The sequence below is a fragment of the Salvelinus namaycush genome, chromosome 3, assembly GCF_016432855.1.
Source record: "Salvelinus namaycush isolate Seneca chromosome 3, SaNama_1.0, whole genome shotgun sequence".
Taxonomy (NCBI): Eukaryota; Metazoa; Chordata; class Actinopteri; order Salmoniformes; family Salmonidae; genus Salvelinus; species Salvelinus namaycush.
The window spans coordinates 18924352-19068530 of record NC_052309.1 but is presented as its reverse complement, the minus strand read 5'-3'; the positions used below and the strand labels follow the sequence as shown (position 1 = coordinate 19068530).

The following is a 144179-nucleotide window of genomic DNA, read 5'->3' as shown; positions in this document are numbered from 1 at the left end:
CAGACTACAAACACGAACAAAAACGAAACAGTCCCGTGTGGTGCGACATACACAGACACGGAAGACAATCACCCACAAACAAACAGTGAGAACAGCCTACCTTAATATGGTTCTCAATCAGAGGAAACGTCAAACACCTGCCTCTAATTGAGAACCATATCAGGCAACACATTAAACCCAACATAGAAACACAATACATAGAATGCCCACCCCAACTCACGCCCTGACCAACTAAACACATACAAAAACAAGAGAAAACAGGTCAGGAACGTGACAGAGACGGGTAAATTAGACGCTCATTCTGTGTTTATTTTACTGTAGCATAGGCTATGCTGCAGAAAATGTAGGCCTACCTTTCACAAGAAAAAGAGTTCCCATGATGAGATGATGGGTCTTCATGCATTGTGAACTGCACTCCATACTGAGATGGGCTGTCTGTCTGTTGATTCATCATGCAGAGGCTTTAGAGAAGCCAGATTTAGACATCGTATATAATTTAACAGTTCCGTTTCACCCCATGCTGTTCATATAAATAATGTATTATACTTTCTGGTTTCTCGCAGTTATTTATCACGGGAAAAGGGAGTGGTTTTGGGCTGTAAATCTTGGTAACCGGGTTCCCGCCATTCAACCCTAGTCTGTGTGTGTGTGTGTGTGTGTGTGTGTGTGTGTGTGTGTGTGTGTGTGTGTGTGTGTGTGTGTGTGTGTGTGTTGAGGGAAGGGGAAGGGAAGGGGAGAGGGTGTGAACACAGACGGCAGAAGACATTTTAGATTAATAACAGCACTGCTATACAAACACATTAATATTCTCCTCCAGGGGCAATGCTTCTCCCCTGCATACAATTTAGCCATTCTACAACAATTACGCAATCATCTGCTAAGAGTGCAGGTCCTCCTTTTGTGTAGTATCTCAATGGAGTCTGATTTTCCGGTTTGGATTTAATGCATTTGAGTAGGATATTTTGATATATTGGATTGATGATTTATCTGGTATGCAGAGAGATTGTGTATCATATCATGGTGACATAGACTCTCATGAACTCTCATGAACTCTCAACACTCTCATCCACCATCTTGGCATTGCTGCAGCAGTTTCAAATGGCACACTCCCTATACCTCTTTCTGCACACAGCCAATCCAAACCCTTGCTTCCATATTCTCCACCCACACACATCCTCCAGACACCCCATTCTGACACACCCCCACCCACACCCCTCAGTTAATATCCCTCACCCAACATCACCCAATGGGAAACCCACTATAAATGGCCACATCTCTCTCTGAGTGATGTGTATTGCAGCAGAGGGCAGGATGGCATACAGTTCATAAAGCAGAGGGAGAATATACACTGTGAGCTGCATTGCAGAAGCTACAGCTAGGGCTAGCTGCTCCTCTGCAGGCCTACATGCTTTACATTTATTATGCATGTTTAGGAAAAAGGGTGCGTGTTTGTGTGTGTCTCTGTTTTTATGTTTATGGCCTTTTTCCGTATGTGTGGTTGCCAAGACAAATAATGCAGTCCTGAATGCATCTGTGACTCATACATGCCCTCAGGTTTGTGTGTTCATTAGATGTGGTAGTGATTGTGAATGTTGGAGTAGCATGGTTAGTTGTAACAAACAGTGGATAAGGGTTGACGTACAGTGCATTCAGAAAGTATTCAGACCTCTTGACTTTTTCCACATTTTGTTATGCTACAGCCTTATTCTAAAATGGATTAAAAACATTTTTTTTCATAAATCTACACACAACACCCCATAATGACAAAGCAAAAACAGGTTTTTATATATCACATTTACATAAGTATTCAGACCCTTTACTCAGTACTTTGCTGAAGCACCTTTGGCAGCGATTACAGCCTTGAGTCTTCTTGGGTATGACGCTACAAGCTTGGCACACGTGTATTTTGGGAGTTTCTCCCATTCTTCTCTGCAGATCCTCTCAAGCTCTGTCAGGTTGGATGGGGAGTGTCGCTGCACAGCTATTTTCAGGTCTCTCCAGAGATGTTCGATCGGGTTCAGGTCCGAGTTCTGGCTGGGCCACTCAAGGACATTTAGAGACTTGTCCCAAAGCCACTCCTGCATTGTCTTGGCTGTGTGCTTAGGGTTGTTGTCCTGTTGGAAGTTGAACCTTCGCCCCAGGCTGAAGTCCTGAGTGCTCTGGAGCATGTTTTCATCAAGGATCTCTCTGTACTTTGCTCCGTTCATCTTTCCCTCAATCCTGATTAGTCTCCCAGTACCTGCCGCTGAAAAACATCCCCACAGCATGATGCCGCCACCACCATGCTTCACCGTAGGGATGAGGCCAGGTTTCCTCCAGATGTGACGCTTGGCATCCAGGCCAAAGAGTTCAATCTTGGTTTCATCAGACCAGAGAATCTTGTTTCTCATGGTCTGAGAGTCTTTAGGTGCCTTTTGGCAAACTCCAAGCAGGCTGTCATGTGCATTTTATTGAGGAGTGGCTTCCGTCTGGCCACTCTACTATAAAGGCCTGATTGGTAGAGTGCTGTAGAGATGGTTGTCCTTCTGGAAGGTTCACCCATCACCACAGAGGAACTCTGGAGCACTGTCAGAGGGACCATTGATTTCTTGGTCACCTCCTGACCAAAGCCCTTCTACCCCGATTGTTCAGTTTGGCCGGGAGGCCAGCTCTAGGAAGAGTCTTGGTGGTACCATATTTCTTCCATTTAAGAAATGGAGGCCACTGTGTTCTTGGTGACCTTCAATGCTGCATAATGTTTTTGGTAGCCTAATCCAGATCTGTGCCTTGACACAATCCTGTCTCTGAGCTCTACAGACAATTCCTTCACCCTCATGGGTTGGTTTTTGCTCTGACATGCACTGTCAACTGTGGGACATTATATAGACAGGTGTGTGCCTTTTAAAAATCATGTCCAATCAATTGAATTTACCACAGGTAGACTCCAATTATGTTGTAGAAACATTTCAAGGATGATCAATGGAAACAGGAGCTTTCAAGGATGGTCAATGCAACTGAGCTCAATTTTGAGTCTCGTAGCGAAGGGTCTGAATACATATAAATAAGATATTTCAGTTTATTATTTTTTATTAATTTGCAAAATTTAGTTTTAGTTTTTTTTTTGTCATTATGGGGTATTTGGTGTAGATTGATGAATTTAATAATTTTTAGAATAAGGCTGTAACATAACAAAAGGTGGAAAAAGTAACTGGGTCTGAATACTTTCCGAAGGCACTGTATATAATATGATAAGGAACTTGGAGTAGATCGTCAGAGCGTTCTGTTTTCCTCTGCTTACCATTCCTCTCACTCTCGCTTTGTTCCTTCTCTCTCTCATCTCTCTCCTTCTCTCTCTCATCTCTCTCCTTCTCTCTCTCTCATCTCTCTCCTTCTCTCTCTCATCTCTCTCCTTCTCTCTCTCATCTCTCTCCTTCTCTCTCCTCTTTCATTCTCATGCCTCTATGTAACTACCACCTCCCGTCCCTATTTTTATATCTCACCTCTTTCTTTCAATCCCATCACACCTGCTCTCTCCATCTGACTCCTTCCCTCCCTTTCTTTCCTGTCCTTCTCTCCTCCTCAAATCAAATCAAATTGCATTTGTCACATGTGCCGAATACAACAGGTGTAGACCTTATAGTGCAATGCTTACTTACAAGCCCTTAACCAACAATGCTTTAATCAGTTTTAAGAAAAAAAAAGTGTTAAGTAAAAAATAGATAATCAAAAAATGTGTAATAAAATTAAAATGAACAAATAATTAAACAGCAGCAGTAAAATAACAATAGCGAGGCTATATACAGGGGGTGCCGGCACAGAGTCATTGTGGGGGGCACCGGTCAGTCGAGGCAATTGAGGTAATACGCCCATGCAGGTAGAGTTAAAGCGACCATGTATAGACAATAAACAGAGAGTAGCAGCATGTTTATGTGATGTTTCCTCTGTCGCTCTGCCTCTCAGTCAACACATCTGATGGGAGGTGAAGTGATACACAACAGACCATGATAACCCAAGGCAAGCCAGATTGTTAAGTTACACAGACCAGAGACACATCAGTGTGCAAAGATATTTGCACGCACCTTAACAGACACACACACGCACACACACACACACACACACACACACACACACACACACACACACACACACACACACACACACACACACACACACACACACACACGTTCCCAGATACACATCAAACTGTGATTATACTGGCACACTGGAAACATCCACCAAATGAAATGCTGCCGGCTTACCTAAACAAGACTGATTAAAAGCATGGTGTCACCCTTGAAGGGATAATTAGAGCATTAGAGGAGGAAGTGTATATGAGAGTGGGTCTGTGGGTGTCTGATTGTATAGTTCTTTTGATATTGAAAGTGTATCGTCTGTTTCCATTTCCTTTTTGGAGAGTATTTTTTATAAATGTAGTATTGGCTGGACTATGGGAGTCACTTCCTTGACATGTATTTCAACTTCTAACCCTTAAGCTTACCGACTGGGGTTTTGACCCCAGAGCGGCGTTTTTATCATATCCCAAAAGTAGTTTATTCAATTCTTCAAAATGTTCATGATTTTGTCTAACCTAACGTAGTAAGCGTAAAAAGACACCTGAGTAGAGGTTCCACTTTCATTTTTCAGAGTAATTGGAAGCTAGGTTGAAAATACTGTATCCCTGAAAAACGGATGGTAGCGTTTCTGGGCACTCTGCATAGCCTAGACTTTGTCAATCAAGTTGTTCTTAACAAATCTAAATCATTTTTTAGTTTTTCTGTATCTATATGGACTTTCAAAATCTCATTTCTAGTCCTTTGGGGTCATTTTGACCCTAGCCAAAAACACACAATTCCCCCTATACCAGCACTTCCTATACTCGGTCCTCGGGACCCCAAGGGGTGCTCGTTTTGGTTTTTGCTATAACATTACACAGCTGATCAGCTGTGTAGTGCAGAAACCCAAAAGTGAGGAGTTTGGGAAACCCTGCCCTATAGTAATTTGATAAATTGGACCTTTATTTTAATCTAGGTTTCTCTGGAGACATACTATTAAGTAGTACACATCATCAGAGGGTGGAAGGGGACCTGTATCATTCATTTTGACCAGATAGACAGATCACCTGCAGAGATACACTGCAGCTAGCTCCCCATGTACTTGCCTAAGATTGTACTTTTCAATACCACATCATATGACTGTGTACAAAACCAAAGTTATTCTCCAAAAATGCTTTATTCTACTGAAAATGTGATATAAATACCAGAATTCTTATAATATCCTCCAATATTCTATGTGTGCAACTTGTTATGATTTGGTTGCTATATCATTTGCTTTGAAGTGACTTAGAACATGTGGGCATGCTTTTTGAAGCATGCTGCCAAAGCCCCTACCACTCCCATTGTTTCACTAACAGCGATGCTAATGCTGGTAAATGAGCTTTTTATTACTAATGTGGATTGTACTTTGTAAAACTACACATTTATATAAAAGAAAAATTCATATTTTCATTTTCCAGAATATGCAAATGAATGATAATTTTGCTAAAATAATTTTGTTTTAGTCTTTATTTATTTATTACATGTCTAATGGTGTTTTGATAAGACATAAGTTGATATTTTGTTATTATTGTTGTTTTTTCCAATAGTTTCTTCTTCGGTATATGTAAAATATGTTGGTAGCTTGAGGGTTGCAAAAACAATTCATAGCCTTTAGGTGATCCATACTCAGAGAATGATGGTCAAAATATAAATTGTGACCTGAACTCAAGTTATGACATCACCCGTAATTATACTTGAATACAAACTTAATTGGCAGCTATTTGTGATGTCATGAATCGGGAATATTCAGTCCTGAATCATGACATCGTACGGGAAATCTATGACAAAGAACTGAGTTGGTAGTTTATGGTGATGTCATCAATCAGAATGTACAGACCTGAGTTATGACATCAGGCGGCAAAACTGACCAAGGACTGAGTTGGTAGCCTATTGTGATGCCATCAATCAGAACGTTTGAGTTTTTCTAAACAACCTGGTGGGCCAGCACACACATCTGGCTGGTTTTGATAGGCTATGACCAAAACTGTACTTTACTTTCAGCTCATTAATGTGTTGATACGCCAGGGGATAATATTGATGTATCTAATGAGCATATGCGAATGTGTGTTTTGTGTTCCAGCTCGGTCCATATGGAGGAGTCGTCAGTGATGCAGGGAGCCCAGGGGATGCTGGTCCAGAACTGGCCCACAGTGTCCAGTGCTGCAGGTGAAATGGCTGGCTGGGTGGGGGTCAAAAGCACACAGTGTTTATCTGCTGCCCGCTCCTGTAATGGAGGCACTCTGCACACATAGTGATGTGAAATGACAGAAGATAAATAGAAATAAGGAAGTCAGATGGGAAACATGCAGGTGACTTTTTAGAATCCCTGCCAGATGAATGCTAAGCATTAGCACTGAGACTCCAGAGGGAGCTTGCTGGAAAGACTAGAGGAAGGCCAATGACAGACAGCAACACAATCTGCCAAAATAAAAGAGCCAATGAGAAGCTGTTACAAGACAAGCAAATGTGGGCTTATATCTGTCTGTTGGTCCGGTAGGGGAAATTGGGACAGACTTTGATAGGTGAAGTGAAGTGTGACACTGCACCATGCCTGACTTAATAGTTGTGATGGGGTGCTGTTGGGAGTGGTACATTTGAAACCATTGCCACTGACAAAAGAAGAGAGAAAGCAAGGCATTAATTTGTCCATATACACAGTATCTTAGATAAAATGGAGCGAAAACAATCGCCTTTGAAGACTATTTTAGGAATCTGTCTGGTAGTGAAGAGAGGGATAACTAGACAGCGAGTGAGAGAGACAGAGGGCTGACTTGATCACAGTTGACTGGTTCGCTCCTGTGGTTGTATTCTGAGGGGTTGTCAGAATGCCTAGGCGCTGGTTTGGTGTTCCTGTCAGCTGCCTGCCTCCTCTCTAATGCCTGCCAGCCCAGGCTGAGGACTCATCCATTTACTGTCCAGTGACAGGAATTAGAGAACAGGTGTAGGACCCTAAGGTGGTTGAGGTATCATCACGGTGATGGACTGAAGTGTGTCTGTTTATATGTGTGTGTCTGCACAAGCTGAAATTGAGTTTGGAGATTGAGGGACAGAGAGAGTAGGGGTAACGATTGAGAGCGGGAGAGAGTGTATCAAGCTATTGATTTTTTTTTTCTTACTGACTGACGTTTTTTTGAGCTTATGGAAAATTTACACTCTGTGGTCTTGCAGAGAATCCAATACTCTGTGGAGGCAGAGGACATGCAGAGTGTACTGCAGGCTTATCAGAACTGTCATGCAGGGTTAATAGGGGCTTAGTGCTACATCCTGGTATGCTGCAGGGTGAGACAGTTTTCATAATAGGGGAAGTAAGCAAAGCAATGGCTTATACAGTATACAGTATATATGATGTCATATAGCAGGATTGGCTTTGTTTCCAAATGTTGTATCAAGTAGGGTTGGAAGTGTAAAGGAAAGAATTCACATACTGCATAGTAGAGCTATTGCACCTCAAAGAGAGAGTATACTTCCTCAATGTGATTCATTTGAGTTACCTGCAGAGAAAGGGGAAGGAGGCACGGTTGGATTAAGATCAGACACAAAGTTAGATAGAGAGGGTATTGAATAAGGCATGGCAAGACAGCCATCTTTTTTAGAGTACTATTGGAATTCTGAGTAATTTGGGAGAGAACAAAAGAGAGACACAAATGACAAGGATGGTAAAGGAAAGAGAGGTATGGGGGTTTGGAGAAAGAGAAAGGTTTAGGATTGTCAGGGCCCTGCAGTACTTGCTAGGGCAAGCTATGTGACTTGTTTCTAGGCAACGCTGTCTAACTGAGAGATTGCTGCACCAGCCTACATCAACAGGGAGTGGGTGAAGGCAGTTTCCACGGCAACCATTCAAAACCTGAATGGAAGATTTAGAGGATGACAGAGAAACAGAGAGGAAGGGAGGAGAGAGAGACAGAGAGAAGAGAAGAGATGGATAGGTGTTAAGAGGAAAGAGTGAACAGTCAGACATGGAGAAGAATGAAAATGGAGGTGGAAAAGTAAGACAGATAAACAGTGAGCTTTTAAGAGAAAAATGGATTCATAAAGAATGCGGATACAGCATGTACACACACACACACACACACACACACACACACACACACACACACACACACACACACACACACACACACACACACACACACACACACACACACACACACACACACACACACACACACAGAATAAATAGTGTAGAATAATACAAATAAAACACACACACACAAATAACATAAACACACACTCATATTCTGAAACCTTAAGCTAACGCATGCTCTTTAAATTGGGTTGTGTAGAACAAAAAAGAAGATTGGGTTGAGTAGTAACCCAGATTGGACCAGGCATAATGGACTTGAATGTAGAACACTGGGTGCTGAAATGAGGCTAGAACCATCCCAGACAGCTGGGTACCATGGTAACCTCCTTACAGAAAGTTATAGTAACCTGCAAATCAGCAGCCACAGCATGTTCATTTTAATATGATGTTTGCGGAGGGGGGAAATAGGAAATGGTCAGGGTAGAGCAGAGCTCCAAATAAGCCTCCATATTACTGGAGATACAAAGACACTGTGTGTGCAGAGCGTGTCACGCCTGCTCCCGCATAGCCCCCGCCGAGAATTAGACTCACAAAAGACTCTGCCACATCTTCCACAGAGTAACATTCGGCAAATTGATACAACTCTCTCATGTAGACACGCAAAAGAGATGAAGAGAGGGGGAGATAAAAACAGAAAAAGAAGAGGAAGTACAGGTGTAGAACTGTTTGTTGGTTTCTTTCAATAGGTGCACATTTGCTAAATACATTAGATTATTCCATCTACACACACCACTTTCAAACATGTGGCCCTCTCCAAACCAATGGCAAGCTCAACTGACCTGCTTTGACAAATAATCAATGCACTCAAAATGTTGTTGATCAGTATAAGCTACCTCCATTAACACAATCACAGTGGGCTTGAGGAAAGTGATGTACTTTAGGTGTGGTAATGGTGTTGTACTGTAATAACTTCCCCACACTAACCAGGTGTCACACCCTGGCCTTAGTTATCTTTGTTTTCATTATTATTTTAGTTAGGTCAGGGTGTGACATGGGGAAGTTTGTGTGTTTTTTGTATTGTCTAGGGTGTTGTATGGTTTAGGGGGTTTAGTAGAGGAGATGGTTTAGTGTTCAGTGTAGGTGTCTAGGAAAGTCTATGGTTGCCTGAATTGGGTCTCAATTAGAGACAGCTGGTTATTGTTGTCTCTGATTGGGAGCCATATTTAAGGCAACCATAGGCTTTAGCTTTTTGTGGGTAATTGTCTATGTCAGTGTATAGTGGTCAGTGTCAGCACCATTTTGTTATTATAGCTTCACGGTCGTCAGTTTGTTATTTTGTTTGTTTAGTTGTATAGTGTTCGTTTCGTGTTTTTTTCCCTCTTCTGAATAAAAGAAGATGTACTTTCCACACGCTGCGCCTTGGTCCTCTCTCAGTCCCTTTGACGATCGTGACAGAATTACCCACCAATGCGGGATCAAGCAGCGTGAAAAGCGGCAACAGGAGCAGCGCAAGGAGGAATGGAAATGGGAGCGTAATCTGGACTACACTACGTGGGAGGAGATCGACAGGTGGGCGATCGACCCAGGGCGAGTGCCGGAGCCAGCCTGGGATTCTCTGGCGCAGTGCGAGGAGGGATACCGGCGAATGGAGGCAGCACGACGACGCGGTAGGAAGCCTGTGAGTCAGCCCAAAAAATTTCTTGGGGGGGGGCTTAGAGGTAGTGGGCCGAGGGCAGGTAGGAGACCTGCGCCCACTTCCCAGGCTAACCGTGGAGAGCGGGAGTACGGGCAAACACCGTGTTACGCAGTAGAGCGCACGGTGTCTCCTGTACGTGTTCATAGCCCGGTGCGGGTTATTCTACCTCCCCGCACTGGTAGGGCTAGATTGGGCATTGAGCCAGGTGTCATGAAGCCGGCTCAACGCGTCTGGTCTCCAGTGCGTCTCCTCGGGCCGGCATACATGGCACCAGCCTTACGCATGGTGTCCCCGGTTCGCCTACATAGCCCGGTGCGGGTTATTCCACCTCCCCGCACGGGTCGGGCGACGGGGAGCATTCAACCAGGTAAGGTTGGGCAGGCTCGGTGCTCAAGGGAACCAGTACGCCTGCACGGTCCGGTATTTCCGGCGCCACCTCCCCGCCCCAGTCCAGTTCCACCAGTGCCTACACCACGCACCAGGCTTCCAGTGTGTCTCCAGAGCCCTGTTCCTCCTCCACGCACTCGTCCTATGGTGCGTGTCTCCAGCCCGGTACCACCAATTCCGGCACCACGCACCAAGCCTCCTGTGCGTCTCCAGAGTCCTGTGCATCCTGTTGCTGCTCCCCGCACTAGCCCTGAGATGCGTGTCCCCAGCCCGGTACCACCAGTTCCGGCACCACGCACTAGGCCTAATGTGCGTCCCCAGGGTCCAGTATGCCCTGTTCCTTCTCCCCGCACTAGACTGAAGGTGCGTGTCCCCAGCCCGGTAACACCAGTTCCGGCACCACGCACCAGGCCTACAGTGCGCCTCAGCCGGCCAGAGTCTGCCGTCTGCACAGCGGTGCCTGAACTGCCCGTCTGCCAAGCGCCATCTGAGCCATCAGTCTACCCAGCGCCATCTGAGCCATCAGTCTGCCCAGCGCCATCTGAGCCATCCGTCTACCCAGCGCCATCTGAGCCATCCGTCTACCCAGCGCCATCTGAGCCATCCGTCTGTCCCGAGCCGTCAGAGCCGCCCGTCTGTCCCGAGCCGTCAGAGCCGCCCGTCTGTCCCGAGCCGTCAGAGCCGTTCGTCAGTCAGGATCTGCCAGAGCCGCCAACCAGACAGGATCTGCCAGAGCCGCCAACCAGACAGGATCAGCCAGAGCCGCCAACCAGACAGGATCAGCCAGAGCCGCCAACCAGACAGGATCAGCCAGAGCCGCCAACCAGACAGGATCAGCCAGATCCGTCAGCCAGCCATGAGCAGCCAGATCCGTCAGCCAGCCATGAGCAGCCAGATCCGTCAGCCAGCCATGAGCAGCCAGATCCGTCAGCCAGCCATGAGCAGCCAGATCCGTCAGCCAGCCATGAGCGTCCAGATCCGTCAGCCAGCCATGAGCGGCCAGATCCGTCAGCCAGCCATGAGCAGCCAGATCCGTCAGCCAGCCATGAGCAGCCAGATCCGTCAGCCAGCCATGAGCAGCCAGATCCGTCAGCCAGCCATGAGCAGCCAGATCCGTCAGCCAGCCATGAGCAGCCAGATCCGTCAGCCAGCCATGAGCAGCCAGATCCGTCAGCCAGCCATGAGCCGTCCAGCCAGGATCCGCCAGAGCCGTCCAGCCAGGATCCGCCAGAGCCGTCATCCAGCCAGGATCCGTCCCTCAGTCCGGAGCTGCCGTCCCTCAGTCCGGAGCTGCCCCTTATCCTGGTGCTGCCCCTTATCCTGGTGCTGCCCCTTAGTCCGGTGCTGCCCCTTAGTCCGGTGCTGCCCCTTAGTCCGGTGCTGCCCCTTAGTCCGGTGCTGCCCCTTAGTCCGGTACTGCCCCTTAGTACGGTGCTGCCCCTTAGTCCGGTGCTGCCACTTAGTCCGGTACTGCCCCTTATTCCAGTGGGGTTAAGAAAGCGGGTAGTGACTATGGTGGGGTGGGGACCACGACCAGTGCCAGAGCCGCCACCGTGGACAGACGCCCACCCAGACCCTCCCCTAGACTTTATGCTGGTGCGCCCGGAGTTCGCACCTTAAGGGGGGGGTTATGTCACACCCTGGCCTTAGTTATCTTTGTTTTCATTATTATTTTAGTTAGGTCAGGGTGTGACATGGGGAAGTTTGTGTTTTTTTTGTATTGTCTAGGGTGTTGTATGGTTTAGGGGGTTTAGTAGAGGAGATGGTTTAGTGTTCAGTGTAGGTGTCTAGGAAAGTCTATGGTTGCCTGAATTGGGTCTCAATTAGAGACAGCTGGTTATTGTTGTCTCTGATTGGGAGCCATATTTAAGGCAACCATAGGCTTTAGCTTTTTGTGGGTAATTGTCTATGTCAGTGTATAGTGGTCAGTGTCAGCACCATTTTGTTATTATAGCTTCACGGTCGTCAGTTTGTTATTTTGTTTGTTTAGTTGTATAGTGTTCGTTTCGTGTTTTTTTCCCTCTTCTGAATAAAAGAAGATGTACTTTCCACACGCTGCGCCTTGGTCCAATCTCTCACCCAAAGACGATCGTGACAACAGGGACAGAGGTTTAATTTAGTTTCTACTGTAAAATAATTGTTATGGCTGCGTGCCACAATTATCTGAGCTGTTCAGTCATACTGGCTTTATCAAGCCCTAGGGAACCTAAAGTACTGAAGAGGGTGTCGTTCTAGCTCCATCAAGCCCTAGGGAACCTAAAGTACTGAAGAGGGTGTCGTACTAGCTCCATCAAGCCCTAGGAAACCAAACGTACTGAAGAGGGAGTCATACTAGCTCCATCAAGCCCTAGGGAACCTAAAGTACTGAAGAGGGTGTCGTACTAGCTCCATCAAGCCCTAGGAAACCAAAAGTACTGAAGAGGGTGTCGTACTAGATCCATCAAGCCCTAGGGAACCTAAAGTACTGAAGAGGGTGTCGTACTAGCTCCATCAAGCCCTAGGGAACCTAAAGTACTGAAGAGGGTATCGTACTAGCTCCATCTAGGAAACCAAAAGTACTGAAGAGGGAGTCATACTAGCTCCATCAAGCCCTAGGAAACCAAAAGTACTGAAGAGGGTGTCGTACTAGCTCCATCAAGCCCTAGGAAACCAAAAGTACTGAAGAGGGTGTCGTACTAGCTCCATCAAGCCCTAGGAAACCAAAAGTACTGAAGAGGGAGTCATACTAGCTCCATCAAGCCCTAGGAAACCAAAAGTACTGAAGAGGGTGTCATACTAGCTCCATCAAGCCCTAGGAAACCAAAAGTACTGAAGAGGGTGTCGTAGTAGCTCCATCAAGCCCTAGGAAACCAAAAGTACTGAAGAGGGTGTCGTACTTGCTCCATCTAGGGAACCTAAAGTACTGAAGAGGGAGTCATACTAGCTCCATCAAGCCCTAGGAAACCAAAAGTACTGAAGAGGGAGTCATACTAGCTCCATCAAGCCCTAGGAAACCAAAAGTACTGAAGAGGGTGTCATACTAGCTCCATCAAGCCCTAGGAAACCAAAAGTACTGAAGAGGGTGTCGTAGTAGCTCCATCAAGCCCTAGGAAACCAAAAGTACTGAAGAGGGTGTCGTACTTGCTCCATCTAGGGAACCTAAAGTACTGAAGAGGGAGTCATACTAGCTCCATCAAGCCCTAGGAAACCAAAAGTACTGAAGAGGGAGTCATACTAGCTCCATCAAGCCCTAGGAAACCAAAAGTGCTGAAGATGGTGTCGTTGTCACGTTCTTTCAAGATCGAACCCAGAAGCAGACCAGGACAAGGAGCGTAGGAAGAAGGTGAGTATTTATTTACAATTAAATGTGAAAGGGTAGATATATCCAGATGGCGTAGCAGGCAGCGGTGGTGAATTGATGAGAGGAAATAGGTGAATCCAATGGAGTAGCGGAATCCTCCGTCAACCAGGCGGGAATGGGGTGAATGATCCGGGTGAGTAACTGAAGGCAAAACAAACGGAGGTAAGTTCAAGGCAAGCAATACGTAAACAAAAACAACAAAACAAATACTATCCAACTTGAGTCTGGTACTATGGCACATCATACTGTTCATGGCTAACGATCCGGCAGGGAATGGAAGTCAGGTCAGAGCTTTTGAAGGGGAGAGATGATGATCAGGACAGGTGTGCAGAATACTGATGGGACACAGGTGCGGGTGAACATCAATCTCCCAACAAGCTAATTCGCCCGGCAACCAGACAGGGTGCGTTCCAGGACACCTGAAACACACTCCAGGACAGACACACAGGCAAACCCAGACTCAGGAAGCGGGATTCGTGACAGTCGTACTAGCTCTATCAAGCCCTAGGAAACCAAAAGTACTGAAGAGGGTGTCATACTAGCTCCATCAAGCCCTAGGAAACCAAAGGTACTGAAGAGGGAATCATACTAGCTCCATCAAGCCCTAGGAAACCAAAAGTACTGAAGAGGATGTCGTACTAGCTCCATCAAGCCCTAGGAAACCAAAAGTACTGAAGAGGGAGTCATACTAGCTCCATCAAGCCCTAGGAAACCAAAAGTACTGAAGAGGGAGTCGTACTAGCTCCATCAAGCCCTAGGAAACCAAAAGTACTGAAGAGGGTGTCATACTAGCTCCATCAAGCCCTAGGAAACCAAAAGTACTGAAGAGGGTGTCATACTAGCTCCATCAAGCCCTAGGAAACCAAAAGTACTGAAGAGGGAGTCATACTAGCTCCATCAAGCCCTAGGAAACCAAAAGTACTGAAGAGGGTGTCGTACTAGCTCCATCAAGCCCTAGGAAACCAAAAGTACTGAAGAGGGTGTCGTACTAGCTCCATCAAGCCCTAGGGAACCTAAAGTACTGAAGAGGGTGTCGTACTAGCTCCATCTAGGGAACCTAAAGTACTGAAGAGGGTGTCGTACTTGCTCCATCTAGGGAACCTAAAGTACTGAAGAGGGAGTCATACGAGCTCCATCAAGCCCTAGGGAACCTAAAGTACTGAAGAGGGTGTCGTACTTGCTCCATCTAGGGAACCTAAAGTACTGAAGAGGGAGTCATACGAGCTCCATCAAGCCCTAGGGAAACTAAAGTACTGAAGAGGGAGTCATACGAGCTCCATCAAGCCCTAGGGAACCTAAAGTACTGAAGAGGGTGTCGTACTTGCTCCATCTAGGGAACCTAAAGTACTGAAGAGGGTGTCGTACTTGCTCCATCTAGGGAACCTAAAGTACTGAAGAGGGTGTCGTACTTGCTCCATCTAGGGAACCTAAAGTACTGAAGAGGGTGTCGTACTTGCTCCATCTAGGGAACCTAAAGTACTGAAGAGGGTGTCGTACTTGCTCCATCTAGGGAACCTGAAGTACTGAAGAGGGTGTCGTACTTGCTCCATCTAGGGAACCTAAAGTACTGAAGAGGGAGTCATACGAGCTCCATCAAGCCCTAGGGAACCTAAAGTACTGAAGAGGGTGTCGTACTTGCTCCATCTAGGGAACCTAAAGTACTGAAGAGGGTGTCGTACTTGCTCCATCTAGGGAACCTAAAGTACTGAAGAGGGAGTCAAAGCGGATCTATGTGTTTGTTTCATTTTATTTACTTTATTTCTGAGAGCTCTTGCATTGTATATTACAGTCATTGCAGGCATGCACACACACACACACACACACACACACACACACACACACACACACACACACACACACACACACACACACACACACACACACACACACACACACACACACAGTTTCACTTTAAGGATCTTGTCAGAATAGTAGGCTATATTTGAGTACAACGTCCCTGTGGGACCATGCATGAATTCAATTAGGCACTCCAGCCATTCCATAATTAACCTACAAATGAAAAACAAAAATAATCTCTTTGCAGTGCCTTAGTTTGATCTAAATAAAACACAAGCAGAAAGTAGGTCAGAGCCCAGATAAGCTGTTGTGGGACTGAGAGCACTGTGTCTGCCGAGCCCAGAGAAGCTGTTGTGGGACTGAGAGCACTGTGTCTGCCGAGCCCAGAGAAGCTGTTGTGGGACTGAGAGCACTGTATCTGTCGAGCCCAGAGAAGCTGTTGTGGGACTGAGAGCACTGTGTCTGCCGAGCCCAGAGAAGCTGTTGTGGGACTGAGAGCACTGTGTCTGCCGAGCCCAGAGAAGCTGTTGTGGGACTGAGAGCACTGTGTCTGCCGAGCCCAGAGAAGCTGTTGTGGGACTGAGAGCACTGTGTCTGCCGAGCCCAGAGAAGCTGTTGTGGGACTGAGAGCACTGTGTCTGCCGAGCCCAGAGAAGCTGTTGTGGGACTGAGAGCACTGTGTCTGCCGAGCCCAGAGAAGCTGTTGTGGGACTGAGAGCACTGTGTCTGCCGAGCCCAGAGAAGCTGTTGTGGGACTGAGAGCACTGTATCTGTCGAGCCCAGAGAACATCACCTCACTCTTTCTTTTCCTTACTAACGCCTTCTCATTTCCCCTCTTCTTTTTCTGCATTGTTCTTCACCTCAATCGCTGTCTCCCTTCGTATGCCTCTCTGTCTCTTGCCTGCTGGTTATAATTACATTTCTTTCATATCTTGCATTATACTCTATGCTAAATGAAAGGAGAATAGGGTCTCATTCTCTTAGTACTTCAGTTCACCCTCTCTAGGCTCTCTTGGTCTTTTTCTTTCATTGTCTCTTCCGCTTGCCCTGCTTCTCTCTCTCTCTCTCTGTCATATTCATGATTGCATATTATATCAGATTCTCTCTCTTTTTCCACTGCTGTGTCGAGCCCTTGTGAGAGTGGGATTAGGTTAGTGCTGGGTTTTCACAGTTCCTGTCATCCTTACGTGCTATTTCTTGTCACATCACAAGTGTTAAACATCCCAGTACCTCTCTGCCGTTAAAGGTCACGTCTGTTTAGTCTAACATTGTGTTCTCAGCTGCACCACTGGCTGATAAAGTTATACTCCCTGCAATCACTTTCCCCTTCTTTAGTTTATCGGTGTGCCTCTGGATTTAATTATTTTGCTTATCTATGCTGTATCCAGTTGTCATACTTGAGTAAAAGGAAAGATACCTTAATAGAAAATGACTCAAGTAAAAATGAAAGTCGCCCAGTAAAATACTACTTGAGTAAAGATCTAAAAGTATTTGGTTTGAAATATACTTAAATATAAATAGTAAATGTAATTGCTAAAATATACTTAAGTATCAAAAGTAAAAGTATAAATAATTTCAAATGTCTTAAATTAAGCAAACCAGACGGCCCAATGTTCTTATTTTTTTATGTACTGATAGCCAAGGGCTATCTCCAACACTCAGACATCATTTACAAATTAAGCATTTGTGTTTAGTGAGTCCGCCAGATCAGAGGCAGTAGGGATGACCAGGGATGTTCTCTTGATGAATGTGTGAGTTGGACCATTTTCCTGTCCTGCTAAGCATATCAAAATATATGTGGGTGTCAGGGAAAATATATGGAGTAAAAAGTACAATATTTCTTTAGAAATGTAGTGAAGTAAAAGTGATCAAAAATTGAAATAGTAAAGTACAGATACCCCAAAAAACTACTGAAATAGTGCTTTAAAGTATTTTTACTTATGTACTTTACACCACTGGCTGTATTACAGCTGTGGTAACACTTTACCTCAGCCAGAAATAGGAGACTGAATAAGGCTCAATTTATGAATGTGCTGGTATGTTCAGAATCTCACTGTGGTAATGAATAATAGTGATGAAGATGATAATGAATAAGACATAGCTCTTCTATCTCTCTCTGTTTCTTCTGTTTCTCTCTTGTAGATGGTGAGGGGGGTGAGCTGTCCCCTCCGGTTGGAGCTGGCATCGACAGTAACAGCTGGCACTTCCGTTACGGGGCTGGCCCTGGCTACGGCCCCCCTCAGGTCCTGAAGCCTGGAGACATTCCCCCTGAAGCCTTCATCATTCCCGGCTCTCCCGCCATCCTCTCAATCCGCCAGGGCCCGGGAGGAGAGGATGACAAGAGTGATTTCATTTCCTTCGGCAAGAAGGAGGAAGCCAAGAAGAAGAAAAAGAAGAAGAAGGAGAAGAAAGACAAGAAAGAAAAGGGGAAGGAGGATGTGGACGAGTAGAGAAGAAAGGGGAGATATGAAAACAGAGCTACCAACTAAAGTCCAAATAACAGCTGCAAGACAAAAAGCCAAATGTATATTTTTGAATCAGGAGAGTTTCCATGTGTTGTGTTTGCATAGTTAAGTCTGCCCAGCCAAGTCCCCATTAGCAGAGGCCTATCTCTATAAAACATGTAAGCAGCCAATAGTAGCCTCTGCCAGATTGGCCCTCTGAAGCTTCCATACCTCTGGCTATAAAACAGTATTTTTAAATATATTTAATAGGCTCTCATTTACCAGACATTTGATGAAAATTCAACAAAAATCTATTTGATTCGAATAACCTTTCTATAAAGATGATAATGCAATCAACTACCGATACCCAGACGTTTCATGTATAAAATGCCATACAGTATGTGAGAGAAACCTCACATACCCTATTAATGGTGGTGCTATAGTCCTGCCAGCCAGCCCGCCTCCCCAAACTTGCTTGAAATGGGACCCTCCTCCCTGGCCCTTCTGGCCCCTTGTTGGCATCTTTGTCTTTACTCTGCCCCTTGCCTCCTCTGCTCTCCTGATTGGAGGGGGAGAGGAGGAGCTCAATCTGACAAAGAGTGACACAGAGGCTCTCATCTACAGTAAGATGGAAGCCTTGTGCAAAAAAATGAGTTGTTTTTTTCTACAAAACACACACACACACACACACACACACACACACACACACACACACACACACACACACACACACACACACACACACACACACATTAGACAGTCAGGGCGGACAGGTAGACACCTCTCTGGATAGTGTACAGCTCTAACTCAGCCAAAAGACTGAGGCCTATTTCAGTGGCCTCTTTTCTATGGGAGTGTAATATATGACAGGAACTCTTGCTTGTTGTTTCATTTCTGTTCAAGCCTGATCCCCCCCCACTTCTGTCAGTCAATGTTCAATAGTCAATGTTCAGTAGTTCTTTAAGCCCCGCCTCCTTACCTTGCCCACTTTGGTGCTAGTAGGATTCACTCACACGCCTCGTCTGTTGACGCCTCTCCTCCGTCCTCCGATCACCATGTTCAGGAGGCCTCTCTCAAAGACACTCTTAACTTCTGATAACTTGTTCCTCTGCAAACACAGCAACAGAATGAACCTGTATAACACACTCACACACTTTCTGTTAGCTTTAACCGAGCCTTGCTACTGAAATATCAACGTTCTTAGCACTGTTTTGGGGACAAGTTGCCGTCTCTTCCACCAGTTACACACAGGGTAGTGGGGCAAACATAAGGAGCTTATGGACTGGCTTCCTTCTTTCCAGATGGAGAGAAAAAGAGGGATGGAAGGACATAGAGGCAAGGAGAGAGAAGTGGATTTGTAGTGATGGGCACTCCAGTCCACAGACATTCCCTGGAGAGCTTTGTTGCTGTGTTAAATTCTTTACTCATATTTTGTGATGAAAAGGAAGCATCAACAGCATTGAGTCTTCTCCAGAATAGAGCATCCCCAGAATGAACTCAGTATGTGTGAGGGCTAATTCCACAGCATCGCCTACTCACCTCTCTGTTTCCTCTTCCTGGCTGATATCTGACCAATCAGAGGGGACAGAGGGATGATGCTAGCGCTGCTATTGGACTGAATCCCCCCATATTATACACGTGCTCCCCCTTCAGGTGTGAATCTGTGCTGTCAGATCACTAAGTGGCTGTTTGCATGTTATAAGCAAAGGAAATATATATATAGATCTATATAGATAGATATGTTTCATTTCCTTCAACCATTTATCACAAATTCAGAGATATGACCATCATCTCTGCTAAAATATGTATACATACTCACTCTCGAAAACACACATGAACACAAATACGCACATACTATGTATTCCTAGACAAACAGGGAATCACTTGTTTTTATTCTGTTGAAGTTCAATTAAAATAACCTTCTAAATATAAGTAATGCTGTAGTTATGCTATGAAATGCTTTTTTTGTTTATGCCCTTATGATTTTTGAGGATTACAAAATGAGTCCTTTACCTTGTGTTAAGCTATGAACTGATGATCAAAGAAACACTGTAACGTAATACTGAATCATTTATTCACCTTCGATATATATCCCCAACACCTTTGAAAATGTTTTTATAATGTTGAGAAAAAAACTCTAACAAAATTGTCCATAAAAGATGCTAATCTTGATGTACTCTATGCTTGTGTGTAGTTAATGTTTCCTGAGTCATCTGGTGCCTGGATGGCACTCAGCAGTCCACTGCGACATTGCAGATCTATTAATAACCTTTTGTACACCTGCTCATCAATGTAATAGTGATATAGTGATTTGTCTTTTTTATTATTTGATGAATCTGGTATTGTGTTTTGTTTATAAATCACAAATAAAATGTTATTTCTTAAATATTGTAAAAAAATTGTCTGTGCCTTCATTTCAACTAATGTATACTGCTAAGCCCAGCAGCCTGGTTAGTTGGGTTTCGGGCACAAGGTTGAACAGGCCCACTGCAAAATGGATAATTACATATATTTACACATTTTGGCTACAATTGACAAAATAATATCCTAAGTTCTGTAGCAACCTAACGGCTACAAGAGAAAAATGCTCAAAAACTGCAGAAAGACCCACACAAACACCCCTGAGTCTAATACCTGAGCGCTAAAGCAAGGAGAAGGGTCTGCCCCTGACCTGCATCCAGGGAAACGCCAGGGAAGAAACGCTCCGGGACACCAAGCCCCGTCTTGCTTCTCTTTCTATTGGATCCTAGCTGCTTTCTCATTCTATGGGTCAACTAGTATTGTAGCAAAATCCAAACCCTTTTCCTAACCTTAACCTCATTCCCCTAACCCAATATGTTAATTATCCTAACCTGCTACGTTAATTATCCTAATCTGCTATATTAGTTCTCCTAACCTGCTATTAGTGCTAGGGGCAAATCTGACCAGGTCTGAAGATGAGATTGAGAGACCCGGACCCAACGAGGACTCTCATCTGGGTTAGATAACACATCTCATTGAGTTTGCCACTGGAGGGAGAGACAGCTCTGCTCTATGATAAATGATATATCTGTGGCTGACAGGGCCCTCCCAGTCAGAGCAAGAAGAACTGAACCCTTGTGTGGTGTTCATGTTTTTGTTATTCACTCAATTTTTGCGTGTCTGATGGACCCACAACATTATTGGGTTTTTAAAACAATACAGCCATAACAATGTACATAAAATACTTAATACTTAATGCTTAGATGTTGACTTCTATCAATTACAAGCAATATAGACAGCATACATGGTTAATATTTGCCATTTACCTCTGCTAGATCACATTTATCAATTAAAGCACTATTCGCTTTTTTTAATCAAATTAGATTTTTGTAAACAAAAAACAATTATAATCAAGACATGGGTGGAATAAATAATGTTTATTGCAAATGTATTTATTTCCCTTGATGCACGTGTACTGTGTCTTCCTGTCCTTTTTGGGTCCACACACATCACAGCACTTCTTGTTGCTACCGGCTGCAATCTAGAATGATGAAACACTAGGTTCAAGAATTTGACTAACATCTCACTCACCCACATATGCAGTTACAGCAGGCCCAGGTAGGAGAGTCAGACACACACACACACGCAACAACATCACTCACACTTAATTCCGGTACTGGAGTTGTTGGTTCTGTGGGTTGGGCGGATGGGGCACCAACATCCTCCTCCTGAATCCTCTTCATAATGACTGCAGAAGCTGGGGTCCTTGGGATATGTTGCCTCCTCTGGATTTGAGGTCTTACCAATGCCTTGCCCAGTTGCTCGACTGCTGTTCCAATCTGAGTTCAACGCCATCCAGATGACAAACGCGTTGTACGACGAGATGTCCAAGATGTTGAAGAATGCGTGTTGAAGAAGTGGCCAGAGTAGGGTTTTATTTTGCAGCTGTAGCCAGTCACCAGATTGTCTAAATTGTCCACTCCTCCTTTTGTGGCATTGTAATCTATTATGATTTCTGTTTTTTATGTTCCTGGCCACATATTCTCCCATCCCTATGCAGCGTACTCATGAGTACCACATTTTTGCCTTTCTTTGGCACGTAGGACACTAGGGATGTGTCGGCCGTGAACACAAACTTAGAGGAATTAATAGGCCTGCTCCGTGTATTCAACAGCTGAGGTGGGAGCTCTGGCTTGTTTTTTCGTACTGTTCCTACTATTGTCAGCTTCCTCTTGAGGAGCTCCTATCCCAGCTTGTGCGAATTTAAAGAGTTATCGCATGTGATGTTGTGGCCATGGAGTCCCTGTGTCAAGTCCAGGACAACTCACATCCCTTGGTTTTTCTCAGGGGCTCCTCCATCTGGCTTCCCTGTATACACTTGCAAGTTTCACGCATATAATGAAGCAGCATCACAGTCAGCCCAGATTTTGATTCTATATTTTGCGTGTTTAGATGATATGTACTGCCTGGAGAGGCAGCGGCCCCTAAATGGCATAAGCTGCACATAAACAGTAACGTTGGGCCCAGGGTTGTAAAGCAGTTTTCCAAAGACAATGTTCCAGGGAAAAGTTCTCTGCCAGTTTCTGCATCCCACAGGGATACTGTGAATTCCCCATTGGATCTGAAAACACCAGCAAGGATAAGAACCCGAAAGTATACATGTAAATGAGTTTGGTTCATCTCCTTCCATCTCTCTCCAAAAACACACCTTCCCTCTCAATTAGTGCAGTCCAGAATGATTTTCTGGATGGTGTCTGGGATGAACAGTTCAAAAATAGACTTTATGTCCTGCAAATGAGTAACCCCAATCCACGTCGGCCCTGGTTGCATCCTTATCACATTGATAGCCATGCGGGTGGCTCATTCCTTGGACAAGAAGACCATTCAATAAATAAATAAAATTACATCCATATTTCTCCTCCTGCAGGCTGCTGATGAGTTGGATGCTGACGGGCTAGTCCTGGGGATGGCTACTGACAGTTTGGTCCTGTGGCTGGCTGAGGGTCCAAAGTGGAAGACGCTCCTTCCCCCCCCCCCAATTTGCACCTGGCTGGGGTAGAGTGTGGGAAAGTACGGAACTTTTACAATGTATTGAAATGAGGTATCTAAATAATGTATTGTAATAACATTGTGCAGGTTCCCACAAGACATTGTGTAGTTTCACACAAGACATTGTGTAGTTTCCCACAAGACATTGTGTAGTTTCCCACAAGACATTGTGTAGTTTCCCACAAGACATTGTGTAGGTTCCCACAAGACATTGTGCAGGTTCCCACAAGACATTGTGTAGTTTCACACAAGACATTGTGTAGTTTCCCACAAGACATTGTGTAGTTTCCCACAAGACATTGTGTAGTTTCCCACAAGACATTGTGTAGTTTCCCACAAGACATTGTGTAGTTTCCCACAAGACATTGTGTAGTTTCCCACAAGACATTGTGTAGTTTCACACTCTACAAAGGGCATAGAGTGCAAGAAAAGTGGGAGACAGGAAGACAGACAGGAAGACAGACAGGTTCTCGGTGCTATGTTGAAACAGAAGGCCCGGGGAGGAGGAAGACAGACAGGTTCTCGGTGCTATGTTGAAACAGAAGGCCCGGGGAGGAGGAAGACAGACAGGTTCTCGGTGCTATGTTGAAACAGAAGGCCCGGGGAGGAGGAAGACAGACAGGAAGACAGACAGGTTCTCGGTGCTATGTTGAAACAGAAGGCCCGGGGAGGAGGAAGACAGAAAGAAGTCACACAGCAAACATTTTAGTTTCATTTTTTACTTGTGCTCACCTACATACACACTTCCACACTTTTATTACCCTCAGGTCCAGTGGGTCCAGTCTCGTATTAGAAGATGGCGCCGAAGAACATGGCTGACGTTTTACATTCTCCCAACCAATTGCGCTATTTTGTTAGTTTTTTTGCCTTCTGTATAACTTATTTTTTTACTTATTGTGTACATAATGTTGCGGCTACCATCTCTTATGACCGAAAATATCTTCTGGATATGAGAACAGCGATTACTCACCGTGGACTGAAAGAAACTTTTTCCTTTAACAAGTCTGACGAGAAGGATATCCTGCTTTCACTGGAACAGGCCCAGATCCACGCCTTTTGCATGAAGAAAAGACGCAGGAAAAGGGGCAGCAGATCGGGCAGCCTTCTGAGAATCCGTATTAGAGCGAGTAAACTCCCATTGTCATCCTTTCTTCTTGCTAACATGCAATCATTGGAAAATAAAATTGATGACCTATGATTAAGATTATCCTACCAACGGGACATCAAAAACTGTAACATCTTATGCTTCACCGAGACGTGGCTGAATGACGATATGGACAATATAGAGCGAGTGGGAATTTCCATGCACCGGCAGAACAGAGACGCTACCTCTGGTAAGACAAGTGGTGGGGTTGTGTGTCTATTTGTCAATAACAGCTTGTGCACAATGTCTAATATTAGAAACATCTGGAGGTATTGCTCGCCTCTATATTATTCGTAGCCGTCTATTTACCAACATAGAACAAAGCAGGCACTAAGACCGCTCTCAACCAACTCTATAAGGCCATAAGCAAACATGAAAATGCTCACCCAGAAGCGGCACTCTTAGTGGCCGGGGACTTTAATGCAGGCAAACTTAAATCAGATTTGCCAAATTTTTACCAGCATGTCACATGTGCAACCCAAAAAATTATAATCCTAGACCACCTTTACTCCACACACAGAGATGCATACAAAGCTCTCCCCTGCCTCCATTTGGTAAATCTGACCATAATTCTATCCTGATTCCTGCTTACAAGCAAAAACTAAAGCAGGAAGTACCAGTGACTCGCTCAATACGGAAGTGTCAGATGAAGTGGATGCTACTCTACAGGACTGTTTTGCTAGCACAGACAGGAATGAGTGGGCGCTACTCTACAGGACTGTTTTGCTAGCACAGACTGGAATATGTTCTGGAATTCATCCAATGGCGTTGAGGAGTACACCACCTCAGTCATTGGCTTCATCAGTAAGTGCATCGACGACGTGCATCGACTGTATGTACATATCCCAACCAGATGCCATGGACTACAGGCAACATTCGCATCGAGCTAAAGGCTAAAGCTGCCGCTTTCATAGAGTGGGAGACTAATCCGGACAGTTATAAGAAATCCCGCTATGCCCTCAGATGAACCATCAAACAAGCAAAGCGTCAATACAGGATTAAGATTGAATCCTACTACACTGGCCCTGGCGCTCTTCGAATGTTGCAGGGCCTAAAAACTATTACGGATTACAAAGGGAAACCAAGACGTGAGCTGCCCAGTGACGCAAGCCTACAAGACGAGCTAAATGCCTTTTATGCTCGCTTCGAGGCAAGCAACACAGAAGCATGCACGAGAGAACCAGCTGTTCTGAATGACTGTGTGATAACGCTCTCGGTAGCCTATGTGAACAAAACATTTTAACAAGTCAACATTCACAAAGCCGCTGGGCCAGACGGATTACCAGGACATGTACTCAAAGCATGCGCGGACCAACTGTCAAGTGTCTTTACTGACATTTTCAACCTGTCCCTGACCGAGTCTGTAATACCTACATGTTTCAAGCAGACCACCATAGTCCCTGTGCCCAAGGAAGTGAAGGTAACCTGCCTAAATAATTACCGCCCCGTGGCACTCATGTCTGTAGCCATAAAGTGCTTTGAAAGGCTGGTCATGGCTCACATCAACAACATCCTCCCGGACACCCTAGACCCACTCCAATTTACATACTACCCCAACAGATCCACAGATGACACAATCTCAATCGCACTCCACACTGCCCTTTCTCACCTGGACAAAAGGAACACCTATGTGAGAATGCTGTTCATTGACTACAGCTCAGCGTTCAACACCATAGTGCCCATGAAGCTCATCACTAAGCTAAGGACTCTGGGACTAAACACCTCCCTCTGCAACTGGATTCTGGACTTCCTGACGGGCCGCCCCAAGGTGGTAAGAGTAGGCAACAACATGTCTGCCATGCTGATCCTCAACACTGGGGCCCCTCAGGTGTGTGTACTTAGTCCCCTCCTGTATTCCCTGTTCACCCACGACTGTGTGGACAAACATGACTCCAACACCATCATTAAGTTTGCTGTTGACACAACAGTGGTAGGCCTGATCACCAACAACGATGGGACGGCCTATAGGGAGGAGGTCAGAGAACTGGCAGTGTGGTGCCAGGACAACAACCTCTCCCTTAATGTGAACAAAACAAAGGAGCTGATCGTGGAATACAGGAGAAGGCGGGCCGAACAGGCCCCCATTAACATCGAAGGGGCTGTAGTGGAGCGGGTCGAGAGTTTCAAGTTCCTTGGTGTCCACATCATCAACGAACTATCATGGTCCAAACATACCAAGACAGTTGTAAAGAGGGCACAACAAAACCTTTTCCCCCTCAATAGACTGAAAAGATTTGGCATGGGTCCCCAAATCCTCAAAAGGTTCTACAGCTGCACCAACGAGAGCATCCTGACCGGTTCCATCACCGCCTGGTATGGCAACTGCTCAGCATCTGACCATAAGGCACTTCAGAGGGTAGTGCGAACTGCCCTGTACATCACTGGGGCCAAGCTTCCTGCCATCCAGGACCTATAAAATAGGCAGTGTCAGAGGAAAACCCATAAAATTGTCAGAGACTCTAGTCACCCAAGTTATAGACTGTTTTCTCTGCTACCGCACGGCAAGCAGTACCAGAGCACAAAGTCTAGGACCAAAAGGCTCCTCAACAGCTTCTACCCCCAAGCCATAAGACTGTTGAACAATTAATAAAATCGCCACCGGACAATTTACATTGACCCCCCACCCCCCCTAATTTTGTACACTGCTGCTACACACTGTTTATTATCTATGCATAGTCACTTCACACCCACCTACATGTATAAATTACCTCAACTAACCTGTACCCCCGCACACTGACTCGGTACCGGTGCCCCCTGTATATAGCCTCGTTATTGTTATTCTTATTGTGTTACTTTTTATTATGACTTTTTATTTTAGTCTACTTGGTAAATATTTTCTTAACTCTTCTTGAACTGCACTGTTGTTTAAGTGCTTGTAAGTCAGCATGTCACGGTAAAGTGTTCACTTGTATTCGGCCATGTGACAAATAAAGTTTGATTTGATTTGAATTGATTTGACTCGAACACCACATATGTAATATAAATGTGTAGGGGAGTGCACAGAGTGCACTCAATGAAACTGTGTTCTTTTACATGTTCTTTATAGAAAACGAGCCAAGGCCATTGAGTCTCAGGTTGAAAAATAATTGATTGCATCATTTTTCTTTTAGTAAACATTGAAAATTGGTCCCACAGACCCAAACAAGGGTTAATTAATTTCCATGTCTAGCTCATTTAATGAATTTAGGCAAATGGATAAACTATGTCTCGGCTTACTCTTCTCTGATTAAATAGACCCATAAACCATCATAGCACACATGATTTAAATGGTCCTTGTGTGTGCGTGTTGTGGAAGTATGGCAGAAGTATTCCTGATTATTCCAGAGGAGTGATTCAGTTTATTCAGAAGGCCTTGTGCTGCCATTCCCAGCGCTCCGTTGATGGCACTCTGAAGCAGTTACGTTCTGCTCTGTTGCCACCCTCTGCTCTGTAGACCTGTACTGCAGTCTGACTGAAGCTGGCAAGACTTCAAGGGCCCACATACTCAGAGAGAGGATTCACACCCTCCCCTACACGTCCTTTGCGTGATACAGGGGATGGTTTCCATGGATACGGAGGAATAACATGGCACCGGGGCACCGGGGTTGTCTCCTTTGATTCTGAATATCGACATTGAGAATGAGTAACTGTTAGAATGTGATTGACAGAAAGAGACATGGCATACAGACAGATACAATGTATAGGAGGACGATCTGTCTTGTAGTGTCATCAGGGTATCAATGTCATCTCTTATTTGTTCAAAGATATGTTACCATTTTCATCCCAATGGTAACGGTAATCTAGTCAACAAAAACACAGTAAAAAGAAGAGCACAATAGACTGGCAGTAGAAGGTCAGAATGGTAAGAAGAGGACATTTCATTATAAGGGGGCTTGATTGAAGGAAACAGGCTGACTGTTGGCCTGGGTTAAAGGTTTACCAGGGCCTGAATGAGCTGAAGCAGTGAAGATATTTTTTCCTCTTCCCCCTGGGCTTGTCTGGCTGAGTACCCAGCCATGCCATCTGGGAGTCTGGGAGTAAAATCATTCACAAGCTGCTGCACTCATACAGGCTGCTTCCCTCACAGAGGCTAAACTGGGGCAATCACTCACAGGGGGCAGCACCAAGCATAGATCCCACATGTGGGGAATGCAATACATATACAGTATCTACAACATCAGTATATTGTGCAGTGTTTTAGGTTTAAAACCTGTCTAGGACACACGTTCCGCTAGCGGAACCCCCCCCACATTCCACTGAAAAGGCAGCGCGGGAAATTCAAAAATATTTTTTAGAAATATTTAACTTTCACACATTAACAGGTCCAATACAGCAAATGAAAGATAAACATCTTGTGAATCCAGCCAACATGTCCGATTTTTTAAATGTTTTACAGCGAAAACACCACGTATATTTATGTTAGCTCACCACCAAATACAAAAAAGCACAGACATTTCTTTCACAGCACAGGTAGCTTTCACAAAAACCCCAAATAGAGATAGAATTAATCACTAACCTTTGAAATTCTTCATCAGATGAGTCATATAACATCATATTACACAATACATTTATGTTTTGTTCGATAATGTGCATATATATATATAAAAAAAATCTCAGTTTACATTGGCGCGTTACGTGCAGTAATGTTTTGATTCCAAAACATCTGGTGATTTTGCAGAAATACTTATAATAAACATTGATAAAAATGCAAGTGTTATTCACATAATTAAAGATAAACTTATCCTCTATGCAACCGCTGTGTCAGATTTCAAAATAAACTTTACGGAAAAAGATTAATCTGAGAACGGCGTTTAGAGCACAATCCAGCCAAAGAAATAGTCGCCATTTGGTGTCAACAAAAGCTACAAAAACACTATAAATATGCACTTACCTTCGAATAACTTCATCAGAAGGCACTCCCAGGATTCCCAGATCGACAATAAATGACTGAAAAGTTCCATAAAGCCCATCATTTAGCCACTTGTTGTTAGCATGTTCAGCCCAGGAATCCATTTTCATGACGCACGAACAATCCCTCCAGACAAAAACTCAAAAAGTTCCGTTACAGGTCGTAGAAACAGGTCAAATGATGTTTGCAATCCATATTTAGTATGTGTTTTACATTAATCATCAATAAGGATCCAACCGGAGAATTTCATTGTCTGAAGAAAGAGCATTGGAACGAGAGCCCTCTCTCTCCCTCGCGCGCAAAACCAGACTGAGATTTCTGACGACCACTCACTAAAACATCTCCTATGAGCCCCTCCTTTATAGTAGAATCATAAGACTAAAATCTAAAGACGGTGACATCTAGTGGAAGCCCTAGGCAGTGTTTGTTTAGTCATATCTAGAAGGGGTGTCATTTGACACTGTTTTGAAAATCGAGTTCTCATTTCCTGTTTTGACCTCTTCTCAGCTTTTTGTCTGCCAAATGAGTTCTGTTATACTTACAGAAATAATTCAAATCGTTTTAGAAACTTCAGAGTGTTTTCTATACAATAGTAATAATAATATGCATGTATTACCTTCTGGAACAGAGTAGGAGGAAATTTAGTTTGGGAACACAATTTGTTCAAAGTGGAAACACCGCCCCCTATCCCGATGAAGTTTAAGCCACTTTACTGTTAGAGTTTGGTCTACTTTGAGCAAACATCGCTAAACTTACAAATGCAGACTTCAGTTAGGAGCAAGGCGATGCTCAGGCAGGACATCAATATGGTCCAATTCACGCACCTATCAATATAACGCCTTGTCATTCCTCCTGCATCTGATCTGGTGGACTCACTAAACATAAATGCTGTGTTTGTAAATGATGTCTGAGTGTTGTAGTGTGCCCCTGGCTGTCCGTACATTTTTAAAACAAGACATTCATGCCATCTTCTTTGCTTAATATAAGGAATTTGATAGCATTTACTTTTACATTTGACTTGAATTCAAGTATGACAGTTGAGTACATTCTCCTCCCATGGAACTTAAGTACATTTAAAGCCAGATACTTTTAGACTTTTACTCAAGTAGTATTTTACTGGGTGACTTTCTCTTTTACTTGAGTCATTTCTATTAAAGTGTCTTTACTTTTACTCAAGTATGACAATCAAGTACTTTATCCACCACTCCTGATATTGACCTCTCTCAACCCCACAGACTCAAATTCTATACATTTATAATGCACCACCATACATCAGCAGCTGTTTGTCCTTCAATAAACACTCCCAAGATACCTAAAGTGTCCTTAAGGGAGGAGGGCATCATTAAAAACAGATCACTCTATAGATCATCCTTTAAAACAGGCCACCAGATATCTTGGGTGTGTTGTTTAAGTCTGTCTGTAGGAAGGAAGAAAGGAAGGACGGAAGGAAGGACGGCCTCCAGTCCGGAGCCTCCAGCGACGGCCTCCAGTCCGGAGCCTCCAGCGACGGTCACCAGTCCGGGGCCCGCAACGAGGGTGCCCAGTCCGGGGCCCACAACGAGGGTCAGCAGTCCGGGGCCCACAGCGAGGGTGCCCAGTCCGGGGCCCGCAGCGAGGGTGCCCAGTCCAGGGCCCGCAGCGAGGGTCCCCAGTTCGGGGTCGGCGACGAGGGTCCCCGCACCAGAGGTGCCACCAAAGTGGGGTGAGCCAGTGGTGGAGCGGGGTCTGCGTCCCGCACCTGAGCCGCCACCACGGATAGATGCCCACCCAGACCCTCCCCTATATGTTCAGGTTTTGCGGCCGGGGTCCGCACCTTTCGGGGGGGGGGGGGGGGGGGGGGGTACTGTTACGCCCTGACCTTAGAGAGCCTTTTTATGTCTCTATTTGGTTTGGTCAGGGTGTGATTTGGGGTGGGCATTCTATGTTTTTGTTTTCTATGATTTTGTATTTCTATGTTTTGGCCGGGTATGGTTCTCAATCAGGGACAGCTGTCTATCGTTGTCTCTGATTGGAATCATACTTAGGTAGCCCTTTTCCCTCCTTTCAGTGTGGGAAGTTGTTTTTGTTTGTGGCACTATAGCCTTAAGCTTCACGGTCGTATTTGTATTGTTTATTGTTTTTGTCGGCGTCATCATAATAAAAAGGAATATGTACGCTCACCACGCTGCGCTTTGGTCCAGTTCTTTCAACGGCCGTGACAGATGGCAATTTGCATATACTCCAGAATGTTATGAAGAGTGATCAGATGAATATCAATTAATTGCAAAGTCCCTCTTTGCCATGCAAATGAATTGAATCCCCAAAAAACATTTCCACTGCATTTCAGCCCTGCCACAAAAGGACCAGCTGACATCATGTCAGTGATTCTCTCGTTAACACAGGTGTGAGTGTTGACGAGGACAAGGCTGGAGATCACTCTGTCATGCTGATTGAGTTTGAATAACAGACTGGAAGCTTCAAAAGGAGGGTGCTTGGAATCATTGTTCTTCCTCTGTCATCCATGGTTACCTGCAAGGAAACACATGCCGTCATCATTGCTTTGCACAAAATGGGCTTCACAGGCAAGGATATTGCTGCCAGTAAGATTACACCTAAATCAACCATTTTTCAGATCATCAAGAACTTCAAGGAGAGCGGTTCAATTGTTGTGAAGAAGGCTTCAGGGCGTCCAAGAAAATCCAGCAAGCGCCAGGACCGTCTCCTAAAGTTGATTCAGCTGAGGGATCGGGGCACCACCAGTACAGAGCTTGCTCAGGAATGGCAGCAGGCAGGTGTGAGTGCATCTGCACGCACAGTGAGGCGAAGACTTTTGGAGGATGGCCTGGTGTCAAGAAGGGCAGCAAAGAAGCCACTTCTCTACAGGAAAAACATCAGGGACAGACTGATATTGTACAAAAGGTACAGGGATTGGACTGCTGAGGACTGGGGTAAAGTCATCTTCTATGATGAATCCCCTTTCCGATTGTTTGGGGCATCCGGAAAAAATCTTGGCCGGAGAAGACAAGGTGACCGCTACGATCAGTCCTGTGTCATGCCAACAGTAAAGCATCCTGAGACCATTCATGTGTGGGGTTGCTTCTCAGCCAAGGGAGTGGGCTCACTCACAATTTTGCCTAAGAACACAGCCATGAATAAAGAATGGTACCAACACATCCTCAGAGAGCAACTTCTCCCAACCATCCAGAAACAGTTTGGTGACGAACAATGCCTTTTCCAGCATGATGGAGCACCTTGCCATAAGGCAAATGTGATAACTAAGTGGCTCGGGGAACTGGCCATGGACCCAAAATATCGATGTTTTGGGTCCATTGATATTTTGGGTCCATGGCCAGGAAACTCCCCAAACCTTAATCCCATTGAGAACTTGTGCTTTTTAAAAATTGTTTTATTTATTTATTTTGTTCACCTTTGTTTAACCAGTTAAGCTAGTTGAGAACATGTTCTCATTTACAACTGCGACCTGGCCAAGATAAAGCAAAGCAGTGCGACAAAAACAACAACACAGAGTTACACATGGAATAAACAAGTGTACAGTCAATAACACAATAGAAAAAAATAAAGTCTATATACAGTGTGTGCAAAAGGCATGAGGAGGTAAGGCAATAAATAGGACATAGTAGCAAAGTAATTACAATTTAGCAGATTAACACTGGAGTGATAGATGAGCAGATGGTGATGAGCAGATGATGGTATGTAGGTAGTGATACTGGTGTGCAAAAGAGCAGCAAAATAAAAAAAAACAATATCGGGATGTAGGTAGATTGGGTGGTTTATTGACAGATGGACTATGTACAGCTGCAGCGATCGGTTAGCTGCTCAGATAGCTGATGTTTAAAGTTAGTGAGGGAAATGTAAGTCTCCAGCTTCAGCGATTTTTGCAATTTGATCCAGTCACTGGCAGCAGAGAACTGGAAGGAAAGGCGGCCAAAGGAGGTGTTGGCTTTGGGGATGACCAATGAGATATACCTGCTGGAGCGCGTGCTATGGGTGGGTATTGATATCGTGACCAGTGAGCTGAGATAAGGCGGAGCTTTACCTAGCATAGACTTATTGATGACCTGCAGCCAATGTGTCTGGCGACGAATATGTAGCGAGGGCCAGCCGACTAGAGCATACAGGTCGCAGTGGTGGGTGGTAAAATGGGCTTTGGTAACAAAACGGATGGCACTGTGATAGACTACATCCAATTTGCTGAGTAGAGTATTGGAAGCTATTTTAGAGATGACATTGCCGAAGTCGAGGACCGGTAGGATATTCAATTTTACTAGGGTAAGTTTGGCTGTGTGAGTGAAGGAGGCTTTGTTGGGATATAGAAAGACGATTCTAGATTTGATTTTGGATTGGAGATGTTTGATATGAGTCTGGAAGGAGAGTTTACAGTCTAGCCAGACACCTAGGTATTTGTAGTTGTCCACGTATTCTATGTCAGAACCGTCCAGAGTAGTGATGCTAGTCAGGCGGGCGGGTACGGGCAGCGAACGGTTGAAAAGCATGCATTTGGTTTTACTAGCGTTTAAGAGCAGTTGGAGGCCACGGAAGGAGTGTTGTATGGCATTGAAGCTCATTGGAGGTTAGTTAACACAGTGTCCAAAGAAGGGTCATATGTATACAGAATGGTGTCGTCTGCATAGAGGTGGATCAGGGAATCATCCGCAGCAAGAGTGACATCGTTGATATATACAGAGAAAAGAGTAGGCCCGAGAATTGAACCCTGTGGTAGAGACTGCCAGAGGTCTGGACAACAGGCCCTCCGATTTGACACACTGAACTCTGTCTGCGAAGTAGTTGGTGAACCAGGCGAGGCAGTCATTTGAGAAACCAAAGCTATTGGGTCTGCCGATAAGAATACGGTGATTGACAGAGTAGAAAGCCTTGGCCAGGTCGATGAAGACGGCTGCACAGTACTGTCTTTTATCGATGGCGGTTATGATATCGTTTAGTACCTTGAGCGTGGCTGAGGTGCACCCATGACCAGCTCGGAAACTGGATTGCATAGCGGAGAAGGTACGGTGGGATTCGAAATGGTCAGTGATCTGTTTATTAACTTGACTTTCGAAGACTTTAGAAAGGCAGGGCAGGATGGATATAGGTCTATAACAGTTTGGGTCTAGAGTGTCACCCCCTTTGAAGAGGGGGATGACCGCGGCAGCTTTCCAATCTTTAGAGATCTCGGGCGATATGAGAGGTTGAACAGACTGGTAATAGGGGTTGCACCAATGGCGGCGGATAATTTTAGAAAGAGAGGGTCCAGATTGTCTAGCCCAGCTGATTTGTACGGGTCCAGGTTTTGCAGCTCTTCCAGAATATCTGCCATCTGGATTTGATTGAAGGAGAAGCTGGGGAGGCTCAGGCAAGTAGCTGCGGGGGGTGCGGAGCTGTTGGCCGGGGTTGGGGAAGCCAGGAAGAAAGCATGGCCAGCTGTAGAGAAATGCTTAATGAAATTTTCGATTATCATGGATTTATTGGTGGTGACCGTGTTATCTAGCCTCAGTGCAGTGGGCAGCTGGGAGGAGGTGCTCTTGTTCTCCATGGACTTTACAGTGTCCCAAAACGTTTTGGAGTTAGAGCTACAGGATGCAAATTTCTGTTTGAAAAAGCTAGCTTTTGCTTTCCTGACTGACTGTGTGTATTGGTTCCTGACTTCCCTCAACAGTTGCATATCGCGGGGACTATTCGATGCTATTGTAGTCCGAACCAGGATGTGTTTGTGCTGGTCAAGGGCAGTCAGGTCTGGAGTGAACCAAGGGCTATATCTGTTCTTAGTTCTACATTTTTTGAAAGGGGCATGCTTATTTAAGACGGTAAGGAAATTACTTTTAAAGAACGACCAGGTATCGTCGACTGACGGGATGAGGTCAATATCCTTCCAGGATACCCGGGCCAGGTCGATTAGAAAGGCCTGCTCGCAGAAGTGTTTTAGGGAGCGTTTGACAGTGATGAGGGGTGGTTGTTTGACCGCGGACCCATAGCGGATGCAGGCAATGAGGCAGTGATCGCTGAGATTCTGATTGAAAACAGCAGAGGTGTATTTGGAGGGCAAGTTGGTCAGGATAATATCTATGAGGGTGCCCATGTTTATGGATTTAGGGTTGTGCCTGGTGGTTTCCTTGATAATTTGTGTGAGATTGAGGGCAGCTATCTTAGATTGTAGGACTGCTGGGGTGTTAAGCATATCCCAGTTTAGGTCACCTAACAGAACAAACTCTGAAGATAGATGGGGGGCAATCAATTTACATATGGTGTCCAGGGCACAGCTGGGAGCTGAGGGGGGTCTATAACAGGTGGCAACAGTGAGAGATTTATTTCTGGAGAGATTAATTTTTAAAATTAGAAACTCGAACTGTTTGGGCATAGACCTGGAAAGTATGGCAGAACTTTGCAAGCTATCTCTGCAGTAGATTGCAACTCCTCCCCCTTTGGCAGTTCTATCTTGATGGAAAATGTTGTTGTTGGGTATGGAAATCTCAGAATTTTTGGTGGCCTTCCTAAGCCAGGATTCAGACACGGCAAGGACATCAGGGTTGGCGGAGTGTGCTTAAGCAGTGAGTAAAACAAACTTAGGGAGGAGGCTTCTGATGTTAACATGCATGAAACCAAGGCATTTTCGATAACAGAAGTCAACAAATGAGAGTGCCTGTGGACACGCAGGGCCTGGGTTAGCCTCCACATCACCCGAGGAACAGAGGAGGAGTAGGATGAGGGTACGGCTAAAGGCTAGCAAAACTGGTCGTCTAGTGCGTTGGGGACAGAGAATAAAAGGATCAGATTTCTGGGCGTGGTAGAATACATTCAGGGCATAATGTGCAGACAGGGGTATGGTGGGGTGCGGGTACAGTGGAGGTAAGCCCAGGCACTGAGTGATGATAAGAGAGGTTGCATCTCTGGACACGCTGGTTATACTGGGTGAGGGGTAGTCGTTGCTACGCTAGCCCGCGGGAGACAAAGCGTTTAAAGTTAGCAGGCCGGGGTAAGTAGAAGCGTCTGCTCCGACGTCCGGCAAAGGCCGGTTGAAGGCACAGCGGATGGAGTTACGTCTGCAGACCAGTCGTGGTGGTACGGTGGGGCGCCGTGTCGACAAAGGGACCGGGCCAGATGGCGAAAGAGGTATTGTAGTTGTGGTAATTTCGTTTGCTAGCCGGGAGATGCGCCTGGCTCAGGGCTAGCTTCGGGGCTGGGTGACTCAGTGGCAGCTAGCTAGCTGTGATAATCAGGAGTAATGGTCCAGGGTTTACGGCAGGAATCCGGCGTTGTAGTGGGGAAAACAGTCCGAGGCTGGCAAGTATTATCCAGGCTAAAAACGGGTGTTGCCAGAGCAGAGGGTAAAGGCCGCTAGCAGTGGCTAACAATGACTAAATAGCTAGTAGCTAATTAGCTGGCTAGCTTCTGATGAAAGTTTTGGCTATAAGATCTAAAACAAATAGCGGATCCGTGTCACATTGAGTGAGGCGGGTTTCCAGAGGTATATTTAATTTAAAAATAGAAAAAGAGATTGAAAAAAAATTGAATATATACAAAAAAGTGAAAAATACAAAAAGTAAACGAGAGGACGACAAACCACGTCTGCACTGCTACGCCATCTTGGAAACATGTGACATGTGGTCAATCCTCAAGATGCGGATGGACAAACAAAAACCCACAAATTCTGACAAACTCCTAGCATTGATTATGCAAGAATGGGCTGCCATCAGTCAGGATGTGGCCCAGAAGTTAATTGAGAGCATGCCAGGGCGGATTGCAGAGGTCTTGAAAAAGAAGGGTCAACACTGCAAATATTGACTCTGCATCAACTTCATGTAATTGTCAATAAAAGCCTTAGACACTTCTGAAATGTTTGTAATTATACTTCAGTATTCCATAGTAACATCTGACAAAATATGTAAAGACACTGAAGCAGAAAACTTTGTGGAAATTAATATTTGTGTCATTCTCAAAACATCTGGCCAAGACTGTACACAGTAATAGCTCCTGTATTCTTTTATTTAGCCTCATGGCGTCGCTCCTCACCAACTCTATGCTATTGGGCCTTTAAACACTCCCATTTCGTTTTTAGCCATATGAGCAGGATTTATCCACTCGGCCATTGCGTGCATTGCGGAGCTTAATGTGCTGTACTGGTGTTTGTAAGATTCCTCGTCGATATTGTGCTTGTTGACATATTTTTTTTATTTTTGTGACATTGCCATTGGCCTAAGTGAATATGCCGATATTTACTACACCGTGCGGATCTAAATGGCGTATGCAGTGTACTGTGATTTTGCTTACCATCAATCAGGCCTCTGTTGCGGACATTAGATATTCTGTTCCTGAGGAGACAAAGACAAAACATGTAATCGGGAGCTTGAGTAGTGACCTTCGTTTGGATGTTAGGCGACTGAGGGTTCGGAAAGCCCGAGTTGATTACCAGGGAGAGAAACTGTACTGTGGAATAGACTTGGACTCCGGAGATCTCATTGTTCTCTATATAATCGACAGGGAGATGCTTTGTGGAACCACCTCACCCTGTCTCTTGCATTTTGAGTTCATCTTGGAGAACACTTTGGAACTGCATAATATCGTGGTGGAAATACAGGACAATAATGACCCTCCCATTTTCCCAAAGGTTGTAATCAAATTATGTTAATATAATGAGTACTTTGTGTTGGAATCAAAAGGCTGTAAAGAAAGGTATGTGGAACTTGTTTTGAAAAATAACCTCGACCGAGAGAAAGAAGGGGAGCATTCTCTAACACTGACGACAATGGATGGGGGTAATCCTCTGCGGTCAGGGAGTGCAGTCATTCAGGTTGTCGTCATAGATGTTAATGATAACGCCCCTGTTTTCACACAAACTCTTTATACAGTTAACGTGATAAAAAAATAATATCCAGGCACCTCTGTTGTCAAGGTAACTGCATCTGATAATGATGAGGGAGCAAATGGTCAAATAGCGTATTACGTTAATCATGTGTCTGAAAGTAGCAAGGGTTTATTCCACATTGACCAAAACAGTGGGGAGATTACAGTAGTAGGCGAGCTTGACCACGAAAAGGCCTCGTCTTATGAAGTGATTCAGGCGGAGGATGGCGGTGGTCAGACTGGACACTGCAAAGTCCTTGTAGAAATAACTGACATAAATGACAATGCACCCACAATAACTGTAAAATCCGTTACCAATCCGATTCCAGAGAACAATCCAGCAGGCACTGAAATAGCTGTTATTAATGTTAAGGACAAGGATCATGGAGAGAACAGCAGAGTGAAGGGCTTCATTGTGGAAAACCTACATTTTAAACTCCAATCCTCAATTAAAAACTACTGCACCTTAATAAGCAGAACCCCCTGGATCAGGAGCAAATATCTGAATATAATGTCACCATAATAGCAACCGATGGAGGAACGCCGTCCTTGTCTTCAAGTGTTATTTTGATTTTCCACATTTCTGATATAAATGACAACTCACCTGTCTTTGAAGAACAATCCTACAGCACCTATGTGACTGAAAATAACAAGCCTGTCTCCTCTATGTGTTCTGTTACAGCCATAGACCCAGACTGGAGACAGAACGGTACTGTGGTATATTCTATATTACCCAATGAAGTCAATGGGGTTCCGGTTTCATCATTTGTATTCATAAATGGAGACACGGGGGTGATCCATGCTGTTAGAGCATTTTATTAAGAGCAGTTGAGGAGCTTCAAAGTCCACGTTGTAGCCAGAGACAATGGTTCTCCTCCACTCAGCAATAACGTGGCTGTGAGTGTCTTCATAACAGATGAGAATGATAACTCCCCAGATGTTAAACCCCGATCAAGCAGGGAACTCCTTGATGACTGAGATGGTCCCCAAAACTGCTCTGGCTCACTCCACAGCAGAGAGATCGGGGCACAGTGGGACATTTCTGAATCTGACAGTTTGAAGCAGAACCTTGTTATATCAGTGAATGATAACGGACTGACCTCTCTCTCTACAACCTGTGATGTATATTTACTCATATTTTAGACAACTTGGCTGATGTTCCAAAACTGAGACATGGCTTCTGAGGATAGTTCCAAACTAACTTCCTATTTGATCATCGCACTGGTTTCTATCACCACTTTTTTCCTAACTTTCATTATTGTCATCCTGGCCATTAGGTTCTGCCATAGGAGAAAGCCTAGAATGTTGTTTGATGGAGCAGTCGCTATTCCCAGTGCGTATTTCCCTCCCAACTATGCACAGGTGGACGCATACATGACAGCGGGTTCACGTACCAGTGACTTCAAGTTTGTAAGATCTTACAATGACAGCACGCTGCCTGCTGATCTTACAATGAAGAGACCAGTTGAGCCTATTGGAGAAAGTACAATTACTCAGAACAGTGCAGAAGATTGTGATGAGGTAAGATAACAGTGGCCTGATATAATTGACTGAGTTACTGTCACGGTTTTCTAAAGTTGAACCCAGAAGCAGACCAGGACAAGGAGAGTAAGACGAAGGTGAGTATTTATTTACAAGTTTAAATGTAGTGATAGAAAAATCCAAGTGGCGGAGCGGGCAGCGGAGATGAGTTGATGGGATTGAATAGGCAGATCCAAGGAAGTAACTGAAGTCACCGACGACCAGGTAGGGATGGGATGATTGTTCCGGGTGAATGACTGTAGACAGAAAAAACGGAGGTGAGTTCAAGGCAAGCAAGACGTACAAAACAACAAAACAAACTCTATCAAACTGGAGGCTGATATGCTGGCACAACATACTGTTCATGGCTAACGATCCGGCAGGGAATGGATGTCAGGTCAGCGCTTATGAAGTGGAGGGGTGATGATCAGGACCAGGTGTGCAGATACCTGATTGGATACAGGTGCGGGTACTCAGAGATCCTCCAACTAGCTACGTCGCCCGGCAACCAGACAGGGTGCGTTTCAGGACACCGGAAAAACACTCCAGGACAGAACACAGGCAAAAACAGACTCAGGAAGCGGGATTCGTGACAGTACCCCCCCCTCCGAACGCCACCGGGCGTACTAACCGGAGCTCCAGGGTGAAGGCGGTAGAAGTCACGAAGCAGGTCAGCATCAAGGATCTGACGCCGAGGAATCCAACTCCTCTCCTCTGGACCATATCCTTCCCAATCCACGAGATACTGGAACCCTCGACCCCGCCGTCTGGAGTCCATGATGCGGCGCACCGTGTAGGCAGGACCACCTCCGATCATCCGAGGGGGAGGAGGACGAGGAGGAGGGGGCAACAGAGGACTGAGGAGAACCGGCTTGAGGCAGGAGACATGAAAGGTGGGGTGTACTCTAAGCGTTGCAGGCAACTTGAGTCGAACCACAACAGGATTAATGATTCTCTCCACCACAAACGGACCAATGAACTTCTGTGACAGTTTCTTCGACTCAGTCCGTAGAGGAAGATCCCGTGTAGCCAACCAAACCTTATCTCCGACGGTATAAGCGGGAGCAGGAATACGGCGACGATTCGCCTGGATCTGATACCGGTCCGAAACTCTAAGGAGGGCCTTCCTGGCCCGATGCCAGGTCCGGTGGCAACGACGAATGTGGGCCTGGACAGAGGGAACCGAGAGATCCCTCTCCTGAGAAGGAAACAAGGGAGGTTGGTAACCATACAGGCACTGGAAGGGAGACATCCCAGTTGCAGATGAAGGGAGAGTATTATGGGCATACTCGACCCAGGGTAACTGAGAGGACCAAGAGGTGGGATCAGAGGAGACAAGACAGCGCAGCGTGGACTCCATCTTCTGGTTGGCTCTCTCCGCCTGACCATTAGATTGGGGGTGAAAACCAGATGTGAGACTGACTGTAGCTCCAATGGCCAAACAGAAGGATCTCCAGACAGCAGAGGTAAACTGAGGACCACGGTCAGAAACAATGTCACTGGGCAATCCGTGGACCCTGAAAACCTCCCTAACAAGGATCTCGGACGTCTCAGTGGCAGATGGAAGCTTGGAGATGGGGACAAAGTGAGCGAACTTGCTGAATCTGTCCACAATGGTCAGAATGACTGTGTTCCCAACAGAAGAGGGCAACCCCGTGACAAAGTCCAGGGCCAGATGCGACCAAGGTCGCCGGGGAATAGGTAGGGGGTGAAGAAGCCCAGAGCTGGGCCGATTGGTACTCTTATTCTGCGCACAAACAGGACAAGCAGCAACAAACCTCCGGATATCTCCTCCCATGGCAGGCCACCAAAATCGTCTGCGCAGTAGCGCCATAGTCCGGGCAACGCCAGGGTGAAAAGCTATCTTGCTGGCGTGGGACCACTGAAGGACATCAGAACGGACCGACTCAGGCACGAACAACCGACCGGGTGGACCGTTACCGGGGCCGGGCTGCGTCCGAAGGGCCGCCATCACATCCTCCTCAATCCTCCATGTAACGGCTCCCACGACAAGGTTCTGGGGAATAATCTTCTCAGTCTTGGCCCCACTCTCCTCCGTCTTGGAGAACATCCGGGACAAGGCATCCGCCTTGCCGTTCTTCGACCCAGGTCGGAACGTCAGGGAAAAATTGAAGCGTCCAAAAAACAAAGCCCACCTGGCCTGACGGGAGTTGAGACGTTTAGCCGATTGCACGTAAGCCAGATTCTTGTGGTCAGTCCAGACCACAAACGGTTGCTCCGCTCCCTCCAACCAGTGACGCCACTCCTCCAAGGCAAGCTTCACAGCGAGAAGCTCCCGGTTACCCACATCGTAGTTTCTCTCAGCTGGTGAAAGACGACAAGAGTAGAAGGCGCAGGGATGGAGTTTACCGTCAGTGGAGCTACGCTGGGACAGGATGGCGCCTACCCCCACATCAGATGCGTCCACCTCAAAAACAAACTGACGGGAAGTGTCAGGTTGAGAGAGAATCGGGCGTTGGTGAATCGGCTCTTCAAGTTCAGAAATGCTCGGTCTGCCTCAGGAGTCCAACAGAAAGTTCTGGTGCAAGATGTCAGAGCAGTTAAAGGAGCGGCCACCCGGCTGTAATCACGGATAAACCTCCGATAGAAGTTCGCAAATCCCAGGAATCTCTGGAGCTGCAATCTCGTACCGGGCCGGGCCCAATCCCGAACCGCCCGAACCTTCTCTTGGTCCATCTTGATCTCACCCCTGGAGATGATGTACCCGAGGAAGGATGTAGTGTGGGCGTGAAAATCACACTTCTCTGCCTTCACAAACAGACGGTTCTCCAATAACCGCTGCAGGACCTGCTTAACATGCTGGATGTGGCTGGAAAGCTCCTTGGAGAAAATAAGGATGTCATCCAGGTAAACGAACACAAACAGACCGATCATATCCCTCAGTACGTCATTCACCAAACTTTGGAACACTGCTGGAGCGTTGGAAAGTCCAAACGGCATCACCTGGTACTCGAAATGTCCCATAGGTGTATTGAACCCAGTCAACCACTCGTCCCCCTCTTTGATCCGAACCAGATGATACGCATTGCGTAGATCAAGCTTCGTAAACACAGTAGCACCCTGTAAAGAGTCGAAAGCGGAGCTCATCAAGGGCAGGGGGTACTTGTTCTTGACCGTAATATCATTCAACCCCCGATAATCAATACACGGTCGAAGAGAGCCATCCTTCTTACTCACAAAAAAAAATCCAGCTCCCAGGGGTGATGACGAGGGACGAATGAGACCTGCAGCAAGAGACTCCTTTATGTAGGTCTCCAGGGCTTCCCGCTCAGGTCGAGAGATACTGTATAACCGTCCCTTGGGAAAGGCAGCTCCAGGGAACAGATTAATCGCACAATCATAAGGTCGGTGGGGAGGAAGTGACTGAGCCTTCTGCTTACTGAACACCTCACCCAACTCGTGATATATTTCAGGAACCAGGGACAAATCAGGAGGAGCAGACTCACTGACCCGACTGGGGACAGCATGAGAACAGGCGGTCCTGAGGCAGTTAGCATGGCACTCAATGCTCCAACTAGTTACCTTTCCAGTCACCCAATCGAACGAGGGATTGTGTTCTCTTAGCCAGGGGTATCCAACAACCAGAGGAACATGGGGGGAAGGCAAAATGAAAAAAGAAATAACCTCTGAATGATTCCCCGACAACAACATCTTAACCGGTTCAGTCCTCATAGTGATCCGTGCCAGACTACTGCCGTTCAGAGTGGTTGCTTCAATGGCTTCCGGTAATTGCTCCTTGGAAAGCCCCAGCTGTTCCACTAAGTCGGCATCAATGAAGCTGTCATCGGCACCTGAATCGATGAAAGCGTTAATCGCTAAACTCTGATTCTTATTTATGAGGGTAGCAGGAAAACGAGGTCTGACAGGGCTCTTGAGGTTGAAACTGGCTCGCTAACAACCTTCCCAAACTTAACGAGCCGAGCAGTTTAACGGGCGCTGAGGACAAACGGAGATGTAATGTCCCGAGCTACCACAGTAGAGGCAGCTGTTGGTCTCACGTCTACGTTGGCGCTCATCCTTAGTTAACCCGTGCCGCCCCACTTGCATAGGTTCAGGATCTGGCGGCAGGACTCCTCCACTAATCCCGTGTGAGGAAACATGATTAACACCTTCTGGTCCACCTCCTGACCCGAATGGTAACCGAGTAGCTGATTGATTGGACCGGACCCACTGCTTCTCCCTCCTTCTCTCTCGAACTCTGTTATCCACCCTAATAGATAATGCGACCAAACTGTCCAGGTCACAAGGCTCCGGATAGGAGATCAGCTCATCCTTGAGTTGCTCCGACAACCCCTGGTAAAAAGCCGCTTGTAGTGCCTCCTCATTCCACCCACTCTCCACAGCCAATGTCCGAAACTCAATCACAAAGTCTGCCACGTGACGAGCTCCTTGGCGAAGAGAGAACAACCGCTTAGCTGCGTCCTTACCTCGGACTGGATGGTCAAAAAGCTTTCTCATCTCTGCCGTGAACTCCTGGTATGACGCCATGCAGGTGTCCTGTTGTTCCCAAACAGCTGAAGCCCATTCCAAAGCTCTACCACGCAGCAGTTCAATAACAAAAGCTATCCTAGCCTTGTCTGTGGCGTAAGAGTGGGGCTGCAGATCAAACACTAAACCACACTGCATAAGAAATGAACGGCATCTTCCCAAATCCCCTTCGTATTTATCAGGCGTCGGTACCTTGGGCTCACGGAAGGAAACCGCTCCAGAAGCGGCAGGTGAGAGGGGTGAAACAGGTGGTGGAGAATCCGCCGGCAAACTGAGCTGATCCTGGATACTCGTCAAGCTAGCAGAGAAGTTCTGGACTGAAATCGCTATCTCCTGTAGCGCCGTGCTGTGTTGTCCCAATATCTTCCCCTGATGGGTAATGGCATGGCGAACGGAGTCCAGGTCCGCTGGGTTCATTCCTGGCCGGATCGTTCTGTCACGGTTTTCTAAAGTTGAACCCAGAAGCAGACCAGGACAAGGAGAGTAAGACGAAGGTGAGTATTTATTTACAAGTTTAAATGTAGTGATAGAAAAATCCAAGTGGCGGAGCGGGCAGCGGAGATGAGTTGATGGGATTGAATAGGCAGATCCAAGGAAGTAACTGAAGTCACCGACGACCAGGTAGGGATGGGATGATTGTTCCGGGTGAATGACTGTAGACAGAAAAAACGGAGGTGAGTTCAAGGCAAGCAAGACGTACAAAACAAACTCTATCAAACTGGAGGCTGATACGCTGGCACAACATACTGTTCATGGCTAACGATCCGGCAGGGAATGGATGTCAGGTCAGCGCTTATGAAGTGGAGGGGTGATGATCAGGACCAGGTGTGCAGATAGCTGATTGGATACAGGTGCGGGTACTCAGAGATCCTCCAACTAGCTACGTCGCCCGGCAACCAGACAGGGTGCGTTCCAGGACACCGGAAAAACACTCCAGGACAGAACACAGGCAAAAACAGACTCAGGAAGCGGGATTCGTGACAGTTACCAAATTGAAATGTGCAGTTTGAATATCCATTGAAGGCTCATAAGCATTTAAAGCATGGTAGGCTTGTTTAGCCTAGACTTAATTCAATAAGTGTAGTAAACTGTTCCAGTGTGCTTACTTTCTGCCATTGGTTTTGTTCCTCACTCTTATGATAACTTTGTCCATTAAAATATTTTGATTCAGCGCCCATTTTTTAATGTTTTGAAACCATTTCTGGACATAGTGAACTTTGAAATGGGTAGCCACAGGCTCAAAATATTTGCTAAAAGTGTCTTTCTGTCTTTTTTCGTGTAGTGTCGACAGAAGGTTTAAGAGATCCTATGGCAGCCGTTCGCCTATTCGAGGTCATTGGTCTTTCAGCACCACTATTATGGACAGCGCCCACATCTCTGCAGGCTTCCGGAATGGAATAACTAAAAGACAATTATGTTTGATTGGAAAATGAGTACGGACGCTCCGTATGGAGGGTGTGACGCAATTGCGTAGCCTCCAGAGGCATGCAGAGGACAATTTGAGCTCTGTACCGCGTAGCCGTGCAGAACCCAAATATCGTAACGATGCGGCGGGCTCCGAATAGCTCCGTATTGACATGATTGATTGACGGTAGGTGGGGGCGGGAGGTCCCGTATAAACACAAACTCACTTCCTTGACAACTTCCTTCACAACAGCCCTGCTCAGCAGCTCTGCGCTGCTCCGTGAATCGCAAGAAGTATGAATGCCCTGACTTCTGCAGAGGCCATGTCACCATAAATGCTGCATGGCCAAGGCAGACGATAGATTTACCCTCCTGTTGTGTTCGTTTCATGTTAATTAATTCTGTGTTCCCGGTCTAAAATGACCGCCACAGGCATCAAAAAAGCTTTAAATACCAGAGCTGCGAGAAAGTTCTATATATTATTGAAACAATGTTGCAATTGTTTGTGAGAATGCCAACAGGTGTGGTTCCCGTGGGGGAAAGATTCTATTGGGGAAAGGTTCCCGTGGGGTTTGCAGTGGAAGCCAAGAAGGGGAGTGAGGTGTGTGTGCTCAAACACAGATGCATGTGGGGTCTGGGAGAGGAAGTGTGTGCATCTGATGAATGGGCATGTGCCTGAACTCAATTTTCTACACTAATTGTAGTCTCACCCATTAATTTCTAATGACAAGTAATTTTTTGACAGGAAACACCACAAGTTAAATAAAACACCCAAAATGTAGTGAAAATCATCAAAATATATTTTGTGTGTTCAGATGCTCTGTGTGGACAAAGTCATGGAACCTTATGACAATCAGATTAAATGAACTACATTTTTCAGAGAGAAAACTTGTAAATCGGTCCAATTCGATCGGAACACAGCAGGAAGGTTAAAGATATCGATAGTTTAACTTTTTCTGGTCTTACCTTTTTCTAAGGAAACTCATCATGGATTTTTACAACCATTTGAAATCATTATTTCATATGATTATTCGTTATTTTATATATCAATGGTGCTTCAGGAAAACGAATATAATTATTTGAAATCTAGCATACATAGATACATCCGTTTATACAATGGAGGTTTTACCTGAGACTAGTGAATACGGATTTGATTTAGTATGATGTTTGTTTGTTTGTTTATACTCTGCTGCTGTTTTTGCAATTCTTTGTGATGTTTTCCAACTTCTTGCGAAGTCTTCTGTAGTTCAATATCGGACCTTATAATAGCAGACTCCGTATAGGCTACCTCTGACTTTGATTGTTTACTATAATATAGCCTAAAGCGTGTGAAGTGTAGACTATCGCTTATTTCATCAACTGTCAGACATAGAAAAATGGGTCTCTAAGCATTTTGAGCCTCAAATCCTCCCCCTTTTTTTACAATCAGTAACGGCAGTGTTGATATAAATACTCAGTGTGTCGCTATACACCAGCCGTGAACAGATATATCTCTCCTCAGCCTCTCCTCCCACAACCGTAATATTCAAAGCAAGAAAACACCCTCTGCGTGACATAATAATTTCGGGGGATAATCTGGTTGTAGGCGCTGCGTCTCGTCTCTTCGTTTAGCCTACTGCTGTACAACCTATATTATTTTATTTAAATATCTTTTCATCAAGACCAACCAGACTATGCAGCATTTCAGTAGGCTTACCTCGAAGATGGGACACAACCTTTTCTCTGACTCAATACTTTGTGTGACTCTCCTTTCTCTGTTAAAACTGAACACGAGCCACGGAGATATGAGCTATTCTATTCCGGAGGAGATGAAACGTGGATCTGTGGTCGGAAATATAGCAAAGGATTTCGGGTTGGATGCTAAGAGGCTGTCGGCGCGTGAGGCTCGTTTAGACATGGATGGCAGCAGAACACGCTACTGTGATATCAATGCTAACTCGGGGGATTTGATTATCGCTGAAACAATAGATAGAGCTGTGCGGTCCAAGGGTTTCGTGTACTTTGAAATACGAGCTCGCACTTGAAAATTCTTTAGAGTTACACCGTATTACTGTTCAAATTCAGAATATAAATGACAATTCACCGGTATTTTCTAGTGACCACATAGAATTAGAAATTAGAGTTAGCGGATAAAGGGCAACGTTTTTTCCTAGATGAAGCCCATGATGAGGACATAGGATTAAACGCAGTTCAAAGACATACGCCCGAGAGGAATGCACATTTTGTTTTGGCTGTTCGTACAAATACAGACGGTGGTAAATATGGCGAGTTGATGTTAGAGAAGGAATTGGATCGAGAACAACAGCAGAAGGTGACGTTGTTACTTACTGCGGTTGATGGTGGAACTCCACAGAGATCTGGAACTGTAGTGATACACGTCACTGTGTTGGATGCAAATTACAATATTCCAGTATTTAGTCAAGACGCCTATAAAGTCAGTCTTCTGGAAAATTCTCCTTTGGGTACCATGGTAGCTACAGTTAGTGCAACGGATACTGACGAGGGACATAATGGGGAAGTGAGCTATGATTACAGTGGTACATCTGATAAAGCAGCGAAGCTGTTTTCTATTCAAAAGGATACTGGAGATATCAGAGTAATTGGACTAATAGATTTAGAATTGGAAACATATTATGAAATGCCTATCCAGGCGAATGATGGATCTAGTTTAGTTTCCATGACAAAAGTAATTGTCGAAATCACAGATATAAATGACAATGCACCTGTGATATTCGTAGAATCTTTGAAAAATTCCATCCCTGAGAACGTGTTACCTGGCACAGAGGTGGCATCATTAATGCTTTACCGACTGAGCTACAGAGGACTCTGCTTTGGGTTTCCCATGATGGAAGAAAGGTAATGTCTACTTTATTTGATACACTAAGGACATGATCTTCATCATGTTTTTGACATTGGGAAATAGACAGATCCACTGCTCCATTCAACAGAATGTTCCTTTCAAACTAAAACCTTTGATTAAAAACTATGACTCTCTGGTAACAACCAGTGAACTAGACCGTGAGATAATATCAGATTATAATTTAACTATCACTGCCACTGACGAGGGGTCTCCACCCTTATCCTCCTCAAAGACTATTCATTTATTTGTGTCAGACGTGAATGACAACCCACCTGTGTTTGAAGAACAATCCTACAGCGCCTATGTGACTGAAAATAACAAGCCTGGCTCCTCTATGTGTTCGGTTACTGCCAAAGACCCAGACTGGAGACAGAACGGTTCAGTGGTCTATTCTCTATTGCCCAGTGAGATCAACAGTGTTTCAGTTTACTCATTTTTATCCATCAACGGAGACACGGGGGTGATCCGTGCTGTGGGAGCATTTGATCATGAGCAGTTTAGGAGCTTCAAAGTCCATGTTATAACAGATGAGAATGATAACTCTCCCCAGATATTATACCCTGCTCCAGCAGGGAACTCCTTGATGACCGAGATGGTCCCCAAAGCTGCTCTGGTGTGTTCCCTGGTTTCCAAGGTGATAGCTGTGGATGCTGACTCTGGACAGAATGCTTGGCTTTCATATCAGATCGTGAAGTTAACTGATCCGGGACTTTTCACTATTGGTCTCCACAGTGGAGAGATCAGGGCACAGTGGGACATTTCTGAATCTGACAGTTTGAAGCAGAACCTTGTTATATCAGTGAATGATAACGGACTGACCTCTCTCTCTTCAACGCGTGATGTATATTTACTCATATTTTAGACAACTTGGCTGATGTTCCAGAACTGAAAGACATGGCTTATGAAGATAGTTCCAAACTAACTTTCTATTTGATAATAGCACTGGTCTCTGTTTCCACCTTTTTCCTGACTTTCATTATTCTCATTCTGGCCGTGAGGTTCTGCCATAGGAGAAAGCCTAGATTGTTGTTTGATGGAGCAGTCGCTGTTCGCAGTGCGTATTTCCCTCCCAACTATGCAGAGGTGGACGGAGCAGGAACACTGCGTAGTAATAATTATGACGCATACCTGACAACGGGCTCACGCACCAGTGACTTTAAATTTGTCAGATCTTACAATGACAGTGCACTGCTGGCTGGTCTTGCACTAAAGAGGAGTCCAGGTGAAGCAATTGACATTGGACCAAAATATTTGACTATGGTAATGAAAAAAGTTATGTCAATGACATGTGTGATACTGGTGTAGATAAAGGGTGGGAGAGAGGAAATGTATTTGTTTGGTCTCCTTCCAGTAGTTTCAACTGTGTGTGATGATCCATACTAGAATTCCTTCATCCAGGACCAAGAGGTGGGATCACAGGTATAACACCATGAGAATTGGGTCAAATAGAACCATGCTCCCAGGTAGAGGTAGACAAGGCTCTTGGCTTGTGGCAGTGGGGAGGATGAGCAGTGAAACACAGCTCAATGATCACTGAAAGTAAAATAAAAATATTGTTGACATTCATGCTCCTTGGCTGTTGCATCCTTTGCCCCATCATTGGACACCTGGGCGACCCTTGGGTCATCCCGTCATTCCATATTACCAGATTTTCACTTTGGCCTCGGGTCAGAAGAGGCTCAAAGCCTTTAGGGTAAAGTTAACTCATTCTGGAGTTGGACACAATTGTCTCACATTTAGATTTTTAAACCGTTGAAGAATGCAAATCAGGAGACATTTTCGTACTTATGCAGCAGTATTTGTTCTGCCATGAAAACATTAGGGACTATGCTATGTCAGAAACGTTATAAAGGAAGCTAAATGCTGAAGACATCTTTAACATCTAAATGTGTTAATGTCTTTTATTTTCAGGAAAATCTTGCTGATGATAGCTGTGCACATTTCTATGGTCTTTAATTAAGTAAACCTGAATTTGTCAACCAAGGGCAGACTTTTCAACTCTGGTCTTGAGCAGAATCACCCAGAGTTTAATATTTCACCCAGAGGTGGAAATGGCAATGTGAAGAGGCTAGCCTGTTTTTTTGGGCTATGTGAAGAGACTAGACTGGTGGCCCTGGCATCGCATCATGATAAAGCTAGTGTAAAGAGGCCAGCCTGTTTTACCTGAGGTCACCCCAGGGTCATACTGTCAGCTTCCAAGTCTCTAATGAAGAACATGTTCCATCCAAGTCTATATGCCAGTCAGAACCAGCCTTCTCTTGCACTCCTCTGTGTAAAGCATACACAGAAAAGTGACACTATGGCTTAAAAGTGGCCCAATGGAGAGAATAAACCAGCTATTTGTATTATTTGTCAGGAACACATACTTTTCTAATGGCTTTTTTTACAGTAGTAATGTGGCTGCTTATAGGGGTCTGAAAGAGATGACCATAGATGTATAACACAATTCTGCTATAGGTCATTCTTCTTGTAAGTGCATGTAAACCTGTATTGTGTTTTTAACACTCTTCTTTCATTTGTTTCTTGTCTTTTTACCCTCTCCCATTGAACCATCATTTGGACATCTGAAGGTAAAAAAAACATATTTTCTTCTTCTTTACTTGTAGACACATATGCAAATTAGGGTCTCCCAATGAAATTGGTGGCTCGTGCAGTTGCCATGTAGGCCTACACAATAGCAGGTCATTGTACAGGCCTAACTGTGTAGCCCTTTTCATGATTACATGTCTATCTGATGTTAAACTCAGTGGTTCCCTCAGTTCCTTCAACATTGGCCATTGACCATCTCAAGCACACTGCTCACACAGTACCACACAAAGCAGTACGAACACAACTTGTCATTAGCAAAGACAATTAGCATTGTTAGCATTGTGCTGCACACCACACAGCAGTCCATCGTATTTCTTACCAGTTACACACAGAACATTGTACTGAAAAGACATCCCAGTAGTGGCCCACAAAGCAAAATCACTCACACACAATTGCCCAGTAACACAAAGTATACTTCACGCTGAACTTCACACAGCTCAGCACTGCAGACACACATACACACATACTGCAGTATGACAACTCTGCTCAGCACTGCCACACAATTCTAAAGTAGTTCAGGAGAATTATTATTTTTGTAGATCCCCAGCCTTCCATCCCTGCTCAAATATATTTCTTATTATTTGAATTATGTGGCATCTGATCTCGTTGATCACCAGAAAATCCACGATGCTTCATGTGTTTAACCCTGACTGCAATGTTTCATAATTCACAGCACCAACCAATATACCCAAGTCTGAAATATCTGACAAGCTGTAATTAATGTTTTATTCGTCAAAGTACATATTTTGTATAAAGATCTGGTAATGCAATTTCAATTGTGATATTGGAAGAGGTGTATGAATGTGGCAGTGATATTCTAGTGCAGAGGACCCTAGACTATCATGCCTGCCAGTGATTGTTAGAGTGTGGTAAAGACAAGCCTTGATGTCTCAAGGATGTGTAAGCCTGCAGCAGGACGTGTGTAGGTTGATTTGGGGAACATGTGGAAGTTGTGCTGTGGATAGACGGCATCATGCTTCACTGCTTTGACACACTGTCTGTCTCATCCTGTGATGACCTCTGACCTCGCTCTGTGGGAGGCCGATTTGCCTCTCAGTTTCACCCCTAGTTACATGGAAATAGAGGGATGCAAAGTTGGCAACTTTGATGAATAAAACATTAACTACAGCTTTTCAGATATTTCAGACTTGGGTATATTGGTGGGGGCTGTGAATTATGAAATGTTGCAGTCAGGGTTAAACACATGAAGCCACATAGATTTGCTGGTGATCAATTGTTTATTATTGGTATATGGTGAAACAGTTATAGCATACACATTTTTAAGTCCTGAAACAGTATTCATGTTTAGTATTGGTCTGAAAGGTCTAATTTTGTTGGTTTCAGGTTGGAGCTGTCGCTCTCCATGGTGCTGAAATATCAAACGTGCTCCAAATTGTTTTTTTTTTTAAAGAAAATGTTATAAAACGTGTTTACTGACAATACACAGTGCAATAATCTTCCATTTGCTGATGTAGGCTTAGTTATGGACTGTGTTATAAAACAGTCTGTCTTTAGTTGGCTGTGTATCATTTCGACATGATGATAGTCTGCGCTCTGGACTCTGAGTGCCGCTGTTGGACAGTAAGAAGAGTTATAAGCTTTAAATTCACAGAACCTCCTGTCTGATGGATTCATATGAGCTGATACAACATTCGGGGGAAGATATCTAGAATCAAACAGGAATGAAAATCAACACGGATAGATTATCAATATAGCTGATTTAGATGGACTAAGAGAGAGTTGTGCATCAAGGCTACTCAATATTTCTGTCCAGAAATTTTTATTTTTGCTGTTTTTTCCGAAATGTTTGAGGGAAAGCAAAATCGAACGCCACAATGGCAAGCACGATTGATTATTGTGTGTGCCCTCTTGTCGCATATGGTTCGATGCCAGGTGCGATATTCGATTCCAGAGGAAATGGTACGAGGGTCTTTGATTGGGGATCTCTCAAAGCATTTGGGACTAGATATCCGAAGACTAAAATCTGGCCGGGCCCGCATTGTTAGTGAGGAAAAGGATTGTGTAGAGCTGAACGCGGACAAAGGGATTCTGATGGTCAAACAGCGCATAGACAGAGAGGAGCTGTGTGGACACGCTTCCCCCTGTAGCTTCAACTTCGAAATGGTTCTAGAAAATCCAATGGAATTATTTAGTATAACTGTGGAAATACTCGATATCAACGATAATTCACCTGCCTTTGCGAATAAGGAAATTACCCTGAATATCAGTGAAGTAGCATCGCCTGGAGCTCAATTTATTTTAGGCAGTGCCGTGGATCCTGATGTAGGTTTAAATGCCCTGCAAAGCTACAGTCTTAAACCTTCGACGCATTTTACTTTAAAAGAACAAACGTTTGCTGATGGTGGTAAATATGTGGAGATGGTTTTGCAAAGTCCTTTAGATAGAGAGAAGGAAGGTGAAATGTTTCTAACATTGACAGCTGCCGACGGAGGAAATCCGCGGAGAACAGGGACTGTGAGCATAAAAGTGAATGTTTTGGATGCCAATGATAATGCTCCGGTTTTTAGTCAAGCCGTATACAAAGCCTCTGTTTTGGAGAATTCCCTTAAAGGGACTTTAGTAGCAACAGTGATTGCGACCGACGCAGATGTGGGCAGTAATGGTCAGTTAGAATATTACATTGACCACCTTACACAACAAAATGCTATGGTGTTCACACTAAATCCAAGCAGTGGAGAAATACGAGTATCAGGTTTAATCGACTATGAGAAAACTAAGCAGTTTCAAATTAATGTAATTGCCAAAGATATAGGTGGTCTCTCAAAATCTTGCAAAGTAGTAATTGAAGTGATAGATGTGAATGACAATCCCCCGTTATAGCATTGACATCTTTTTCCAATACCATCCCCGAGGACTCTCCCCCGGGGACAACTGTCGCCATTGTTAATGTGAAAGACTTGGACTCTGGACAAAATGGTCATGTTAATTGTTCCATCGACCATTCTCTTCCCTTTAAGATACAATCTTCATTAGCGAACTATTACACTTTACTAACAAACAGTGTTTTCGACCGTGAGGTTGTGTCTGAGTATAACGTCACAGTGACAGCGGTGGACAAAGGTCTTCCCTCATTACGTCACAATAAGACCCTTCGCATAAGAATCTCTGATGTGAACGACAATGTGCCAGTGTTCGATAAAAGCAAGTACACAGCTCGGATATTGGAAAACAACTTCCCAGGTGTGTCAATTGGTTTGGTCCAGGCCAAAGATGAAGACTGGGGTCAGAACGCCAGGGTCTCCTATTTCTTGGAGGAATCGCAGGTGGGAGGAAATTCTATTTCATCTTCAATATCGATTAATTCTGAAACAGGAGTGATTTATGCAGTGAGATCCTTTGATTACGAACAAATCAAAGCTTTTGAATTCCACGTTAGAGCGCAAGATGGAGGCTCCCCTCCACTTAACAGTAACGTGACTATAAAGTTAATAATTCAAGATCAGAATGACAACACTCCTCAGGTTCTCTACCCAGTACAGACGAGTAGCTCTCTGGTGGCTGAAATGGTGCCTCGTTCAGCAGATGTGGGCTATCTTGTCACTAAAGTGGTGGCTGTTGATGTGGACTCTGGACAGAATGCCTGGCTCTCATATAAACTGCAGAAAGCGTCAGACACGGCGCTGTTTGAAGTGGGTTTACAGAATGGAGAAATAAGAACCATACGCCAGGTCACTGATAAAGATGCTGTGAAACAAAAACTCACTGTTGTAGTGGAGGATAACGGGCAGCCCTCTCGATCAGCTACTGTCAATGTGAACGTGGCGGTGGCGGACAGCTTCCCTGAAGTGATCTCAGAATTCAGTGACTTTACGCATGACAAAGAATACCACGATCACTTTACATTTTATTTAATTTTGGCCTTGGCTGTCATGTCTTTCCTCTTCATCTCGTGTGTATTAGTTATACTATCAGATAAGATCTACAGGTGGAGACAATCACGTAACTTCCATTCCAATCTTCCAGTGATTCCATATTATCCACCCCGTTTCTCAGACGCCGGGGGGACAGGGACTCTGCAACACGTGTACAACTATGAGGTGTGCATGACGACTGACACAAGGAAGAGTGACTGTAAATTCGCCAGACCTTTTAGTCAGCACGTTTTAATAGTGGACCCGAGCTCTACTATGACCAGAGACAATGCGACCTTGCAACCTTCTCAGAATGAGAAAAGCTTTCTGGATGACCCGGATTCTCCTGAGCAGGTGAGACGCTGACATTTTACAACTTCAAATATAAGTATTTCGACCACAATATTTGAAAATACTCAAATACACAGAACATAAGTATTTAAATAGGCATGAACCCAGGTCGAGTATAGGTTATTTAGGTTATTGAGATCATTTTTTTCATCTTGTTTGCCTGTCTTCGTCCTGAATTAAACCCACGGGGTTTGCTCTCATCCATAAGGTTTGGGCTTTTCGAATCGTGTTGTAGAAAAATGACATGCATGTCAAAGTGTGTGTATTGCAATTCGTATAAAATGTCATATTCAGGCTGTCACAGCACACCTTCGTGGACAAAAATAAAATAATAGTCGTTTCTGTTGCGGTTGTACTTGTGAGTTTGCAGTGTTTGGTTATCCATATTGAGCCACTGTATGCCATGCATTCGTGTAAAATAGAAATGTCTCATTGGTTCATTCGTGGGCTGGATCTAAACTAGAGTCCAATGGGAGGTTGTGTCTTTAGAGGAATGATAAGGTCTGTAGAGGCATAATCACTATTAATTCGGTGCATTTTCATGTTTTTAACTGTGAGGGCCGCTGTTGGTTAACAAGACGTTATTCTATTGGCTCATGGGTGGCTGCGCAGTGATCCCTACCTCAGTATTGCTATAATCTGTAGCCGAGAAGGATAAATGCAGGTATTGGCAATACCTCGAGATGTTTTATTTTGGAATTCATCGGGTTGTCATTTGGATTACGACTTTACCATTTAAATAATCATTACAATGGATATTTGGCGTTTGTTCGATGTTCCACTCAGCCTGTGGAGGAAAGGCTTTGGTTACAGATGGCAAGTACTGTGCATTGTTTTTTGCGTGATCTGGGTTGACAATGTGACAGGACAAGCACGATACTCCATCCTAGAGGAGATGGCAGAGGGATCTTTTGTCGGTAATATTGCGAAGGACTTGGGTTTGGAGGTCAGTCGGCTTGTTACTGGTAAAGCTCGCATTGTAACAAAGGGGAGTCGTCAGTATGTTGATCTCAACAGAGACAAAGGCACTCTGGTTGTTAAAGAGAGAATAGACAGAGAGGAGCTCTGCAAGCAGACTACGCCTTGCAGCTTTAGTTTTGAGGTTATAATCGAAAATCCCATCCAATTGTATCGAATAACAGTCGAGGTCCGGGATATAAACGACAATGCCCCTTCCTTTTTGAGAGATAGTGTTAACCTGGAAATTAGCGAGTCTGCGCTGTCTGGAGCTCGCTTCTCATTAGATAACGCAATGGACTCGGACGTGGGCACGAATAGCTTACAAAACTATGCACTCAAGCCATCAGATCATTTTAAATTAGCAGTACATAGGAACAGTGATAGTAAATACGTCGAAATGATTCTGCAGACCCCATTAGACAGAGAGAGTCAGGAAGATCTTACGTTGCTCCTTATAGCAACCGATGGGGGGGATCCGCAAAAATCCGGAACTGTTCGCATCCACGTTACAGTGCAGCCCAGCCTCACATTCAATTCGCGCATATATGTACAAAATGTATTTCAGCAGATTTCGTGCGTTTTTGTGCATTTTTGGGGTGGTTCAATTCGTTTGAAAATACACGAATTTCTGTGCTACTTAATTCGTGCGAAAAGACACGAATTTAACCAGTAGGCGACACACAAGCCGTTGCAACAACCATAGACGTGATCGCCTGTATTTATTTATTTTACGTTATGAATATATAGATATATTGTCTTTTTTTAACCATATAACCATAAGAGGTTATATATATATATATATTGTCTTTTTTTAATCCCTATTAAAACATTGTGGTTTTATGCCTATATGTACTGTTTTCGATTTTTCTGAACAGACTTTTCAGTATAGAATGCATGTAAGCAATGCATGATGGTTAATGGTGTTTTATTCGGTTGTAGTTCCATGTATTTCTTAAAAAATAAACGTGTAAACCATTTTTATTGACCAGAATGTAACTGAAAATACAATGGCAGCCTTGCCATTGTCCATCAATAAAAAAACGTGTTTTTTTCGTATAACATTTGGGGAAACGTATGCACAGTCATTGTAGTCTTACATTTTGTTGGCCAACCAAAATTACCAAAACGTTAACCCGTAATAAGGCTAGGGTGGCTGAGTGTAAATACATGGCTCTGAGTGTAAGCACCTTTTCACTAGAAACGTTCTTGTGTTCAAATTACCGTCAGTACGAAATAGCTAGAAAGCTTTCGTATTTCCACTTGGCTGCACCTACGGTTACGATAACGATAAATCAAGTGCAATACCTGCGTCGACCTGTGTCGAGCAGCAAAACACCGGAAAGCTTCTAGCCTACCGGAAAGTTACAAGAACAAGAATAGTTACCTAATCCGGTCATGTGACACTCTGGATGCCCCCTAAAAGCAATTTCAACCGTTTTGAAAAATGACGCCTGGTAACCCCAAAAAAATACCAGGTGCACGAAAAGTTTGGACTTAGAATATTTTTTGAAAACCTCCATAAATCACTCAGGCCAGCACCCATTGATTTGGGGCGGTAGTATAGTGCTCCCAGATCGGGTATGGAAGTCTGGATCCCCCCTAAAAGCATTTAAGGCTCTGTGTGTCTTTAAGCACCATACTTTTTCACTCCATCCTTGCTGTGTGTGTGTGTGTGTGTGTGTGTGTGTGTGTGAGAGAGAGCTTTTCTTTGACATCTGTTTAGAGAAATGACTGATTTACAGTTCATGAGGGTTGACCGATTCACACATTTAAAGTTTTGGAAAGATCTGACTTTTTTAAACCTTTGAAACAGCACCTATGACCCCATTTTAAGGCACTTCCGGTTGGCACAGGAAGCTATAAGTAAATACATATCCTGATCGGGGTATGCTTTTACAGAATCCTGAGTTTTAAGTCTATACGTTAAGAACTGACTGATTTACACAGGGTTGAATGCACTATATATCACAAACTGCTGGTTGGGTATGGCAAAACACTTTTAGGGTGATTTTATCACTCCCGGTTGCTCCAGGAAGCTTAGAATCAACACAGGTAGACCTCATAGTGGCTTGGTGGATTGTCATTGAAGACAGGTTCATAAGACATTCATAACCCACATAGGCTTCAGGTTGAATTTAGGGGTGCAGGCAATGAGCTCCTATGGGGTGAGATGTCATTGTAAACTGTTTGATGTAAACACCTTCTTTTAACTGTTAAGGGTTAATGCCACACGGTCAAGGTTAGGCTTGCACAGAGACCTTAGGAACGTTCCTGAGGTCAAATTGTGCTTCTAAACCTTAACGGCTCTCCCTCTGTCTCCCAAAAGCAAAAGACTTGAAATGTAGGTCAAGGGTCATCTTCTTGTCACTGTCGCTGCGCTCAGACCGAGCAAGCTACGGTCAAGCGGGGCATCTCGTTGAACTCGGCACGGCCTGGAGACTATGGTGATGTCATTTTTAGTGGTGATTTCAGAATGCTATTTTGGTGTTTTTTCACTGTTTAAACATATTACAAATGCACGTTACATTTGCAATATGATTCAACAGTGAAAAACATCACATCATATTGCAAATGTAACGTTACATTTGCAATAGGATTCAATGGGCATGTACCATTACGAATTTGGCATTCTCTTAAATACTGCAGAAATGCAAAAATGACTGGCCTGATGACCTCGGGATGGCCGGGCAGTGATAGTGGTTCCTCTCCATCGCTCGTTGTGTTAAATTTCATCATGTCGATTTTGGTGATGGTACCTCACTGTTGAAACATATTGCAAATGCACAAAAGTCAACTAGCAAGTCAGTGTCCATCAGTCAATTAGATATTTTCAGACACCAAACTGATACCATCTGACTCCAAACTCACTTTTTCCAACTCGTTTAGAAGCCAACTATCACATATTTCAGAGCAGGCCCGAAATTCACGCGCCTTCCATTTAAACCATAATAAAACAAATAATACGTAGTTATGTTCTAGCTGCGGGTCCAGTTCTCACATTATGTTTAGCCCTATGTGAGGCGACCTCGAATCCCAAGTTTCGGCTCGATAGGTCATTCGGTGCCCGAGCAAAACCTTAATTGGTGCTGAAATTCCACTTTTTTCCATGCCTTGCTACGGGGTCCTTGAATGAGCTATCGGACAGAAATGTTGGGGTCCGTCTCTATGGGCCGAGCCGGTTTCAATGCACCTAGTCTTGCAACTCTAGGACTTTTCTAAATGTCGCCATTTTGTAATGCTCAAAATGAATTGAAGTCATTGCAAATGCACGAGGCTTTTAATCGGTCCGAGAACCTTCTAGAGCCACATAACTCACCGTGCTTAATCGACCTGAGCTCTAGAACAGGTTTGTAAAGTTTCAGAACTCTAGGTCTGACGGTTCTTTAAAAGTTCGAACAAAAGTAACTATTGCAGGCACTGTCTGCCTCTAAGCCCCTCAGTGTGTCACTCCATCCTTTCTGTGTGGGTGTGTAAAATTTTCCTTGAAATCTGATGGGATGAATGACTGATTTACAGTTCATGAGGGTTGCCTATTCACATATATTACGTTTTGGAAAGATTTGACTTTTTTAACCCTTCGAAACAGCCCTTTTGACACCAATTATGGCACTTCCGGTTGGCACAGGAAGCTGAAAGTAAACACATATCCTCATTGGAGTGGGCTTTTACAGAATCCTGAGTTTTAAGTCTATACGTTAAGAACTCACTGATTTACATAGGGTTGAATGCACTATTTCTCTCAAACTGCAGGTTGGGTATGGCAAACACTTTTAGGGTGATTTAACCACTTCCGGTTGCTCCAGGAAGCTTAGAATCGACACAGGTAGACCTCATAGTGGCCTGATGGATTGTCATCGAAGACAGGTTCATAAGGCATTATTAACCCACATAGGCTTCAGATTGAATTTAGGGGAGCAGGTAATGTATTCAAACAGTCATTGTAAACGGTTTGATGTTAACACCTTCTTTTAACTGTTAAGGGTTAATGCCACACGGTCAATGTTAGGCTTGCACAGATCGGGAGGACCTTAGGAACGTTCCTGAGGTCAAATTGTGCTTCTAACCTTAACGGTTCTCTCTCTGTCTCCCAAAAGCAAAAAATTATGAAATTGAGGTCAAAGGGTCATTTGGGTCCTTCTTCTTGTCACTGTCGCTGCACTCAGACCGAGCGAGCTACGGTCAAGCGGGGCATCTCGTTGAACTCGGCACGGCCTGGAGATAATGGTAATGCCATTGCAGGCTTTGTGTGTCTTTAACTTCTTGCGACTATAGGGGGTGCTGTTTCAAATTAGCATAATTGTCTCTACAGATGAAACGGCTTCCTACTCAATTCTTGATCGTACAATATGCATATTATTACTATTATTGGATAGAAAACAGTCTCTAGTTTCTATAGGCGTTGGAATTTTGTCTCTGAGTGGAACAGAACTCATTCTACAGCAATTTCCCTGACATGGAGTCAGATTTCACACATTTTGGCCCCTGATCTGGAGTCAGTTTAAAGGCCACTGTTATTGCTATGAGGATACGGACACTGCTTACGTCTTCCCCTGGATGCCTTTACGTGATGACGCTTTGAACGGTATCGATTGCGCAATCACAGCCACTATAAATGGAAAAAACCTGTAGGTAGGAACTCTTTTCCAGATGCACCGGGCGCGCGGTGGACACCGACCTGCACTTTTTCCAAGCATTAGTGTAGGCAGTAATATTTCTCCGGTCATGTTTCTACTCGTTATAGGAGTTAAAAACATCATAAGGTAGTTAATTTGAACCGTTGTATAGCAATTTATATCCTTTTAGTGCGATTTTGAGGCATTGCTTTGTTGTGCACTTTGACGCGCTGGGCACATTTCGGGCTCCCGGTCGTACGTTAGTGGGCATTTCGACGGACAAGTGGACATCTTTCGACCAAAAGAAGATTAGACCCAAGAAAGGATTCTTTGCCCAAGATTCTGATGGAAGAACAGCTCACAGTAAGAACAATTTATGATGATAAATCGTGTTTCTGTCGATAAATGTTAAACGTTTATGTCGCCATCTTGTTTGCTATAGCTTCGCTTGGCGCAACCTGTATTGAAAAGTAAGGATAATTTAAAAAATGTAAATCAGCGATTGCATTAAGAACTAATTTGTCTTTCGATTCCTGTCAACCCTGTATTTTTTAGTCAAGTATATGATTAGCTATTGATTAAACTAGATCACTCAAAGATGGCGACCGACAATTCCAGGCTTGTTTTGCTACTATTTTCATTGTATAACCACGGTTTTTTATGGCTAAATATGCACATTTTCGAACAAACTGTATATGTATGTTGTAATATGATGTTACAGGAGTGTCATCTGAAGGATTCTGAGAAGGTTAGTGAAAAAATTAATATATTTTGGCGATGATATGATATCGCTCTCTTTGGCTAGAATCAGTGCTCGGGTAACGTTTGCGTATGTGGTATGCTAATATAACGATTTATTGTGTTTTCGCCGTAAAACACTTAGAAAATCTGAAATGTTGTCTGAATTCACAAGATCTGTGTCTGTCCATTGCTATGTGCTGTGTATTTTTAAGAAATGTTTTATGATGAGTAAATTGGTAATACACGTTGCTGTCTATAGTAATTCTAGGAGCTTTGGTGAGATTTGTGATGCTGGCTGCAATGGCAAACTATGATTTATACCTGAAATATGCACATTTTTCTAACAAAACCTATCCTATACCATAAATATGTTATCAGACTGTCATCTGATGAGGTTTTTTCTTGGTTAGTGGCTATCAATATCTTAGTTTAGCCGAATTGGTGATAGCTACTGGTGTTGAGAGAAAATGGTGGACAAAGAAAAATGGTGATTTTTGCTAACGTGTTTAGCTAATAGATTTACATATTGTGTCTTCCCTGTAAAACATTTTAAAAATCTGAAATGGTGGCTTTATTCACAAGATCTGTATCTTTCATTAGGTGTCTTGGACTTGTGATTTAATGATATTTAGATGCTACTATTTAATTGTGACGCTATGCTAGCGATGCTAATCAGTGTGGGGGGGGGGTGGGGGGTGATCCCGGATCCGGGGTTGAGGCTCGTTAGAGGTTAAGCACCGTACTTTTTCACTCCATCCTTGCTGTGTGTGTGTGTGTGTGAGAGCTTTTATTTGACATCTGTTGAGAGAAATGACTGATTTACAGTTCATGAGGGTTGCCTAATCACACAAGTGCAGTTTTGAAAAGATCTGACCTTTTTAACCCTTCGAAACTGACCCTATGGCACCATTTTAAGGTACTTCCGGTTGACATAGGAAGCTGAAAGTGAACACATATCCTCCTTGGGGTAGGCTCTTATATAATATTGAGTTTTAAGTCTTTATGTTAAGAACTGACTTATTTACAGAGGGTTAAATGAGTGTGTGTTATTTCATAAAATCACATAAAATCACAGAATTCTCGCAGAGCTTCGAGACCCACTTAAAAAATGTTCGTCTGAACACACTGCAACTGGATCTGTAACTTTTTTTTATTTTTTATTCCTTTTTGTGAACATTACCAATTTGTCAATGTACGATTTCTCTTAAATTACGATAGATAAATGGCTGGTTCTTTTTTTCCTGATACCGTATGCTTATGTACTTTGACGTGAAGCGGTCAAATTAGCACCCTACTTTGCGTTTTTGACCTTTAATCCCAGAAAAATGGCCATAACTCAAAAAGCGTTGAGGCCTCGACGCCATCTTGTTCGGGGCCAACTGTCCATTACGCCAAACCTACGCTCACCAAGTTTCGTCTTCGAAATAAGTTTAGGAGAAAAGGCCACGTGAATTTGCAATGTGCTTGTGCATTTGCAATATGATTTATTTTCCCTCTGGTGGGAATTTCCGAGACTGCGGAAAAATTGTTATTTTTATAAAACGGAAACCAAACGTCCGAGAGATTTCGTTTGATGACTTCCTGAAAGACCTCTCCCCCGCGCACGGCCCGACGCCGTCCGCGAATTTTAGAAACGTCGCCGGACGTCTAGTACATTTGCAATGTGGCGTTTCTCACTAACCATATGGCGAGTGCTAAAATGTTCCCTTAAGGTATGGAAAGGCCTTGGAAAGGCCATAAGTGTAAGCCAACATAATTCATTATTTTACATTAACCTGTTTAACATGTAATACATGCATTATGAAGAAAATGGTGTAATTTAGGCTCCACGAAATATGAAATGGGTTATGAAGAAAATCGTGTATGGTTGCCTACATGACAAAAAGGCGTTCTGATTACAAGTGCACCAGTATCCAAAGTATTAAGCGAAATCAAGCACAGAAAACAGCATTGGCATTAATAAAACAATATTTCCCACGAATTAAGTCGCACGTAAATGTGCGTCTTTTCTCAAAAATTCTGTTCAGCAAGTCTAAAACAGTACATATAGGCATACAACGACACATTTTAAAACATGGTTTTAAACAAAGACAACATTTCTGTATATTCATGACGTTGAATTAGCCATTAAGAAGAACAAAAATGAAATACAAATTATCGCGTCTACATGGTTGTTGCAACGGCTTGTGTGTCGCCTACTGGTTAAATTCGTGTCTTTTCGCACGAATTAAGTAGCACAGAAATTCGTGTATTTTCAAACGAATTGAACCACCCCAAAAATGCACAAAAACGCACGAAATCTGCTGAAATACATTTTGTACTTATATGCGCGAATTGAATGTGAGGCTGTGTTGCACAGTGCTAGATGCGAACGATAACGCTCCAGTTTGCAGTCAATCTGTTTACAAGGCTGTAGTGAGAGAAAACTCCCCAAAAGGCACACTGATAACAACAGTCAACGCTGCGGATGCTGATAATGGGTCATATGGAAAAGTGTCGTATTCCATGACCTCAAGAGATGCAAAGGAGTTGTTTCAGATAAATGCGGAAACAGGAGAGATCAGAGTATCAGACAAATTAGATTACGAAGAGGAAAACAGTTATCAGTTGAATGTGAAAGCAAAAGACCACGGTGGTCTTTCCGATATATGTAAAGTTGTTATTGAAATTATTGACGAGAATGATAATTCTCCAACAATACAACTGATGTCTTTTTCCAATACCATAGCAGAGAATTCCCCTCCTGGAACTAGCCGTGATAAATGTAGAGGATGCAGATGCTGGAAAGAACGGCGTGGTGCACTGTTCTATAAACCCAGATATGCCATTCAAAATTGAGTCGTCAATGACCGACTATTATAGCTTAGTAACTGATGGCATCCTCGACCGAGAATCGATTTCAGAATACAACGTCACCATAAATGTATCAGACGACGGGACACCGATTCTCTTCAGTAATAAAACAGTGACAGTGAAAGTGACAGATGTCAATGACAACCCACCGGCCTTTGACCGCTGTGTCTATGAGGCATTTGTACAGGAGAACAATTCGCCGGGGGTCTCCATATTCACTATCAGAGCGAGTGATGCTGACTCTGGTCAAAATGCGCGCTTGTCCTACTACCTGGAGGACAGGGATATAAATGGGGTAGATGTCTCATCACTGGTCTCGGTAAATTCAGAGAATGGGGTTATTCATGCGGTGCGCTCATTTGATTATGAACAAGTAAAAGAGTTTCATTGTAATATTACTGCGCGAGACGGAGGGTCCCCTCCCCTCAGTGCTACTGTTACTCTGCACATTTCTATCCAAGACCAGAACGATAACGCGCCTCAGGTTCTCTACCCAGTACAGGCTAGTAGCTCTCTGGTGGCTGAAATGGTGCCTCGTTCAGCAGATGTGGGCTATCTTGTCACTAAAGTGGTGGCTGTTGATGTGGACTCTGGACAGAATGCCTGGCTCTCATATAAACTGCAAAAAGCGTCAGACAGGGCGCTGTTTGAAGTGGGTTTACAGAATGGAGAAATAAGAACCATACGCCAGGTCACTGATAAAGATGCTGTGAAACAAAAGCTCACTGTTGTAATCGAGGACAACGGGCAGCCCTCTCGATCAGCTACAGTCAATGTGAACGTGGCGGTGGCGGACAGCTTCCCTGAAGTGCTCTCAGAATTCAGTGACTTTATGCACGACAAGGATTACAACGATAACTTGACTTTTTATCTTGTTTTGGCCTTGGCTGTCGTGTCTTTTCTCTTCATCTCGTGTGTAGTGGTTATAATATCGGTTAAGATCTACAGATGGAGACAATTTCGCAACTTCCACCACTCCAATCTCCCAGTTATTCCATGTTATCCACCCCGTTACGCTGACGCTGGAGGTCAGCGCAACACGTGTACAACTATGAGGTGTGCATGACGACTGACTCGAGGAAAAGTGACTGTAAATTCGCCAGACCTTTTAGTCAGAACGTTTTAATAATGGACCCGAGCTCTACTATGACCAGAGGCCATGCGACCTTGCATCGCTCTCAGAATGATAAAAGCTTTCTGGATGACCCGGATTATCCTGAGGAGGTGAGACGCTGACATATTACGTCAGTTGTTTACGGTTTGGTCCTAGAGGTATTTAAATGTATTTGAAAACAAGTAGCTAGGCTATTTTACAATACTTTAAAATACTTAAAATATAAGTAGTTGATTCGGAAAAAATAAAATAAAGGTCAAACAAACAGAACATAATAAGACATATTTAAAATACACGCAGTAGAACCCAGGTCGGGTATAAGTTATTTAGATGTTCCATCAGTTTAGGTGCTTTCTTTATCATCTTGTTTATCTGTCTTCATCCTGAATTAAACCCACATGGTTTGCTTTTATCCACAATGTTTGGGTTTTCAGAAAGGTGTTGTAGAAAATCGTTATTCTTGTCGAAGTGGGTGTATTGCAATCCGTATAGCGGTTCTATTCAGACTGTCACATAGCACACCTTTATTTGTTGGCAAAAGACATGTAAGTCTTTTCTGTTGAGGTTGTACTTTTTGTTGTACGTGTGCCATGCATCCATGTAAAATAGAAATGCATAATTGGTGCATCCGTGTAAAATAGAAATGCGTCATTGGTGCATCCGTGTAAAATAGAAATGCGTCATTGGTGCATCCGTGTAAAATAGAAATGCGTCATTGGTGCATCCGTGTAAAATAGAAATGCGTCATTGGTGCATCCGTGTAAAATAGAAATGCGTCATTGGTGCATTCGTGGGCTGGATCAAAATCAGAGTCCTATGGGTGTTCGTGTCTAAAGAGGAGTGATCAGCTATGTAGAGGCATATACAGTATTCATTTGGTGCATTTATTACCCTTTTCTAACTGTGAGCGCCGCTGTTGGTTAACAAGACAATATTATATTGGCTCAAGGGTGATTGAGCAGTGATCCCTACCTCAGTATTGCTATACTCCTTCAGAGATACACCGCTAGATATACTCGACTTCATTTGCAGCCGAGAAGGATAAATGCAGGCATTGACAATATCTCCAGATATTATCTTTTGGAATTCCTAATGTTGTCATTTGGATTACAACTTTACAATTTATATAGACACACAATGGATATTTGTCGTTTGTTCGATGTTCCACTCAGCCTACGGAAGAAATGCTTTGGTTACAGATGGCAAGTACTGTGCATCGTTTGTTGCGTGAACTGGGTAGATAATGTGACTGGACAAGCACGGTATTCTATCCCAGAGGAAATGAGCGAGGGATCTTTTGTCGGTAATATTGCGAAGGACTTGGGTTTGGAGGTCATTCGGCTTGTTACTGGTAAAGCTCGCATTGTAACAAAGGGGAGTTGTCAGTATGTTGATCTCAACAGAGACAAATGCACTCTAGTTGTTAAAGAGAGAATAGACAGAGAGGAGCTCTGCAAGCAGACTACGCCTTGCAGCTTTAGTTTTGAGGTTATAATCGAAAATCCCATCCAATTGTATCGAATAACAGTCGAGGTCCGGGATATAAACGACAATGCCCCTTCCTTTCAGAGAGATAGTGTTAACCTGGAAATTAGCGAATCTGCCGTGTCTGGAGCTCGCTTCTCGTTAGACAGTGCAGAGGACCGGGACGTTGGCGTTAATAGCATCCAAAGCTATACCCTGAAACCAGTAAATCATTTCACTCTAGAGTTACATAGCCTAACTGACGGCGGGAAATATGTCGAGATGATTTTGCAAAATCCGTTAGATAGAGAGAGACAGGAGGAATTTACGCTGTTGCTTATAGCAAACGATGGGGGTGATCCTCAAAAATCTGGCACTCTTCATATCCATGTAATTGTAATAGATGCCAATGATAATGCCCCCGTTTGCAGCCAGTCTGTTTATAAAGCAGATATCAAAGAAAATTCCCCAATAGGAACCTTTATAACAACTGTAAGCGCTGCTGATGCTGATAGTGGGTCGTACGGGAAAGTGTCCTATTCTATTGCCCATGTAAGCAGAGAAGCGAATGGTCTATTTCAGATGAATGCGGAAACGGGGGAGATAACAGTGTCAGCCCAGTTAGATTATGAAAAGGAGAAAAACTACCAATTAAATGTAAAAGCAAGAGACCATGGTGGTCTTACCAATACATGTAAAGTTGTTATTGAAATTTTTGATGAGAATGATAATTTTCCAACAATACAACTGATGTCTTTTTCCAATACCATAGCAGAGAATTCCCCTCCTGGAACTAGCCGTGATAAATGTAGAGGATGCAGATGCTGGAAAGAACGGCGTGGTGCACTGTTCTATAAACCCAGATATGCCATTCAAAATTGAGTCGTCAATGACCGACTATTATAGCTTAGATGGCATCCTCGACCGAAAATCGATTTCAGAATACAACGTCACCATAAATGTATCAGACGACGGGACACCGATTCTCTTCAGTAATAAAACAGTGACAGTGAAAGTGACAGATGTCAATGACAACCCACCGGCCTTTGACCACTGTGTCTATGAGGCATTTGTACAGGAGAACAATTCGCCGGGGGTCTCCATATTCACTATCAGAGCGAGTGATGCTGACTCTGGTCAAAATGCGCGCTTGTCCTACTACCTGGAGGACAGTGAGATAAATGGGGTACATGTCTCTTCACTGGTCTCGGTAAATTCAGAGAATGGGGTTATTCACGCGGTGCGCTCATTTGATTATGAGCAACTTAAACAGTTTCATTTTAATATAACCGCGCGAGACGGAGGGTCCCCGCCCTTCAGTGAAACTGTTACTGTACATATTTCTATCCAAGACCAGAACGATAACGCGCCCCAGGTTCTCTTCCCAGTACAGACGAGTAGCTCTCTGGTGGCTGAAATGGTGCCTCGTTCAGCAGATGTGGGATATCTTGTCACTAAAGTGGTGGCTGTTGATGTGGACTCTGGACAGAATGCCTGGCTCTCATATAAACTGCAGAAAGCGTCAGACAGGGCGCTGTTTGAAGTAGGCCTACAGAATGGAGAAATAAGAACCATACGCCAGGTCACTGATAAAGATGCTGTGAAACAAAAGCTCACTGTTGTAGCGGCGGACAACGGGCAGCCCTCTCGATCAGCTACTGTCAATGTGAACGTGGCGGTGGCGGACAGCTTCCCTGAAGTGATCTCAGAATTCAGTGACTTTACGCATGACAAAGAATACCACGATCACTTTACTTTTTATTTAATTTTGGCATTGGCTGTCATGTCTTTTCTCTTCATCTCGTGTGTAGTGGTTATAATATCAGTTAAGATTTACAGATGGAGACAATTTCGCAACTTCCACCACTCCAATCTCCCAGTTATTCCATGTTATCCACCCCGTTACGCAGACGCTGGAGGGACAGGCACTCTGCAACACGTGTACAACTATGAGGTGTGCATGACGACTGACTCGAAGAAGAATGACTGTAAATTCGCCAGACCTTTTAGTCAGAACGTTTTAATAATGGACCCGAGCTCTACTATGACCAGAGACAATGCGACCTTGCAACGTTCTCAGAATGAGAAAAGCTTTCTGGATGACCCGGATTCTCCTGAGCAGGTGAGACGGCTGTACAGAAATATTACATGCGATGTTTAGTGAAAGTAAACTGCTGAGCTTGCAATATGTTTGGATGCATTTCTTATCAGTACATTCTGTAAATCCTTTGTGGGGTCCTGATGGGGTTGGAGGTAGGGGGGGGGGGGGTATGTGTATTGTCAGCACATTCGTCAGGCCAATCAAATGATGTATTTGTTTCATAATGTAGTTTATTAAGTAGACCTAGTTAGTCTTGAAAAAAGAAAGCACTTACAGGGTGCTGTTTCGTGAAGAAGAATGGGCCTACTATACTCAGAAAAATAGAAATGTCCCCTTTTCAGGACCCAGTTTCCAAAGATAATTCGTAAAAATCCAAATAACTTCACAGATCTTCATTGTAAAGGGTTTAATCACTGTTTCCCATGCTTGTTGAATGAACCATAAACAATTAATGAACTTGCACCTGTGGAACGGTCGTCAAGACACTAACAGCTTACAGACGGTAGGCAAATAAGGTCACAGTTATGACAACTTATGACAGTAAAGAGGCCTTTCTACTGACTCTGAAAAACACCAAAAGAAAGATGCCCAGGGTCCCTGCTCATCTGCGTGAACGTGCCTGGCAAGTCTGGTGCAGTGCATAAGGAGGAGATGCACTGCAGTACTTAATGCAGCTGGTGGCCACACCAGATATTGACTGTTACTTTTGATTTTGACCCCCCCCCCCCCCTTTATTCAGGGACACATGATTCAATTTCTGTTAGTCACATGTCTGTGGAACTTGTTCAGTTTATGTCTCAGTTGTTGAATCTTGTTATGTAAATGTACATATTTACACATGTTACGTTTGCTGAAAATAAACGCAGTTGACAGTGAGTGTCTTTTTTTGCTGAGTTTACATGATAGTAGCAGTGTCTTAACGTTTAAGGCGTTTCAGCACCACGCTTAGTGGACATTGCCCCAGTCATACTAGGCTGTTCCGCCACGAAGCAGACAGCTGCAGTTTATTTTTGTAGGTTTTATTTACTGCGTTGTGGAACGCATCATTTGAGGCCAAAAGCCATTCATTTGTATTTATTTAAAAAAAATATTCCACAAAACTTGATCCTTCTCAGCACAGTAAATTATGCCGATAACGTTATAGAAATAGCTTCGTAGCTTCATACATTTACATTACATTCATGATATACGTTTCAATGTTGATTTTGTACCTCTGTCTCATCATCAGGGATTTAGCATGGTTGTCATCATTATTTTGTAGATCATTGCGCTATGTTGCTCTATTGGACACACGGAACTAAAATGTTATACTTGGTGTTTCATGGGTGTCTTTCTTGGATTTGTACTGCAAGGGCCGCTGTTGATCACGGGAGGGAAATAAGAACCAAAACAATACATCGCAATGATACCTCCCCTCTGTATACAGTTAGAGAGAAAGAGGACAAAGAAAGAGAGAGTCGAGAGAGCAGCATAGGACACGATAAAAATCTTTCATTGGATTCAGGTGGAGACAGTCAATTCAGGTGGAGCCAATCAAGTAGAGTCCATTCCAATCTCCCAGTTATTCCATATTATCCACCCAGTTACGCAGACGCCGGAGGGACAGGGGCTCTGCAACACGTGTCCAACTATGAGGTGTGCATGATGACTGACTCGAGGAGAAGTGACCCTAAATTCGCCCGACCTTTTAGTCAGAACATTTTATTATTGGGGTCCTACTCCTCAGAGACTTTGCAGCACACACTGCCTGAATAAAACTTCCTGGATGAGCCAGATTTCCCATTGGAAGTTAGTTAATTTTATAAATTATTTTGTGTCTCTCATACTTCATGGTTATCCTACACCTCATCTCGTGTAGCTATTAGTTTTCACTGGTATGTTTGTTTTGTTCACTTTTAGCCAACGTGGGGCTGGTGATAGTCTACTCAGTATATATCCTAATGATCATATCCATCTGCGTATTATATTGATATGGCGTTTATGTAATGGTATACTGTAGGCTACAATATTTTGAAGCCTACACGTTGTATAATTGTACTAGGCCTGAGTGGCTGCTGCCTTGCCTTCAGTAGACTTCATCCACAATTCCAGCACCTTGGAAAGCGACAGGGACTTGCTCTACCACGTTCACTATACGGCTGGTATTTTGCTGTGTTTTATCAGGATGTTGTTCTATTTTACCACACAGTAATTAACACACATGCACTGTTTACGTTTTGTGTGTAAATTCCACCGTGTGGTAGTCAATATAATATAATAATGTGCACGTTTGAGTGAATATTTTAATGGAGTCTTTTTTACAGCTTATGTTCCCATTTCTCATTTATTCAGTCTTTGGGCTCTGAGTGCCGCTGTTGGTCAGTAGAAAAAAGTAATTATCTAACGTATAGAGGTCACTCCCATATAACTGTGATGTATAACAGAAGGCGGAGAGAGAGAGATTCACATATCTCTTCACGTCTAATAAATACAGGTTTTAACTGCAGTCCGACTGGAATTTTGAGAATTCTTCCATGATTTTGTGTTTTGCTGCTACGAGAAAGTGTCCTTCCGGATTTATATTGAGATAAACCTCTATTGTTAATAATGGAGGGAGGATTTATCATATTTAACATCATGAGATGGCAACTGTTTTGCTGTCTGCATTGGCAACTACGGTTGTGTTTCTTTGCGTGCTTAATCCAGACCGTTTGTGGTCAAATTCGCTATTCTATTCCCGAGGAATTGAAGAAAGGATATTTTGTTAGGAATATTGCGCAGGATTTAGGGTTAAATGTGGGACGACTGAGAGCAGGCAGGGCTCGTATCGTCACCGGAGACAGCATTCAGTACACAGAGCTGAAGACAGATAACGGGGTATTGGTCGTCAGCGAGAGGATTGACCGAGAGCAGCTCTGTGGTGATTTACTCCATGTAGCTTTACTTTCGAAATAATCTTAGAGAACCCGATTGAACTTCACAGTGTCACTGTGGAAATTTTGGATGTCAATGATCACTCACCGATATTTAAAAAACAAGAGATCAAATTGGGAATCAGTGAGTCTGCTGCACCGGGAGCGCGCTTTGTTTTGGGGAGCGCCGAGGACCCTGATGTTGGAATAAACGCTCTTCAGAATTACATATTAACTCCTAATGATAACTTCATCCTGAAACAACATACTCGACCTGCCGGGCTGAAATATGCAGAGATGGTGCTTCAGAAGCCGTTGGACAGAGAGCAAGAGCCCCGTATCTCTCTTACCTTAACTGCAGTCGATGGTGGAAATCCACAGAGATCTGGGTCTGTAAATATTGAGGTTACTATTTTAGATGCTAATGATAATGCGCCTGTGTTTAACCAGTCAGTCTATAGAGCAACTGTTATGGAAAATGCGTCCATAGGCACATACATCACTACCGTTAATGCCAGTGACTCAGATAGCGGATCGAATGGACTGATAACATATTCATTTTCCAACATGAACGGTAAAGTGGCCGATGTGTTTAGTGTGGATGAGAACACTGGAACTATATATGTTGTTGGGCAGCTAGATCACGAAAAAACGAAAAAGTATGACATTGGCGTCGAGGCCAAAGACCAAGGTGGTCTAGCAGATTCTAGTAAGGTTATAGTTGAAGTACTTGATGTTAATGATAATGCACCTGTGATAAATGTTATGTCTTTCTCAAATCCTGTGACTGAAGACGCACCGGTCGGTACGACAATAGCAGTTATCAATGTCAAGGACATAGACTCAGAATCGAACGGTCAGGTGACATGTAACATCAATCAAAAACGTCAGTTTAAGATCATGTCTTCTCTTACTAATTACTACACCTTGGTGACCGATTCTGCTTTCGACCGAGAAACGATTTCTGAATATAATATCACAATAAAAGCGACCGATTCTGGCTTCCCACCCCTCTCAAGTAACAAAACAGTTGTTCTTAAGATTTCTGATGTTAATGACAACGCCCCTGTGTTTGATCAGAGTGAATACTCCACATTCATCATGGAAAAGAACTCTCCGGTGATATCTATATGTACAGTGAGCGCCGCTGACTCTGATTGGAATCACAATGCACGGATATCTTACCTTTTGGAGGAGACGCAGATAGTTGGAGCCCCTGTGTCATCGTACATTTCTGTTTATTCTGAGACAGGAGTGTTGTATGCTGTACGGTCCTTTGATTATGAACGAATTAAAGAGTTTAGAGTTCATGTCAAAGCACAAGATGGAGGCTCACCGCCCCTGAGCACCAATGTGACTTTAACTGTTTTTATCAAAGACGAGAACGACAACGCTCCTCAGGTTCTCTACCCAGTACAGACTATTAGCTCTCTGGTGGCTGAAATGGTGCCTCGTTCAGCAGATGTGGGCTATCTTGTCACTAAAGTGGTGGCTGTTGATGTGGACTCTGGACAGAATGCCTGGCTCTCATATAAACTGCAGAAAGCGACAGACAGGGCGCTGTTTGAAGTAGGCCTACAGAATGGAGAAATAAGAACCATACGCCAGGTCACTGATAAAGATGCTGTGAAACAAAAACTCACTGTTGTAGTGGCGGATAACGGGCAGCCCTCTCGATCAGCTACAGTCAATGTGAACGTGGCAGTGGCGGACAGCTTCCCTGAAGTGCTCTCAGAATACCCTGACTTTACGCACGACAAGGAATACAATGATAACCTGACTTTTTATTTAATTTTGGCACTTGTTGTGGTTTCACTGCTTTTTATTTTTTCAATTATTGGTATAATTTCTGTGAAGATCTACCGGTGGAAACAGAAAAAATTATTCTATAAATCTGCAGCAAACCTCCCCGTTATCCCATATTACCCTCCCGTTTTCCCAGACGGGACCCTGGGAACCCTACAGCGTGTATACAACTATGAGGTGTGGGGAACCACTGACTCTAGGATGAGTAATGTGAAGTTTGCGAGGCCTTATAGCCAGAACACACTGGTGGACGTGAGTCGCATGGGGACAATGCAGAGTGAAATGAGAGATCAGACGGATGCTGATATCGATGGAGAGGTGAGAGGGCATATTGAAATTCATATTTACTCCTGATCAGGGTTGTTTTATAGGCTTTGTTGTGTATTGATGCATCTCTTTCACCATCGTCTCCCTCTCTTTCGGTCCAATGCTCTCTTTTCGCTCAATTGCTCTTTCTCTCTTCATCTCTCTGCGTTCGTGTGAGCACAAGCGTTGTCATTACGCATGTCTTTGTATGCACTCCACTGCATCTTTGTCTTATTTCTCTTCAAAACTATTCCTGTAACACATTCTTATCCAATATTTTAGGACACTATGGAGGTGAATTTTGCATTACGAAATATCTAAATGTTTTATGTCAACATTTATTCGGTATTTTTAAGTGTGATACATTTACGTGCCAAAACCTTAATTTCTCTAGTATTGCAATACTTTGTTTGAACCCTAAGTGCCGCTGTGGATCGCATGTAATATAAAACACAATCACACTGTGGTTTCTCCCATAATAATGCGTTTAGAAACGCACAGAAGCACAGTAACCTGGAGCTCCAGATGAGAGAATAAGGACCCTTGTCTGGATAGTACATTAGGTGTCCAAAGGCTCTTTGTTCTGTTAATGGACGCCACATTGACTGGATTCTTGTCAAATACATTCTAGGATTTATTTTCAGCCTTAATATTGTGATTTGGCTTTAGATTTTTGTCGTGAAATGGCAATGAGAAAGAACAGACTCTTGGAGTGGCCGTTGTGCGTGTTCGTGGTTTGCGCGTTCTCAGTTTACCCTGTGGCCGGGCAGGTCCGCTACTCCATCCCAGAGGAGATGACCTTGGGATCCTTCGTTGGAGATATAGCAAAAGATCTGGGACTGGAGCCGCAACGGCTTGTAGCCGGGAGAGCGCGGATTTTCAGCGCGGGCGACAGTGAGTACGTAGGGCTGGACCGAGAGAAAGGACAATTGTTAGTGAAAGAGAGAATGGACCGGGAACAGCTATGTGCGGAGATGCCCGCATGTAGCTTCAGTTTCGATGTGATATTAGAGAATCCAATGGAACTGTTTCGGGTTACAGTTGAAGTACTAGATATCAACGATAATAGCCCCGTCTTTCCGAAGAGAGACATTGAATTGGAAATCAGCGAGTTAGCCGTACCTGGTGCGCGTTTCTCTATCGAAAGCGCGGTAGACCAAGACGTGGGGGAAAATGCACTTCAGAAATACATATTAAACCCCACAGACCATTTTAACCTTAATATTCAAGGTCGCATAGATGACAGTAAACACATAGAGATGGTACTTCAAAAACCTCTGGACAGAGAAAAGACAAAGCATCACTATTTGACTTTAACTGCTGTCGATGGTGGAGACCCTCAGCGGTCTGGAACAGTTCAAATTCACATCGTCGTTCTCGATGTTAATGATAATGCCCCGGCATTTAGCCAAGCTACATATAAAGCATTTGTTCCAGAAAATGCAGCGAAAGGCACATTGATTACCACAGTAAGTGCGACAGATGCAGACGAGGGATCTAGCGTCATTATAGAGTATTATTTTGAGCATGCCACCAAAAGTATTCAAGAGCTATTCACAATCGACCCGATTTCAGGCGAGGTAAGAGTAGTAGGAGATATAGATTATGAAAAGAACAAACAATTCCAAATAAAGGTAAAAGCCAAAGATCATGGTGGCTTAACAGACTCATGTGGCATCGTTATTGATGTTATTGATATTAACGATAACATCCCGAAAATAACCGTCATGTCATTTTATAGTGCCCTACCCGAGGACTCAGTCCCTGGCACTATTATAGCCATGATTAACATCCAGGATCTCGATTCCGCGGAAAATGCAAAGATAACATGTTCCATTCATAACAACCTTCCTTTCAAGATGGAATCATCTTTATCAAATTACTACAATCTGGTGACAGAATCAGTATTGGACAGAGAGCAGACAGCAGAGTATAATATAACAATCACGGCAGTAGATGGAGGCAGTCCGCCGCTCTCAAGTAAAAAAACGCTCAGTTTAAAGATATCGGATGTGAACGACCATTCACCCCAATTCCAACAAGAAAGCTATGATGCCTATGTGTTTGAAAACAATGTCCCTTCCCGGTCTTTCTTTTCTGTGAGGGCTACAGATGCAGACCGGGGACCAAATGCTAGGGTATCATATTTCCTTGAGGATGGAAGTTTAAACGGGGCTCCACTCTCCGCATATTTGACAGTAAATTCCAACAGTGGGGTGCTTTACGCGGTGAAGCCCTTTGATTATGAGCAAATCAAATCTTTCAAAATCAATGTCAAAGCACAAGATGGAGGCTCACCCCCATTGAGTGGCAATGTGACTATAAACATATTCATAAAAGATGAGAACGACAATGTGCCTCAGGTTCTCTACCCAGTACAGACGAGTAGCTCTCTGGTGGCTGAAATGGTGCCTCGTTCAGCAGATGTGGGATATCTTGTCACTAAAGTGGTGGCTGTTGATGTGGACTCTGGACAGAATGCCTGGCTCTCATATAAACTGCAGAAAGCGACAGACAGGGCGCTGTTTGAAGTAGGCCTACAGAATGGAGAAATAAGAACCATACGCCAGGTCACTGATAAAGATGCTGTGAAACAAAAGCTCACTGTTATAGTGGAGGACAACGGGCAGCCCTCTCGATCAGCTACAGTCAATGTGAACGTGGTGGTGGCGGACAGCTTCCCTGAAGTGCTCTCAGAATTCACTGACTTCACAGTGGATAGGGAATATGACAACAACCTGACTTTTTATCTGGTGTTGGCCTTGGCTGTGGTCTCGGTTCTGTTCATATTCTCCATCATTGCCATTGTCACAGTAAAAATCTACAGATGGAGACAGAATCGATTATTCTATAAATCTGCAGCAAACCTCCCAGTTATCCCATTTTACCCTCCCGTTTACCCAGACGGAACCCTGGGAACCCTACAGCGTGTATACAACTATGAGGTGTGTGGAACCACTGACTCTAGGATGAGTAATGTGAAGTTTGCGAGGCCTTATAGCCAGAACACACTGGTGGATGTGAGTTGCATGGGGACAATGCAGAGAGAAAATAGAGAGCAGGAGGATGCTGATGTTGATGGAGAGGTGAGACCCCCCCTCCATTCTGTTCCCTATTCTGATTTTGCTGTGTGTACAGCATATCTGAATGATTGAGCCGGGTGATGTTTCTAAACTACATACATTCACCCTATTCTCTTGCCTTTGATCAAGTTAACATTTACAACTGAAAGATGTTAGTAGCATGGTCCAAACTGTGGTATGTTGTATTGGTGGCTGGACTACAGGCAAGCATACTTTGACCCTCTTCCAATCTGTGTAATTTCTGTCTATCTATATGAAGGGGTGAACATACGCACAATGCATCTTCGTAGGCATTTACCTTTATAATGTGTAAAGGGTTCTCCTACTATATATCAGTGAAGGGACTACATGGTGCTGACTAGAGTGTTATCTGTTTCTGTGTTCGTCTCAGCTGGCCTATCAGTAACTTAAGCGCATTCGGGCAGCAGGTAGCCTAGTGGTTAAGAGCGTTGTGCCAGTAACAGAAAGGTTGCTGGTTCGAATCCCCAAACCAACTAGGTGAAAAATCTGCCGCTGTGCCCTTGAGCAAGGCACTTAACCCTAATTGCTCCTGTAAGTTGTTCTGGATAAGAGTGTCTGTAAATAACTAAACATTTAAAATGTTAAATGTAGAGGTATTATGTGAGGCCAGGTGGCTCATCTTCAGGCAGCCTGTGATGTCATGATTCTGTTAATTTTTTTTCGTGAAATGCACTGCAACACCGTGACTATGATCCTCAGTTGATTACTCTTTTCCCTTCTCATTTACCCCGCAGGTGTGTAGTTAAAGGAGCATGTTATAAACTCACTGTATCAGTTTCCTTAGGTCTCTTCTGACTGACTGACTGACTGACTGACTGACTGACTGACTGACTGACTGACTGACTGACTGACTGACTGACTGACTGACTGACTGACTGATCGACTGATTTTTATAGAACACTTGTCCACAGTAAACCCTGTCCTTACAGAGACTGTGTTTGACAGTAGACCTCTGGCTTTACTCTTATAGCTTTGGATTTTCCTGAGCTTTATGTAATAACAGAGAGTTATAATGCAATCAAAGTGTGCTATGCTCATCTTTAAGTATGAACTTACACTGTACACAGCCCATCAACACTTAATTTGCACTGTAGCCTTTCCCTTTGGCGCAATCCTTCGAATTGAATGTGTTTCTCTGTGAGTGGTTCTCAGACAGCTTGCAGTCGTCCACCCCACCCTTTCCCTACAACACAGAAACAATAACATATTCATTTTCACGAGGAGAGGTGGGATGTGTTGCCATGACGACTGGCTGAGTCATGGTGAAGACTGCACCATTATTTAAGTAGTTGTGGGGGGGGGGGGGGGGGGGGGGGGGGTGCAGCTAAATGTCTGTGGGGTGTTTGGTGGAAAGGCACTGGGAAGCGACCCCTGCCATGGGCCATGTTTCAGTCTTCACCAGCCCTAAGCTGCTGGGGCAGCAGGGCAAGTTCAGCAGGAGGGGAAAATGTGTGTCTGAAACTCTCTATCTTTTTGTCTGCGGGTATATTACCCTCAGTGAAGATGGTGTTGTTCCTGGTGCAGGTGTTTGTGAAGATTGTGATATTTATTACAAAAACATACTCTCCTCTGTTCGCTAGTGGATTACAGAGATATCCACACCCTTGCATATTTAACTATGTTCTGTTAGCTATTGTAAGGGCCAAACACAGTAAAACAATACAAATAACATGCATAATTACTGACATATTATAAGATACAGTATATTTTGTGTTTGGTAATAGCAAACATGTTTCTTTGGTTATGGTAAACATGCTTGTGTTTCCCTGAATGGCATTCATGCAACGACCTCATGATTATAGGCCCCTGAATTTTCCCTGACAAAGGGACCTGACCAGGAAACCTCAGGGCCCTACTCATGAAGCATAAGGGGAACGTGAAGATAACACTAGTATAATACTATGGTCGTTCCACACATGGAACCCACACTACACATGCAGAGTGTGATATTTGATGCTAATATTCAGCATCATTCATTGCTCTACAACACAGTGGTCATACTAAGTGACTGTGGTGGATAATGTGTCAGATGGGTCTATGTCTGAACTCTTCTTCTGTTTTGGTAAGTATGTCTCTGTGTGCCGTGGGTACAGTCACTGTCCTGACCTAATGAATCTGATTTTATTCATTTCTCTTTTTCATGTTGTCGCTGCATGTGCTCCATCTGTGTTTCTCCAAACAAGGTAAGAGCAAACTTTAATCTACCTCTCTCTCTCTCTCTCTCTCTCTCTCTCTCTCTCTCTCTCTCTCTCTCTCTCTCTCTCTCTCTCTCTCTCTCTCTCTCTCTCTCTCTCTCTCTCTCTCTCTCTCTCTCTCTCTCTCTCTCTCTTTCTGTATCCCCCTCTATTTCTCTCTCTCTCTCGCTCTCTCTTTCTCTGTCTGTCTCTCTCTCTGTCTCTGTCTCTCTCTATCTCTCTCTCCCCCCCCCCCTCTCTCTCTCTCTCACACACACACACACACACACACACACACACACACACACACACACACACACACACACACACACACACACACACACACACACACACACACACACACACACACACACACATGCACGTGCTTAGACCAATATAACCTGCAAAAGGATCATGTTTAACACACAAGTATGAGTTGTAAAGGGAAAGATAAGCACTGTTCATCATACATTCCTACAGATTTTGAACATCTTATTATTGGTTGACATTGAATTATCTCATTACTGAGAAAGGAAGAGAGAACATTCCCATGAGCAGTGTATGAGAGAAATTAAAATATATGTAATGAATGTGTCGGTACCTGTATCAATCACATCTTCCTTTGGGTAAAGGACCATTCAATCATTCTTTTTATGTACCGTAGAAGGGGCTTTACATCTTGTTTATGTATTCAGCTATTGAGGCCCCAGTCATGAATGATAAAGTAGTATCTGGTCACGTGACAAATAGTGGCATGAACTGGAGACATATATACGCAGTTCCTTGAACATAGCGGTTTGGTGCCATTTCATTTAGTATTCTTCCTCAGGAAATGCTACCAAGCAGTTTTCCATTCCAGTGAGAGGAAACAGGCGCGCATTGTTTATGCAAATCTCGTGCTGCCTATTGTCTGCCGCATGCACCAGCGTGTGCTGTCCGCCTGTGTGGCGCTGTCCACCCGCGTGGTGCTGAAATGCTCCGCTCGGTCTGTGCAGCGCGTTTGGGTCTCCTTTCTGCCTCAGCGCACCTATTTTCATGGGTTGAATAATGTGGTGCTGCAGAAGTGGGTCCTATTCTGCCACTGATCATCGTGATGAAATACGACTATATTTATGTTTTGTCGGCCTGGCCCATATTACATGACACTGTGATATGGTTTATGAGCATGATTCATAATTAAAACGTTATTTTCATCTAACGCTGTAATTCGAGGTCCCGCAGTTTCCAGGGAGATTTAGATCATCTATGTCCACTGGTCGTAGCCTATTGTCGGTAAAAATCAGTGTGGACGAATTGATATTGTGGTGGTTAGACACATAGTTTAAAGACACAGATAGGACAAATCTATATAGCCTAAAGACACATATAGTGTCGCGATCGTCATAGTGAGGAGACCAAAGCGCAGCGTGATGTGAATATATCTTATTTAATGACAACTAAAGAACACTGAAACAAACTATTACAAACTATACAAAATAACAAACGAACATGACGCTAATGATAACGAGTGCAGACATGCAACATCAACATAGACAATCACCCACGAACCAAACTGGAAAATGGCAACCTAAATAGGATCCCCAATCAGAGACAACGATAAACAGCTGCCTCTGATTGGGAACTAATCCAGGCCACCATAGACCTACGTATGCCTAGACTACACACACAACCTAGACATACAAAAACCCTAGACCAGACAAAAACACACATACCACCCTTGTCACACCCTGACCTAACCAAAATAATAAAGAAAACAAAGATAACTAAGGTCAGGGCGTGACATATAGGACAAATCTATATAGCCTAAAGACACAGATTTAAACTATCTTTGCTAAATACTTCCTCAATCAGTTAGATAGGCAAATTAGCAAAATAATGAAATACACTGAGTGTACAAAACATTAGGAACACCTTCCTAATATTGAGTTGTACCCCCCCATTCCACAGGAATGCTGGACCATGCTGACTCCAATGCTTCCCACAGTTGTGTCAATTTGGCTGGATGTCTTTTGGGTGGTGGACCATTCTTGATGCATACGGGAAACTGTTGAGCGTGAATAACAGAGCAGAGCTGCACTTCTTGACACACTCAAACCGTTGCGCCTGGCACCTACTACCAGACCCCGTTCAAAAGCACTTCAATCTTTTTTTTGCTTATTCACCCTCTGAATGGCACATACACAATCCATGTCTTAACTGTCTCAAGGCTTAAAAACCCTTATTTAACCTGTCTCCTCCCCTTCATCTACACCAGGGGTGTCAAACTCATTCCACGGAGGGCCTAGTGTCTGCAGGTTTTTGGTTTTTCCTATCAATAAAGCCCTAGACAACCAGGTGTGGGGAGTTCCTAACTAATTAGTGATGTTAATTCATCAATCAAGTACAAGGGAGGAGCGAAAACCCGCAGACACTCGGCCCCCCGTGGAATGAGTTTGACACCTGTGATCTACACTGATTGAAGTGGATTTAACTTCTTATGGCTGAAGGGGCAGTATTGAGTAGCTTGGATGAAAGGTGCCCATATCAAACGGCCTGCTCCTCAGTCATAGTTCCTAATATTTGCATATTATTATTAGTATTGGATAGAAAACACTCTAAAGTTTCTAAAACTGTTTGAATTATGTCTGTGAGATTAACAGAACTCATATTGGCAGGCAAAATCCTGAGTTGAAATCAAAACAGGAAGTCAGAAATCTGAGCCTGTATGTATTCACCAGAGTCCCTTAACAGGTGACATCAATAAGGGATCATAGGTTTCACCTGGATTCAGCTGGTCAGTTTACGTCATGGAAAGTGTATGTTTTCTTAATATTTTGTACACTCAGTGTATGTACTACCGCTATGTAAATACACACTACTAAATTGTGTGTGTGTTCGTGTGCGTGCATGTGTGCGTGTATGTGTGCGTGAAACATCTATCCTCCTTTTCACTTTCCTCTCACGATCCTTTCATTCCCAGCCCGTTACTCCCCCTCCCGTTCAGATTGAGCAGGCTACTGGGATTAGACGTGTGTGAGGGGATGAGATGGCTTCCTGCTCCTTATGACGCGCTATGAGAACACCACTAGGCTGTGCTTCACTCTCATTGTCACACGACGGCAGAAAGAGTACAGTAAACGGAGGGCTTAAAAGGATACAGCTCTGCTATAATAATAATATTAATAATAATACTATTAATAATAATAAACAAAATATAGGCCTATATTTGCATTCATTATTTATTAATTCATTGAGAATGTATAGAATTACCACATCTGTTTAGTAAAGTAGCACCTTTATTACTTGTGAATCAAAGTAACATATTTTATTGTGAGTGAAAACATTGTGCTGCTCATCTGTTTCTGTGGTTTAAGCGTTCTTCTCCAGTGTAAACATAGTGTGCCTTTAAGATCAAGTGAATCAGTGATTGGTCTGTAGCAGAGTGTTCTTTCCACCAATACCGTGTCGAGCCATACAAAGGGATCTACTCCCTCCCCTCAGCCTCAGCATCTCATCCCTTAGCCTACAATGCTCCGATTTGGGAGCTACTCATGCACTGACTGGAAACAAAACACGTTCTGTTTGAAATTCGTGGAAATGTTTACGTTGAAGAATTTTTATTCCAATATTGTGTGATGGTATTTCCTGCGAACAGGAGACTGACTCAATGGAACAAAGGACAATGAGTATTCGTGGCCTTTTGAGGTGGCAAGTGTTCTGGATTTATCAATATGTTCTCCTGTGGAATACAATAGAGGCACAGATTCGATACACCATACCTGAGGAATTGAACGTGGGCTCTGTTGTTGGGAATATAGCTAAGGACTTTGGTTTGGGAATATCTGAGCTTTATGACCGTAAACTAAGGATAGCCTCTGATGCTGGTAAGCAGTATTTCAGTGTGGATTTGGAAAAGGGTGAACTGGTTGTCAATGAGAGGATAGACAGAGAGGAGTTATGTGGAGAGAGCGTCCCATGTCTGTTTCCATTGGAGGTTATAGTTGAACATCCCTTACAGCTGCATCGCATTGAAATCGACATACAGGATATAAATGATCATTCTCCGAGTTTCCTTACAAATGACAGGGTTTTGAAAATAGCTGAGTCTATCACTGCAGGTGCGAAGTTCACAATGGAAAGCGCACATGACCCTGACGTAGCCTCAAACTCCTTACGGTCCTATAGCGTCAGTGATAATGATAATTTCTTGTTAAATGTGAAGACCCAAGATGGCACAAAAATACCAGAGCTTGTGCTAAAGACTTCATTAGACAGAGAGAAGAAGGCAGTTCATAAGCTCGTGCTCACCGCTGTAGACGGAGGGAATCCTGCACAATCTGGCACCTCTGAAATCACGGTCATAGTGTTAGATATTAACGATAACGCACCCCAATTTAAAATACCATTTTATGAAGTATCTGTCGCTGAGAATAAACCAGTTGGCACCACGGTTCTAAACGTCAAAGCAACTGATTCTGACGAAGGACTAAATGGAGTGATCGAGTATTTCTTTGCAGACCAAACCCCCGATACAATAATGTCATTACTTGATGTTGATTCAAATACTGGAGATGTAACTATCAAAGGGCAGCTTGATTATGAACAAATACATTTGCATAAATTCGACATAATGGCAAAAGATAAAGGCAATCCACAAATGGAGGGACAATGCAGTATAAAGGTAAAGATTGCTGATGTTAATGATAATGCCCCTGAAATTATTATAACCTCACTCACCAGTCCAATACCGGAGAATTCATCCCCTGGAGTGGTTATTGCATTGATTAGCGCTAAAGACTTAGATGGTGGTGAGAATGGCAAAGTAAAGTTAAACATGACACCGGGCTCACCGTTCACCCTGAAGCCCTCCGTCTCCAACCATTACGCACTGGTGACCAACGGCCCATTAGACCGAGAGACGTTCCCGGAGTATGATGTTGTCATAACCGCAGTTGATTCAGGGTACCCACCTTTATCTACAAAAAAAACCGTGACTGTGGAAATCTTAGATGTAAATGATAACCCTCCAGTGTTTTCCCAGCCCTCGTATACTGTTTATGTTAAAGAAAATGGCACCCCGGGATCTATCCTGCGCTCTGTGTCCGCCTCTGATACAGACATGGGTGAAAATGCCAAGATTTCCTATTCTATATTAGACTCTAAAGTACAAGACGTGTCTGTCTCCTCCTATATTTACATAAACTCAGATAACGGCAGCATCTACAGCATGCACTCGTTTGACTATGAGAAACTGAAAGTGTTTCAGATTCAGGTGCAGGCAAAGGACCACGGCTCTCCGTCTCTGAGCAGCAACGTCACGGTTCATGTTTTTATCCTGGACCAGAACGACAATGCCCCGGCTGTTATTTACCCCTCCGCTGTCATGGCCTCTGTCTCCCATCAGAAGATGACCCGGTCCGCTAAAGCAGGCCACCTCGCCACTAAGATATCGGCAGTGGACGCAGACTCGGGCCATAACGCCTGGATTTCCTATTGGCTGGCAGAGGCCACAGACTCGTCTCTGTTCAGTGTTAGTCTTTACACAGGTGAGGTGAGGACAAAACGTGCTGTTTCAGAGCAGGATGACTCCTCTCAGAGGCTGCTTATAGAGATAAAGGACAATGGGGAGCAGGCCCAGTCCACCACAGTCACAGTCAATATACTGTTAGAGGACGGGCTACGCGAACCCATATCGGACTACCGCCAGAAAACTGCAGAACCCAGCAGGAGAAACAGTAAAATCACCTTTTATTTGATCATCTCTCTGGCCTCAGTGTCCGTCTTGTCTTTGTTAACTTTTCTCATCTTAGTGGTGAAGTGCGTTAGAAACAGTAGGAGCAGCTCGAGTTGCTGTATCAGACGAGCTGACTCTGACGGATACAAGAATCCCAACAGAAACCTGCAGATCCAGCTCAACACTGACGGCCCTATTAAGTATGTGGAGGTCTTGGGAGGGGACCTGTTGTCTCAGAGCCAGTCGTTCAGGTCGTGTCTCTCTCCAATGTCAGAGTTCAGTGATTTCACCCTCGTTAAACCCAGCAGCACTACTGACTTTAAGGAAATGATAAACGTGCTTGATGCATCTTTACCTGACAGTGCGTGGACTTTCGAGAGCCAACAGGTGAGCACAATTCCTGCTTATATTAGGGTTATATAATTGTCTAGTGTTCCAATTCTTTTTGTCATTTTTTTTGTGGTTTATCCCACCGTTCTAATATATTATTCATATGTCAATGACTACACTTGAGCAAATATTGTATGCTTTAGTTGAATAAGTTTTCATATGTTGATAATAACTTTCTTTGTTTTGTGGTTGTTTTTACAAACTTCTTAACTTTATGAGACCACATGTTGCATAGCCAGCCTGAACGCGCTGTCCAAGGTTCTGCAATCACGCTACAATTCTGACTCGCTGGGCGTGGTTATGCCTACTGTTTTTAATAGACAAATATCTAACTTGGGTTCAGGGTAGGCCTATTACATTACAACATTACATTTTAAGGTGAAAGCAAGTGCACTGATTTTTTTTTTAAATGCCCAAGAGTAGAATTGGTATATCCAGAAACCAAAAAGCTAAACAGATAAGTACGTTTTTGATTTGCAGGAGGGGGAATTGCATTGAATCAAATTGTTAATTTCCAATAAGGTCGGGGTACACAAGTATTTTTTTTTTTCTAAAGATGAATTGCTTTTCTATGGGTTTGATCGGAAAAAAAACGTAATTATTGCATTAACAGGACACGTCACAAAATATTGGGGACCCATTGTTACTTTAAGGGTGTGTTAGCAAATTCAATCTGGAGTGCCAGAGTGCGCTCTGGGCGTTCGTAAATTCAGAGCGTTGTCAGCTTGTCAGTTCATAAATTTAGAGCGTTTCCCTCTCGGAGCGTCCAGAGCACACACACTAGACGCTCTAACCGAGGAGTAGGGTTGATCCGAGCGTTCTGACCTCACAACGGCAGTCAAGCACCCAAGCTAACTGACTAACGTTGGCTAGCTTGCTAGGTGCTTATTATTTTATGCTGTTTTCATTTTTACCAAAAGCGTTTGTGACTGTAACTGTGCTGCTGGCAACAATTGAATTACGCTTTTTACCGACGTTTACTGACACCGGCCATATTCAATGGGTGTTGAGCGTTCGTAAATTCATCAGTTATTCTGCAATCTGGCACACTCAGACGAGAGTGCTCAGAAATTGGAGTAGATAGCCAGAGCGAATTTACGAACGCAGCCTAAATGTTTTGTTTAAGAAACAGTAGCTCTTACAGAAAATATATTGCTGCATTGTACTTCAATTTCAATGTCCAGAGTAATGTGGTTTTCATTATTTTTTAATTAGAGTGTTATGTAGCCTAAAACAGTTTTTATTTCTGATTGTGGAGCATAGTACATGGTTGTTGTCATTTACCTTAGCCTGGGCCTGTACTGCTGCTTTAATGCAGCACTGGTCCCAGTCATAATCTATTGGAGCGCTGAGCACCAATACCATGCAGCTTTGTACAAAGAGATCTACTCCCTCTCCCAGCTCACAGCACAGTAACTGTCACGTTCTGACCTTAGTTTTTTTGTTATGTCTTTGTTTTAGTATGGTCAGGGCGTGAGTTGGGTGGGTTGTCTATGTTCGTTTTGCTATGTTGTGTTTTGCGTTTGGCCTGGTATGGTTCTCAATCAGAGGCAGGTGTCGTTAGTTGTCTCTGACTGAGAATCATACTTAGGTAGCCTTTTTCCACCTGTGTTTCATGGGTGATTATTTTCTGTTCTGTGTTTGTATTTTCACCGTTCAGGACTGTTTCGTTTCGTTCCCGTGTCTTGTTGTTTTTGTTCGAGTATTCGTTTTCATTAAAAGAGATAATGAATACTTACCACGCTGCACCTTGGTCCTCCTCACTTTCTCCCAACGTCGAACGTTACAATTACAAACTCAAATATATTAAGTGCAAACAACTAACTGGATCTCACAAATTCCTTTCAATTTTAATTTGATCAGGTTCAGAACAGTTCTTTTTTTGTTTGACCTGCTTAAGTCCTTCAAGTCCCAGAATTAATGTTTTAAGTTTGATATACTTATTGTAATCAGTTACAAACTAATATTGTAAGTTTAATTTGCGGAATTTTATCAGTATCATAACTGATATTCTATGTTTTATCTACAAATGTTTTTGCTCAGTTACTTCTAGTACTCAGGTTAGTAAAATGTATTTAAATTGGGTTCCTACTACTCAAATATATACTCACAACTATACTTAAAAAGCTGATGCAAATAGTTACCTCAACATACTTGGGATAATTTACTCCAAATTATTATTTCTATACAAAAGAATATGCAAAAAGAAACAAGTGTTCAACTTCAAAAACTTTATTTTGAATAAAATAAATGTTATAATTTTATAATTTCTTCAAACTCAAATTGCCCCTTAAACCCTACTCCTTGGGCACTTTTGGAGAGCTCATTATTATGTAATCTGTAAGCATTCTGGCTATAACTACACCTTGCCTCCTGAGGCAAAGTTACATCCAGATAGCTTGCACCTGACTACAAATCATTTCAGATCTTCACAACTGCGTAAGGTTGAGGTGATAGTTTGGGATTAGCACTTTACACATAGCGCACTATGAACTTTAGCTCAAACACCTCATTCAAACTGTTTTAGATTCATCAAAACATGAGTTAAAAAAAAGAATTACACATATTGTTACAAAATACAGTGGCAATAAAAAGTATGTGAACACTTCGGAATTACCTGGACTTCTGCATAGTCATCACATTTGATCTGATCTTCATCTTAGTCACAACAATAGACAAACACAGTGTGCTTAAACTAGTGACACACTAATTATTATATTTTACTTGTCTATATTGAATAAATAATTTAAAAATTCACAGTGTAGGTTGGAAAAAGTATGTGAACCCCTAGGCTAATGACTTTTCCAAAAGCTAATTGGAGTCAGGTTTCAGCTAACCTGGAGTCAATCAATGAGACGATATTGGAGATGTTGGTTAGAGCTGCCCTGCCCTATAAAAAAACTGTTATAAAATTTGAGCAACCACAAGCTAGCTAATTAAATTGCCATGAATGTTTAATGTTTTTCTACCTGTCCCAAAATTAAAATAGTTGGTTCAGAGTTTGTTTTGATATTTCAACCTGCGTGTCCTGATCGCGTCTGGTGTGGGGAGACAAAATCAACATGCGCGCGGTCTGTCAGCATGTAGCAGCTCTGACTTGGTGCTGTCCAAGGTCCTGAAACGGAAGTCAATAGTTCTGCTGACGGGCTGAGATGTGATTGTTTTGTTGCTGTCTGGTTTGCTTCTGACCTCTGAGTGAAAATTTGTCCACTTCATCATTGTATACACCCCCCCCCCCCCCCCCCCCCCCCCTTTCCATTGCATCATTAAAACCTCAACTAGTAAAACACCTCGGTTGTTTTGTGTTTGGAAACAAACCATTGGAGAATTGTTTATCTTTATTTACAGTTTTAATATGAAGATAAACACCATTATTGAATCAATAGGATACGTCACAAAATATTGGGGACCAAATGTTATGCTTGAATGTTTTGTTTTTAAAGTAATAGACCTAACAGAACGATTTTGTTTCATTCTACTTCTATTTGTGCCTTCCATTTTTTTATTAGCGTCCTAGGAAAAACAGTTGATTTATTTTTTTTCTGATTGTGGAGCATAGTACATGGTTTTTGTCATTTACCTTAGCCTGGGCCTGTACTGCTGCTTTAATGCAGCACTGGTCCCAGTCATAATCTATTGGAGCTCTGAGCACCAATACCATACAGCTTTGTACAAAGAGATCTACTCCCTCCCCCAGCTCACAGCACAGTAACCCATGCAATGCACAGAGCTGGGAGAGACGGAGCTACGCTCACATCGTATCAGTGGATGGGAATATTTTAGCAATATTTTGTTCTTGAATGATACTGGAATGTTCATGATCTAATTGTTTAATATTGCGATGTATTGCAATCCAAGAACTTCGTTTGCATCAAATGTACATCTTCTTTGGAAATGGGGATTGTAAGGATACATATTCTGCCTAAAGGGGCGTTCTGGTTGTTTTTTCTGCTGTGGAATACAATAGAAGCGCAGATCCGCTACACTATTCCAGAGGAATTGAAAGAAGGATCTATAGTTGGTAATATAGCAAAGGATCTTGGTTTGGAAGCATTTGAGATGTTTGTGCGAAAATTAAGGATAGCCTCCGAGGCTGATAAGCAGTATTTCAGTGTGGATTTGGGAAAAGGCGAGTTGGTTGTCATTGAGAGGATAGACAGAGAGAGTCTGTGCGGACAAAGCACCAGTTGTCTGTTACCACTGCAGGTTGTTATTGAGGAGCCCCTCCAGCTTTACCGAGTTGAGGTGGAAGTCCAGGATATCAATGATAATGGCCCAGTCTTTCTTTCTACCGAACGTGTTCTTAATATTGCAGAATCTACAGCGACTGGGGCACGATTTCCACTTACAGGTGCAAAAGATCCTGATGTGGGCTCCAATTCCCTCAGCTCATATAAATTAAATCAAAATGACTTGTTTGTTTTAAATGTTAAGACAAGTAGAGATGGGACGAAAATACCAGAGTTAGTTTTACAAAAAGCACTAGATAGAGAGAAACAGGCTGTTCATCAGCTTGTGCTGACAGCTATAGATGGTGGTAGCCCTGCCCGTTCAGGGACTACGGAGGTCACTGTTCAAGTTGTAGATATCAATGACAATGCCCCAATCTTTGAGAAATCGCTTTATGAATCTTCTTTGCGAGAAAATTCACCGGAAAGTACAGTGGTGATAATCGTTAAAGCCGCTGATGCTGACGATGGTGCTAATGGAGTGGTACAATACTCTTTTGCTGAGCAGACGCCAGACTTCATACATGAAATGTTTTCTATTGACTCTGAGACTGGACAGATCACTGTGACTGGCAGTCTGGATTATGAAGAGAGTCACACTTATGAATTTAATATCCGCGCAACAGACAAAGCCGTGGCCTCTTTGGAAGGGCACTGCTCTGTTCAGATAGATATATTAGATGTGAACGATAACGCACCTGAAATAGTCCTTACCTCTTTACCTAACCCTGTGAAAGAAGATGCTCCTTTAGGAACAGTTGTTGCTTTGATAGGCGCGAAAGATCTAGATTCAGTGGATAATGGGAAGGTCCATGTGAGTTTATTAGGTACATATCCATTTAAACTGAAAACGTCGTTTGCTGACAATTATGCAATAGTTACAGACTCTAAACTCGACAGAGAGGAACTTTCTGAATATAAGCTGAAAATTGTCGCCTCTGATTCGGGCTCTCCTCCCCTCACTTCACAAAAGGAAGTTATTGTACGAGTTTTAGACGTGAATGACAACCCTCCAATTTTCTCTCAGCTGTCTTACACTGTTTATGTCAGAGAGAACAATGCTGCCGGATCAATAATGTGTTCAGTGTCCGCTACAGATCCAGATATTGGAGAAAATGCTAAGATCTCCTATTCTATATTAGACTCTAAAGTACAAGACGTGTCAGTCTCCTCCTATATTTACATAAACTCAGATAACGGCAGCATCTACAGCATGCACTCGTTTGACTATGAGAAACTGAAGGCGTTTCAGATTCAGGTGCAGGCAAAGGATCACGGCTCTCCGTCTCTGAGCAGCAACGTCACGGTTCATGTTTTTATTCTGGACCAGAACGACAATGCCCCGGCTGTTATTTACCCCTCCGCTGTAATGGGCTCTGTTTCCCATCAGAAGATTCCCCGGTCCGCTAAAGCAGGCCACCTCACCACTAAGATATCGGCAGTGGACGCAGACTCGGGCCACAACGCCTTGATTTCCTATAGGCTGACGGAGGCCACAGACTCGTCTCTGTTCAGTGTGAATCTTTACACGGGAGAGGTGAGGACAAAACGTGCTGTTTCAGAGCAGGATGACTCCTCTCAGAGGCTGCTTATAGAGATAAAGGACAATGGGGAGCCGGTCCAGTCCACCACAGTCACAGTCAATATAATGTTCGAGGACGGGCTGCAAGAACCCATCTCGGAATACCGCCAGAACACAGCAGAGCCCAGCAAGAGAAACAGTAAAATCATCGTTTATTTGATCATCTCTCTGGCCTCAGTGTCCGTCTTGTCTTTTTTGACTTTTCTCATCTTAGTGGTGAAGTGCGTTAGAAACAGTAGGAGCAGCTCGAGTTGCTGTATCAGACGGGCTGACTCTGACGGATACAAGAATCCCAACAGAAACCTGCAGATCCACCTCAACACTGACGGCCCTATTAAGTATGTGGAGGTCCTGGGAGGGGACATATTATCTCAGAGTCAGTCATTCAGGTCGTATCTCTCTCCAATATCGGAGTTCAGTGATTTCCCCCTCGTTAAGCCCAACAGTACCACTGATTTTAAGGACATGATTAACGTGATTGACGCATCTTTACCTGACAGTGCGTGGACTTTCGAGAGCCAACAGGTGAGGATATTGTTTGGAGTCGTCATATATGCTCCCATTGGTAGATTTCTACGCCCTATGCATAATACCGCTGTGTGGTTTCATAAATATGTTTCCTGCAATGTCCTACCATTTTTTGTATCCTTTGGAAATCGTTAACAATTTTATTAATTATTTGAATTGTCCATGTCTTGAATTAGTTTGTGCTATTCTGTCTGTCTTCACTGTTGCATTATGGTGTTGTCCACTACCGTGGCGCTGAACTGAAAGCAAATGCATCAATTCTTCCTCACGTTGATGGCCTGTTTTATTGGTAGATTTTTACAGCTGAGATGGTTCCTTGGTTTCATAAATAGGTATCCTGCCTTTTCTTTCCATTTTAATTGTACTTTTGTTTTTGACTAACGTTATTCACGTGTTCTCTGGCAATTATTTGAACTGTTCATGTCTTGAAATGGTTTTTGCTGCTAAGGAGAGTACACAGTTGTTCAGTTTGCCTTTGTTTTTCAGTTTGGCGCTGTCCACCATCTTCGTTCTGAAAACAAAAACGAACGCCTGTATTCTTCCTCACGTTGATTCTGAATCAACGGCCTAGATTATGCATGTTCTGTCAGTATATAGTGTTTATGATTTTGGATACATTTTCATGCATATAGGAGGTTTTGTGCTATTTTATAACTGTGTTTTTCAATAACACACAGTACATACAATTGTTGTACTGTAGTTTTCACATGAATGCCAATATGCTATTTTGACAGTATTATTCACCCATTGTTCAAAATGCATGAAGATAACTCTATAATGAAACATTGTAAGGTATCAAAATAGTCATACAGCGCCATTTACTCATAAAAACGAAGGGTTCCATGTGCGTCTCACAGTCCATTTGTGAAATTCTATTGTCATGAGTTACACTCTTCCAGTTTTATCACAGATTCCATTGAAGATTAAATGCTTTAAAACTTTAAAAAAACACTTCATGGTATTCATACCAAATAATTAGCCTATGATTTTTATGTCCACGAAAATGCAATCTAGTCAATATGTACTGCTTCCTATTACAATGTTTCCCAACTACAGTTTTTGAGTACCCCCATCAGCTCACATTTTTGTTGTAGCCCCAGACAATCTCACCTGATTCAACTCATTGAGGGGTTGATGATTAGTTGACAAGTTGAATAAGGTGTGCTTGTCTGGGGACATAACAAAAATGTGTGCTGTTCGGGGTACTCGGGGACTGGAGAAACACTTGCTTATAGCATTAACTCTCATCCTCTATCTTCTGTTGCACTGTTTCTTTCATTCAGAACTGCTTCTGGTGGTAATTATTGGAGCTCTGTAATCCAATCATAAACTGAACTGTACAAAGAGATCTAGTCCCACCCCAACCACACCGCCGCATCCCTTACCATGCACAGAGCTGGGAGAGACACATCTGGGCGCACATCGGTGTACATGTAGCCTATTGGATTTATGTCCGTTTTTACATTGTTAATTTAATAATTTACGGGGTATTTGCAAATTGCGTTGCGTTCTCTTGCGATGTGTGACGAATCAAGTCCTTTGTCTATTGCACACTATTTGTGGAGATGTGGACGCTAGTAAAGACTAAGGTTTTGCCATGGCTGGCGCTGTGGATGTTCTTTCTCTTGTGGAGTACAGAGGCGCAGACTCGATACACCATTCCTGAGGAATTGAAAGCGGGCTCTGTTGTTGGGAATATAGCTAAAGACTTGGGCTTGGAAATCTTAAAGATCTCTGATCGTAAATTGAGGATAGCCTCGGAGGGTGGTAAGCAGTATTTCAGTGTGGATTTGGGAAAGGGCGAACTCATTGTTAATGAGAGAATAGACAGAGAGAGCCTATGCGGACTAAAGGCTAGTTGTTTGTTACCCCTGGAGCTTATCATTGAGGATCCACTGCAATTTTATCGGATCGAGGTGGAAATACAGGATTTAAATGACAATTCTCCACGTTTCATGTCAGACGAGAACACTATAAAAGTATCCGAATCAACTCTCCCTGGCGTTCGGTTTCGTTTAGAAACGGCAGAGGACCTTGACGTTGGAGTCAATGCTTTACGCTCATATGCTCTGAATAAAAATTACTTATTTGCTTTGAAAGTTAAAAACAATAAAGACGGCACAAAAGTTCCTGAGCTAATTCTGGAAAAGGCTGTAGACCGGGAACAGCAACCCGTGTACAATCTAATTCTTACCGCGTTTGATGGAGGTACTCCAGCAAGATCTGGAACCACGCAAATTGCAGTGCTGGTGCTAGACATAAATGACAATGCGCCCATTTTTGAGCAAGACTTATACGAAATCCAAATGAGCGAAACTACAGCTCCCGGGACATTAGTATTGACGGTTAGAGCCAACGACTTGGATGAAGGCACAAACAGTAAAATAGAGTATTCATTCGAATCACATACAGCAGACTCTATTCAAACGCTATTTGTTATAAATCAAGACACTGGAGAAATTACTTTATCACAGTCATTAGATTACGAGATAAGTCCTTCGTTTAAATTTGATGTATGCGCTGCAGACAAAGGTACGCCATCTATGGAGAGCCACAGCAGTGTTCAAGTGACTGTAGTAGATGTTAATGATAACCAACCGGAGATCACCATCACCTCCATACCCAAACCCGTTAGAGAGGATGCCCCAGTAGGAACTATGGTAGCTCTGATTAGTGCCAAGGATTTAGACTCTGGTGACAATGGTAAGGTCTCCCTTCGTATGTCTTTTGATTACCCTTTCAAATTAAACCCCTCATTTTCTAACCATTACACACTAGTAACAGATTCAACATTAGACCGAGAAAAATGCCCTGAATACCATATTGAGCTTGAAGCATCGGATTCAGGGTCCCCACCTCTCACCTCAAATAAAATAATAACACTGAATATTTTAGACGTTAATGACAACCCTCCAATTTTCTCCCAAACATCTTACACTGTTTATGTCAGAGAGAACAATGCTGCTGGATCAATAATGTGTTCAGTGTCCGCTACAGATCCAGATATAAGAGAAAATGCTAAGATCTCCTATTCTATATTAGACTCTAAAGTACAAGACGTGTCAGTCTCCTCCTATATTTACATAAACTCAGATAACGGCAGCATCTACAGCATGCACTCGTTTGACTATGAGAAACTGAAGGCGTTTCAGATTCAGGTGCAGGCAAAGGATCACGGCTCTCCGTCTCTGAGCAGCAATGCCACGGTTCATGTTTTTATTCTGGACCAGAACGACAATGCCCCGGCTGTTATTTACCCCTCCGCTGTAATGGGCTCTGTTTCCCATCAGAAGATTCCCCGGTCCGCTAAAGCAGGCCACCTCACCACTAAGATATCGGCAGTGGACGCAGACTCGGGCCACAACGCCTTGATTTCCTATAGGCTGACGGAGGCCACAGACTTGTCTCTGTTCAGTGTGAATCTTTACACGGGAGAGGTGAGGACAAAACGCGCTCTTTCAGAGCATGATGACTCCTCTCAGAGGCTGCTTATAGAGATAAAGGACAATGGGGAGCCGGTCCAGTCCACCACAGTCACAGTCAATATACTGTTTGAGGACAGGATACATGAACCCATCTCGGAATACCGCCAGAAAACAGCAGAGCCATGCAGGAGAAACAGTAAAATCACCTTTTATTTGATCATCTCTCTGGCCTCAGTGTCCGTCTTGTCTTTGTTAACTTTTCTCATCTTAGTGGTGAAGTGCGTTAGAAACAGTAGGAGCAGCTCGAGTTGCTGTATCAGACGAGCTGACTCTGACGGATACAAGAATCCCAACAGAAACCTGCAGATCCAGCTCAACACTGATGGCCCTATTAAGTATGTGGAGGTCCTGGGAGGGGACCTGTTGTCTCAGAGCCAGTCGTTCAGGTCGTGTCTCTCTCCAATGTCAGAGTTCAGTGATTTCACCCTCGTTAAACCCAGCAGCACTACTGACTTTAAGGAAATGATAAACGTGCTTGATGCATCTTTACCTGACAGTGCGTGGACATTCGAGAGTCAACAGGTGAGAATAAAAAAGTAATTCGAATAATATATTTCTTCTCTTGATTCGATCTAATTTTAATAATAACGTTGTGTATTGTGTTTAGAGGTTTATTGTACTGTCTCTTATCAGAAATGCGCCTGCCGCATTCTTGTGTGTAGCGCTGTCCACCGCTTTGGGCTGGAAATGGGAAATCCACCATTATTCTAACAATGGCGTTTTAAATTGGCGACCTCGCATAACATTGCCAACGTTTTAAATATATTCTGGATTTCATCGAAATAGATTTAATTTCCAGCTTTCAAAACGACTCGTATATGTATTATATTTGTTTCGTTCCACACCATGAATTTGGTGCTCACATTTGTTGAAACAGATTGTTTACCACCTTGACTGGCTTTGAGGTCAGGATGTGTCTTTGTCTTCAAAAGTAGCTTTGTGTCATATCCATTATGACGTTCTAGACTGCCTCTGAAGTTGTGTTTGTTACATTGTGATATTTTGCCGCTCTGGCATTGTGTGATATTCATTATTTTAAATACTTTAAATACCCCCGAAGTCATGCGCGTCACTGTTACATTATGACGCTATGACGTGGAAAGCAGAATGACAATAACAGTACTAGCTAATGCAATAGATCTAACCATGAATCATTTAACATGTGGCTGTTAAATCTACTCATGACAATTAGGAGGGCTATTGATAACAGCTCCTCTCACTCTTGCTTCATGGTCTGCACTGTTTTTTAGGGAGCAGTGCTGCTGATCACAACCATAATCCATTGGAGCGCTGTGCACCAATCATGTGCTGAACTGTGCAAATAGATCTAGTCCCTCCCCGAGCCACAGAACCATAAACCTAACAATGCACAGATGAGCTGGGGGAGAGGGAGCTGCAATATCAGTAGGACGGTGATGACAAACCATTTTGAGATGTTAACCAAAATGATACCTGGATAATTTCTAATCCAACTTTTTCTGGCAATGTATAGCAAACCACCTTGTTTACCCAGTCTACATTTTGTGAAAAAATGGGGATTCCTATCGGAATTATGTTGATTCCTTTGCGGACGCTTTGGATGTTATTTCTCTTGTGGAATACAATAGAGGCGCAGACACGATATACCATTCCTGAGGAACTAAATGTGGGATCCGTTGTTGGGAACATAGCGATGGATCTGGGTTTGGGAATCTCTGAGATATCTGAACGAAAACTGAGGATAGCCTCGGAGGGTGGTAAGCAGTATTTCAGCGTGGATTTGGGAAAAGGCGAGCTCGTTGTCAGTGAGAGAATAGACAGAGAGAATCTGTGCGGACAAAGCGTCAGCTGTATGTTGCCTTTAGAGGCTATAGTACAAAACCCACTACAGCTCCATCGTGTTGAAATTGAGTTACAGGATATAAATGACAATTTTCCAGTTTTTCAAAACAATCAAAATATTCTAAATATTGCCGAGTCTACATTGACAGGTGTAAAATTTCGTTTAGAATCGGCACAAGACCCCGACGTGGGCTCAAATTCCATATGTTCCTACACGCTAAGTAAAAACGACCATTTTGTTTTAAAAGTAAAAATTAGCAAGGATGGAACCAAAGTCCCCGAGTTGGCTTTGGAAAAAATGTTGGACAGAGAACACATACCAGCACACAGTCTAATTCTGACAGCAATAGATTGTGGAACTCCAGCCCGGTCAGGCACAACAAAAATCACTGTTCGGGTGTTGGACCAAAACGATAATGCACCTGTTTTTGAAAAATCTTTATATGGCTTGAAATTGCTGGAAAACACCCTTATCGGTACTGTAGTTTTGACTGTCAAAGCTGTAGATCTTGACGAAGGTGGCAATGGCGAAATAACGTATTCATTTGAACCACATAATCCTGAATCACTTCAGAATCTGTTTTCTATTGACTCACAAACGGGAGAGCTCGCCATTAAGGGTGAATTAGATTTTGAAACCGGACGCTATTTGAAATTTGATGTTCTTGCTACAGACAATGGCCCGCTAACTATGCAGGGACTGTGCACTGTTGAGGTAGATGTCGTGGATGTGAACGACAATGTTCCTGATGTTATTTTGAAATCTGAACCTACCCCGGTTAGGGAGGACGCACCTATTGGAACTGTTGTGGCTCTGCTAAGCGCCAAGGACATAAACTTTGGACATAATGGGAAAGTCACTCTAAGTTTACCACCAGGCGTACCTTTTAAATTAAAACAATCAGTGTCCAATAATTATGCTTTAGTTACCGAATCCATTTTGGATCGAGAATCATATCCGGATTACACCATTGAGATAATGGCAGCTGATGCTGGATCACCTCCTCTCTCATCCAAAAAGATGATTAATGTCCGTGTTCTTGACGTCAATGACAATTCTCCAATGTTTTCCCAAACATCTTACACTGTTTATGTCAGAGAGAACAATGCTGCTGGATCAATAATGTGTTCAGTGTCCGCTACAGATCCAGATATAAGAGAAAATGCCAAGATCTCCTATTCTATATCAGACTCTAAAGTACAAGACGTGTCAGTCTCCTCCTATATTTACATAAACTCAGATAACGGCAGCATCTACAGCATGCACTCGTTTGACTATGAGAGACTGAAGGTGTTTCAGATTCAGGTGCAGGCAAAGGATCACGGCTCTCCGTCTCTGAGCAGCAACGTCACGGTTCATGTTTTTATTCTGGACCAGAACGACAATGCCCCGGCTGTTATTTACCCCTCCGCTGTAATGGGCTCCCATCAGACGATGCCCCGGTCCGCTAAAGCAGGCCACCTCGCCACTAAGATATCGGCAGTGGACGCAGACTCGGGCCACAACGCCTGGATTTCCTATAGGCTGACGGAGGCCACCGACTTGTCTTTGTTCAGTGTGAATCTTTACACAGGTGAGGTGAGATGTAAACGTGCTGTTTCAGAGCAGGATGACTCCTCTCAGAGGCTGCTTATAGAGATAAAGGACAATGGGGAGCCGGTCCAGTCCACCACAGTCACAGTCAATATAATGTTAGAGGACGGGCTACACGAACCCATCTCGGAATACCGCCAGAAAAAAGCAGAGCCCAGCAGGAGAAACAGTAAAATCATCGTTTATTTGATCATCTCTCTGGCCTCAGTGTCCGTCTTGTCTATGTTAACTTTTCTCATCTTAGTGGTGAAGTGCGTTAGAAACAGTAGGAGCAGCTCGAGTTGCTGTATCAGACGGGCTGACTGACGGATACAAGAATCCCAACAGAAACCTGCAGATCCAGCTCAACACTGACGGCCCTATTAAGTATGTGGAGGTCCTGGGAGGGGACCTGTTGTCTCAGAGCCAGTCGTTCAGGTCGTTTCTCTCTCCAATGTCAGAGTTCAGTGATTTCACCCTCGTTAAGCCCAGCAGTACGACTGACTTTAAGGAAATGATAAACGTGCTTGACGCATCTTTACCTGACAGTGCGTGGACGTTCGAGAGCCAACAGGTGAGCCCATAGTAAAAGCATTTACTTCATTGACGTAATATCTGTGAAAAATAATGTGAGTATAGGAATGGAATGACTTAAATGTTATTTTTGCTCATCTTAAATGTGAAGCACAATTTTAAGTTAAAATGATTTTATCCAAGCTTTTTTCACTTCGTACTTTGTCTCTTCCCTTCTTTAACCGCATATTATGTTTTCAACTAGGCCTACATGCTATTTCCTTAATCGAAACTAACATTTTTTATTTAGCATATTTCTTCACTTGAACGTTATCAAAACAGACAGGCCATGTAAAACTCGGAGTTTAAAAAACTTCACAAGTTTCCAGGTTCACGGAAATTAAGTATTTTTATGATTTTTATGAACGCAAGTGAGAAGTGTTATACTCAAATGAAATGATACTCAAATGTAAAATGATATCTGTGATATAAATTATATCTGTGACATAAATGAGCAGTAAGAAATGAGCATGTATATGCTTTCAGGAATGGGGTTATTTGTTTACCTCATTGCCAGCAGAGAGCGGTTTTTACATTTCATCACCATGGACAGCGACAATCGCTCTCTACAGGCCAGGAAACCCTTCGGTTGCTGTATTGTTTCTGCTGTTTATACCACACGTCTGCTAGACATAGGTCCACTTTCAATTAGCTTTAAATTATTTACTTTCACCTTCAGATAAAGGGCTATTGCGATGATTATCCTCATTGTCATTATTTCAAAATCATAGCTGTCAAGGGAAAGCAGTCATTTTGCATTCCCTCATGAATACCATCTCCATTTCTTCATGAATGCTCTGGTGTGTTAACACGTTTGAAACGATGACTCCTATGGCAGAAAGATGGCTATGACTTTAACAGCCACTCGGTTTTTAATTGGTTTAAACGTTGCTGTGCTCTGCCCCAATAGCATGCTTAACTGTACAAAAAGATCTACTCCCTCCCCCATCGTCAGCAGCGCAGTCCTTACAATGCATAGAGCTGGGAGAGACGGAGCTGTGCTCACCCATTCATTCACAGTGGAATTAGATACCTGGCTAAAAAGGAGATGTGATCAATAACAATTTCCATGGAATATTTTATTCTAAACATGTTTTTCACGCGTTATTTTTTTCGGGGTACAGCAATATGAGCAAATTCAAATTGAAAGAGAGTTCGCGCCTGAGCGATTGGAGAGGACAAGTGCTATGGCTATTCAGTTTCTTTTTGTCTTGGAATACAACAGGAGCACAGATTCGTTACACTGTTCCAGAGGAATTTAGCTTGGGATCCGTGGTTGGAAATATAGCTAAAGATCTAAATTTGGATGTAACTGAGATTTCTGATCGTAAGTTGAGGATAGCCTCCGTGGCTGGTAAGCAGTATTTCAGTGTGAATTTGGTTAAGGGCGACCTGGTTGTGAGCGATAGAATTGACAGAGAAAGTCTGTGCGGACAAAGCGTCAGTTGTCTCTTGCCATTAGAAGTCATCGTTGAGAATCCTCTAAAGCTCCACAGAGTGGAAGTTGAAATTAAGGATATAAACGACAATGCTCCACAATTTCAATCAACAGAGCGGACATTGAAAATCGCAGAATCTACCGCCCCTGGTATGCGCTTGTCTTTGGAGAGCGCGCAGGATCCTGACGTTGGCGATAATTCTTTAAAATCTTACACTCTCAGCAAAAACCAACATTTCAGCTTGAAAGTAAAGGATATTGGTGATGGAAGAAAAGTGCCTGAACTAGTATTGGAGAACGCACTGGACCGAGAAAATAAGGCAGCATACCAACTGTTGTTGACAGCCTTGGATGGTGGCTCTCCAGCCAGATCTGGGACCTCGCAGATAACCGTTGTTGTCCTTGATATAAATGATAACAACCCCATATTCGAAAAATCGTCATATGAAGTGTCTCTAAAGGAAAATAGTCAACAAGGCACATATTTCTTAACGGTTGAGGCAAAGGATTTGGACGATGGCCCAAATGGTGAGATTGAATATTCTTTCGGTGATCATACTGCACAGTCCATAAAGACTTTATTTGACATCAATCCAAAAACGGGGGAGATGTATTTAAATGGTATGCTGGATTACGAAAACACTCCCTCACACAGAATCGAGATTATTGCTAAAGATAAAGGCATGCCTGAAATGGAGGGACAGTGCAGCGTCCAGATTGATATCATAGACGTCAATGACAACCCTCCCCAAATTACCCTCACTTCTACACCAAGCCCAGTGCGTGAGGACGCACCCAAGGGGACTGTAGTGGCTTTGATTAGTGCATGGGATCCTGACTCTGAGGAAAACGGAAAAGTGACATTACAAATCCCACCAGGCTATCCTTTTACATTAGAACCTTCTTTTTCCAATCATTACACATTAGTCACCAATGGTGTTCTGGACAGAGAGACGTTCCCAGAGTACAGCATAGAGATAACAGCTACTGATTCGGGCTTCTCTCCTCTGAGCAGCAGGAAAACTATCCCAGTACGTATCCTCGATGTCAATGATAATCCACCCAGGTTTCCTAGCAATGCGTATACCGTGTATCTCAATGAGAATAACACACCTGGTTCTATTATCTGTTCCGTGTCTGCATTGGACATGGATTTTGGAGATAATGCTAAAATCTCCTATTCTATATTAGACTCTAAAGTACAAGACGTGTCTGTCTCCTCCTATATTTACATAAACTCAGATAACGGTAGCATCTACAGCATGCACTCTTTTGACTATGAGAAACTGAAGGTGTTTCAGATTCAGGTGCAGGCAAAGGACCACGGCTCTCCGTCTCTGAGCAGCAATAACACGGTTCATGTTTTTATCATGGACCAGAACGACAATGCACCCGCTGTTATTTACCCCTCCACTGTAATGGGCTCTGTTTCCCATCAGAAGATTCCCCGGTCCGCTAAAGCAGGCCACCTCGCCACTAAGATATCGGCAGTGGACGCAGACTCGGGCCACAACGCCTTGATTTCCTATAGGCTGACGGAGGCCACCGACTCGTCTCTGTTCAGTGTTAATCTTTACATAGGTGAGGTGAGGACAAAACGTGCTGTTTCAGAGCAGGATGACTCCTCTCAGAGGCTGCATATAGAGATAAAGGATAATGGGGAGCCGGTCCAGTCCACCACAGTCACAGTCAATATACTGTTAGAGGACGGGCTACGCGAACCCATATCGGAAAACCGCCAGAAAACTGCAGAACCCAGCAGGAGAAATAGTAAAATCACCTTTTATTTGATCATCTCTCTGGCCTCAGTGTCCGTCTTGTCTTTGTTAACTTTTCTCATCTTAGTGGTGAAGTGCGTTAGAAACAGTAGGAGCAGCTCGAGTTGCTGTATCAGACGAGCTGACTCTGACGGATACAAGAATCCCAACAGAAACCTGCAGATCCAGCTCAACACTGATGGCCCTATTAAGTATGTGGAGGTCCTGGGAGGGGACCTGTTGTCTCAGAGCCAGTCGTTCAGGTCGTGTCTCTCTCCAATGTCAGAGTTCAGTGATTTCACCCTCGTTAAACCCAGCAGCACTACTGACTTTAAGGAAATGATAAACGTGCTTGACGCATCTTTACCTGACAGTACGTGGACGTTCGAGAGTCAACAGGTGAGCATAGACTGAACGAAGTGCTAGACATCCAGTCAGTACTCAACCCTCAATTTTTTCATAGGAATTAGGACAGTGCAATGTTATTTATTTATTAGATGATGAATGTGGTAGGCTACGTTGCGGATATGTTTGTGTCAATTTCAAATATTTATTGAATGACTCAATTGACGAAAATTGTTACTTTCGTGGCAATTATATAATAATATCTCTATTGTTAAGGTTTCTAGTTGTGAGGACTCATATAATTTGTCTCTTGGTGGCAAAAAGTTTTACCAGATTTATCAAAGCTTTTGCCCATTTTTTCTCCCGTAAGACCAAGAGAAAACGAAGATGAAGTTGTATTGTCTATTGTTATTACCTCCCTCATCCTTTCATTTTTATTTGGACCTATTCATCTTTTATTTCGGCGTACATAACTCGTTTTGGTGTGTGTGTGCGTGCGTGTGTACTTGCGCGTGTGTGTGTTCGCCTACACGCGCGTGTGTAGCGGATGTGGCACAACTAATGAGAGCCGCTTATATTGTCCTGCCTTTGTTTGGAGACCCAGGCACCCAGTTTTACCTTCTTAATTATTTTCTCTAAATTATCATATTTAAAAGTTATTGAAGCTCTTGGATCGATATTTTTGGTTACTGTGTTGTTCAAGGATAAAATAGGATATTTCCCCGACATGAGGAGTTGAACAATCTGAGTTTTGAAGACAAGAAGAAAGGCCTTGGGATGGCCGGTGCTCTGGCTCTCCTCTCCGCTTTATACAGCGCATCACTTTCCGCTTAACTTTCTTATTCCGTATTGGAGGATTTAAAACGGAGGGCCTTTGTCGGGACATAGCGAAGGACTTGGGCCTCGGCGTACTAATTCATGTGAACCCACAAGTTGTGTCTGAATCTTTTGCCAAGTATTTTGACGTGAACGCGAGTTTTAGTAATCAAACAAACTATGGACAGAGAACGTCTTTGTGCATTAACTTTGTCATGTTCTCTTACTGTTCAACATGTTTTTCAAAACCCTCAGGAATTACACCGTTTTGTCATCAAAAAATATTTATCTTGAAGTGTCTGAGGCTACCGCACCGGGCACTAGGTTTCGTTTGGACAGCACACAGGATCTAGATGTAGACATCAACTCATTACGCACATACATCCTCAGTCCAAACGACTTGTTCATATTGAAAGTTGAATCAAAAAGTGATGGCAGGAAATCCCCCGAGTTATTACTGGAGAAACCTCTGGACATTAAAAAGCAGTCAGTATTCCACCTGCTGCAGTCAGTATTCCACCTGCTGCTTACGGCTGTAGATGGTGGACAACCTGAGAAATCAGGGACTACTTCTGTTCTTATTAATATACTAGATGTCAATGGCAATGCTCCAGTACTTGACCAGCTAATGAAAACAGCTAGTTTATTGGAAAACTCTCCACCAAGCACATTATTGACTAAACTCAGGGCATCTGGCTCTGATTCTGGTCTTAATGGGGAGATATCTTAACTCTTTGGTAAGTACGGATTTCTCCCGTTTTCGGGTGAAATCCGAGTGAAAGGAGTGGTGGATTATGAAATGGCTGACATGTATGACATCACTGTGCATGCCAGGGCCCCCGCCATGGAAGGCTCCTGTCACATTCAAGTCAAAATCAATTACAAGAACAACAACAACCCAAAGATAATCATAGATGCAGGATCTAAAGTGGTCCAGGAGGACGTATAATCAGACACTGTTATAGCCTTGATCACTTGTAGAAATGGGGAGGTTGACGTCCGCATTCCCTCTGATTTTTAATTTAGGTTGATACCCCCTTTGAGGAGCACTATGCCCTGGTTACAGACGGCCCTTTGGACCGAGAGGCTGTGTCTGAATACACCATCACCGTGACAGCCACAGCCACAGACTCCGGCTCTCCCCCTCGCTCTGCACAACAGTCTATTGTGGTCGCTCTTCCGGTTGTAAATGACAACTCCCCCCTCTTCTCCCAGTCCTCCTACTCGGTTGATATAGCAGAGAACAATGCCCATGGTGCTCTCATCCTGACTGTGACTGCATTCGACCAGGACCTCGGCCAGAACGTCCGCCTCTCCTTCTCCATCCTGGATCATGAGGTGCAAGGCTCGGCCGTGTCCTCTTTGGTCTACATAAACTCTGAGAACGGTGACCTGCATTCCATTCGTGCCCTCGACCACGAGCAGGTGAATGTGTTCTAGGTGCAGGTGCAGGTTAAGGAGGCGGGGATAACCGTACAGAGCTCCAATGTGACCATGCATGTGTTTGTATCGATGAGAATGACCACGCCCCTGCCCTGATCTACCCCGCTCCGCCCCCAGACGGTGTGCTGCAGCTGTCTGTACCCCGCTCGGCTGGTTTACGACACCTGGGGCCTCATTTATAAAATAGACTTAGGATCAATTTTGATCTTAAGTATGACTTATGCAGAAAACCACGTATAAGTAGTTATTTATAAAACTTTACTTTGACATGGGAATTATCTTATCTCTACGCAAAGTCTAGACTTGACGTAAGTGAGTTTCCTGCTGGTTATGTATGGCTATTCTTTTTTTCCCTTGCAGTTTAAGGTCAGACCATTTATTTTTCACATCAGCCACAGTTCTGTCTTGCTGCCCCACCTCGTTCACTTAAGTGGTGACACACTCCCAAGCTACCTGTTTGGCTTTGTTTGTCAACCCACTATTTAGTCTACCGAATAATACGTGTTGCCTGTCTTCAATCTCCTCTACCATCGCTGTGATCTTGTCTTCCAAAAAGTTTGCTTTTCTCTTTTGATTCATGGCTATTCCTGACTAAACCCTCATTTGAGCTAGCATTCTATAAAGGGAAATTGCGGATTGTAAGGCACGTTCAGGTGCCGTCAACTTGAAGTTAATTTGCGATTTATAGATCACAGGTGCATAAGTTACAAATGGGCTTCTTAGAACCTGCGTAAGCAAGGTTTTTTATACTCAGTATCTTTTATGAATCCAACGTAAGCACACCATCGGAAATGATCTTACGACTAAGTTCAAGTATAAATCTAATAATCTTTTTATAAATGAGGCCCCTGGTCAACAGGGTGGTGTGCGGGGACCCAGACAGTGGCCACAACGCCTGGCTCTTCTACGGCCTCTCTGGGAGAGACGCAGGGCTCTTCCATGTGCACGGCCCATAGATTTGAGGAAGAAGATGCTATGTTCAGTGCTGGTGCAGGACAGTGGCAAGCCTGCTCTCTCCACCAGTGTGCCAGTCAATATCACTGCGTCTGAGAAGGGTGCAGACACGTCCTCCCAGCTCAGCAGGGCTCTGGCCTTACCCTGGCTCTGATTGGCTATCTGGCCTGTGTCTCGGTTGTGTGTTTGGTGACAAGCATTGGCGTGGTGATGCGCTGGATGAGACACAGAGGCTACCTGACTTGGTTGGGCCTGGGCCCCAAGCAAGCCCTTCACTCCCACTCTCATAAAGACCTCCACCTGCAGCTCAACACGGACGGGTCGCTGCGCTACATGAAGGTGGAGGGGGGTGGGGCAGCAGTGACAGGGACATTGTGTTCGTTAAAACTCCCATGATGAACCAGAACACTCTGAGTGTAACCCTCTTCAGCAAATGCAATAGCAATGAAGCCTATGTGAGGGCTCTCTCAAACTACTGAGATAAGACCATGTCAAGACTTAAATGTAAGAGTGCATCTGTATATGTGTGAGTGTTTAGATGTTAAAACCTCTAACGAGTCACCCTCCCGGATCCGGGATCCTCCTCATCAAAAAAGCTGACTAGCATAGCCTAGCCTAACGCGACAGGGTTTAAACCACTTATGGTTACCTCTCAGGAAAATACTTAGCGATTTAAAGACACTTGTGAATTCTCAGGGAAGTACAGAATGTTTTGTTTGTGATTAAGTGCTTAAATCCCAGTGGTGTATCCTCTTGTCTGCCAGGGGGAGACTGAATATTTCATATGACTGTGGGGGAACGCTCTCTGTACTAGACATGCTATTACACCGAGGGTGTTCTCACTCAACATGTGATCATTTGCACAGTGACAGGCATGGGGAGGGACATGGTGAGTAGGATGTGGGGGTATGTGGCAGTACGGGTCATAATAATGAGGATATTGAGGTCAGCTGTTGACCTTTGACTGCTTATTGAATGAGGTAAAGCTAATAGATTGGGGTTGTTGCATTGAACCTATAGCCAGTAGCCACCACTCATGACCTCACCAAACAGAGTGCCTGACTTTCTCTCTGTCTGACTTTATGTGACTCATCCCTTAAATTGGCAACTCCCTGAGTCAAGCCTCAGTCATAAATAGATGGAAATAGACCTTCATAGAGAGGATCGGTTTTTGCTGTATACTATTCACACATTTGACCTGCTTTTAATCAGACCTATATTTGTCATATATCGCAGAGCATATCTGTTTATTGAACTTCATGACCCCTTGTTGCTTCATATGAAAGTACAGTAATAACTCCTGCATGGCACATCACCCATTCATAGAGAGTAGTCCAGAGTATGAGAGTATTACAGGCCTGGCCGTAGGGCTTCTCTAGGCTGCAGGCCTGGCAGGGCTCTGTCTGTGTAATCCAGCCCAGGGTTTAGAGTATCAGTGGGGCAGGGCAGAGCTGCAGATTACAGCCCCACTGACTGACTCTCTCTCTCTCTCAATTAAATTCAAGGGGCTTTATTGGCATTGGAAACATATGTTAACATTGCCAAAGCAGGTGGAGTAGATAATATACAAAACTGAAATAAACAATAAAAATTAACAGTAAACATTACACTCACAAAAGTTCCAAAAGAGTAAAGAAAAATAAATAAAGACATTACAAATGTCATATTATGTATATATACAGTCTCTCTCTCTCTCTCTCAGCCTGGCTTTGGCTAATGATCCAGGGTCTGGAATGATATATTTCCTAATCTATAGCAGATATAGCTTGAGTGGAAAGCTCCTTTGTCAATACGTTGGGAGAACTGTGGTTAAATATTTAGCATTATTAAGCTTGTTTTGAAGTTGCTTGTAACAGGAGTATGTTTGATCCTTCCTCTCAGCGGACTCGCTCAAGCACGTCACTGGCAAAATAGTCAGTTCAATAATTCACATGTTCTCTCACAATGCTTTCTCTATCGTTCTCTCTAGCACTGTCTCTTTCCCTCTTGTCTTCTATCCCCATGTGACATCTGCTCTCTTCTTGGCCCACTGAAGGACAAAATGGCTTCCAGTGCTGATGACTGAAGATGACATGCCATCAGTGGCATTTCTAACAGTTTCTCCTCTCTCTCCAGCAAAATCCACCCAACAATGACTGGCGCTTAAACCAGCAGGTACAGAGACCTGGACCCAGCGGGTAGGTGTTCAGCTTCTTTGAATATATACATCACACGTGCACCTACACACACACACACACACACACACACACACACACACACACACACACACACACACACACACACACACACACACACACACACACACACACACACACACACACACACACACACACACACACACACACACACACACACACACACACACACACACACACACACACGTCCCTCATTCCTATACGCATTCACAATTTAATTTAATTACCACAATGTGAATTAATGATTTGTGCCTACGATATGTATTCCATTGAAAGATGTGAAGACTAAGGCAGTTGTCTGTTTGAACAGAAAGTACACATTGGTGCCCCACTACTCTCCACACAGATCCAATAACACTGAGTAATGGGTCATCTAATGGTTGTTATATGGTAGTTGTGATAGTAATTGTGAGTCCTTCAGTAGTAGTTGAGTAGAAGTGATTTATAGATAGTGTGATGATTGTTTAGTTGTCAGTGTGCTTCCAGAAGAAATCAATCAATAGAGATCGGATGACTGTTGTGTGGGTGAGGTTAAAAGTACGCTAGTGTAGAGGTAGGGGCAGTCCTGTGGTTGTGGTAGTGTTGTGAGTATAAGGCCTGCTTTAGATTAGCAATGTCTTTCACACTGTATTGTCATTTCAGACAGTAATGGTAGATGTGACTTGCTGCATCATTTGCTTTTGTAGAAGATGCTTGGATTATCTGATACATCTTGATTAACAGGTTGTGGCTCTATTGGTGGAGCAAATGTTGAGCGTCTGAGTGTCTTGGAGTTATTAGCCACTGATTGCATACTGTATCATTCAAAGAAAGTGAGACAGTAGATTCCTTAACATATGGACAATGACATGTAATTAGTCACTGCGCAATTTCTATTTTGTGGCGGCACAAATCAGAATGTGACACACCATTGTATTGTAGTTCCTTTTCTAGAAACTGAAAAGGAACCCTGTTGGCTAATGAAGGAGTCCATCTGATTGGCATGGGGCTGAAGGAGTGATAGCCAGAACTGTTTCCCCTGTCTGTGTTTCAGCACATACAGGTACAGCACCAGCACCCAGCAGAGATGGACACCGTACGGGAAGGCGAGGTAGAGTGGAGTAGGTAGAGCAGAGTGGGCTGTGCTGAGTGTGCAAGGTGGCCTCCTGGTCTTATACGTGATGCTGTCTGACTGGCTGTAGGCTTGGTGCAGCTGTGTGTAGTCAAGCCTGGCTTCTGGCTTTTGAGTGTGTGATAATCTGTACATGCTCTTGCGGTCTAGCTGTGTAGCTGAAATGGGTCGAGGCTTTGTGGTGTTTGTGGATGTGCTTAGCTCAGCACTGTTCCGTAGTCTTTGTTTTATACTTTGGGTTTGTAGGCTTCACTGAACTGTGTAGTTTGTCCTTTTATTCGTAGTGTAAATGTACATGTTCCTGTGGTTCTGTCGGTCTGTCTCTGTCTATCTGTCTGTTTGTGTGTGAGTGTATGTGGTTATGCTAGCGGGTGTGTGTGTTACTGACTCCCCTATGGCTGTAATAAACCCAGCAAACAAAATTCAACGTATCTCCCCAATCCTGCATTTCAAATTTGAACATATTTGATGGTAAATTAAGGGATTGAGAAGAACCATATAATATCTGATCATCTTCAGCCACTCTCCAAAATAAAAACATGCACACATTTTCTCTTCGTCCCCCTCTTTTTTTCCTTTCTCTCTCTGTCTCTCACTCTCCCACCCACACAGTAACACACAGCATGTGTACAAGACACATAGCATCTGGGCAGCATCCAAACAGCTCAGTTAGTCCTTACTCTGTGTGTTTCAGTGTATGTGTGTCAGCTTGCGTATTGTGGATCTGTGCTACCTAATAACATCTATAGCACGTCTTGATCTGTCTTCTCCCAGCCTCCATATTGTCTGTACTCTGTGATGCTCCGGGAGCACTGCTCACTCAAAATGGCTGCTGGAGGCTGAGTGTTGCCAGGCTGACAATCATGATGGGAAGAGAATGTCCTCTGTTTTGTGTCTTTGTGAAAGAGCGAGAGAGAGAGAGAGGTTCACATTATATGAGAGTGTGTGTGTTCATGAGAGAGTGCAAGACACAGTGGATGAGAGAGATTTGTGTGTATCTGTTATACTAACTCCTCCCCTTCCTCTCCTCCAGAGCTGGCCCCCATCCTGCGGGGGCAGGTGGTGTCGTAGCTGGAACAGGACCCTGGCCCACCCCCCCCACCGAGGCTGAGCAGATCCAGGCTCTGATGGCTGCTGCCAATGGTGAGTCTGCTGCCTACATCTCCCAGAAATCCCCTTGCCTTCTCTGTCTTTAGCTACCTCACAATGTTACCTCAGTATACGAGAGAGAGAGAGAAAGAGAGACTTTGTCTTTCTTTAATGAAACATTCTCATGTCATTAAAACCTCACCACCATCCCATTAAACAATAGTAAAGGGTCTGTTATCCCCCCACCTTTGACCCTGTTCCTCCTTGTTAGCCAAATAACCAACTTTGCCTGAGCAAACATAAAATTCAACAAAACACATTTGGCCTTTTCCTTTTTTGAATACCTGTACCCCATTATGAACATCCCAACAGTAAAAACCACCCCTAACCTCTCACACAGACATTTCAACAGAGACATTAATGGCATTAACCTGGCGCACACAGAAAACACACGAATCACAGTTTCTCTCATAACACAGAAAGGACACCCCTGCCCAACTACTGGTTCAATCTGTGCCAACCAGCTGTTAGTGGCCAGGGCTCCATGAAGAACCCTCCACTGGAGGTCCCCTGACCTCTTTGGTACTGGGGGTTTGTAGAGCCCCCTCCATCTAAAATCCACCATACTCTCAGCCCCACATAGCCCCTGCCACTGATGTGCCTTCACTCCTGTTAGGCTTCTAATGTTCCTAACCTTAGGTTGTAGAGGTTGTAGAGGGCTTTACCTCCCACACCCTCAAACTCCCCCAGGCTCGGAGTGTTAAAATCTAACAAGACCTCCAGACCCCCTTGCCTGTCCCCAGTCTCTGCCATCACCTGCAGTGGCGAAACATTGGTGGCTCCTCCCCCTTTGGCCGCTCAAACACCCCCCTTACCGGCAGCCAGTTTATGCCAAAGGGAAGATGCCACCAGGTTGTTGATTATCAGCACCCTCCCTCTATATGACACTTGGGACAGGAGCCACCTCCACCTGGCCAGTCTTGACACCACTGCCTGTGACAGCCCCTTCCAGTTCTTCCTGACCCACCTCTCCGAGCCCAGGTACACCCCCAACACTTTAAGCCCTTCACAACCCCACTGCAAACCCCCTGGAAGCAGAGGAGGTGCCCTATCCCCCCATGCCCCACATACCAGAGCTTTGCTCTTGCCCCAGTTTACCTTGGCTGATGAAGCTCCCTCGTACACCTTCAGACTAGTCTCTAGTGCCTGCATATCCTGACCATCCCTGACCGTCACAGAAACGTCATCTGCATATGCTGACACGGCTATGCCTGTCAACACACCCATGCCTGTCCAGCACACTCCCGGCAGTCTCCTACAAAAAAGGCTCAATGGCTAGTGTATATAACGGCCCCGATAGAGGGCATCCTTGTCTAATGCCCCGTCTCATCCAGACTGGCCTACTGAGCCCCCCTCCCACCTTGACCATACATGACGTCCCAGCATACAACATCTTCACACTGGTCAAAAAAAAACTTTTCCCAAACCCAAAAACAGACATCACATTAACTTCTCTAGGATAAGGGGGCAGCATTTTCACTTTGGATGAATAGCGTGCCCAGAGTGAACTGCCTCCTACTCTGTCGCAGATGCTAATATATGCATATTATTATTACTATTGGATATAAAACACTCTGACGTTTCTAAAACTGTTTGAATGATGTCTGTGAGTATAATAGAACATATGGCAGGCAAAAACCTGAGAAAAAACCCAAACAGGAAGTGAGAATTCTGAGGTTGGTCGATTTTCAACTCATCGCCTATTGAAATCCCAGTGGGATATGGATCTGTTTGCACTTCCTACGCCTTCCACTAGATGTCAACAGTCTGTAGAACGTTGAATGAAGCTTCTACTGTGATGTGGGGCCGGATGGGAGCTGTTTGAGTCAGTGGTCTGGCAGAGAGCCAGTTCCTGGTCACGCGCATTCCACATGATATCGACTTGCGTTCCATTACTTCTATAGACACAAAGGAATTCTCCGGTTGGAACGTTATTGAATATTTATGATAACAACATCCTAAAGATTGATTCTCTAATTAGTTTGACAAGTTTATTCGACCTGTAATATAACTTTTTGAAGTTTTCGTCTGACGTTCGCCTGGATCTGCGCGAGCGTTTGGATATGTGTGCTATACGCGCTAACAAAAGTAGCTACTTGGACATAAATAATGGACATTATCGAACAAAACAACAATTTATTATGGAACTAGGATTCCTGGGAGTGCATTCTGATGAAGATCATCAAAGGTAAGGGAATATTTATGATGTAATTTCGTATTTCTGTTGACTTCAACATGGCGGAGAAATGTTGTTTCTATCTGAGCGCCGTCTCAGATTATTGCATGGTTTGCTTTTTCCGTAATTTAAAAAAAAAATCTGACACAGCGGTTGCATTAAGAACAAGCGTATCTTTAATTCTATGTAAAACATGTTTCTTTCATCAAAGTTCATGATGAGTATTTCTGTTATTTGATGTGGCTCTCTGCAATTTCTCTGGATATTTTGGAGGCATTTCTGAACATGGCGCCAATGTAAACTGAGATTTCTGGATGTAAATATGCACATTATCGAACAAAACATACATTTATTGTGTAACATGTGTGATTTGTGTGATTTCATGAAAGTTAGATTTTTATAGTAATTTATGTGAATATGGCGCTCTGCATTTTTACTGGCTTTTGGCCAAGTGGGACGTTAGCGTATCCCAGAGAAGTTAAACAGATATTCATGGGCCACTCTATCAAAAGCCTTCTCTTGATCTAAAGAGACCAGTCCAAAGTTCACATTAAAACCTCTCAACAAGTCCAACATGTCCCTGATTAAGAACAAGTTGTCTGTGATTGACCATCCCGGTACACAATATGTTTGGTCCTTGTGTACTATAAAGTCCAGATGGGACTTCATTCTGTTAGAGAGGACCTTGGCAAATACCTTGTAGTCCGCACAGAGCAATGCCTCCAGTTCTTAAGTTCACACAAGTCCCCTTTTTTGGGCAGGAGAATCAGAGCCGCCCGACGGCAGCTCATCGGCAACTCTCCTACCCCGACGCATTCACGCAACACGCAAAAGTCCAATTATTCCCCAGAATATTTTATAAAACTCCACTGGGATTCCATCGACCCCCGGTGCACGGCCAGGGGACATCTGGGTTACGGCCTCTGCCAGTTCATGGGACAACAGAGGAATGTCCATTTCATCCCTCTGTGCCAGAGAGAGCTTAGGGAGTTCTGCAAACAAGACCTGAGCAAACATAGGATCACACAGTTCTGCCCTATACAACTCAGTATACAACTCCACAGTCCGCTCCCGCATCTCCCCCACCACAGAGGTCACCCGCCCATCAGACAGCCGTAGACAATGTATGCCCTTAGCTTCACTGCTCTGTTTTTCCAAACCTACGAAGAAAGAGCTGGGAGCTTCCATCTCTTTGAGCATGGAGAACCTTGCTCTTACAAGTGCTCCCTTTGCTTTAACCTGGAAAAAACTGCCCAGGTCCCTACGCAATTCAGCTAAATTAGCCTGGAGGCCTACATTGCCTTGCCCCACCATCTCTATCTCACTAATACGATGCTCGAGTTCCCCCAATACTCTCCTAGCCTCTGAGGATGAGAAAGCTGTATACTGTTGACAGATAAGCCGAATTTGGACTTTCCCCACATCCCACCATTGACTCAGAGACTCATACTCCTCTCTTTGCTGCCTCCACCTTTCCCCAAAAATCTGCAAACCTGAGCAAAAAGTGGCATCTTGTAAGAGCTTTTCATTAACTTCCAATAGGATGCATGCCGAGGCCCTGGTGAAATAGACAGCTGAGCCATGGTTATGTGGTTATCCGAAAAACCCATCGGGAGATTGGTAGTGCCCAACAGCCTATTGCTCTGATTCCTGGACATGTAAAAATGATCAAGTCGGGCTGCACTCACCCTAGCCCCAAAGACCTTCACCCATGTATACTGTCTTTTGTCAGGATGTTTAGGTCTACAAACATCCACTAGGTCGAACTGATTAATGATGGCTCTTAACACTCCCACTGACCCTAAATGAGGCTCTTCCCCATTTCTGTCTTTCTTAAAATTTATTGTACAGTTCCAGTCCCCCGCCGACCAACAGTGTCTCCTCAGGCGTTACCTGTGAGGGTTCCTGTCTAAGACTCCAAAACAGAACCCCCCTCTCTCTCCCTGTGTTAGGTGCATACACATTTATAAAGACAAAACCCATGTTGTTCATTTCTGCTTTTACAACAAGCAGCCTACCCCTACACACCTCCTTTGAGGAGCACATTTTTATAGACAGACCCGGTACAAAAAGGACGGTCACCCCTGCACTAAAATTTGTCCCATGGCTCAAAACACTTGCCCCATTTCCACCAGATCCCCAAATCGACTTCATTGACCACATGACTATGCATCTCCTGCAGATACAACACCTGTACTTTTTTTTGTTTTACATATTCACCCAACACACTCCTCTTTCCCGCATCTCTGGTGCCATTTATATTAACCTCTCTAGGGTACGTATCTGCCAGTGAAACTGCAGGGCGCCAAATTCAAAATAACAGAAATCCCATAATTAAAATTCCTCAAACATACATGTATTTTACACCATTTTAAATATACACTTGTTGTAAATCCAGCCACAGTGTCCGATTTCAAAAAGGCTTTACGACGAAAGCAAACCAAACGATTATGTTAAGTGAGTGCCTATTCACAGAATAACACAGCCATTTTTCCAGCCAAAGAGAGGATTCACAAAAAGCAGAAATATAGATAAAATGAATCACTAACCTTTGATGATCTTCATCAGATGACACTCATAGGACTTCATGTTAGACAATACATGTATGTTTTGTTCGGTAAAGTTCATATTTATATCCAAAAATCTGAGTTTACATTGGCACCTTACATTCAGAAGTCACAAAACATCCTTTGATTTTAAAGAGAGCCACATCAATTTACAGGAATACTCATAATAAACATTGCTAAAAGATACAACTGTTATGCATGGAATTTTAGATGCACTTCTCCTTAATGCAACCGCTGTGTCAGATTTCAAAAAAGCGCTCAGAGCCCAATCAAGACACAAATATAGCCGCCATATTATGCAGTCAACAGAAGTCAGAAGTAACATTATAAACATTCACTTACCTTTGATGATCTTCATCAGAATGCACTCCCAGGAATCCCAGTTCCACAATAAATGTTTGTTTTGTTCGATAATGTCCATCATTTATGTTCAAATTCCTCCTTGTTGTTCTAGCGTTCAGTACACTTTCCAAACTCACGAGGCGCGGGCAGGTCCAGCGGAAAGTACGGACGAAAAGTTAAAAAAGTTATATTACAGTCCGTAAAAACATGACAAACTAAGTGTTGAATCAATCTTTAGGATGTTTTTAACATAATTCTTCAATAATGTTCCAACCGGAGTATTCCTGTGTCTTCAGAAGTGCGATGGAACAGAGCTCGCTCTCACGTGAACGCGCATGGTCACCTCATGGCAGACATGACTCATTCCTCTCTCCTTAGGCTCCACTAAAGAGTAGAGGCACCAGACAAGGTTCTAACGACTGCTGACATCTAGTGGAAGCCTTAGGAAGTGCAACATTACCAATATCCCACTGTATCTTCAATAGGAGCTGAGTTGAAAATCGACCAACCTCAGATTTCCCACTTCCTGGATGGATTTCTTCTCAGGTTTTTGCCTGCCTGGTGAGTTCTGTTATACTCACAGACATCATTCAAACAGTTTTAGAAACTTCAGAGTGTTTTCTATCCAAATCTACTAATAATATGCAGATTCTAGCTTTTATGACTTTGTAGCAGGCCGTTTACTCTGGGCATGCTTTTCATCCGGACGTGAAAATACTGCCCCCTACCCCAAAGAAGTTAAGAAAGCCTACCCAAAGAATCTCCATAAGAAGTGGGAGAAAAGCCAGCAAAGGAAGAGACCAATAGCAAAGCTCAAAAAGCCACAGTGCCAGAAAGAAACTATTAATCTAAACAGTGTCTGAAGGTCAATCTTACGCACTGTTGTGACCCACTTCCTCAACCTAAACTGTTTCCTGGGTGAGAGGACACCATGCCCCTCATTTTTCATAGCATGTTGTACTGATCTTACAAACTTTCTCGGATCAGAAGAAAATGCCTCTTTTTTCCCCTTGGTCTCATTCAGGAATCTTGTCAGTTCCTTCACCGTATACTTTGACCCCTCTGCTTCACCCTGGTCGAAGGGGTAAAAAGAGGCGAAATTGGCACCAACACACCCCATACCAATATTCCACTAGCAATGAGCCTACCAACCAAATGTTCTCTTTTCTTGAACACAACCACAGCTTTATTCATTCTGGAAGTGGAATGTATAAATTCAGCTCCTACCTGTTCAACGACCGCGAGCAGAACCTCCTCCACCTTAACTCCATTCTCAGGAATACACCTGAAACCATGCCGTAACGACAGCCTCTCCTCTGCACTAAGCTGAGAAGCCATCGCACACACCACACCTTCCAAACCCTAGGAAGCTAAAACAGTGTCCTCTTCCACCCTAACTTTGAAAAAACCTGTGGATACTGCTAAAACAAATAGTGCTTTAACCCTCCACCATAGAAAACAAAAATTGAAAGAAAAGACCAAGGACAGAATCAAAAGTTAGGACAGAGCCCTCCACAACAAACTCTCAAATTCCAAAAGAACGAGAGAGAGAGAGAGAGAGAGAGAGAGAGAGAGAGAGAGAGAGAGAGAGAGCACTGAAGTATCTCTGTTCTCATCTGAGGACTGATGGTGAGATAGAGATCTCTCTGCCACGGGGTAGAGCTACAGAGAGAGCCCTGTTGGAGAGCAACATCTCAGGCACTAGATTCTAAGTGCATACAACTTTGTTAGATCAGAGTGGCAGTTGATAAGGAAACAACACATCCTTCCTGTGTTTGCCTCCATTAGGACACACTGAGATAAATGCTGCCAATTACACATGTGTAGAGCACAGTGTGATTCTCTACAGTCCCTGTGTATGAATGAAGCAACACAGAGGGCTATGGGACACAGAGCTCTTTGTTTCAATGCTCCCCAGCTGCAGTCACTCAGAAACCTGTGCACTGCCTCTCTCTCTATTACCGTGTGATTAGTCAGTGTAGCTAATCCTCAATTCTAAATTATATTTGATTATATCTGAATGTGCTGTGTGAAGTTATTTACATCTGATCTCTGTGTGAGAGAGCAGAGGTTCTATATGTTGTGGGGAGGGGAGGGGCTGGCAGGCTCAGAACAGAGTGCTGAGCTGGAGCTGCAATGCAGTGCAGCAATGACTCTCAGTGAGTAACGAGTCACTCTCTCTTCACAGCAGCACAACACACCCAGCTATAACCCTCTCTGCCTCCCTCCCGTCTCTCTCTCAGAGGTGAGCGAGGCGACTGCGACCCTTGACCCCCGCTACAACGCCCAGTTCCCCATGCAGCATGTGCCTGATTACCGCCAGAACGTCTACATCCCCGGCAGCACGGCCACCCTGACAGCCAACCCCCAGCAGATGATGCCCCAGCAGGCCCTGCAGGGCCCGCCACAGGCCATGCCCCAGGTCGACGTCCTCAACGCTGCCCAGACCCCCGCCAGCAAGAAGAAGTCCACCAAGAAGGACAAGAAGTAAGCCAAGCTAACACCAAACCCAATCACCATGGACACCAAGACCCTTTACACCCATACTGCAGAGCGTCCTCCCTCAATAGAAGCCTTGATCTTTATTTTTCTTATGCCATTCAATCTGATAGTTCAATCTGATAGTTCAATCTGATAGTCCCAGCATTGTGGATGTAGTGAGCATATGTCAAAATGTTGGTAGTGGGCAATTGCTGTACTTTTACTCATATGGTCATCACAGCCCACTTCAGGCAGAGGTTATTGGTTTGTGGTGTATGTGGGGTGGGAGGGGGAGGAAGAGCAGAGAAAAGAAGAGGGCATGAGCTGTATTTTGGATTCAGATAGATTTCATGTACCTGGAATTCATGTAGTGATCTAGCTCTGCATTATAGCATTCTAAAGAAAAAAACATCTGAATGTTTGTTTTCAATGAAACTTTTGATGTTTCTCTAAAATGCAAAGTAGTTGCTTCTTATGACGACATGAATTACACTACCTTCTTGTTTATTTAGAGAACTTGCTTTAGCTCTTTAAGGAATGGAGTAGACAAGACGTGTTGCATGATTCATCCTAAGGATGAAGAACCACTGAAGATAAGCCTACACTAACATACATTTGAAGAAAGAGGCTAGCTCAACTTTGTCACAAAAATACAAATCTCATGTGAGAATGCATACCGTGGCATTAACATTTTGAAATGTAAGGTTCATTGTAGTAATATGACTAGTAAGCATAAGAACAGATTCTGATTTTGTGTTACCTTTAATGGTGACCATCAAAGTATATCCAGCTGCTTTTTAAAATCTTGTCCAAGCAGGATTTTGTGGTAACTTAGATAATTTATCCACGATTGTAACCTTTTTCCATAATTATTGGTAGAATCCTGTACTGCATTAAAACTTTGTTTAAATAATGTAACAGTGTAAAGGTGATGGATCAGTGTTTTATAAACTTAGAACCAGCATTATTTCGATATTGTATCAGCGTTGTTGTAACGTTGTATTAGCGTTATGCCGAGCTGGCCCAGTGTGATTGGCTCTGCACTGTGGCCCTCTCTAAGGCTCATAGACAGAGTCCTGTGACCACGGCCCCAGGGTTGTGGGTTACGGTTAGGGTTAGACAGAGTCCTGTGACCCCAGGTTTGGGTGTGTGGTAAAGGCATAAGGAGGGGAAAGGGTGGACAGTCTCTGTCCTCTTGCCACATGTACAGTATCTCTTTGGCTATGACAGCCTGTAAATGTGCTCTAATCACTTCTTCAGCACAGACCACAGGTTCAGTACACTACAACTCCAGGCACTGTAGGACGTTCTGTAATGGACAGTTTACAGGAGCCTCTGTAGAAGCCTTGTTGTGCGTTCAGGGCAATATCAGGACCATGGACAGAGACCACCTCCCTCTCCTCTCTTAGAAGCAGTCTGGGGCACAGAGAATGTTTTCAGCCCATCCTTAACCCTGCCAAATCCTCAGCTGCACTGACACTCTTCCCCCATGTAAATAAGACACAGCCAATCTGAGGGAGAGACATCACTCTCTCACCACAGCCACACTGCTGGCTAGTACTGGAATGTTTAGAATATTTTTCAGGAAACAAATCTGATAACATTTTTTATTTTTAAGAAGTGGTTAATATTAAATGTAGTGGTGTAGTGACTAATATTTGAGCAAACGGACTCGACCAAGCTGTAAATAAAACTAAAACTTTCAAAAGACAGTCGTAGCTAGAGGCTTGTGAAATTTTTTGTGCATATTTTTGTGTTTTCTCTCTATCACTTTCTTTCTTTGGTTACACCAAACTTTAAATTTTAACACATTACACCTACATGTCTTTTAAAGTGTGATTCCATTTCCCTGCACTTCGTCCTGTGTTTGTGACTTTGATCAATTGTTTATGCTACTGGAATGCCACCCGTGCTCATATGAATATAAATATGTGTCTTCTAATCCTCTTTATTCTATTGTATTATCTTCCGTATTAAAATGCTGTTACACTCTTATTTTATATGCAAAAATTTATACCGCTGTTTATTTCTTTATGGTTTTTGTTTATTCTCTGCTCACTGACATTTACAAATAAAAATCTCTTCTGATATGATGTCTGTGTGTGGCCGTCTCTTTAGTATTGGTTTGTTTTTTACTGATGAATGATGCTTTGGTAGCTGGTAAGAGGAAGGGGAATAGCATAGCTAATGGCAGCGTCCTTATTGGAGCCTGTCTGTTGGAGTTGACTGAACTGGAGCCACGGCTCTAAGTAATCCAGTCTTTGTTCAGCACAGTTCAGCCACAAACGATGGAGTGGAGCGGGACCCTAATCCTGTACCACACCTAGTCTTTCCCTCTATATAACATTCTAAACCTCAAACGCCTAGTCTTTCCCCCTTTATAACATTCTAAACCTCAAACGCCTAGTCTTTCCCCCTTTATAACATTCTAAACCTCAAACACCTAGTCTTTCCCCCTTTATAACATTGTAAACCTCAAACACCTAGTCTTTCCCCCTTTATAACATTCTAAACACCTAGTCTTTCCCCTTTATGACATTCTAAACCTCAAATGCCTAGTCTTTCCCCCTTTATAACATTCTAAACCTCAAATGCCTAGACTCTCCCCTTATTGACATTCTAAACCTCAAATGCCTAGTCTTTCCCCCTTTATAACATTCTAAACCTCAACACCTAGTCTTTCCCCCTTTATAACATTCTAAACCTCAAACGCCTAGTCTTTCCCCCTTTATAACATTCTAAACCTCAAATGCCTAGTCTCTCCCCCTTCATAACATTCTAAACCTCAAACACCTAGTCTTTCCCCCTTTATAACATTCTAAACCTCAACACCTAGTCTTTCCCCCTTTATAACATTCTAAACCTCAAACGCCTAGTCTTTCCCCCTTTATAACATTCTAAACCTCAAATGCCTAGTCTCTCCCCCTTCATAACATTCTAAACCTCAAACACCTTGTCTTTCCCCCTTTATAACATTCTAAACCTCTCACATACCATTAGAGTTAATAAGGTACCTTGCAAACTCAGCATGTAGCAAGACCATCAAAGTAAGTGTGTCTCTGCAGCTCACATATCAACAGCATAGAATGACACATGTGTGGATGAACTGCTGTCTGAGTGATAGATCCCAGTCCTCTATGCTCATAAATCACTGTTCCACCCAGATCAGCAGTTCTGTGGGCTCTTTAAATCCATAGCGCTCTGAATCAGACCTGACCCATTTTCAGCCCACATTTAGTCAACTGGGGAATGTGAAGGCAGAAAAACGTCAGAGAGACATGGAACAGAACAGGGCTCTACAGAGAGTTCGGAAGTAGGATATAAACTCAAAGCCATTTATAGTTATTTTGTCTTCAGAAGACCTGCAGGGGAAGGCGATACCCTAAACTGTGAACACTTTACAATGCCATTATAATGAATTATATCCTAATGACATCTTTCAACAACTTACATATGCTTTTAAAATATGAGATACATACATAATGCCTTGATATATACAATAATATGTTGCTTGATTTAGGATCAAATACAGTGACCTTGTTTTGGGCGTTCAGCCAGCAAGCTAATCCAATCAGGTAGTTTGATTCCATCATAAAGATGTGAGATTAAGGACTTCTTAAGGTCACATTTTATGACAATGACAGCCTCCTTTACAGCACAACCTATAAACTTTCATTGTGTAATGAATTCTACATCAGTGGACACAGAGGACGCAGGCATCTCACTGTAGGTCCCACATTAACACTGCCCTGTCTATATATAGCTACAGGAACTGCTGCAGTGGCAGGCACACACTCACTGAGTCACTGGGAGTGACATAACAGAACCCACTCTCCCAACGATATATGGTAGGGGAAGGTGTTAACAATTATTTAACACAGGTTGGTGATACACAATTAGATACAAATATGTCTTATAAAAGCAATTTTTATTATTATTATTATTATTATATTAGTTTCAACTATTGTGAAATATTATTTAGAAAACAATGCAATAGACCCCTGTCTTTAGTAAAGCAGTAACATTAATTTCAGAACATTGCTTTCATGCAAGTCATCAATTCCCATACTATTCCACTTTATCTGGCTGATGAAGTAAGCAGAACACATCTATCTTAATACAACAACAAGGATGAATACCACGTGATATTTCAACAACATCTTTATTACAGTTGTACGACATAAAATTAGCAAAAATCCTCCAAAAAAACGATATTTGAATATTCTATACCTTGAAGAAAATAATGCCTCCATTTTCTTAAATCAGATGTTCCCGACTCTCCTGCTGCAGACACAAAATGTCTTCCACCTGACACACTAGAATTACTTCAGTGCTGCAGTGGTTGCCAAGGTAATGAGAGAAAGACTGGAATTTGATGATGCAGATCACAATTTCCTCAGCTGCTCATGAGGCTGGGAATAGAGAGGGGGTAGAGCACATGAAAGACTGTGTTGACATCAGCCCTAAATACATGCACAGAGGTTAAATCAGAGGTTCTATGGAAAGTAAAGCGATTGAATGGTTTAATGGAGAGAAGAACACAATAAGGTAAATGGAGAAAAACATCAGCATTTTTTTTTTTTATATGAATGTAAGACTGTATAGTAGGCAAAACTAATGTTAAGTTCCTTGCAACTATATGTACCATAGATGAGGGAAAATCTATCTCTATCAACTCAGAACCAAACTGAACTACAGTTATAGACTAATAGAATAGTTTGTAGTCATCTCTGTTCCTCTCTCTCTCTTCCTCCTCCACAGTCTCACCATAAACACCACAGGAAAGCAACGTCAAACAGCAGGACGGTGTTCTTTCCCCAGAAACCCCTAAATCCTGGTCCCCGTGTTACCCAATTAAGAAACATTCCCCTCATCAGAGGACTGGAGGGGTTGTTGTTGTAGGGGCTGAGTGAACCAGCCCCACAAACACAGTGGGGTGAAGTTAATCAAATCAAAGTTTATTTGTCACGTGCGCCGAATACAACAGGTGTAGACCTTACAGTGAAATGCTTACTTACAGGCTCTAACCAATAGTGCAAAAACGGTATTTGGTGAACAATAGGTATGTAATTTTTTTTTTTTAAAACAGTAAAAAGACAGTGAAAAACAGTAGTGAGGCTATATACAGTAGTGAGGCTATAAAAGTAGTGAGGCTACATACAGACACCGTTTAGTCAGGCTGATTGAGGTAGTATGTACATGTAGATATGGTTAAAGTGACTATGCATAGATGAGAGTTAGGAGCTACTCTTGTGGACTACAAAGGGCTTATGAGTGAAATGACGTGGTAATGATATGGTTGAGTTAACAAGAGAGAGACAGATGGAAAGTTGCATAAGTATATTGAAGATACTGTAGTGACTGTTAAAAATATCAAGGGAAAGTACAAAAGAGAAAAGTTAATCATTGCAAGGCTTTGGTATGATAATAACTAGGTTGTGAAAAAACACTGTAGCAATTATTTTGATTGCAGTACTCTACATATGCCTAAGTAAATTAAACAAAGAAGTTGAACTATCCCTAAGTTGTTCCTGTTTCCAGCAGGTCTTTCAGCAGCAGCATTCAAGAGTACATCCCTTAAGCAGCTTTAACATGAGTGGTCAGTGAGGAGATGGAGGGGAGTGTGTTAAGGCCTGAATGCGGACTACTGGTGCTGCTGCTGGGAGGTCACCCTCTCCCAGGGCAAATCCCATTCACTGCTCTTCCTAAGCACCTTACAGAGAGTAAGACTGAGACTGACACTGGGACTGCATTAAAGGATCAGGGCAGACAGATAATTATCACAGCCAGCAGCTGCTGCAGTGCTAAGCCTTCCATTTACACACTGTCAGGGCCATTAATCGGCCAATCAGATATGCTGATGCTCTGATAAAATGTATGGATAATGAAGGACATCTTTCTGTTGAGTGGTTTAGATGGGGGGGTTGTCTATAGTGCACACTACAACACCCTCCACCCATCTCCACAACAACTGTAATTTAGTATGTGTAGTCTAATTCCTCACTGAACAACCCCCTCGTGGATATTCTGGTGCTTGCTTCTAAAGAGTTTCCATGTGGTGGTTACATCAGTCACTGACAAACATTGAGAGGAAGTGCCACTCCCAATTCCCTTCATTTTACCCTTCCTTTCTATCATGGGGCTCCCCCCTCTTCCACCCCTCATTTAGGAGTGTGCCCAGTAATCTGTCTGTTACCAGGCAGACTTACACTTCTTTTGTCAACAAAGTCGTGTGACTTCATTGGTCATTGCCTGGTGTCCTTGGCAACAGCTTAGTAATGTCTTCCCCAACCCGGCAACACCCTTAAAAATTTCACAGGGCAGATGCCCTGTTCAGACCACAGTCTCGTGCCATTGGTCACCCTCCTTAGAAATGGCAAACTATTCTGTTTCCTCTGGTCATTATGGTGAGGAAAGGCCAGCTGACCAATAACACTTGGTGTGGTCATTAATTTAGAATGACCACGCTCCTGAGGACAGTCCTGCCATATCCACAATACAATCTCCATCTGTCCCCAACAAACTATGGACTAGTTTTATTTCTGTCTTAATAGACAACGCATTTATATACCTCCACTTTCACCAAACGATTATTCAATGGTATACGTTATATATCAAGCTTCATATACTGTTGTTTTGCATCCAGTCTCAATGACTATAATATTAGAAGGAGACTGGTCCGTGAAAGTATGGGACAAAAAGCATCGTAATGCACAAACACAGGTTGACACCTAGAACGCCTGAGGTCTATCTCATTAGACAGACTGGGGCATGGGCTTGTGTAAGCTCCTGGTGCTGGAATAGAAGCAGTGTTTGCTGACACACACAGCGTTGCTGTGGTTCCTTGTTCTGCGAGGCAGTTCGGAAGTCAATTATGGTGAATGGGGTGGGAGAGTTATTCTGCTGGAATAAAGGACTCCATCTGGTGAAGGGAGAGTATGACCCCCCCCCCCACACACACTTCCCTTCTAGCCCCAGTCACACAGTAAACACAGAAGCACAGCCTTCCCTGCAAGGATGTGAAAAACCCCACTGCAGATGCAGTTGTCATGGAAACAGAGGGCTGTCGACTTAGGTCTCCCACCAGCTGAGGATAAGAGGATTGATCATCCTGCAGAATCCGGGTGAGAATTTAAACACAGACCAACAAAATCCTACACCGAGGCTGTGTTTGTGTGAGTGTACACAGAAAGTGTAATAATTGTGTCAGTGTTACATCAGCTCTGCTTCACACTAGAATGCCTAGCAGAGAGAAGCTGAAATCATTATTAGGCATTGAGAGATCTGAGAAAAGAATCACTCTGCTGTTGCCTACCAGTACCACCAGCTCTCTTGGCCTAAGTAAACCAACCAGCCTCCCACTCTCTATACCTCTATTTAACCCTTTTCTATCGTTACCACCTCCTCCTGCTCACTGTGCCATTCCTTTATACGTATCCGTTACTACCTCTCCTCTACCATTCTCTCTCTTCATTTCCTCCCCCTTTCTCCTTCTCCCTGGTCTGAGTCTTCATCCCCCTCTAATATTTATGAAGCATGGTGGTTCTGCAGAAAGGAGTGGGAAAGATGTAGTTCATCCAACATCCAACATCCGCATCCCCCCACTCCCTCTCCACCGTTGCTATGGCAACCCCATCATTCCTCAACATACATTTGGATTTGTTATCAATGACCTAGACTGTGTGCTGCCTTTGTTCTGAACGATACAGCTACGGAGGAGAGAGGGAGGAAAGAAGGGTTGACCTGTTGTGTAAGCTCCACCTGTGAAACAACATGCCTCCATGTATCTTAAGAACCCTCCACTATCATCCTGATCACCTACCACCTCCCTCTTCACCTAAATGAACAAAGATTGTCAAATTCCATCCGTGACAGTGAATTGGGTTTTCTTTCTCCCCGTCTCTCCCTCTTCTTTAACCCTGCTGTCTAGCATTCTTTTCCCTGTTCCCCAGGAAGGAATACATCAAAACAGTGCAACGTCTCACACATGAAGAAGATTACTGCCTCACTTGGCTTCTTCACCTTTCTTCATGACCCTGCTCTACTGTCTAGGTCCACTCTGCCTCTGTCTTCTCCCCGCTGTCTTTGTCCCATGATTCCGTCATTTTATTTGAATCAGTGGACTCCACACACAAGCATACATTCACACTTACATGAATACACAGACACACAGACACATACAACTCACATTGAGAACCATGAATCACTCATTGTGTTTGTATTCATAGTCATGGACGTGAACACAAGCACACGCCCTGAAGCACAGTGGGCTGGGGAGGAGGCTAGACTAGTCAGAGCCAGGTAACTATAGCAACAGACACAGTGAGGAGATGTCATGCTTTCTGATGGCCTATTAAACCATTTGCAGGGTAAATGGGGGAAGGGGGTTTCTGCTAATTCACTGTGCAAATAGTGTTGGTATTTTACAAACGTACATTTTGCTCTTTGATGGAACCACGTTGAAACACAATATGTCCACCATGCCTTTCCTCTGCATCTCAATCAACCAGAGATATTTTATTGGGGTTAAGCCTCAAGATTAATAAAATCCTTTGAAGTAATAAATCACAAACAGGCTGTTTTATTTCTAGGGGTTCAATGAGCAGATTGTAACGCAGGTTAAGGTCATCTCCCATTAACAATGCAGACCACACGTCCTTAAGCTATAGAGTAAATTATGCTGTTTCTTTTTCAATTTTTGATATATTTTTTCACTATTCTATCTTATGTAGTGTTGTTTATATTGTGAGCATTTTGTTGTTTGTTTCTCTAGTAATTTTGCAGTAGTCAATTCTGTGAGCTGTGTTTTAGGTCAATGTGCATGAGCAATTTGTGAGTTTGTTATATATAGGTTGTGCAGTGTTTTCTCTGAACTGAACAGATGTAGGCTGGCGGGGTGGGGGTCAGTAAGAGGATGAGTAGTCAGTAATTTACTAGATAATCATTCAGTCCCAGGAGAAATGAGCTGTTGTTTGTCCCAGGCTCCAATCCTGTTTATCTCCACGTCTTTAAAGCTCCAGATCCATCTCCACTCATCAGGGTGGGCTGACTGGTAGGGACTCAGCCAGGGCAGACAGAGTGATGCAGGGGAAGACATGATCACTGCCCTGGGCTCTCACATACGTGCATGCAGACACAGTACAGTGTAGTAAACATACAGACACACATTTCCAGTGAGGCATGGAGACTCACTGCCTGGAGGGCTGAGGGGAGACTCTAGTCCAGGCAGCACTGTGACCCATGCCAGTGTCTGTCACATCAATAACATCAACCAGGGCATCAGAGAGACATGAGAATGCCCCAAATACGCACATGCATATAGAGTTGACAGAGCTGGATTCCTAGAGCTAGAGATATGGGGGTAGGGAGGGATGAGGGATGGAGGGAGGGAGGGTTGAGGGGACAGAACACGTGAGAAACAGAAAACAGATAAGTAGACACATTCTTGTTAAACACACATGCAGACAAAAAGAGACACAATTAGTAAATACAAAATACAGACAGACAGACACATATGCAGACATATCCAGGACCAGATCAACTACTGTATCAACGAAGTACTCTTACTGACAGTTGTGGCTGCTTTGTGTGATGTTGTTTCTACCTTCTTGCCCTTTGTGCTGTTGTCGGTGCCCCAAAAATGTTTGTACCATGTTTTGTGCTGCTATCATGTTGTGTTGCTACCATGTTGTTGTCATGTTGTGTTGCTACCATGCTGTGTTGTCATGTGTTGCTGGCTTGCTATGTTGTTGTCTTAGGTCTCTCTTTATGAAGTGTTGTGTTGTCTCTCTTGTTGTGATGTGTGTTTTGTCCTATATTTATTTTCTCTTTATGTAAAAAATGTAATCCCAGGACCATGTCCCCGCAGGAGGCCTTTTGCCTTTTGGTAGGCTGTCATTGTACATAAGAATTTGTTCTCAACTGACTTGCCAAGTTAAATAAAGGTTAAATAAATAAAATTAAGATATGTTGCTTATCTGGAGATGTGTCTGTGAGGTGTTGAGGGTTCTGATGGTGCTGTACGGTGTGTTCTCAGGATCAGCCCATGGTGTAATTGAGGTGTCATGCTGACAGGCGAGTGACAGCTTGCTAAGATTAGCTGGCACCCTGGTAAGTCTCAGTGTTAATGAGCATGGCCCTGTGATTCCACGCAGTGTGTTTTACATGCTACTGTGAAATCTCTCATCACTGGCATATGTACACGATTACAGTCTCCGCCACTAACGAGCAGGAGACAGAGACTGACAGTTGTCTGGGTTTGAGGTGAGGTCATCCTCAGAGCATCAGAACTATACTCAGGGATAGCTGAGGAGAGAGGCTGTGCTATCTGAAAGGTTACTGTGCTCCTATCAATATTAAAAACATGCTAAAATATCCTGTACAATAGTTACAAGATTATATTTGATAAAGATCGTTATGATTATTATAATGTTTTATTTCGGGAAACGAGGATGAATGTTAACTGGTAGGTGTTGTCCTCCATATTAGCACAGCATCCCCCTGCTCAGCCTCTTTCAGTCTAGGGTTGTCATTGTTTTCTATTGACTTCCTTTAATGGAGGCTATCTTACAGACAGAGGGGTAAAATGTAGATTATGACTCCTTCAGGGGTAACTTGTTCTACCTGGAGACATAACACACCCTCCTCCAATCAGAGGACAGTGGAATGCAGCCCTTCCCCGATAGGTCCACACAGCCCCCTGGCTCATTACAGTATTGATTGGGGGGTTAGCGATGGGGGCAGGGGCTGAGGGAGGGAGCGTGTTTGTATGTGTCTGTTTGGGGGACAGAGGGTGGGGGTAGGTGGGTAGCTGTCTGTCTGATTCAAATCTGACCTGTCTTTTAGTAATAAGAACCAATTATCTTGTTATTTACTGATACAATAGCTAGACAATAGCCTCCAGCATTGCCTGGTTCTGGGTCTGGTCTGTATTCAGAGAGGGCTACAAAACATTTCAGGCATATTGCCTCCTCTGCAGACACTTGAGCAGCCTACAGAATATGACTGACTCAATAAAACAGGTCCTATTTTTTGTCTGTGAAAACGTTTTTGTTGAATATGATAGAGTCAATACAATTCTGTCTGTCTGTTTGTCTCAGTGATTTTCAATCAGCCCTCTCTCTCTCTGCCCGGCCAGGGATGTGAGTTATCCGATTCAACATTTTCAGAGTTTTACCATTTAATTCCACATCATGGGCTTTATGCATGCACCTGACACCTGGGACCCACCCCGCCTCATCCCCCCAGGGTGTCCAACGGAACCCAGGTACAAAGCAGAACGGAGTGTAGCGCTCCCCCTGTCGGAGTAAATCATGTTTATCTCCGAGAGGCAGCGACATCTTCCAAATCACACTGACACAATGTCACACCTCAGTGACCTTCCAGCAGGGTCAGCTCCCAGGCCTAAGCGACATAAGCAGTCTACTATTAAGAGCAAGAATCATAGAATACATCAGGGGCAATTTCAAAATTTGGTTGTGCATCAGCAGTTTTTCTCTTGCTATGTCAGTCACTGAATTAGCTGACAATTAGCCATGTCAATTTTAAGATTGGTAGTTAGCCAGCTATCTAAACTTGTAGGAATCATGGCCAAATACCGGCAGGGCACGCAGGGCACGTGCCCAGGGGCCCTAACCTCCAGGTGACCCCATTGATTTTGTTAATCATTCTTCCACAGATATCCTCTAATTGCAAAATGTTCTCTCCGTAACATTTTCTCTACGCGGTCAAGAGGAGGGCCACTAAAATGTTTTGCCCCATTGTGGGGGGCCCCCCAACCAAATCTCACTTAAGGCCCCCAAAAGGCTAGAGCTGGCCCTGCCTCTCATCTACCAGGCACAGGGTCAGACACACTCACGAACACCTGCACATAGACAGTCACAGACAAAAAATACTATCAGAGAAGTTTAAATAATATCTATTCAATAATTAAAATACGATACTTAGCAACAAAAAAAATTCTCTCTATCCCTTCTGTGAACAAGGAACCATTATAGCTCCTTCTCCCTCTCCATTCTTTCGCTGGGCTCTGTTACTCATCTCTCCATCCCTGTTGGAACAGATGGGTCCATCAGAGAGCTTTATTCAGCCATAACTGAATGATGCCTAAATATAGATGCAGCTATGTATTTAATAGAACATCTTCACTGTGTCTTGGATCAGGGACAGGCAGGCACCATGCTCCTACTGACCTCAGGATGTCATAAAGAGAGAATGTGGCCACTGACCCTGTTTCAGTTCCAGGCATGCTATTGTCTGGTGAAGTCCTACCATTTCGAATCCCACCGTACCTTCTCCGCTGTGCAATCCGGCTTCCGAGCCGGTCACGGGTGCACCTCAGCCACGCTCAAGGTACTAAACAATATCATAACCGCCATCGATAAAAGACAGTACTGTGCAGCCGTCTTCATCGACCTGGCCAAGGCTTTTGACTCTGTCAATCACCGTATTCTTATCGGCAGACTCAATAGCCTTGGTTTTTTAATGACTGCCTCGCCTGGTTCACCAACTACTTTGCAGACAGAGTTCAGTGTGTCAAATCGGAGGGCATGTTGTCCGGACCTCTGGCAGTTTCTATGGGGGTACCACAGGGTTCAATTCTCGGGCCGACTCTCTTCTCTGTATATATCTGTAGTAACCTGGTATATTTATGTTTACCAATAGATGGCAGTATTGACTCAAGACGGGGGTTTGCTTCCCGCTATCAGTAGCTATTTCCTATGTCTGCCTATATAACTATGATTAAGAAAGCTTCAGCTAGTTTAAGCCAGGTGCATAAGAGAATGTAATTCTAAGTTACAATTAAATACTAAACCGTGTTAAATACTAAAAAGTGTTCATGCTGACGTATGACGTAAAGGTAACGTAAGGGTAATGGCGGACTGAAGGGATTTATGTAGAGCACCTCAAGATAAAACATAATATTCGAAATATCTGCTAAATTAGACTAAAATATTAGCACTACTTAATCTGGTGAGTGATAACCTTCAATCTGGACAATAACACAAAACAAATCCTAAAACTAGAGACATTTATCGACAAATATTACGAAAACAGGCAACAACCAAACATGACGGAGAGTAAGACAGGGGAACCGATTACAAAACGAAAACGTGACTCTTCTACAGACACTGATGATTTAATATTCTCACCACCGGGAATGGTAAAGGTCGAAACCGATCTGTTAAAATCAATAAATGACAAACTGGGTATACTTGAATTAGTTAGTAAGGATATAAAAGAGTTGAAGGCAAGCCTAGAGATGAGTGATGAAAAATCTGCGACATTGGAGAAGCAAACACACGCGCTAAAAGGGACAGTCAATAAGATTGAAACCGAAATGAATGGAATTAAAAAGGAGAACACCGTTCTGAAAGAAACCTTACTGGACATACAAACTAGATCCATGAGAGAGAATTTGGTACTTACAGGTATCCAAGAAAAAGAAGGAGAAGTTCCTGAATCTATAGTTAGAGAGTTCCTCCTTACAGCGCTTCAGATTCCACGCGAAGTTATCGACAAAATCCAACTTGAACGCGTTCACCGCTTCGGACAGAGAGGGCAGAGGTACGAACGCCCAATCGTTGCCAAATTTGCTTCATTTAAAGATAAAATAATGGTTAAAAGCCTGGGTAAAAGACTTGCTGGGACCAAAATTGGCATGAATGATCAGTTTCCGAAGGAAATTGCAGAACGGCGCAAAGTTCTGTATCCAATTTTCAAAGAAAATAGATTAAAAGCGAAACGAGTAGCTCTCGTCGTTGATAAACTATATATTGATAACCAGTTGTTCAGAGACACAAAGACTACTCCATGGTTATTTTAAAAATTACAAAGTTCTCATAGACGAGGGAAATAAACACAATTCAAGCCCGGTTACTGATTGTAACAATACAATAAAAAATATAGCTTTTCTATAAATCTTCACATATAACTAATTGAACACACAAGCACTAATTCAACATAGTGAAGATAAAAACTAAGTAAACAGAAGGCACAGTATGTGTGGATGGTATGGTTTGTGTTTATTTTTTATTTTATTTGTTATGTTTGGAAAGTTGAGTGAGTGAGTAATGAAATGGTTGCATATCCCAGAGCCAATGTATTGCTGTGAGCCGGGTATGAGAGGGCTTTCAATGTTGTTCAGATGATGGATATACTTTTATAATGAATTATACGTCTTATTTATTTATTGTCCTATCATGGAGAACTACATTTTTTATTTATTTTTTTATAAATTATATCTAATTATTTATTATCCTATTTTAATGGTACGGTCCATGGCACTATACCCTAGACACCCACCTGAATGACCCAGATACTAAGGAGAAGTCCCTAACTGTTTTATGTGCCCGCTGTAAGCGGTCTGTATGCAGCTAAAATGAGGTCAGAGACCAAGAGGAGCACTGCCCCCTCAAGATTCTGAGCCTGCTTGGCAGGGTTGGTCCTGCAAAGCCAAAGCCCCATAAAGGGAGAGCATAATATACAAGGAAATTCTCAAAGCTGCTAATGAGAACCTTGACGACCTTGTACCTAGCCGGTGGGGATTCCGGTGGGGTGCCCCCACCCAGGCAGTGGCAGTGCTGGCAACACTAGCTGCAGTAACCCATGGGGAGGGGGTCACACTCGGACATTCAGAGAGGGGGTATATTATTGTGGCCCTGGCGGCACAAAATCAAAGTCGGACTGCATGGAGATGCGTGGGGACATGGTCATGACGGGTGGCCGTATTGTGGGTGTTTCAGGAATAAGGTGTACATTTGACCTCCATTATCTAGGATATGACAATGGTAAATAAATCTCTCAATTTTTGCTAATTTTTTGTGCGGTCTTGCAGGCCTTCTCATGCAGCTGCAACTGCAAGTGCATTTGTAAATCATGACCCATCTTGAGTTGGGCTCTGGGATGGTGCAATTGTTGAGAAAGTGAGCTTATGGTTGTGTGGGGGTAAGGGCTGAGTGTGTGTGGGTGTATGTGTGTATCCCACAACTGTTGCGAAGGAAGAAGTAAAAGATGTTAGGGACAATAGAGGATGATCCACAGATATATATAATACAAATCGAGGTGAGGGCAATGGAAATGCATATGGTAATTGATCTTCTTCAATTCGGTAAATGGCACTGTATGCTCTTTTCAAAGAATGGATCCCAGTCGGTTCAGGGCTATGGGATACAGGGGGTCGAGGGTGGTCTACCGGGCATTGGGATGACAAGCCATCTCGAGATGAGGCCTTTTAGCGGGTGGAATAGTAGGGACCAATTGGAGGTTTACTTAGTAGAAATGCAAATATCATGGTACAACTATATAGACACTCAATCATTATGTTACTTTTTAATAGTACGTTTACAAAAATATATTCTGATTAAAAGAATGAAAGGTGTGTCTCATTATGGTAAGTGGTGAAATAAGTATAGCCAGTTACAATTGTAATGGCTTAGCAGATAATAAGAAAAGACGATCAGTATTTACCTGGCTAAAAGAGAAGGATTATAATATCTATTGTTTACAGGAAACCCATTCAACAGTTTTAGATGAAGTTTTGTGGAAAAAGAACTGGGGGGGCAAAATATATTTCTCCCATGGGCAAAGAAATTCAAAAGGGGTGATGGTTTTAATTAACAATAATTTTGATCCAAATGTGCAAATTGTCCAAACAGATCCTCAAGGTAGATGGATTATTTTAAATATGTTATTGGACAATAAACAAATATGGCTTGTTAACCTATACGGTCCGAATAATGATGATCCAAGCTTCTTTGAAAATATATATAAGAATTTATCAACTCTACAAGCAACACTAGACTCTATTATTATAGTGGGAGATTTTAATACGGTCTTAAATACCTCTATAGACCGGAAAGGAAATCACACTACAAACTATCACCCTCAGGCACTTAAGGAAATCATGAATGTCATGGATATATTGGAATTAGTGGATATATGGAGACTTAAATACCCTGATTTAGTGAGATATACATGGCGGAGGCTGAATCAAGCTAGTCGTCTTGACTACTTTCTTATACCATTCTCTCTGGCACCAAAAGTTAAAAAAGTGTTGATAGGGGACAGAATGCGGTCGGATCATCACATAATTGGCATATATATTTCTCTTACAGAATTTCCACGTGGGCGAGGATATTGGAAATTTAATCAAAGTCTACTAGATGATAAATTGTTTAGAACTAGGACAGAAGATTTTATAACTGACTTTTTCAGACATAACATAGGTACAGCAGATCCCCTTATTGTATGGGACACTTTTAAGTGTGCCTTTAGAGGCCATGCAATTCAGTACTCATCTATAAAACAAAGGGAATTTAGATCAAAAGAGTCCATATTAACAAAGGAAATTGAAGGACTAACAGTACAGTTAGATAGCAATAAAAACAGTACCATAGAGGCACAGAATAAGTTAGAGGAAAAACAAAAAGAAATGGAGGAACTTATTCAAGAAAGATCCAGTGTAATATATTATAAAAATAAAGCGAACTGGATGGAATATGGGGAAAAATGCACCAAATTCTTTTTCAATCTTCAATATAGAAATGCTACCAAAAAAAATGTATTAAAACTTGTTACAAATGATGGAGTCACGCATGATTCACCAAATGATATTTTGAAAGAGGAAGTAAAGTACTTTAAGAATATGTTTTCGTTTCAGGCTCCTCCATCTCCACTAACTGAAACTAATTGTATGGATTTTTTTCCTATTAATAATGTAAAATTAACATCTGTACAGAAAGACTCATGTGAAGGCCAAATTACAGAGGAGGAACTGCTTGATGCAATTGGGGCCTTTAAGGATGGGAAAACTCCAGGGCTGGATGGCATACCAGTGGAAGTATACAAAACTTTTTTTGATATACTCAAAGGACCATTATTAGCTTGTTTTAACCACTCCTATATAAATGGTAGATTATCAGACACGCAACAAGAAGGTCTGATATCGTTATTACTGAAACAGGACCCAAGTGGTATATATAAAGATCCAGTCCAATTAAAAAATTGGAGACCTCTTACACTTCAGTGTTGTGATGCAAAAATCCTAGCAAAATGCTTGGCGCATAGAATAAAAAAAGTTTTGTCAGATATTATTCATCCTAATCAGACAGGTTTTTTACATGGACGATACATTGGAGATAATATAAGGCAAGTACTGGAAACAATAGAACACTATGAAATATCGGGGACACCAGGTCTGGTTTTCATAGCTGATTTTGAAAAGGCTTTTGATAAAGTACGACTGGAGTTTATATATAAATGCCTAGAATATTTCAATTTTGGGGAATCTCTTATAAAATGGGTTAAAATTATGTATAGTAACCCTAGGTGTAAAATAGTAAATAATGGCTACATCTCAGAAAGTTTTAAACTATCTAGAGGAGTAAAACAAGGTTGTCCACTATCGGCATATCTATTTATTATTGCCATCGAAATGTTAGCTGTTAAAATTAGATCAAACATTAATATTAATGGATTAGAAATCCGTGGCTTAAAAACTAAGGTGTCATTGTACGCTGATGATTCATGTTTTCTTTTAAAACCACAACTAGAGTCTCTCCACGGCCTCATAGAGGATCTAGATACCTTTGCTATCCTCTCTGGATTAAAACCAAATTATGATAAATGTACCATATTACGTATTGGATCACTAAAAAATACACATTTTATATTGCCATGTAGTTTACCAATTAAATGGTCTGACGGAGATGTGGACATACTCGGTATAAAAATCCCAAAAGAAAGAAATGATCTCACTCCAATAAATTTTTATAGAAAGTTAGCAAAAATAGATAAGATCTTGCTACCATGGAAAGGAAAATACTTGTCTATTTGTGGAAAAATCACCCTGATTAACTCTTTAGTCATATCACAGTTTACCTATTTGCTTATGGTTTTGCCTACACCTAGTGACCTGCTTTTTAAATTATATGAACAAAAAATATTCCATTTTATTTGGAACGGCAAGCCAGATAAAATTAAAAGGGCCTATTTATATAACGAATATGAATTCGGAGGGCAGAAATTATTAAATATTAAAGCATTAGACCTCTCACTAAAGGCATCAGTCATACAAAAGTTATACTTAAATCCAAACTGGTTCTCTAGTAAATTGGTACGAATGTCTCATCCTATGTTCAAGAAGGGCCTTTTTCCCTTTATTCAGATTACACCTGCTCACTTTCGGTTGTTTGAAAAGGAAATAATCTCCAAAATATCCTTATTTTTTAAACAAGCCTTAGAAAGTTGGTTGCAATTTCAGTTTAATCCACCTGAAAGGACGGAACAAATAGTACAACAAATATTGTGGTTAAATTCAAATATAGTAATTGATAAAAAAACTGTATTTATCGAAGAAATGTTTAAAAAAGGTATAATTTTTGTGAATGATATCATAAATAGGACTGGTGGAGTTATGTCACACATGCAGCTAACACAGACATATGGAAATGTCTGCTCTACCCAAAATTACAACCAATTAATTGCAGCATTACCACAAAAATGGAAGAGGCAAGTAGAAGGGGAAAAAAGTAAGGAACTTGTATGTCGGCCCTGTATTAAAGAACATAAATGGTTAAAGAAAAGTGTGATAAATAAAAACATATACCAATTTCATTTAAGGACCAAAAAACTGACAGCTGTGCCATATAAATTGCAAAATAGTTGGGAAGAGATTTTCGATGTACCCATTCCATGGCACATGGTTTATGAATTGATACGCAAAACAACGCCGGATTCAAAACTTCGAATTTTTCAATTTAAATTACTGTACAAAATTCTTGCAACTAATAGAATGTTATATATATGGGGTATACAATCTTCCCAGCTCTGCAGATTCTGTTGTGAGGAGGCAGAGTCATTAGATCATTTATTTTGGTATTGTCCATATGTAGCTCGTTTTTGGTCACAGGTCCAGGAATGGCTGAAGAATTGCAACATTTGCCTAGAACTAACGCTACAGATAGCAATACTGGGGGATTTGAAAAGCCATAGTCAATCAATCAATAATATAATAATTATTTTAGCAAAAATGTTTATTTTTAATTTACAATCTGTAGAAGCTATGAGAATAGGAAGGTTCAAATCTTTTGTGAAGCATCACAGCACAGTTGAAAAATATATGGCAAATAAAAATCCGAAATGGATGATGTTGGAAGATAGATGGGAAGGGTTGAGTGGAACTGAAGGGTGGGACTAATAACAAGATAAACAATGTAGGGCATACGGGATCTGTGAAATGTGTATAGGTGCGGAGCTTTTGTGAAATAGCACAGTTACAAGTGGAAATAAAATTGGATGGACAACAGAAATAGAGGAAGGACTAAGAACAAACGAGAGAACTATTATAAAGTAGTCTGTGTCTGTAAAATAGGTATAAGATGTATAAATTGAAGGTAAAAGCAGAAGTGTTTATTAGTTTACTCCAATTGGGGGAGCGGTGGTAGGGTTGCAGGGAATAATAATAAAGGTATATTCTTTAAAAAAGTATGTATAAAAAAAGATTAAAAAAAATAAAAAATAAAAAAAATTTAAAAAAAAATACTAAACCGTACTTAAGTCTCATGAGTCGTAACTCTAAGAAGCCTTTAAGGATACTACAATATCAATGATGTCGCTCTTGCTGCTGGTGATTCTCTGATCCACCTCTACGCAGAGAACACCATTCCGTATACATCTGGCCCTTCTTTGGACACTGTGTTAACAAACCTCCAGACGAGCTTCAATGCCATGCAACACTCCTTCCATGGCCTCCAACTGCTCTTAAATGCAAGCAAAACTAAATGCATGCTCTTCAACCGATCGCTGCCTGCACCCGCCTGACCGACTAGCATCACTACTCTGGACGGTTCTGACTTAGAATATGTGGACAACTACAAATACCTAGGTGTCTGGTTAGACTGTAAACTCTCCTGCCAGACTCACATTAAGCATCTCCAATCCAAAATTAAATCTAGAATCGGCTTCCTATTTCACAACAAAGCGTCCTTCACTCATGCTGCCAAACATACCCTCGTAAAACTGACTTTCCTACCGATCCTTGACTTCGGCGATGTCATTTACAAAATAGCCTCTAACACTCTACTCAGCAAATTGGATGCAGTCTATCACAGTGCCATCCGTTTTGTCACCAAAGCCCCATATACTACCCACCACTGCGACCTGTATGCTCTCGTTGGCTGGCCCTCGCTTCATATTCATCACCAAACCCACTGGCTCCAGGTCATCTATAAGTCTTTGCTAGGTAAAGCCCCGCCTTATCTCTGCTCACTGGTCACCATAGTAGCACGCGCTCCAGCAGGTATATTTCACTATTAACCCCCAAAGCCAACTCCTCATTTGTTCGCCTTTCCTTCCAGTTCTCTGCTGCCAATGACTGGAACTGGAGACTTATATCTCCCTCACTAACTTTAAGCATCAGCTGTTAGAGCAGCTTACCAATCACTGCACCTGTACATAGCCCACCTGTAACTAGCCCACCCAACTACCTCATCCCAATATTGTTATTTATTTTTTGCTCCTTTGCACCCCTGTATCTCTACTTGCACATTCATCTTCTGCACATCTATCACTCCAGTGTTAATGCTAAATTGTAATTATTTCGCCACTATGGCCTATTTATTGCCTTACCTCCCTAATCTTACTACGTTTGTACACATGGCAGGTAGCCTAGTGGTTAGAGCATTGGATTTGTAACTGAAAGGTTGCAAGATCAAATCCCCAAGGTAAAAATCTGTTGTTCTGCTCCTGAACAAGGCACTTAACCCACTGTTCCTAAGCTGTCATTGAAAATAGAATTTGTTCTTAACTGACTTGCCTAGTTAAATAAAGGTTAAAAAACCTGTATGTTGATTTTTCTCTTGTGTCGTACGTTTGTTTATCCGTGTTGACTCTACGTGTTGTTTGTGTCGCACTGCTTTGCTCTATCTTGGCCAGGTCGCAGTTGTAAATGAGAACTTGTTCTCAACTGGCCTACCTGGATAAATAAAGGTGAAATAAAAAAATAAATATACATAACATCCATTACACACCCACACAGCCAAGGCCAACCTGACTTTAGCTGAGAGTCAACTGTCCTACATTGATTTAGAGACTTCACCAGACAAACACAGACTCACGCCCATGCAGATGAAAATATACAAACAAAATGAGAAAGGGAGGATAGCAAAAGAGAATCACAGCTTGGAAATGCGGAATAAAGTGGGGAAAAGAGACAATATGACCCTTTACTGACTGAGTAACTATGACCCCTTACTGACTGAGTAACTATGACCCCTTACTGACTGAGTAACTATGACCCCTTACTGACTGAGTAACTATGACCCCTTACTGACTGAGTAACTATGACCCCTTACTGACTGAGTAACTATGACCCCTTACTGACTGAGTAACTATGACCCCTTACTGACTGAGTAACTATGACCCCTTACTGACTGAGTAACTATGACCCCTTACTGACTGAGTAACTATGACCCCTTACTGACTGAGTAACTATGACCCCTTACTGACTGAGTAACTATGACCCCTTACTGACTGAGTAACTATGACCCTTTACTGACTGAGTAACTATGACCCCTTACTGACTGAGTAACTATGACCCCTTACTGACTGAGTAACTATGACCCCTTACTGACTGAGTAACTATGACCCCTTACTGACTGAGTAACTATGACGCCTTACTGACTGAGTAACTACGACCACTTACTGACTGAGTAACTATGACCCTTTACTGACTGAGTAACTATGACCCTTTACTGACTGAGTAACTATGACCCTTTACTGACTGAGTAACTATGACCCCTTACTGACTGAGTAACTATGACCCCTTACTGACTGAGTAACTATGACCCCTTACTGACTGAGTAACTATGACCCCTTACTGACTGAGTAACTATGACCCTTTACTGACTGAGTAACTATGACCCCTTACTGACTGAGTAACTATGACCCTTTACTGACTGAGTAACTATGACCCTTTACTGACTGAGTAACTATGACCCCTTACTGACTGAGTAACTATGACCCCTTACTGACTGAGTAACTATGACCCCTTACTGACTGAGTAACTATGACCCCTTACTGACTGAGTAACTATGACCCCTTACTGACTGAGTAACTACGACCACTTACTGACTGAGTAACTATGACCCCTTACTGACTGAGTAACTATGACCCCTTACTGACTGAGTAACTACGACCACTTACTGACTGAGTAACTATGACCCCTTACTGACTGAGTAACTATGACCCCTTACTGACTGAGTAACTACGACCACTTACTGACTGAGTAACTATGACCCTTTACTGACTGAGTAACTATGACCCCTTACTGACTGAGTAACTACGACCCTTTACTGACTGAGTAACTATGACCCTTTACTGACTGAGTAACTACGACCCTTTACTGACTGAGTAACTATGACCCCTTACTGACTGAGTAACTATGACCCTTTACTGACTGAGTAACTATGACCCCTTACTGACTGAGTAACTACGACCACTTACTGACTGAGTAACTATGACCCTTTACTGACTGAGTAACTATGACCCCTTACTGACTGAGTAACTATGACCCCTTACTGACTGAGTAACTATGACCCTTTACTGACTGAGTAACTATGACCCTTTACTGACTGAGTAACTATGACCCCTTACTGATTGAGTAACTATGACCCCTTACTGACTGAGTAACTACGACCCCTTACTGCATGCGTGTATGTGTGTGTGTTTGGGGTTTGTGGATGACTGATTCATGGGCTTTATTCATAAAAAGTTAGAATCATGGTGAATCTGAGATAGTTGTTCATAAATCCCTTTACAATTACTTTTTTCCCCCTCAAATATCTGCTCTCATTTATCAGTAGGCCATGACACAGATCCAACAGACCCTGATCAGTTCTCTTCTCCGAGTCTGTCAGCCAATCCCATTCAGGTGAAACAGTGTAATCGCCTAGCTGGGTCAGTTATCCCCCAAGCACTCCAATCTTGCCTGCTTGGCCTGCTCTATTAATCACATCAACAGGCTGTAAACTGGCTTATGCATGTTGAATCGTTTAGCTGGGCCTGTGGTCCAGATGCTACAGGAGGGAACGCAGCCACCGGCTGCTGCACACAAACACAGTGATTAACTTTCACATGACCCAACGCCAACGAAAGGAAGAGGATCAAAAAGAAGATGAGGAGGCGGAGAAGAAGAAAAAGGAGGAGAAGGAGGAAGAGGAGGAGAAGTAGGGGGAGGAAGAGGAGGAGAAATAGGAAGAGGAGAAGGAGGGACAGATGGCAGTGACCTGGATGCCAACACACGACCCTGGCAGTGAATCCAGGAATAATTTGCTGTTGAGACTGTTCACTACAAAGCTATCATGCCCATTAGGGTTGATTGGGTCTCTCTCTCTCTCTCTCTCTCTCTCTCTCTCTCTCTCTCTCTCTCTCTCTCTCTCTCTCTCTCTCTCTCTCTCTCTCTCTCTCTCTCTCTCTCTCTCTCTCTCTCTCTCTCTCTCTCTCTCACACACACACATAGTTTCTCTCTCTCTTGTTCTCTCCATCTCCTCTCTCTCTCTCTTTCTCAGGAGATAATTAGTCTCCAATCGATGTTCATACTGAGACATTGAACAAGACTTCATTACACTGTTACATAGTCTCTGTAATCAAATAGACAGATAGTATCACCTTCCAACACGCTTATGCCACCACGCGCTGTACGCTTGCATGGTACAGAAGCAACCCCCATCTCTTGTTGGAAGTTACAGACCTCTCAGTGAGACTGTGCGTGCTGATTTTGAAACCTCACACTAAATATATAAATATCAGTTTATACACTTGAGACTGAAGAGTACAGACAGAAAGTACAGATACACCACTGCCTGGTATATAATGGTACAGTGGTGGCCGACTAAGCGATTACCCAACCAAAGAGTCAAGCTGATGTGAGAAACAACCTCAGAGGAAGGACATGAAATCCCTAGATTATATCAACGAGGACGGTAAAGAGAATCAGATGGTTACATAGGAAACTCTACCAGCAAAGTAGAAGTTACACCTGTTGACTTTCTGTACATGCAGTTCACTGACAACCCCAGGATCCACTGAACTCAAACAATGAAATAAGAGTAGGCACAATGCTACTAGAACGGCTGTAACATTTCCACAGAGACTATGTCCCTCCCACAGGGAATATTACCATACACTCAGTTTAAGTGGTCTGTAACCTTTATCGGATACACACAGACCTAGGGCCAGGGGACAGTGGAAAGATACAGTAAGACTAATAGCCCTTATACGCATTCCATGAACGAACGTTCTAAGCACACTTCCTACCGGTCTGGCAAATTCCGGTGGTGCATACTATAGAACGGAAGAGAGTCTCGTTGTTATCGACGGTATAACATTACTACCACTATGTCACAGTTTTTTACTAGGTGTCTTCAGAACTTGCTTCAAATTAATATTAATGATGTACATCGGATTGTTAAATCAGCCTCTGAGACTCCAGCTAGCAAGAACGAAAAGGCGTTCAAGATATAGGAAGCTACATAGACAACTATGAAGGGGAGTACCAAGTCAGCAACAGATATAATGTTAGCTAGCTACAATCATTAGCTAGCTAATTTAACTAGTAACTGTAGCTAACTAGTTACTTCGTAAAATTATATAACATTGACAGACTCTACCTGAGAATGTGTGTATTTTCGTTAGCTTACTTAAAAATTATGCTTGCTAGCTATATTTGCTAGCTAAAAATAATTGTTATTCATGTCTTCTACACAGTATCTAACAAAGATACATTGACAGGGGAGATCACACATAACACTTTGAGGCGGCAGGTAGCCTAGTGGTTGGAGCATTGTTCCAGTAACCGAAAGGTTGCTAGTTCAAATCCCTGAGTTGACAAGGTAAAAATCTGTCGCTCTACCCCTGAACAAGGCAGTTAACCCACTGTTCCCCGGTAGGCTGTCATTGTAAATAAGAATTTGTTCTTAACTGAATTGCCTAGTTAAATAAATAAAGGTTATATCACCGTGAGGGCTGCCTGTCACAGGTCCATGAGGAAGAGTGAAAAGCCACACAGCATGAGAGTAGGGAAAGGTTATAGATCGCTACTAGGGACCTTGTTGAACATCTCCTGTGAGACACTGTCATCATGGTCAAAATGAGTTGGAAACAGTGTCAATGTTCAGTCTTATCAATAGATAGATATTAACGATGAATCCCAATTTAGAATTGTCCACTTAACAGGTTATTTGGTAAAGATTGTTGTTTGGTAATTTTGTTACCGAGACGCAATGTATTCCTGTATAGATAAATGAGCCCCTAGTTAAGAAGACTAGACACTACTATGCTTATTGTTATTTATGGGCCGCATCATTCTTGTTTGGCATCAGCTCAGGAAAATGAGAATAACATCCTCTCGTTTCCGAGAGGTTTGCCATGGCCGGGGAGAGACCTCAGCTGACCGCCTAGCTGAGCGGATGTTCAATGGATCTGGTATGCAGACCATGGAGATGAATAGGGGGCTACCCATGGAGCCAGTGGCTGCACAGGAGTACTGCACACTGAAGAATGTTAACTTCTTTCTGTGTGGCTTCGTAGTGCACCCAGATGCCCCATGGTTATGATCCTCTCCAGATTGCATCATATGTGATCCCAGTGTGAGACCACACTTTGGACTCTTAGAGGTCAAGTGCCCAAATGTACCAAGTTATGTTGACTGCCCTTACCGAAGATACAGAATGGAGAGCTGAAGTTGAAGAGATCTCATGCTTACTACTGCCAGGTGCAAGGTCAAATCCTTCTCACAGGTTGTAGCTGGTGTGACATTGTCATCTGTGCACAGGAGGACATCCTAGTTGAAAGGATATATAAAGATCTACAGGTTTCAAAAACTATAAGAGAGAAGGTTGACCACTTGTATTTTACCACTACTTGCATAAGTGTCTCTCACACCTGAAAGGATCCCCTGCATGGGTGCCAAGTTTAGTGGTATCATCAAGTGCCAGAAGGCCATCAGGTGGGTGTAGCTTGCAAATCTAAAGACGGACCCAGAGTATTGAATACCAAAAAAGCTCATTACTATTATGCCCATCTTCTCTAAGCATCAAGTAACACTAGACATGACCTAGCTGCTATTGTAGCCTGTTTTTTTTGTTACTGCAATTCGTATTGTAATTCACAGCAACTATCATCACAGCAGTGGATTTGTTTAAAATGTTCCGTTATTTAACCTGGGAAGTGGACTAAGAACCAAATATTATTGCAGCAACGATCTGGGAGCATTTTTGGGGGTTAACTGAAAACTAATGTAAAGACAATATACATTCAATGTGTCTACTTATGCTAAAATATGCTAGCCTAGTTAAAACATTTTTTTTTTTTTACTGCTGCTCTTTAAATACTTGTTACTTTTATCTCTTATTCTTATCCTTATTTTTTGAAACTGCACAGTTGGTTAGGGGCTCATAAGTAAGCCTTTTCACCTGTTGTATTCGGCACATGAGATTAATACAATTTGATTTGATTTGAAATAACAATGAATATGTTCTTAAAGGTAAGATGGACTTTGTGATAATAATAATAATAATAAATAGTAAATAATAAACAATAGTAATGCTGGATAATAATAAATAATTACTGTACCTTGTGTAA

At 43.2% G+C, this 144179-nt stretch overlaps 6 protein-coding genes and 4 pseudogenes across 6 annotated transcripts in view; all 10 read left to right on the top strand.

Annotated features, from left to right (window-relative positions):
- Window positions 1-20154, top strand: part of LOC120045058 (protocadherin alpha-C2-like) — a 31104-nt gene extending 10950 nt beyond the window's left edge. Inside the window, exons 3-4 of the mRNA XM_038989897.1 lie at window positions 6154-6239; window positions 17460-20154. Of these exons, the coding sequence (XP_038845825.1) occupies window positions 6154-6239; window positions 17460-17767 (394 nt within the window). The 3' untranslated portion in view covers window positions 17768-20154. The remainder of the gene's footprint in view (window positions 1-6153; window positions 6240-17459) is intronic.
- A 32245-nt stretch (window positions 20155-52399) lies between these two features.
- On the top strand, window positions 52400-54759 carry LOC120043304 (annotated as a pseudogene).
- Window positions 54760-63383: 8624 nt separating this feature from the next.
- On the top strand, window positions 63384-64977 carry LOC120043294 (annotated as a pseudogene).
- A 1185-nt stretch (window positions 64978-66162) lies between these two features.
- On the top strand, window positions 66163-74105 carry LOC120043289 (protein dachsous-like). Its single transcript, XM_038987913.1, is given in 5 exon segments — window positions 66163-67283; window positions 67285-68611; window positions 71276-71492; window positions 71495-73605; window positions 74085-74105. Coding segments are annotated over 5 exon segments (4797 nt in total).
- Window positions 74106-74276: 171 nt separating this feature from the next.
- On the top strand, window positions 74277-77082 carry LOC120043278 (protocadherin gamma-A1-like). The gene is made up of 2 exons (XM_038987904.1): window positions 74277-76679; window positions 77068-77082. The coding sequence occupies exons 1-2, from the start codon at window positions 74277-74279 to the stop codon at window positions 77080-77082; spliced, it is 2418 nt and encodes an 805-aa protein (XP_038843832.1).
- Window positions 77083-82532: 5450 nt separating this feature from the next.
- Window positions 82533-85007, top strand: LOC120043266 (protocadherin gamma-C5-like). The gene has a single exon (XM_038987898.1). It carries the CDS (start codon window positions 82533-82535, stop codon window positions 85005-85007), a length of 2475 nt encoding a protein of 824 aa, XP_038843826.1.
- A 3861-nt stretch (window positions 85008-88868) lies between these two features.
- On the top strand, window positions 88869-92614 carry LOC120043250 (protocadherin gamma-C5-like). The gene is made up of 2 exons (XM_038987897.1): window positions 88869-91310; window positions 92597-92614. Exons 1-2 carry the CDS (start codon window positions 88869-88871, stop codon window positions 92612-92614), a joined length of 2460 nt encoding a protein of 819 aa, XP_038843825.1.
- A 264-nt stretch (window positions 92615-92878) lies between these two features.
- Window positions 92879-95338, top strand: LOC120043234 (protocadherin gamma-C5-like). Its single transcript, XM_038987895.1, has one exon. It carries the CDS (start codon window positions 92879-92881, stop codon window positions 95336-95338), a length of 2460 nt encoding a protein of 819 aa, XP_038843823.1.
- A 1012-nt stretch (window positions 95339-96350) lies between these two features.
- On the top strand, window positions 96351-98778 carry LOC120043228 (annotated as a pseudogene).
- Window positions 98779-101465: 2687 nt separating this feature from the next.
- On the top strand, window positions 101466-119595 carry LOC120043222 (annotated as a pseudogene).
- The last annotated feature ends 24584 nt before the right edge of the window (window positions 119596-144179 follow it).

Coding starts and splice junctions, on each gene's coding strand:
- LOC120043278 (XM_038987904.1), top strand. CDS start 74,277: ATGGCAATGAGAAAGAACAGACTCTTGGAGTGGCCGTTGTGCGTGTTC.
- LOC120043234 (XM_038987895.1), top strand. CDS start 92,879: ATGTGGACGCTAGTAAAGACTAAGGTTTTGCCATGGCTGGCGCTGTGG.
- LOC120043250 (XM_038987897.1), top strand. CDS start 88,869: ATGGGGATTGTAAGGATACATATTCTGCCTAAAGGGGCGTTCTGGTTG.
- LOC120043266 (XM_038987898.1), top strand. CDS start 82,533: ATGAGTATTCGTGGCCTTTTGAGGTGGCAAGTGTTCTGGATTTATCAA.